The 110,722-nt window shown below is 49.9% G+C and overlaps 5 protein-coding genes across 12 annotated transcripts; 1 reads left to right on the top strand and 4 right to left on the bottom strand.

Annotated features, from left to right (window-relative positions):
- Positions 1 to 1,018: 1,018 nt before the first annotated feature.
- ZBTB17 (zinc finger and BTB domain containing 17) lies at positions 1,019 to 24,491 on the bottom strand. 2 transcript variants are annotated; one of them, XM_081923130.1, is made up of 15 exons: positions 24,212 to 24,491; positions 22,401 to 22,607; positions 20,134 to 20,322; positions 17,550 to 17,720; positions 14,960 to 15,073; positions 13,769 to 14,031; positions 11,408 to 11,550; positions 10,041 to 10,341; positions 9,836 to 9,923; positions 8,446 to 8,562; positions 6,190 to 6,310; positions 5,202 to 5,332; positions 4,015 to 4,230; positions 3,304 to 3,393; positions 1,019 to 1,559 (listed from the first exon to the last, which is right to left on the bottom strand). In XM_081923130.1, the coding sequence occupies exons 1-15, from the start codon at positions 24,474 to 24,476 to the stop codon at positions 1,288 to 1,290; spliced, it is 2,688 nt and encodes an 895-aa protein (XP_081779256.1). In that variant the 5' UTR covers positions 24,477 to 24,491; the 3' UTR covers positions 1,019 to 1,287. The 2 variants fall into 2 exon arrangements, with proteins under 2 accessions (XP_081779256.1, XP_081779257.1); XM_081923131.1 differs by lacking the exon at positions 24,212 to 24,491 and adding an exon at positions 23,784 to 23,935.
- On the bottom strand, positions 2,836 to 79,556 carry FAM131C (family with sequence similarity 131 member C). 2 transcript variants are annotated; one of them, XR_014171257.1, is made up of 7 exons: positions 79,462 to 79,556; positions 75,740 to 75,858; positions 75,028 to 75,124; positions 72,245 to 72,427; positions 71,516 to 71,626; positions 70,387 to 70,945; positions 2,836 to 2,911 (listed from the first exon to the last, which is right to left on the bottom strand). XR_014171257.1 is itself a non-coding variant. In XM_081923161.1 (6 exons), exons 1-6 carry the CDS (start codon positions 79,481 to 79,483, stop codon positions 70,662 to 70,664), a joined length of 816 nt encoding a protein of 271 aa, XP_081779287.1. In that variant the 5' UTR covers positions 79,484 to 79,556; the 3' UTR covers positions 70,357 to 70,661. The 2 variants fall into 2 exon arrangements, 1 of the variants encoding a protein (XP_081779287.1); XM_081923161.1 differs by lacking the exon at positions 2,836 to 2,911 and having other exon boundaries at positions 70,357 to 70,945.
- HSPB7 (heat shock protein family B (small) member 7) lies at positions 32,659 to 37,319 on the bottom strand. Its single transcript, XM_081923176.1, has 3 exons — positions 37,010 to 37,319; positions 35,149 to 35,285; positions 32,659 to 33,009 (listed from the first exon to the last, which is right to left on the bottom strand). The coding sequence occupies exons 1-3, from the start codon at positions 37,086 to 37,088 to the stop codon at positions 32,824 to 32,826; spliced, it is 402 nt and encodes a 133-aa protein (XP_081779302.1). The 5' UTR covers positions 37,089 to 37,319; the 3' UTR covers positions 32,659 to 32,823.
- CLCNKB (chloride voltage-gated channel Kb) lies at positions 37,563 to 68,877 on the top strand. Of its 3 annotated transcripts, none has more exons than XM_081923136.1 (21): positions 37,563 to 37,761; positions 38,271 to 38,294; positions 45,122 to 45,262; positions 48,053 to 48,181; positions 49,530 to 49,658; positions 51,852 to 51,991; positions 52,911 to 52,988; positions 54,265 to 54,343; positions 56,139 to 56,264; positions 58,047 to 58,131; positions 59,500 to 59,601; positions 61,262 to 61,346; positions 61,609 to 61,782; positions 61,989 to 62,058; positions 62,754 to 62,864; positions 64,019 to 64,232; positions 65,605 to 65,738; positions 66,671 to 66,771; positions 66,946 to 67,029; positions 68,102 to 68,188; positions 68,575 to 68,877. In XM_081923136.1, the coding sequence occupies exons 1-21, from the start codon at positions 37,572 to 37,574 to the stop codon at positions 68,620 to 68,622; spliced, it is 2,331 nt and encodes a 776-aa protein (XP_081779262.1). In that variant the 5' UTR covers positions 37,563 to 37,571; the 3' UTR covers positions 68,623 to 68,877. The 3 variants fall into 3 exon arrangements, with proteins under 3 accessions (XP_081779262.1, XP_081779264.1, XP_081779263.1); XM_081923137.1 differs by lacking the exon at positions 38,271 to 38,294 and adding an exon at positions 38,101 to 38,270 and having other exon boundaries at positions 37,650 to 37,761; XM_081923138.1 differs by lacking the exons at positions 38,271 to 38,294; positions 45,122 to 45,262 and having other exon boundaries at positions 37,628 to 38,270.
- Positions 79,557 to 81,827: 2,271 nt separating the features above from the next.
- Positions 81,828 to 94,553, bottom strand: LOC309376638 (uncharacterized protein). Of its 4 annotated transcripts, none has more exons than XM_081923160.1 (6): positions 94,139 to 94,279; positions 89,306 to 89,498; positions 88,949 to 88,994; positions 87,439 to 87,486; positions 85,460 to 85,975; positions 81,828 to 82,878 (listed from the first exon to the last, which is right to left on the bottom strand). In XM_081923160.1, the coding sequence occupies exons 3-6, from the start codon at positions 88,979 to 88,981 to the stop codon at positions 82,759 to 82,761; spliced, it is 717 nt and encodes a 238-aa protein (XP_081779286.1). In that variant the 5' UTR covers positions 88,982 to 88,994; positions 89,306 to 89,498; positions 94,139 to 94,279; the 3' UTR covers positions 81,828 to 82,758. The 4 variants fall into 4 exon arrangements, with proteins under 4 accessions (XP_081779286.1, XP_081779283.1, XP_081779284.1 ...); XM_081923159.1 differs by lacking the exons at positions 89,306 to 89,498; positions 94,139 to 94,279 and adding exons at positions 84,248 to 84,303; positions 94,382 to 94,553 and having other exon boundaries at positions 82,749 to 82,878; positions 88,949 to 89,020; XM_081923157.1 differs by lacking the exons at positions 89,306 to 89,498; positions 94,139 to 94,279 and adding an exon at positions 94,382 to 94,553 and having other exon boundaries at positions 88,949 to 89,020.
- Between the last annotated feature and the right edge of the window lie 16,169 nt (positions 94,554 to 110,722).

Here is a 110,722-nt window from a genome sequence, read left to right as displayed (position 1 = left end):
AGATGGAACCCACGGCGGGTGAGTGTCTCAGCATTTTCTGTCAGTCACTTGAATGTGTATGTAGAAGAAAAAGACTGGGGTGGGGTTTGAGGATGTTTCCTCTTCGTTCTTGTGGATTACAGTGGGGCCTTTAGTGCAGTTTAGTCTGGATCCAACCCTACAAAAAAACAATGCCCTTTAAAAAAATGGAATTACATGAGGTTCTGCAAATATAGCATATATTTGCTTCAGGGCGAGTTACCATATTTTTTGCTCTATAAGACTCACTTTTTCCCTCCTAAAAAGTAAAGGGAAATGTGTGTGCGTCTTATGGAGCGAATGCAGGCTGCACAGCTATCACAGAAGCCAGAACAGCAAGAGGGATTGCTGCTTTCACTGCGCAGCAAACCCTCTTGCTGTTCTAGCTTCTGAGATTCAGAATATTTTTTTTCTTGTTTTCCTCCTCCAAAAACTAGGTGCGTCTTGTGGTCTGGTGCGTCTTATGGAGCAAAAAATACGGTAACTCCTTATTATCATTTCTGGAGTGTGTCTGAGCAGAAATGTGGGTGTTGTTACCTTACATGGTTTGAGGCCATGCGAGAGAGCCCGGTTCCAAAATGAAGCGCCCCATCCACACAACCCCCCCCCCCGGCTCATGGAGAGAGCAGCAGCAGCAGCAGATGTACAAGGAGAAACCATTTTGTCAGCCGGGGGGGTGCTGGGGTTCAATCTCCAGCTTCAGAAATAAATAAATGAGGCTGGTAAAGTTGTTTTAATTCTCTTCTTCCCTAGCTGGAGCATCTTTCTCTATCTACCCTGCCACCTGCACCTGCCAAAATATTGACCAAATGCAGCAGAGGAGAATCTCTAGGAAACCCAACACTGATGAGCTGCCATTTTTCACCAACCAGCTGCCTCATTTCTCAACCTCGTCGAACAATTTGACAACCAGAAAACATTTTGACTACAGTGCTAAGGGATTGTTAAACAGGCTGCTGAGACAATACCCAACAAACCAGTGTGCATTTTGAATCAGACATTAGAAAATAATGGCCTTTATTTTGTTTCTAAATATTAACACAGATGCAGGAGCTTCTCAAATACAGAAATATTATTTTTTTTACATTGGTAACGCCGTCGTCACCTCCTTAAATGCTTGTGAGTGAAGCTGGCGGCATTGGATGGGCAAGGAGGGAACAGCCAGCAGCACCTTAAAACCAAACCACACGTGCCGCCCCCCCCCCCAGACCGAGCAGCATGTAGTACAATCCATACCGGTCCCCTTGCCCCTCTGCAACCAGCCTCCCTTCACTCTGCAGTCTGTGGGGCCTCTGTGGGCAGAGAAGTGGTCTGGGCTTCGTTGCCATCCCTCGTGCGGAAGAGCAGCTCCCCTGAGGGAATGACCTGTTCGGGCTGCCAGGAAGCAGTGGGGGCACCGTACTGCTGGTAAAAGTCTGTGTCCGCCTGGAACATCACCAGGGCTTGGGCTGTGTGGATGCGGACGTGCTGGGCCAGGCTGTTGGCATCCAGGAACTTCTCCCCGCAGGAGTCGCAAGCGTACAGGATTTGGGTGTTTGGATCTGGAAAGACAGGACAAAGCCAGAAGACAGCAAATTGCAGGAGAGCCGGGGTGGTCAGTCCCATCTGCTTTCTTTGAAAGTGCTTCATCCCAGAGACAGTCATACAGAAAGGCCGAGCAGTAGGGCCATGGGTGAATCGCTTCAAACAGCCCCAGCCACCCATCCTACAAATCATAGCTTTCCGTAAAGAAACCAGGGAGATGTAGTTTGTCACAGGTGCTGAGACAAGGTGCAAGGGCTCTCCCACAGGACTACAATTCCTAGAGTTCCCTGTGAAGAGATATTAAGTGTTAAACCACTCGAGAAATGTAGCTCTGGGGGGAGAAACGGGGCTCTCTGCACTACACTTAGCACCAAAGAACTGCAGGTCCCAGGATTATTTTGGGGCTGCCAGGACTTGTTTGAAGTGGCACGACATTTTAAATGTCCAGTGCATGGGTAGGCAACCTAGGGCCCGGGGGCAAAATCCGGCCCAATCATCTTTTAAATCCGGCCCGCTGACGGTCCAGAATTCGGCGTGTTTTTACACGAGTAGAATGTGTTCATTTATTTATAATGCATCTCTGGGGTATTTGTGGGGCAGAGGAATTCGTTCTTTTTTCTCTCTCCAAATTATAGTCCGGCCCCCCACAAGGTCTGAGGGACAGTGGACCGGCCCCCTGCTGAAAAAGTTCGCTGACCCCTGGTCTAATGCAACTGAGCCTGACAACAAAGTACACTTTGAAAACTTGTGCACACCTACTGTTCTCGCCCCGCTGGAGGGTAAGCAGACCCAACAGCATGGCAGGTGGCAGAGGTGAATTTAGGGCAAAGCCCCCCTGACCAAAGCCCTTCTATTTGCAGATGAGTGAATCCAGGAGTGAAGCTCCTTACTTTTACTAAACACGTTTTCTTTTCCTTTATGTGCACCTTTTTAAAAACCACCACCATGAACCTGTATTAAGGTACATTTAAAAGCCGGCTTTTAGTATTTTCCTCTTTTATATAGGGATACATGGATGAACAGGGACGCAGGTGGCGCTGTGGGTTAAACCACAGAGCCTAGGACTTGCCGATCAGAAGGTTGGCAGTTCGAATCCCTGCGACGGGGTGAGCTCCTATTGCTAGGTCCCTGCTCCTGCCAACCTTGCAGTTTGAAAGCACCTCAAAGTGCAAGTAGATAAATAGGTACCACTCTGGCGGGAAGGTAAACGGCGTTTCCGTGCGCTGCTCTGGTTCAACAAAAGCGTCTTAGTCCTGCTGGCCACATGACCTGGAAGCTGTATGCCAGCTCCCTCTGCCAATAAAGCGAGATGAGCACCGCAACCCCAGAGTCGGTCACGACTGGACCTAATGGTCAGGGGCCCCTTTACCTTTACCCTTTTACCTTACATGGATGAATAGCAAAGGGTGATGGGGCTGTAGCCCCAAACAGCCAAAGGGCACATACTGTTGCATTACTGAAGGATGCTAGGAAAAATAGACCCTCTCTAGAAATCCAACATCTCTGAGAACTGTTAAGAGTTGCATCCCTTTTCAAGCTTAATCACCTGAAAGGCCAAAGAATGGGGAAGAGCATAAAACAGCTGGTCACACATTGGGGTGCTGCACCCTTGTGACCAGATTTCTATACTGCAAGCTTCTAGAAACAGTCCAGCTTTGTGTTCTGCGCAGTTACCGAAGGTTTGAGCTGTGACGGAGAAAGATGAGCCAAGGACCTCCTTTGGAGGGGTAGTTGCCCGAACGCTCCCAAATGGATGCTCACCTGCTTCCTGCACTTGCTTCACAGCCTTTGTTATTTCAGCCTTCAAGGCTTCCGTCTCGTCGGCTGTGACGGGCGCTGCCACGGGGACCACTGTAGAGGAGAACCATGGGGGAGTTGAGCAGCACACAATGGAGGCCCCATGGCCACCCAAGCCAGCAGAGGAGCCCTTTGCATCGTGGTGGGGACCCTTCCTAGCAGCGGGGAGGGCTTAAGGAGGGACTGAAATACTGGAGGCAGGGGGGAGAAGACACTAAATACCCTAGCAAAGATTGTTCCACAGACAGGGAAGAGGCCGTAGCTTCAGTGTGTTAGATCAGGCAGGTCCTAGGCATTCAGTTTCCAGCAGCATTTCCAGCTGGGAAAAACACCCCATCCCCATTTGAAACACTGGAGATACTGCTCCTCCGCGTAGGCAATGAACGAAGGAGGAGAAAAGCCACCCTGCCCACAACTATTCAACTTTGGGTGAAAACCAGAAGGCTACATTTCTTCAAAATTCAGCTTACCAGCTCTTTTGCAACCTCCTCTATTTGCCAAGGATAAGAGAGTAATAATAATAATAAAGAATAAAGCAAGGGAGGCGGAAAATGCAAATTGCTCGTGGCGTTCATGAGTGTTGCAAGCATTCCTTTTTAAGGGGAGAGCCCTGGCCGAGTTCTCAAGCCTCAGGCCCTTGGTAAGAGAATGACAAGGCCAGGATCTCCTGCTCACCTGTCAGCTGTGTGACTGCCGTGGCCGCCAGGGCTTCCGTGGCCAGAGTCACCATCTCGTCGGAAGCCACGGTCACGATGTTGAACTCGTCGCCCTCCCCGGGCTCCAGAACCTTCATCCCGGCCTTGCCCTGATGGACCGTCTTGACGTGAGAGCGGAGGTTGTCCACACGGTTGAAGCCGCGGCCGCACTTGTCGCAGAGGAAGGGTTTCTCGCCTGTCCAGGATGGCACAGAGACCTCAGCAACCCGCCAGCTGACTGCCTCTCACTTTGGCCTCTCCCACAGAGAGGTGTCCAGCAGGGCCCCACCGCTGCGTAACACTCCCTGCTCTGCACATGACTATCGCAGTCTCGCTGTGCCTATGTATTCTACCTCCACCGTCTTGAGGCAGTTTGTGCTCTCAAAGGATACGAAGTGGGGAGGGTGCTGCTGTTGCACTTGGGTCTCGCTCATGGGCTTCTCTATGGGGCATCAGGCTGGCAAGCGGGAAGACAGTGTTGGTGTCTTGCCAAAATAAACTTGAAACCGCCTTGAAGCACACCTAAAACATCTGCCTAGTGACAAGAATTCTCTCCAGGCATCTTTATCAGGGCATGCGGCGGAGTGCGCCTGCCAGAATATGAGAAAGTTTGTGAGCCTGTCTCTCTGGCCGAATAGCTGAAAGGTGCAGAGATCTGCATATACAGTGGTACCTCGGTTTTTGAACGCAATCCATTATGGAAGATCGAAAACTGTTTCAAAACATTTGAAAACCGGAAACTCAATAGGCAGCAGCCAGGCCTCAGGATCTTGCACTCAGTGGAAGCCACGTAACATGTTCGACTTCGGAGGTGTGTTTGAAAACTGAAGCATTTATTTCCGGGTTTATGGCATTTGAAAACCCAAATGTTCATCAATTCGAAAACCAAGGCATCACTGTAGTTCTGTTTCTTATTTTATATGCAACTTGCAATGTAAATAATAAAGAATTTAAGGAAAGAACTGGATAGGCATAAATGGATAAATTCCTGTTATGGGAATTTACCAAGAGAAGGCTGGACTGATACTCCTGCGAAGACGCAGGAAGACTTTGAGTAACTCTGCTGAGTTAAAGAAAGAGTTGGCGCTCATGCACTAACAGACAGGAGGCTGGAGTGGACCTGGCTAGATGAAGCTGCCCCAGGGCTCTCCCTACGGTCAGACTCACCTGTGTGGATGATGATGTGCTTGGAGAGGTCACCCACATTCACAAAGGCCTTGTTGCAGACGCTGCACTTGTGGGGGCGGATGTTGTCGTGGTGGCGGATGTGGTTGGCCAATTGGCTGGACTGGACGAACCTGAAGGGGGGGGGGGCACAGAAACAGAACTGAAACGTGTACAGGACTTTTAGGTATTCAAAATGTTTCCCTGGATTTATTTAACAGAATTTGTAGGCTGCTTGAATGTAAAACAAACCAACAAACCTCAAAGTGGTTTGCAAAAGTACAAAACAAGATTTTCTTTTTCTTTCAACAATAGGCCAAAATGTTAAGCTGCTGAAACGAGCTAAAATTCACCTTGACTTTCCAAGCATTCGGATAGGCTTCTCTAAGCATAGGTAAAAGGTAAAGGGACCCCTGACCATTAGGTCCAGTTGTGGCCGACTCTGGGGTTGCGGCGCTCATCTCGCTTTACTGGTCGAGGGAGCCGGCGTACAGCTTCCGGGTCATGTGGCCAGCATGACTAAGCCGCTTCTGGCGAACCAGAGGAGCACACGAAAATGCCGTTTACCTTCCCGCCGGAGTGGTACCCATTTATCTACTTGCACTTTGATGTGCCTTCGAACTGCTAGGTTGGCAGGAGCAGGGACCGAGCAGCGGGAGCTCACCCCGTTGCGGGGATTCGAACCGCTGACCTTTTGATTAGCAAGTCCTAGGCTCTGTGGTTTAACCCACAGTGCCACCCGCGTCCCTATGTAAGCATATATCTATATAAAATAATTGGAGGGCCCAGTTTAATCTCCCGCCCTGCCTCCATGTTTAGCAACCCCCCCCCCCAAAAAAGTGCCCATCACAAATACTTTGTTTTAGCACAGGGTACACAGATTGCCTCCTCCCACCACGCAAAAACACAGCCCCCAGCCCAGGATGGATGAAGATGACCCCCGAACCCTAGCTCTCCCTAGGCCAGGCCAAGAGCCAAGAGAGGGGCCCACCTCTTGCCGCAGCGCTCGCAGACGTAAGGCTTCTCCCCGGTGTGCTGGCGCACGTGGGCAATGAGGGAGCTGGCTTGAGTGAAGGCCTTGCCACAGATCAGGCACTGGCAGGGCTTTTCACCTGGGGAGAGAAGGGAGGGGAGGGTAACATCACGGGGGCACAGGGATGGCCACCTACTTGGATGGCTTGAGGACTACAAGCTTGATTTATTGTTAAGGAAAGAGACCACGGCTCAGGGTCAGAACTCCAAGTTTGCATGCAGAAGGTCCCAGGTTCAATCTTCCGAGGTTGTCCCACCCACATCTTCCTAATGTTTGTGGTGTGTAATCCCTTGGTACAGTCAAGGGCAACATTCCTTATTTCCCAAGAGTGGGCACAGGCAGGGGGACACCCAGTCTGTGTAACTTCCTGTTCCACTGGTCTGGAGCAGCCTCCCCCTGCATGTGACCTGGGAGATGTGCGTGGCTCTGGCTGACTCCATAAAAGAGCTGAGTCATGCAGCCATTTTCTCAGTCGTCTTATTCTCTCTCTCTTCTTGTTGTTCTTTTGCTGCCATGCTGCTCTCCTGTAGCCATTTTGTTATCTTAATGTAATTTTGCTGTCTGCTGGCTCTCAGCCAGCAGCACATGAGTTCAGTTTCCCTATGAGATTAACTCACACTTTGCTTGTGTAACCACTAAAGTAAATCCTGCCTTTCAGGGATCATATCTTGAATTAAAATGTGAGTTACTTTACTCAGAAAGACTCTTGTGTCTTTATTCTTTTAAGAGGGATTAAAGGGGACACCAGGAAATAATCTTAACTAAGAGATTCAAACGTATTGCACTTGGGCAAAAAAAATGAGAGGCACAAATACAAGATGGGTGACACCTGGTTTGAGAGCAGTACATGTGAAAAGGATCTAGGAGTCTTGGTTGACCACAAACTTGACATGAGCCAACAGTGTGACACGGCAGCTAAAAAAGCCAATGCAATTCTGGGCTGCATCAATAGGAGTATAGCATCTAGATCAAGGGAAGTAATAGTGCCACTGTATTCTGCTCTGGTCAGACCTCACCTGGAGTACTGTGTCCAGTTCTGGGCACCACAGTTCAAGGAGGACACAGACAAACTGGAATGTGTCTGGAGGAGGGCAACCAAAATGGTCAAAGGCCTGGAAACGATGCCCTATGAGGAACGGCTAAGGGAGCTGGGCATGTTTAGCCTGGAGAAGAGGAGGTTAAGGGGTGATATGATAGCCATGTTCAAATATATAAAAGGATGTCACATAGAGGAGGGAGAAAGGTTGTTTTCTGCTGCTCCAGAGAAGCGGACACGGAGCAATGGATCCAAACTACAAGAAAGAAGATTCCACCTAAACATTAGGAAGAACTTCCTGACAGTAAGAGCTGTTCGACAGTGGAATTTGCTGCCAAGGAGTGTGGTGGAGTCTCCTTCTTTGGAGGTCTTTAAGCAGAGGCTTGATAGCCATATGTCAGGAGTGCTCTGATCGTCTTTCCTGCTTGGCAGGGGGTTGGACTCGATGGCCCTTGTGGTCTCTTCCAACTCTATGATTCTATGAATCTGCAAACTAGCTTCCAGCTATATTGAGGGGAATCTGCTCTGCTACATCACTGCTTTTTAAGATACGATACAGTATCTTTATTGTCATTGTCCCATACAGAACAATGAAATTGAAAAATCTACATAAGACATTCAAAACCTCCTAAAAACTCTGAAACCCCATTTTAAAATACAATATACTCCTATAGAGACCCGTTATACTGCGTTTAAAACCAGAATTGCATTTGTTTCTCCGGCGGCTAGTCCTAGTCTTTATAACCCTGTACCTTCTTCCAGAAGGCAGTGTGCAACAAGGGGAGAAAATACTATCGACAAGGTATATACGAACATTAGACGGGCATAGCATGAGTGAAGGAAGGATAATACTTATTCAATATATCCTTTCCTACTATTCTTAACATTCCCACAATGTTTAGCTGGAATTTCCACGTAACTTGAACCAACAGATTCTAATGATAAGGAAGGAGATTGCAACTGAACACGAGAAAGAACAGTAGGAGCTGTTTGACAGAGGCCTGGGAAAGCGGCAGACTCTCCTTCCCTTCCGACTCCATAGAACTCTATGATCCTATAAGCCCCAGCAGGTCAGGGCTGGGAGAGCCACCCAGCTGGGAGAGCCACCCAGGTAACAGCTACAACGCCTTCTCTGACCACCCGAGGAATGAAGGGAGCGCCCCCTTGGCCAAACTCACCCGTGTGGATGCGGACGTGGCGCTGCAGAGCCCCCGGGTCGGCAAACTGCCGCTGGCAGTGCACACAGATGTACGGTTTCTCCCCACTGTGGATGCGCAGGTGTCGCTTAAGGTTGCCTGTGAGCAAAGGAGGAGGAAATGTAGAGAGGCTGTTGGAGACTGGCTGGATTATTTTTTTTTTTAATCTGAATTTTATTTATTTGTTATCATTCTTATATTACATTGGTAAACTTTGTCATATTACAAGACTTACTATAATTTCCAACATGTATACAGAAATTATATACAAATTTTATATACCTAGAAAGAAAATGAAACAAAAAAAAGAACAAGGAGAAAAAACAAAAACAATTCGCGCCCCCCCCCCAATCATATACATACCAACACACTAGACTTCCTGTTGTATATTCCTTTTTTACAAATGAATGTAATCTTATTATTGTATATTTCTTTACATATGGAGACTGGCTAGATCAGGAGGAGTGGTGGAAACCGCCTTTCCCCAGGGAAAGCGCCAAGGGAGAGGATTTGGATCCAGGCCTCCTGGTGGTGGACAACTGGACACACCCCAGAGGAGGGGAAGAGCTGGGAGGTACAAAAAGGTGGGAGTCTGGAGGCTGAGGAAAAGGGGGAAACATTCAGGTGCCCCAACACGGAGTAAAGACAGGAGTCAGACGTGGCAGCTTCACCCTGCCAGTGTTTCTGCCGACAGCCTGCCGGCTCCTCTTTGCTACACATAACAGAGAGGCAGGCAGAGACAGAGAGGGGCCCTTGGGCCCAACTATAAAGGTATAGGGACCCCTGACCATTAGGTCCAGTCGTGGCCGACTCTGGGGTTGCGGCGCTCATCTCGCTTTATTGGCCAAGGGAGCCGGCGTACAGCTTCCGGGTCATGTGGCCAGCATGACTAAGCTGCTTCTGGCAAACCAGAGCAGTGCACAGAAATGCCGCTTACCTTCCCGCCAGAGTGGTACCTATTTATCTACTTGCACTTTGATGTGCTTTCAAACTGCTAGATTGGCAGGAGCAGGGACCGAGCAATGGGAGCTCACCCCATTGTGGGGATTCGAACCTGGGCTCTGTGGTTTAACCCACAGCGCCACCTGCGTCCACTGTAGAGGAGCCCAAAACGCAGGGAATGGAGTAAAGTGGGAGGTGCAAAACAGCCCAAGCAACTGCTTGCTATAGTGGAGTATATCTGAGAGGTCTCTGTATGTTTTCTGTTCCGATTCCTTAACCAAACGACTAACCGCAAGTGAGCTCACGTTGCCTCATTTCTCTCTGATCTGCCAATGGGCTGTGCTCTGTGTCAGCTCCCTTGACAAAGGCTGTGGGCAAAGGAGGCCGGGGGCCACCCAGCCCGTCTGGGCGACCCCCAAGAGCCACATACCTGACGTAGTGAACTGCTTTCCGCACTCCCGGCACTTGAGGGGTCCATCGGCAATGTGGATCTTCAGGTGGGCCTTGAGATTCCCCACCTGGCAAGAAAGGCGAGAGACTGGCTTTGAGAGGGGGTGGGGGTGGTCCCAAACCCCCGCAGGCGTTCCACCCCCCAGCCGGAGCAGGGGAGCTGCCCTCCAGCCCTCCAGCCTTACCTGGTTGAACTTCTTCTCGCAATGGGGGCACTTGTGCTCCTTGTGGGTGTCGTGGGTCTCCAAGTGGCGCATCTTGGAGGTGGGGTCGGAGAACGAGCGGCCGCAGTAGTCACACCGGTAGGGCTTCTCCCCGCTGTGGACCAGCTGGTGGCGCTTCAGGTTGCCCGAGGTGGTGAAGAGCTTGCCGCAGTCCTCGCAGCGGTACTTGGCCTCCCCGGTGTGGCGCTTCTTGTGCAGGTTCAACAGGCTGATGAGGCGGTAGCTCTTGCCACACTCCTCACAGCTGTATGGCTTGAGGGGGCTGGGGGGGGGAGAACGGGGGAGAGGGAGAGGGAAGGGTCACTGATGCTACCAGCCCACCTGACTCCACAACTAACAGAAGCGTAGAATCCAGGGTGGGCGAGAGGGAATGAAGGACAGCTTTGCAGAAAGAAAAGATGCCGTTAACCGGCGGAACCCCTTGCTGCAGGGTGGCGCAATAGTAAGATTAGAATAGATTAGAAGATTAGAATAGTAAGGTTTTACAGAACAGCTTGGTGCTTAGTAGGACGGGCTGGCACCTCAAAGGCTGTGGTTGTTTTTGTTTTAATTATGTATTTTGTGTTTTCATCTTGCGATTTCATATTGTGAACCGCCCTGAGACCTGTGGGTATCGGGCGGTTTACAAATTTAATAAATAATAATCACGATTTTAGGGACGCGGGTGGCACTGTGGGTTAAACCAGAGCCTAGGACTTGCCGATCAGAAGGTCAGCAGTTCGAATCCCCGTAACGGGGTGAGTTCCCGTTGCTCGGTCCCTGCTCCTGCCAACCTAGCAGTTCGAAAGCACGTCAAAGTGCAAGTAGATAAATAGGTACCACTCCAGCGGGAAGGTAACGGTGTTTCCATGCGCTGCTCTGGTTCACCAGAAGCGGCTTAGTCATGCTGGCCACATGACCCGGAAGCTATACGCCGGCTCCCTTGGCCAATAAAGCGAGATGAGCGCCACAACCCCAGTCGGTCACGACTGGACCTAATGGCCAGGGGTCCCTTTACCTAATCATGATTTTAAGGGCAGGAGGTGGTCCTGGGTGCAAACGTCAGCTTTGATTAACTACAGCCGAGAAGATCTGCTGGTAATGCCAACCAAGAGGTCGGAGGCTCATGCAGCCTCTCCAAAACCCTGGGGGGAGGATGCCCATCGTCGGCATTTGCGCCATTTATGCAGACGGAAGCTGGGCAGGGAAGGCTGAGCTGCCAGCACGGGCATCGCACGGCTGCCCCGACTGCCAACGGGAATCCTTCCGCCCCTTCCTTCACGAGGCTGCCCGTTCTACCGCAATGCTTTCCCCTCCTGGATCAGCCTCGCTGGTCACTGGCCACCTACCTGTGTGTCTTTTCGTGCGCCTTGCAGGCTGCTGGGTCAGAGAAGGCCTTGCTGCACTCGCGGCAGGTGAAGGGCTTCTCCCCGGTGTGGATCCGGATGTGCCGCTTGAAGTTGCCAGTGTGAGTGAACTCCTTCCCACAGTCCTGTTTGGGGGGGGAGAGAAGGAGGAGGCGGTATAAGTGGCTGGTCCCAAGGAAGCCCCCTCGCAAGAAAGGACAGAGTGTTAACCCTAACCCTAACCGACTCTGGGGTTGCGGCACTCATCTCGCTTTATTGGCCGAGGGAGCCGGCGTACAGCTTCCGGGTCATGTGGCCAGCATGACTTAGCCGCTTCTGGCAAACCAGAGGAGCGCAGAGAAACGCCGTTTACCTTCCTGCCGGAGTGGTACCTATTTATCTACTTGCACTTTGACGTGCCTTCAAACTGCTAGGTGGCCAGGAGCAGGGACCGAGCAACAGGAGCTCACCCCGTCGCGGGGATTCGAACCACCGACCTTCTTATCAGCAAGTCCTAGGCTCTGTGGTTTAACCCACAGCGCCACCCACGTCCCTCTTTTGTACTTCTTACCCAACCCCAAAAATACCCCCCTGACTCATCTAGCCCTAACTCCCATGCTCTTAAAATAAAATAAAATTGGGGTGTTATTGGGTTGCTGTCGTTTTTATTTTGATTATGGATTTTGTAGTTTTATATTTTGATTTTATTCTGTATGTACATGATACCTGCGAGTATAGGGTGGTATATAAATTTAATAAATCTAATAATAATAATAATAATATTAATAAAGTTTCTTTTCTAAGCAGGTAACGACAAAGTTAAACCACCCGATTTGGTGAGCTTGTGGTTATTTTTAAAGCTTTGTGCACTGAAACCCACAAGTGGACAAATTTGTCCCTCGCAAGTGGTCAAATGCCAAATTTTCCAACTTTCAAAATTCCCAAAATGAGGGGTGATAAAACAAGTTCTTACACGACTCAGGAATTCAAAACCTATTGCAGTTTAATTAATATAATTTAGTTTGGTAAACAGCTATGTAAAAAATACGAGGAATTTTCAATGATTTTAAACTTGCGTTACTGTTTTTCATGGGAAAAAATATGCGTGAAATTGCATAAAAATCATCAGAAAACGGCTGCACCATCAGATTGGCTCGCCCGATCTGCCTGAGCGGAACAGACAAAGAGCAGAAGCAACAAGAAGACAAGAGAATATAAGCAGAAATAAGCAGGATGCATCAATGCCATCAAATTAAATACAAAAAAAATCTGCTGATGAAAATGAAGAGCAAAGATGCTCAGGATGGAAATAATGGAAGTCATGAAATGACATTAGGAAAACCAAATATGATTTCCACTTCTCATAAAAAGACAGAGTATAACACATTAGAGGTGCATAATGTTCTGCAGAGCATCAGATGTGGTGTTGGGCCTGCGTGCCACAGCTGCCGCCACACCACTGTCGCCTTCTTCTGTGCGCAGTGAGCCAGGTGGAATATATCTCTACCACATCACTCCGGAGAAAGGCTCAAAGAAAGAAAAACCAGCTGAAGTTATTGCCCTCCACACCAATGCGTTCCCCCTGTGACACGTGATCATGGCCTCCGATAGGGAGGCCTTGTCCATCAGCAAATGGACAGGTAACGTTGGCAAGATGCAAGATGTTGCTACTGAACTTGAAATGGCTCCTTCGTCCACCATACTCTCAACTGGAGAGCCTCTTACTTCTCTTCAATGTCATAAAGGATTTGTCCTACTGTTTGGCATCTGTCTGTTTCGAGAGACAACTGAGGAGTGTGGCTACTGATCAAGCATACAGGTCACCCAGGCCATAAGGACAGGATCTGGCCTTTCTTAAAATTGGCCCAGTGAGCTATTCAAGGTGGTTGGTAACAGCAACCAGGATTTGTTGCAAAACCCCCCAACAACTTAAGGCTGATAGTGAAACACAGTGGTACATCAGGTTAAGTACTTAATTCATTCCAGAGGTCCGTACTTAACCTGAAACTGTTCTTAACCTGAAGCACCACTTTAGTTAATGGGGCCTCCTACTGCTGCTGCGCCGCCGGAGCATGATTTCTGTTCTCATCCTGAAGCAAAGTTCTTAACCCGATGTAATACTTCTGGGTTAGCGGAGTCTGTAACCTGAAGCGTATGTAACCTGAGGCACCACTGGACATGGTTTGCCTGTCCTATCACTGTTGGTTCAACATCAAAGTAAAACATTCTGGGGTAGAAGGTCCATGCCACATCATGTTTCAGCTGCAGAAAGTTAGGCTGCAAAAGGCGGCTGCAGCAGATGCTGTTTGGCCAACCGTCCAGTGCTCAGCATGGTATGCATTTTTTGAAATGATAATCTCTCACCTCGCACTTGTGGGTGACCGACCCGTAGGTCTTGGACTCGGTCCTGTCACTGTAGGTCCCCGAGCGCAGAAGCCGGGCCTCCCCTGCGTTCTCTGCCCCGGAGTCCATGTCCCCCGACTCTTCCTCATCCTGGGAGTTGCCGTTGGCCAGCTGGGCCTCGTGGGCCTGGGAAGGTACCTCGGCCTCCGGCAGCACGGTCCCCTCGCCCTTGCCTTCCAGCTCTACCTCCATCTCAGAGGGCAGCTTCAGGTCAGAGGGCTCAGCTAGAGACACAGAGAGAAAGAAGCAGTCTAGTGGGCCACCTGCGCTAGACGCCATCTTGTGGGAGCCAATAGTGTCTAGGCGGCTGCGGCTGCCTCCCCAAAAACCCTTCCCCCTGTACCCTCCGGGATTACATTCACAACATCAGCAAGGCGGGCGGGGTTTCTGGAGGGCATCTAGCCTGACCCTCTGCTAAGGATCGGGATCCTGCAACGTACAGCCCCCTCCCCAACAGAAGGATGCCCAGCTGATGCTTCTGAGCCTGAGGTGGGTGGTGCCCCCCCTGGCCAAAGGAGCCCCCTAAGGTTTTGCCAAAATCTGCCTCCCTGCCTTGTCCACCTGCATGATCTGCTCTCTGGAGGAACAGAGAGAACAAGGGTCTGCTCTGCCTCCCCCCCCCCTTCAGATACTTGAAGGCCATCTTCCTGAAATCTTCAGCTTGGATTGGGCTTTGCAGGGGGTGGGCTAGATAAACCTCAGGGATCCCTTCCAACTCCACAATTCCATGGGCTACTTTTAAAATGAGGCTGCATTTTAACTTCTTTTTTTCACACACCCCCATATTATGTTTTTATTGTAATTTTACTGGTGTTAGCCGCCCTGAGCCCAGCTCTGGCTGGCAAGGGCGGGGTATAAATAAAATAATACTAATACTAATACTAATACTAATACTAATACTAATACTAATACTAATAATAATAATAATAATAATAATTCTCTGATTCTATGAACCTGGATCCTGCAAGCCTCATCTGTTGCCCTTCTGAGGTGATACAAGAATGTTATTTCCGAAAGGAATCTCGCTTGGTGCCCTCTTGACCTACAGGCTTCATGGGCAAAGGGAAAGCAAAGATCCTTTGGGTGCCATACAGAGATCACCCCCAGAAGCACCCCAGAGAGGCTTTCTGCCCTGCTGCTGTTGCCACTCACCATCCTCTGCAGCCCTCGAAAGGGCAAGTTTTGGGGCAGTGCTGCTTTCCCCAGGGGAAGAGTCTTCCGTCTGCGAGGTCTCAGGCACTGGGGAGGAGACGTCGTCTTCCACAGCTGAAAAAAGAGAGGAGTTGGTCACATACCCCTCAGCACTAGTGACCAACAGCCACGGGGATAAGGGGCAACAAATCAGAGAGAGGGAACAGGAAGCAGGGCAGGATTTGATGGGGGAGGGAAGGGAACAGACATCCTTGGCTAACAGATGAAGCCTGCTGCAAATGTTAAAATCAAGTCCCACCCAAGGTGCTAGATGTCATGAAAGCTGAGTAATGCAGTCTTCCTAAAGATTTAGTTTGAATTTCCTCCTCTTGGGTCTTCGGATCCCACACCAGCCTTCCCCAACTTGCTGCCCTCCAGATGTTGTTTTTTCCCACCAAGTGAATTTTTATTGTTTTCCTTACATATTCTTTTCCAACAAATTGTAATAGCACCATACATTCCCTTTGACTCTGCTGAGTCGCGACCCCCCTCCCTCCCCACAACTGGTATATTTATCCTCTTTCCATCACGCACATCATTCTCATATTAGTACTATTATACATTGGAGGTATTATGTCAATCCTGCTAGTGTCTTGACCTCTTTACAATTCTTCTTTAAATATTCAATAAATTTACTCCAGTTATTTTGGTATCTTTGAACTCCCTGGTCCCGGATCCTCCCTGACAGTTTGGCAAGTTCTGCATATTCTGTCAACTTCGCCTGCCACTCCTGAATAGTTGGTATATCTTGTACTTTCCATCTTTGGGCCAGAAGGGTCCTCGCGGCAGCTGTAGCATACATGAACAAATTTTGATCTTCTATTTTAATTTCTGTTCCTATTAAGCCTAATAGACACGCTTCCGGTCTTTTAGGGAAAGTATATCTAAATATTTTTTTGAGTTCATTATAAATTGATTCCCAATTTTTTTTCACCTTATCGCAGGTCCACCACATATGGAAATAGTCCCCATCTGCCTTTTTACATTTCCAACATTTTCTTTCTTTTTTCCTATACATTTTAGCTAATTTTACTGGTGTCAAATGCCATCTATACATCATTTTTAGCAAGTTTTCCTTTAAAGCGCCATGCATCCTGTAAATCCTCCTTCCAGATGTTTTGGACTACAACACCCGAAACATCTGGAGGGAATCAGGTTGTGGGGGAAGGCTGTACTACACGCGGATTACTGGGCTGTGATTCCTGCATTGCAGGGCTAGATGGCCCTTGGGGGGGCTTTTTATTCTCTGTAAGATACTTCTGAAGCTTCTTCAAATAAGCTCTACTTGGATTTTTGGCCCATTTCATTGCATCAGGCAAGGCACCCAAGGTTTCGAAACAGATTTTTAGGTTTTGTTCTGAGATGTTTCAGTGTGCCCTGAGCTTTGGGAGAGGACTGGAATAGAGGTGGGGTTTTTTGTATAAATTGCTGCCGTGTTCCCAAGCCAGCTCTCTCCCCACCACATGGAGGCTTCTCCCAAAGGGCTGATTTAAACAGAGGCTCAGGAAGCGACACTGGTCCATTTGGCTCAGCATCACATGCACTGACTGGTGGAAGGCTCTCTGGAGACATCAGGATTTGAACCCGGGTCGCGCTGTGGGTTAAACCACAGAGCCTAGGACTTGCCGATCAGAAGGTCGGCGGTTCGAATCCCCGCAACGGGGTGGGCTCCCATTGCTCTGTCCCAGCTCCTGCCAACCTAGCAGCTCAAAAGCACGTCAAAGTGCAAGTAGATAAATAGGTACCAGTGTGGTGTAGTGGTTAAGAGCGGTAGTCACATAATCTGGGGAACCGGGTTCGCGTCTCCGCTCCTCCACATGCAGCTGCTGGGTGACCTTGGGCCAGTCACGCTTCTTTGAAGTCTCTCAGCCCCACTCACCTCACAGAGTGTTTGTTGTGGGGGAGGAAGGGAAAGGAGATTGTTAGCCGCTTTGAGACTCCTTAAAGGGAGTGAAAGGCGGGATATCAAATCCAAACTCTTCTTCTTCTTCTTCTTCACTCCAGTAGGAAGGTAAATGGCGTTTCCGTGCGCTGCTCCGGTTCGCCACAAGTGGCTTAGTCATGCTGGCCACGTGACCTGGAAGCTGTACGCCGGATCCCTCGGCCAATAAAGCGAGATGAGCGCCGCAACCCCAGAGTCGGTCACGACTGGACCTAGTGGTTAGGGGTCCCTTTACCTTTACCTTTTACCTTCCAAGGACCAAGCAGGAGTGTTTCAACTGAGCGAAAGTTTTCATTTGCTTATTTACTGTTTGTGCCCTTCACCAAACACTTCCAGGGCAGATTGTGAAAATACCACAATGCAAATATGATTTACACATACTTATTTTACTTTTAAAAGACAACTGAAGGCAGCCCTCTTTAAGGAAGTTTTTAATGTCTGATGCTGTACTGTTTTTAATATTCAGTTGGAAGCCGCCCAGAGTGGCTGGGGAAACCCAGCCAGATGGGCAGGGTATAAATAAATTATTATTATTATTATTATTATTATTATTATTATTATTATTATTAAGTCCGGCTCTATCCAAGACCCCTGGTTCCCGGTGCCTACCTGATCCCTTGCCAGCTGCACATTCAGCCTCCTCTTCCTCCTCCTCTTGTTCCTCTGTGGGCTCCATGGCCGCCTCCTTCTGGATGCTGCTGGTTGGGGGCTGTGGGGTCTCCTCCAGATCCTGGGGGGTCTCTGTCGCCTCTTTACCCCCACCAGCCGTTTTCTCCTGCCCTAGGAAAGAGAGGGGCCAAAACCAACTAGGACAGGCTCCTCTCAGCTATGACCTACCAGATGCTGAGCCCCCACCCACTTACCCCATCTGCACAATGGGCACAAGGGCTGCCATGATGACAAGAACTTGGGGAGAGAAGGGTGAGGAACGCCCTGCTGGATCAGGCCAAGGTGGGGGTCTCCCTACAGATTCCCTCTTGGTGGACCACAAGCTTAACATAAGCCAGCTGTGTGTTGCAGCAGCAGCTGTATTCTGCCCTATCAAGATGTTCAAGGGTCTGGAAACCAAGCTTTATGCCAACTCTCCTTCCTTGGCAGGTGATTTTTGTTTTTTGTATAATTTTTATTAAGCTTTTCTATTTTACATTTTAGAATATTCATTTAAACAATCTCAAATGACTTCCCCTATTCTCCTTCCATGGCTCAACTTACATACCATATATCCCTGCATATTTTACATAAGCTAAACCATTCAGTATTCCATTGTTAGATCCATCAAAAATTATCTACACTGTTGAATTTATCTAATACTGCCAGCGTTTTTAAATGTACACATTTTTCACCCATATATTCAATAAACATTTTCCAATCATCTTTCAGCGTATGTTCTTCTTGTTCTCTTATTCTATAAGTTAATTCTGCAAGCTGTGTTTATTCTATCAGTTTAAGTCGCCATTCTTCTTTGGATGGGACCTCTCTCGGTTTCCATTTTTGGGCTAACAAAACACAGGCCACAGGAGTGGCATACATAAATACAGTCGTACCTCGGGTTGAATATGCTTCATGTTGAGTGCTTTCGGGTTGTGCTCCGCGGCAACCCGGAAGTAATGGAGCGCGTTACTTCTGGGTTTCACCGCTCGTGCATGCGCAGACGCTCAAAATGACATCACGTACTTGAGCAGAAGCGGCAAAAAGCAACACGTGTGTGTGCAGACATGCCGTCGCGAGATACGTTTGCTTCTGGATGCAAACAGGGCTCCGGAACGGATCCCGTTCATATCTAGAGGTACCACTGTAGTCTTTTTTGACAGCTGGGAATTTCCATCTGAATTATCCCCCACAAGAAGGATTCTGATTTTTTTGGAAAGGTACTTAACCATTTTTTTTCTAATTCATTATAAATTATTTCCCAATATTCCTTTACCCTGTTACAAGTCCAGCACGGTTTTTAAGTAGAGGCTGTGTGGCCATCTGTAATGGAAGCTCTAGCTGAGATTCCTGCATTGTAGGAGCTTATACTAGAAGATACATGGGTTCCCTTCCACTTCCAATAATCATAATAACAACAACAACAAAAATAAATATTCGGGAGGGATAAGGCGAAGAGGGAGAGGAGTTGACCGTTGGCTGCCCCGTCCTGCCTAAGTCAGCTCGTCCTGTCGGGGGTCGTTCCCAGCCCAGCTGCCGGCCATGGCAAGGCCAGAAGATGCAGAAAGTGACGGTGCAGCCCATCAATCTCATCTTCAGATACCTACAGAATAGGTCCAGAATTCAGGTGTGGCTGTATGAACAGGTGAACATGAGGATACAGTGGTGCCCTGCAAGACGAATGCCTCGCAAGACGGAAAACCCGCTAGACGAAAGGGTTTTCCGTTTTGGAGGTGCTTCGCAAAACGAATTTCCTATGGGCTTGCTTCACAAGACGAAAATGTCTTGCGAGTTCCTGCGGGTTTTTTTTCCTCTCCCCCCTTTTCCCCAAGCCGCTAAGCCGCTTATCAGCTGATCCGCTAAGCCGCTTATCAGCTGATCCGCTAAGCCGCTTAACAGCTGATCCGCTAAGCAGTTTAACAGCTGATCCGCTAAGCCTGCTAAGCCACTAATAGTGCTAATCTGCTAAGCCGCTAATGGGCTTGCTTCGCAAGACAAAAAAACCGCAAGACGAAGAGACTCGCAGAACCACTGTAGAAGGCTGTATTACTGGATTTGATGAATATATGAACTTGGTTCTGGATGTTGCTGAGGAAATTCACTCCAAGACAAAATCAAGGAAACAGCTGGGTCGAATCATGTTAAAAGGAGACCATATTACTCTTCTACAGAGTGCTTCTTGCTAGAAATAGCTACTGAGTCTGTTCTGCTTATTATTTTAATCTTTAAACCTATAGAAGAAAATATGCAGTGGTTTAATGGTATCCCTCTCAACTCTACCACTGGTGTCTGAAGAGTGAAGAATGAAGCCAGTTACTTAATTCGTGCTTGCATAATTTTCAATAACTTTTCTACACTGGTGTTGAATTGTAGTTCTTTCTAAATAAAACTTTTTGTTAAAATATAAATAAATGAATATTGGACTGAGACCCCCTTTTGGGGCTCATGGGCCAATCTCCAAAGATCTAACCAGGGATCGCCCAGAAATCTAGAGCAGTGCCCCCGTTACCTCCCTGCTCATACAATTACAACCACAGCCCCATACCAGCTGTCGGGGGGTCTCCCGGGCTCTCCACTGCAGCTTCTGCCGGTGCCGAAAGAGTCCTCAGAGAGTTGCAAGCGCTGATGATCTCCTGCATCTGAAGGAAGCCGGCCACAGCCAAGACGTCCTCCACGTTCTCCAGGCTCAGGTTCAGCTTGGATGTGTACATGAACTCCAGCACCTGCTCAAGACCTGGAACAGGCACAGACAGACAGTCAGCGCAGGACAATGGCTCTGCTCTGCCTTCCACAGTTGGAGGCAGCAATGCATGTGGATGCCCGTTTCTGGGAACCACAGGAGGGGAGAATTGCTCATGTGCTCAGTTCCTGGTCGCAGGCTTCGCATAGGTGTGTGGCTGGGCCCTGTGAGAACAGGAGGCAGGACTAGATGGGCCATTGGCTCTGCTTATGTTCTTAGGACAGACCATCATGGACTTCCCACTTGCAAGGCGGAGCGAACCCTAGTGCCAAGCGCTGGATGGCCCAACAGGCAAATTGAGGACATGGTTTAAGGCAGGAGTCAGCAAACTTTTTCAGCAGGAGGCCAGTTCACCGTTCCTCAGACCTTGTGGGGGGCCAGACTGTATTTTTTGGGGAAAAAATATGAACGAATTCCTATGCCCCACAAATAACTCAGAGATGCATTTTAAATAAAAGGATACATTCTACTAATTCTAAAACACGCTGATTCCCGGAGCATCTGCAGGCTGGATTTAGAAGGCGATTTGGCCACATCCGGCCCCCGGGTCTTAGGTTGCCGACCCCTGGTTTAAGGCATCGGAAAGCTGGGGCACCAACAATTTGAAAGAATTTGACTTTAAAAAATAGAAAGCATTGAAGGAGCCATCATGGGAAAAAGCCAGAACTTTGCTAGATCTCCTTCCTCTCCACACTCTTCTTTTAAAAACTGAATCTCATAGTTTTACAGTAAAGGCAAGAAACACCCCACATTCCCCACCTCCCTAGCCATTTTTCCCTTCCCTTTTTATGACTTATTCCCACCTAAACTGGGTGGGGTGCGTGGTGGGGACGTCTTGTTCATGTAGATTAATGTGAAGAAATCAGACCTGGTCCTGTGTTGCACATGACATACACACACAATGGAAGTTAAGTTGTTTTACAAAATAAAATTATACTTTGTGGCTTAGTACCCCATTTTATTTATTTTAATCCTGTATTTATTTATTAAGTAATTTATAGGCTGGGACGCGGGTGGCGTTGTGGGTTAAACCACAGAGCCTAGGACTTGCTGATTGGCGGTTCGAATCCGCGCGATGGGGTGAGCTCCCGTTGCTCTGTCCCTGCTCCTGCCAACCTACCAGTTCGAAAGCATGTCAAATTCAAGTAGATAAATAGGTACCGCTATGACGGGAAGGTAAACGGTGTTTCCATGTGCTGCTCTGGTTTGCCAGAAGTGGCTTAGTCATGCTGGCCACATGACCCGGAAGCTGTAAGCCGGCTCCCTCGGCCAATAAAGCGAGATGAGCGCCGCAACCCCAGAGTCGGTCACGACTAGACCTAATGGTCAGGGATCCCTTTACCTTTACCTTTTAATTTATATGCCGCTTCGAAACTTAAAAGAAATCTCTAGGCTCCTTCTGGGGACCAAGGAGGCACCCACTGCTACTTTTCCGGGGGTGCACCAGGGACATTGGGGGACAGGGTACTGGGTGGACCGGAGGCACTGCCAGGGCCCAGTCATACATCCCCCAAGGTGGTTTTTGCTCAAGCCGGACTCTGCCTTCTATCTCTGGCCCAGAGGTGGGAGGGTACAACTTGCCCCATAGTTTTCAGAAGGGGGCTTGCTGCTGTTTGCCTTGCATGAGGCGTGCAACGTGGGTCCCTTGCTCAACTCACCTGGAGCCATTCATTCTGCACTCACCTTGCTTGACTTGCCTGTACTCGTTAAGAGACTTTGACTGGACTCTGGGAGGGACCAGGGTTCAAATCTCTGCTCATTCATAAAGCTCTCACTGGGGGAGCCTGGGGGCCACTCACTGCCTCTCAGCCTAACCTAGGGCTGTTGTGGTGATTAATGGAGGAGGGGGGAACCATGTAAACCACCTTGAGCTCCTTAGAGAAAAAGGCTGGATATAATGCAGTCAATCAGCTCTCCCTGTGGGACACCTGCACAGCCTAGGCTGGCTGCTTCAGGACCTGGTGGTCATTTGGACCCCTTGCAACTGTTATATTGGCTGGCTAGGATGCAGCTCTACCCTACATTTCAGGCACGGGATAACATCCCGCAACCCCATCCGCCGTTAGGCCCACCTGCTGCGTTGCTGATGTCCAGGTGCACCACGTCCTTCTGGTCCACAAAGAGCATCCTGAAGTATTCGCTGCAGGCCGCCAGCACTGCCTTGTGGGCCTTGAAGTCGATGCCATCCACCACAAAGGTGCAGTCACACAGCAGACCCAGTTGCCGCTGCTGGTTCAGCTGCTCCAGCACCTGCTTGCTGTGCTGAGGGAAATCCATGGCTGCGGGGAGAGAGGCAGGAGGCCCTTGAGCACAGATGCCCCTCCTCTGACGATGCAGGCTTCCCTCTGGCCCACGAATCATGCCCTGCCCAGCCGAAGAAAAGCAGTATGCAGTTCCAAGCCTTCACCATCCGTCATGGATGTTTGAATTTTGATACCTGCATTGCAGAAGGTTGGACTAAATGATCCTCGGGAGTACCTTCCAACTTCACACTTCTGTTGACAACCACTTCTGCACAACAGAAGGGGATGGGGCTTAGCAATGTTGGAGAGCACCTGCTTGGCATGCAGAAGGCCCCAGGTTCAATCCACAGCGGTGCCTCCAGGTAAGGCTGAGAGATACTCCTGCCTGAAATGCTGGAAAACTGCTACCAGTCAGTGTAGACAGTATTGAGCTTGATAGACCAACAATGGGATTCAGTATAGGGCATCTCCCTCCTTTCCAGGAACAGCCCAGCAAAAGTGAGGCCGGGTCCCCCTGAAGCAAATCAACACACTAATCCTGAGGCACATCTGAAGAAGTCTGACAGCTGTCATTCCAAACAGGCTGACCCTTCCAGTTATATCCTCTTTTTCTAGGATGCGTATTTGCAAAGGGCTCTGCTGCCCTTAAGTGTTGCTGCTCTCAAGATGAGGCAAATCAGCTTGTTCCCATTTTACAGACACTCAGACAGGCTGAGATGTCTTATGTCTTTGGTCTGGGGCCCAGGAGGGACTTGAACCCAGCTCCCCTCCTCCAACACCTTCAATCTCCTCCCTCATGGGGCCAAACTCCCCATCTCACCCCATTAAGAGCACCCATCACCTGCCCCACCACCACAAGGCAGAAAGTGGACAGGCAGCAAAGGCTCTCCCGGGTTTCAAGCAAGGGTCTCTCTCCCAGTCCTACCTGGAGATGCTGTCAGCAGGGACTGAGCCTGGGGCGTTCTGCATGCCATGCTCCAACCACTGAGCAACAGCCCCTTTCCCTCACCCAAATACGCTTTGAACCCCCAAGTCAGCTCTGTCACAGGCTTCCTGCCCCTCACCAAAAAAAAGGGGCACAAGAAATAATCCTAACTGGACCTTTGTGTCTCTCCCCCCAACCTGAACAAGTAAGTCCCACCACCCCACATTTCTTTTTTCTATTTTTAAATTCCAAATTGTATTTCCAAACACAATACAAATGTTACTGACCTGAATTTCCGCACCTGACACTCGGAGTGTGTGTGTGTGTGTGTGTTGGGGGGGGGGCAATTGGCCTCCACAGGCGGGCAGCGCCCTCAGTTATCCCCTTCCTCCTCTCCCCCTTCCACTGCTCGCTTTCCTGGACGCCCCCTTAACCTCGATCCCCCACTGCACACACCCCGATTGCCCCCTGCTTGTTTCTTCTCCCCTCCGGCCCCCCAACCCCCCCAGCTTGCCGCCTCTTTCAATGCCCCTCATTAGCTCCCCGCTCCCCCTTTACAGGCAGCCCCCGGCCCCCTGAATTCCCCCCACCTGCTGGCTGGCAGCCCCCTCCCCCTGACAGGCAGCCCCCCCACCCCGGCTGCCTTCCTGCCCCTCCCCTTCCCGGCCCCTCCCCTTCCACGAACCCTCCCCCCGCCCCCACCCCCACCCCGCACCTGCTATCCGGCGCGCGTCACATAATCCCGGGCGGCGGCGGCGGCGGCGCTCAGAGTGACACGGAACAGACAAAGGGCGCCGCCATCTTGGGCCCGGGCGGAAGCGGCGTCTCCGTAGCCACCGCCCTCTTTCTCGACGCGCACTTTCCCCCCTCTTTCGCTTTGCGTGCACGGCGCGTCCCGTCTCGCCGGCGGAAAAGGGGCGGGGGCAAAGGAACGGCTGGCACGTGACGCAGGCGGCTCTGCAGCGTCTCTTGGCCGCCATGACACCAGAGGCAGGGACAAGCACTAGAGGCAGCGCAGTTTCTCCGGGGGATAGGGGAAGCGCAGAGATTGAGGGGGACCCGTTGCCTTCTTCCCCGCCCGTTCATTTCTTCTTCTTTCGCTCTTTCCCCCTCACATTTTCCTCTTCTTATTGTTATTATTAATCATCATGATCGACTGTTATTTGTACACCACTCTTTTGAAACAATCCCATCCCCCCCGAACGGCTGCAGTAATCGCAGTGAAAAAAACTAACATCAATTTTTTAATTCCAATTTTTAAAAAAGATTTTTTTTCGCCCATGCATTCTTCTTCTTTCCATTTTTTTGTTCCTCTTTCTTGTCCCCCAAACTCTGTTTTCCTTTCTCCACCTTTTGCTCCACTCTTCATTTTCCGCCAGCAAACAAGAAGTTTGGAGAGAAAGAGAGGGAGAGAGGACTAAGATAAAGAGAATGCTGTTTAAAGTAAACTTTCCAGCTAGGCAGGTAGGGAAATACTATCAGTATAATAGACAAACAACTCGCATAATGCTGGACAACAGCAGAATGATCACAAGGGGTGGAGTATTATTTAGAGAGGTGGTTGTTGATGTGATCCTGATGCTGTTTTTGCCCTAGCTGTTTAAAATGTTTTAAATTGTTTTAAGCTGATTTAACTTCTGTGTTTTTAAATTTGGAGGTTTTTTTGTTTCTTAAATTAAGGAATGTGGGTTGATTTCAGAATAGAAGAGCTGGAGACAGCAGGAGAGACTCAATCACAGTGGATCAGGATAGGGGCAGGTATGGTTTTGGGGCAGGGGCAGGCCAGGTAAGGGGCAGTTAGTGCCAGCCAGAAGCACCACCTTGGCCCGAAGACTGGAGGGGCCAAGCCGTGTGACATACACCTGTGACATCATGTGTGTGACACGTGTTGGGCATACATTATCAGCAGGAGTCATTGCCCAGCACCGCAAAGCTTCAATGGCCACGGCTCCTCCTCTCTCATGCTCAGGAGGAGCCTGCCTTTGATGCTGTGCCATGCTTGGGTATGCGGCTGCGGCTGCGGTTGCTGAATGCCAGCCCTTAGTAAGGGCTCTGAGTAAGACCCTCCTCATCCATGATCGTATTACGAATGAGGAGGCTGATCTGGTCTGGATCAGCTGCGCCCACCTGTGTAAAGCTGGCAAAAATATATAGGATGAGGGACAAAAAATGTTGGAAACCTAAAGAAGTGGATGGAGAATTCTGTCACATGTGGTGGACTTGTGATAAAGTAAAGACATTTTGGGAGTCAATTTATAACGGGGACTGGAAAAAATTTAAGGACTATTTACAAAGACATTATAAGTTATATGAATGTTGAGAATTTGTTAAGTCTTTAGATAACAAGCTTCAGATGTCAAACTTTGATTTTGCTGGAATTTAAGTTATGATCGTGAAAGGACTAAAGTCTAGGGTAAGGTTTCTATCTTTAGGACTGTTGGAAATGTGAACCAATAATATTTACCCTAAATCCAAAATACAATTGATGAAAGTATAAAAACACAGGAAACAAGGTATTAATTTGCTGTTAACTTTCTTTATTGAAAAAGATGCAGGGGATGGAGGATGTGGGGAAGTCCAGTGGATTAAGAAAAATCGTTTGTAAAGTATGATTTCTTTCTTGTCTAATAATCTTTCTTTTTTTCCTTCTGTAAAACCGCTTTTGTTGGATCATTGACGATGTATTTGACCTTGGAAAAAAGCAATAAAAAATATTATTAAAAAAAAAAACAATTTATAACGAACTAAAGAAAATATTAAAATATACTTTCCCTAAAAAGCCAGAAACATTTTTTTGCTTGGCTTGATGGGAAAGGAGATTAAGAAATCAGACCAAAGATTATTTTTGTACACCACAGCTGCTGCGAGGTCTTTGTTGGCCCAAAACTGGAAATCACAAGAAATGCCTACTATTGCGGAGTGGCAGGTGAAAATGATGGACTATGCAGAGTTAGCCAAACTGACCAGCAGGATTTGGGATCAGGACAATCACAAATTCCAGGACAATTGGAGTAAATTTATTGTATATTTAAAATTTAAAGACACTAGCAGGACTGAAGTAATTCCTACAATGTCGATAAGAGGTAAAAAGTTAAAATACGCGATTGGCTTTGATAAGGGACACCAGCTGAAGGGAAGGAGGGAAGTTGCAAGCTTGGCAGAGCAAAATGGTTTATATGTTGATTAATGTACCGTACTTGAGTGTGTAAAGAAAATAATAAAAATTTACTGGGGGGGGGGAAAGGAAGAGTTGAGAGTCGGGGAGCAGGAGTTGCTGTGGTCTTTAGTGATCCTCTCTCTTTCCTGGCTCTCTGTCCATTTGTGGGGGGATATTGTGTGTGTGTTCCTGGCACTGGGTGATCGGACCAGTTGAGGATTCTGTTTGTTTAGCACCCACCTTATTGCCCAGCAGTCGCCCTGCCTGAGCTGACGGAGCTGGTCTTGGAGGCACGATGGAGGACTCCCAGTCTGCTGCTTTCAGAGGACTTCAGTATCCAAGGCCAGGTGTCTGGCTTTGGGGTGGCTCAGGACTTCATGGCTGCCATGATAATTATGGGGCTGCTGTCCCAACATGTCAACGGGCCAATGCATGTGACTGGCCACACTCTGGACCTTGTTTTCTCAACCGGTCAGGTGATTGGAAAGCGTGTGGGAGGATGTTAACATCAGTCACTTGTCATGGTCCGATCACTTCCTGCTGAAATTTAGGCTTTCAGTACCCTTTGCCCTCTGCAGAGCAGGGTGGGTGGACAGCCTCAGAGGCTGATTGATCCAATGGGTTTCCAGATGGTTCTGGGTGATTTTGGGGCTGATGGAGCTGGAGCTCCAGTCAGCTAACCTGGCTAACCTGTGGAACATTCAGATATTGAGACCATGAGTAGGCAAACTAAGGCCCGGGGGCCGGATGTGGCCCAATCGCCTTCTAAATCCGGCCCGCAGACAGTCTGGGAATCAGCATGTTTTTACATGAGTAGAATGTGCCCTTTTATTTAAAATGCATTTCTGGGTTATTTGTGGGGCCTGCCTGGTGTTTTTACATGAGTAGAATGTGCCCTTTTATTTAAAATGCATTTCTGGGTTATTTGTGGGGCCTGCCTGGTGTTTTTACATGAGTAGAATGTGTGCTTTTATTTCAAATGCATCCCTGAGTTATTTGTGGGGCATAGGAATTCGTTCACCCCCCCCAAAAAAAAATACAGTCCAGCCCCCTGCAAGGTCTGAGGGAGAGTGGACCAGCCCCCTGCTGAAAATGTTTGCTGACCCCTGGTTGAGACAACCGTGCCCCGAATGCCCTATCCCGCTTTGTGTAGCCTTTGTGATGGCCAGGTAGATTCCCTTTCTGGTGCCATTATGGCAGGCTGTTGCCTCTCCTGACAGTCGTCCCCCCCCCACTCCAGAAAGGGAGAGGACACAGTGACCTCTACACTCCTCTCCCTGTTGCACCAACACAATGCCAAGAGTGCCTGGTGTTACTATAAACAGACCCATCCCAGAGCCAAACACCAGGCGCCGGCGGCTTGTTTTGCAGACAAAACACAGGCCAGCTCTTACTCACCTGCCCTGTCCACTAGGGAGGCCGGCCAAAGTCTTATGCAAGTGCACCGACCTCCCCACGTCCCATCCCCCCCACAAATCCCACACATTTTGGCCGAGTCAGATGTTCCAGGGGAAACCATCTTTATTTAATGCGGTGCCCTCAGAGCAAGGGGGTATCTCTCTTGGCGCCTGCCAGGCAGCTCAAGAGGCATCTTCACAGAATGAAATGGCCGGTGGGCACACTTCCCTTCAAGACATGTGTGACCATCCGCTAGATCAGCCTCCCAAAAATTCACCCTTCAGGACACTGTTTATACACCCAAAAATCTGGGTTGGGGATAGATGTTAGATGAGGCAGCCGGCCTCCTGCCACCCCCACCAGCAAATCAAAACAAATCCTTGCAGTTTGAAATTTTGCACTGATATGCTCCCCGCTGTCCTCATTTCTATGGGCGGGGATTCCCCCCCCCCCTTCGCATGCAGAAGCATTTTGGTATGGAGCTTTGTGACACACTGCAGCTCACAAAAAAGGCCTTCCTCGGATCATGTCCCCAAGAGCGAACGGCGAGTCTCCTTGCAAAATAAACCAGTTGCGAAATAAAACCATCCAACCCACTGAGGTGCCACCAGACTCTTGCCACTGTTTTGACGGACCCAGACTCACACAACCACCTGCCCTGGAATTTGTTCCCCGTAGATATCCTACCGCCCCCTCCCCAAAAAACATGTTTTTTTGTTGTGTCCTGCTTGTGAAACACCCTCCCCCCCCAATATGGCTCCTTCACCCACCCCCTCCCCTCTTTTCATTGAGCCCCAGCTATGAGACCTGTTTTTTATTTCTAAGGACCTTCAGGGTGCAAGTGACCCTGTTCATAAAGGTTTGCATTGCTAATTGTTTTCGGTTTCAGTTACGGCTGCTTTAAATTATGGCTTTAAATTTGTTTGTGTGCTGTTGAATGCAGTTAGCAGCTCTGAACTCCTCTTACATTCTGTTATCTGTTAAAATAACTTTGTGCATCATGTGGGAATCAGGAATGTGGTCTTGCTATTCAAATGCTGAGCACGGCCAGTTGAGGCCAGCTACTAATTTATCCCGTTGGCTTCGTTCTTGCTTCCCACATTCTTAGAGTATGCAGTTGGGCTCACTCACTCGAGTCATATTCTGAAGCTAGGATTGCTCTGCTGCCTCCCAGGGCTCCGAATTGCATTGGGCTGGGGTCAGGGTTGACTCTGATCTGAACTTTGTGTGTTCCTCAGCTGGGGGGGGGGGGGAATGCAGTTCCAACAGCCATGAATGGAGCCGGGACAGAATGGGAATAAACTGTAGCCATGTTGGGCCATTGGGCAGAAGTCCCCTGGTGCCATTCGCACCAAGGGGGAATCCTTCTGTCTGTCTTCTGCCCAAAGGGCAAGGTGGCTCCGAATGGGATGTGGTTACTGGCCACACCGTCGCTGCCCGAGGACAAGCCAGGCGCAGGCAGGCAGCTGACCCTCCCAGCTAGTAGCGCCTGTCTTTTGTCAGGGCAGCTATTTCCAGAGAGTGACTCACTCCTTCCGCCCCTCTCGCTTCTCAGGCCGTTGGCCCTAGGCCTACATGGGACAGAGCATCAAGGACGGACATCTCCACCTCTCCCCCCTTTCCCCCCCAGGGTCCACAAACCGAGAAAGACGTTTGCTCCCAGATCCATCATTCCCCAGCAACTCTGATTTCTAAAATTCCGCTTTTTTATTCTTCTGCATATGAGAAGCTCCCATTTATGGGATGGTCCTGGGCTGGCGAGGGATTTTGCAAGCCATCGGTATCACCTAAGCCATGGGTAGGCAAACTAAGGCCCAGGGGTTGGATCCAGCCCAATCGCCTTCTCAATCCGGCCTGCAGATGGTCCGGGAATCAGCGTGTTTTTACATGAGTAGAATGTGTCCTTTTATTTAAAATGCATCTCTGGGTTATTTGTGGGGCCTGCCTGCTGTTTTTACATGAGTAGAATGTGCGCTTTTATTTCAAATGCACCTCTGGGTTATTTGTGGGGCATAGGAATTCGTTCATTTTGCCCCCAAAAATATAGTCCGGCCCCCCCAAGGTCTGAGAGACAGTGGACCGGCCCCCTGCTGAAAAAGTTTACTGACCCCTGACCGAAGCGGTCAGGAAAAAAGCAAGATCCACTGGCTTAATTGAAAGTAAGTTCCACTGTGTTCCATAGGGTAACAGGGTCTAGGATTGCAGCTTTTATTTTCCTTTCCCCCCCCCCCCAAATATGCCCCAGAACAACCCTGCCATGGGAAGTGAGGCTCGCGTGTTGATGACTGGGGTGGTGAAGTTTTTGCAATAGGGGAGAATCCCGCCCCCCCATCCCATTCGCTTTAAATGGTGTGGCTGTGGCCCTGGCCTCCCTCACCCCACTGCCTCTTATTATTGAGGAATCAAAAAGGATTTCCCCATTTGGTCCTTTTTAACAGCTTCAAATATCTCAGGAACAGGAAGAAGAAAGACTTTGTATTTCATGCCAATTTGGATGGTTTCTGCTTGAATGTTGAGATCGTACAACCATTTCAATTGGGAAACTATTTAATAGAGATTATTTTTTATTAAAACCTTTGAATGTGTTTTAAATGTGTTATAGGAATTCTAAAGTCTCATACATATATAAACCATATGTTCATAAGGTATATAAACCACGTGTCTGAAATAGTACAGGAGAGCAACCCTGATACCATTTTGACTCTCAAATTGACCTCAGATATTCTTCCCATTGTCTCTTTGCTCACAACTCCTGTTTTTAGGGCATATTTGTGTATGAATAGGGTGAGCCTGTGACCTGGATTCAGGAACTAAGTTTCAGTTACAGATAGGTAGCCGTGTTGGTCTGCCATAGTCAAAACAAAAAAAAAATTCCTTCCAGTAGCACCTTAAAGACCAACTAAGTCAGGAACTAAGTATTTAGCATCTCAAAAAGAATAGCCAGGATACCCAGGTCAAGCAATCAGTAACCATTATCAGGTATCTTGACAGATAGGTTTTCTGCTGTTGACCGCCCCCTGTGTTGTATTTCTGCTGGGGACCACCTCTTTCTGTGATGTATGTATGATGTTTGGAGGGGGGGTCTTGAGCGACAGGGGAGGCAATTTCAAAAGTCTATATAAGACCTTGCACACCACTGTCCTGGGTGCCTCTCTCCCTCACTGCATGGGAGGAGTGAGGACTCTGTTGCAACAGTTTAATAAAGATAAGGCTTACTAGCTAAAATAATAATAATAATAATAATAATAATAATAATAATAATAAGAAGAAGCACCCCCTTTACTTGGGATTTCCCAGCAACTGGACCTCGAAGGCATGATGCTTGAAGGCAGAACATTAATAATAATAATAATAATAATAATAATAATAATAATAATAATAATAATTTATTTATACCCCTCCCATCTGGCTGGGCCTCCCCAGCCACTCTGGGCGGCTTCCATAGAAACCAAAAATACACTAAAATATCACACTTTAAAAACTTCCCTGAACAGGGCTGCCTTAAGATGTCTTCTGAATGTCAGGTAGTTGTTTATCACTTTGACATCTGCTGGAAGGGCGTTCCTCAGGGTGGGTGCCACTCCCGAGAAGGCCCTCTGCCTGGTTCCCTGTAGCTTTGCTTCTCGCAATGAGGGAACCGCCAGAAGGTCCTCGGCACTGAACCTCAGTGTCCGGGCAGAACGATGGGGGTGGAGACGCTCCTTCAGGTATACTGGACCAAGGCCGTTTAGGGCTTTAAAGGTCAGCACCAGCACTTTGAATTGTGCTCGGAAACGTACTGGGAGCGTACTTACGTACTGATATGATGCCTAGGAGTTGCTAGAACAGAGGAAGCTCCTTTGTCCTTTTGCCATGCATGGGGTCCACCAAGCCAACAATGGACTTTAATAATCTTGCATAATATGACATCCTATGCATGGCCAAAGTTTGGTATCCCGCCCCCATGGAACTTCTCAATTCTGGGTTTTCTTATTTTGTACCTGCTCAATGCCCTGTGCAGTGGAACTGCCTGCACTGCCCTGAATCCTTCGCTGATCTAGCTCAGCGGTGTCTGCACTGACTGGCAGCGGGACTCTCTCCCAGCCTTGCCTGGAGATGCTGCCAGGGACTGAACCTGGGGCCTTCTGCATGCCCAGCAGGTGTCCTGCCGTTGAGCTACTACAGCCCTTTCCCACCACGGATTTTCTAACCCCCTTTTAAAGCCATCCACGTTGGTGACCGTCGCTACTTCCTGTGGCGGTGAGTTCCACCGTTCAGTCCTGCTTTCTCTTATCTGTCCTGAATCTCCCAACTTTCAGCTTCACTGGATGACCACGAGTTCTAGCGTTATGAGAGAGGGAGGAAAAACTACTCCCTATCAAGCTTTCCCCATGCCATGCATAATTTTGTAGTCTTCTAGCATTTCCCTTTTTCACTCACCTTTTCCTTAAACTACAAAACCCCCGAATGCTACAGCAATATCCTCTTTGAGGTGAAGCAACCGGAACTGTACCCCAGGATTCCCACACATGCAGAGACGAACGTGATGACTCCCCTTCCCTTTGGGGAAAAAAATTCTCTGGAAAGAAACAGTCGCCCACAAGAGAAAAAGCAGATGTCACACCAGCTACCGGTATCCCCAATAATTTATAACAAACCAAAGGCAATCTATTATATACAAAGGAGGGGGACTGGTGAGCCCAACCCCTTCGCTCACCTTCCGAAACCAACCAACCAACCCCCCACCTCACCCCCAGGCCGTCCCCCAGTTGCTATGGGGCGATGGGGGATGCTCAGATTTTGATTTCAGTCCGGAAGGTCTGTTGGACGTGCTCGATGTGCTTGCCGGGGCGCTTTTGAGCCTTGATGGTCAGAGAGCCGTCTCCGCCCAGGGCAGAAGTGACGGAAGTGGGGTCCACATCCTCAGGCAGCTGGCATTTGTGGGTGAAGGTGTTCACGATGGTCCCATCCGCTGCCAGCTGAGCGGGGCAAAGAGAGAGGAGTCAGCGGGGGCCTGGACTGGGGATGTTTAGTCTGCCTCCCTTTTCCCTCTGAGGATGGGTCAGCCTTTAGCACAGCAGGCCCTGCGGAACTCCCTGCCACAGGAATCCTCACTGCTGTCTTTTAGATGTCTCCCCAAAAAAGTGTTACTGCTCAGGCAGGACTTTGTCACTGTGATTTCTACCAACCAGTATTTATTGATGCTTTCATTTATTTTATTGTGATTTTTTTTTGGTGGTGTATACCACCTTCCTGCATTTCTGTGGAATCATAGAGTTGGAAGGGACCCAAGGGTCATCTAGTCCAACCCCCTGCAATGCAGGAATCTCGGCTAAAGCATCCATGAGCTGCCTATAAATAGTTCAATCCATCTGCCTATAAATAGTTCAGTCAATCGGTTTAGGGCCGTGACCACAGAGAAGGGTTGCAGTGGTGTTTAGGGGAGGGCAAGGAGTCTCCCCAGTGGGGGATGGGGTGGGCTCTAGAGCATGGGCAGAGGGCAGGGGATGCAGCCTCCGTGCAGAAGCTCAGTCAATCTGGACCTGGAAAGGGGACACTGAGTGGTATTCATTGCTAGCCTTACTCAGAGTAAGCCCATTGACATTAAGGGATGTGACTAACTGAAGTTCAGGAGTTTCATTGCTCAACTCCCCCCCCCCAAGAATCCTGGAAACTGTAGTTTGTTAAGGGTGATCTGTATTGGGTGTTCTCGTGGTTCTTTGCAGGAAAGTCATGTGTTTTTAAAGGCATGACGTATACGCAGCCTGGCTGGAGTCTGTCCACTTTTCAGCTCTTGCTATGCTGTGATCCTTGTGGTATGTGGGTGTCCCTGATAGAAACCACACCTCCCTGCCTCAGTTGCCTGGTCTGTACAATGGGGCCAACTCATCCTCACTTCCCAACAGCCTCACTTCCCAACTCCAAGCTCTCCAAGTTGCCCCTTCTCCCGTCAGCCCCCCTTGGGAACGCAAACCAGAACAGGTGTACCCATTTCCTGGCCCGCAAAGCTCATGCCTTCCTCCCAAAATCCCTCCAGGATTTTCAAGGCAGCCAGAGAGCCAGGAAGATGGTTCAGTGCTTCTGTCACCATGCCTACTGTCTGGAACATTGCGTTCCCACCCCGGAGGAGTGGCAGGAGGAGAGAGCACTGTGTCCCCAGCAAAGGCAGAGAGGATTTGTCACTGGGGAAGGATGCCAGGCAGACAGGGAGAGAAAGTCCAGGAGGCGCCCCCCCCAACTCCCTGGCAGCATTCTGGATGCCCTTTCTTATGCCAGCAACATCCAGCACCTCTGCAAAAAGGGCACTGCTTAACCCCATCTCATTTCAGGCTGAAAGCACTTTTCAAGCACTTTCCCAAGAATTGTGTGAACCATAGTTTGCCCCTCAGGTTTCCGATTGGCCACTGTGAGAGCAGGATGCTGAATGTATCTTGCAGTACCCTCTTAATTCCCAACTACAGTTCCCTTAATCCTTTGGGGGAAGCTATGCTCTTTAAAAAAGGGAAGCGGGTGGCACTGTGGGTTAAACCACAGAGCCTAGGACTTGCTGATTAGAAGGTCGGCGGTTGGAATCCCCGTGACGGGGTGAGCTCCCGTTGCTCGGTCCCGGCTCCTGCCAACCTAGCAGTTCGAAAGCACCTCAAAGTGCAAGTAGATAAATAGGTACCGCTCCGGCGGGAAGGTAAACGGTGTTTCCGTGCGCTGCTCTGGTTTGCCAGAAGCAGCTTAGTCATGCTGGCCACATGACCCAGAAGCTGTACACCAGCTCCCTTGGCCAATAAAGTGAGATGAGCCCAGAGTCGCCCACGACTGGACCTAATGGTCAGGGGTCCCTTTACCTTTACCTATGCACATTAAAGTTACGGTGTTTTCCCCAGCCCCACACTCAGAGGTACTTTGGGAATAGATTTTGTCCTAAGAAGGCAGAACGGTTGGTCTGGAGGAGAGCTGGGCACCCCTGTGGTCCACCCTTCCTTCCCCAGATCCTTTGGACTACAGTTCCCATCAGCCCCAGCACCACACCTCTGTGGCTCATGGAAGTTGTAGTCCAGAGCTCCCTTAAAAGCTATTTCCCGCTGGATCTAAGAGGAGGAGGAGGACTCGGAGGGGCCTCTCACCTTCTCTGCGTGGACTTCAATCTGGTTTTTCGAAGTGGTGATGATGATGTCTTCGGGGGAGAAGTCGCTGACGTCCACTGCAAACTGGTACGTGTCCCCTAAGGTCTTGATGTTCCCCATCCCTCCAGCACGGCCCGCTGTGAAAAAGAGGGACAAGGTCGACGTGAACCCCAGATCCCTCAACACAAGGATCTGTTCTCTGGGCCACGGAAGGGTTCAGAGCATCGGCCCAAAACTGGAAGCAAGAAGAATTACCGATGAAAGAAGAATGGAGGTTGAAATTGATGGGCTATGCAAAATTAGATAAACTAACAGGAAGGATTCAAAACCTTCGGGACCAGAGATTCTCAGAAGACTGGAGTAAATTTACGGATTATTTGAAAAGTAATTGTGACAAACAGATTACGTTAGTAGGTTTGCAAGAAGTTTTGTACGGCGAATTATTTGAAATATTGCAAAAAAGATAATGAGGAGAATTATTAGTTAAAGATAATTAAAGGTAATATGAAATTAAGAAATGTATAATAAGTGATAAGAACGGAAAACCATCAGAGGTGTTGACGGAAGTCCAAAAAAAAAAATATTGTGTAAGATTGAAGTTCTGTTGTATGAATGCTAATTAATATGTTAAAAACAAAAAAAAAGTGTGTATATATATATATAGTGAGAAAGCCGGTTTAGAGGATTCAGGACAGCGTAAATAAAACCCAGTGACAACAGTTAAACTGTGGAACTCCCTCCCGCAGGAAGCAGCAATGCTGAACAATTTGGATGGCTTTAAAAGAGAATTGGACAAATTCTGGAGGACAACAAAGTGAATCCTGTTTACCGTCCACATTGGCAATGCTCTACACTCACAGAGGTTGAGATGCTCTGGTTTCCCATGGGGTGGGGGCTTCTGGCCAGCCGCTGTGGGAACAGGAGGCTGGGCTACATTGGTGGGGTCCCTTTGGCCTGATTCACTACACTACACTGACCAGGTCCAGAGTGCCAGATACTATCACACCTCCTTGGGCCACAGAAAAGAGCCCCAGAGTGGAGCATCAGTAAGAAAATCAGCAGATGTCTGCCCCAGCTGCCCTCCCTCCCCCATCATTGTTTCAGGCCTGTTCCCGTCTGAAGAAGGGAAGGGCAGTGGTTGCTCAGTGGTTAGAGCATATGCTTTGCCTGCAGAACGCCCCAGGTTCAGTTTCCCACGACGGCATCTCCAAGCAGGGCTGGGAAGGAGTCGATACTGAGCAGGATGGAACAGTGGCTGGACTCAGATGAATGCAGCTTTCTGTGGTCCCAGATCCAATGTACAGCCAAATGACCTCTGCCTGAGACCTTGGGCAGCGCCTCAGAGGTGGAGGAAGGAGGAAGCAGTAGTCTGAGAGACTTCATATGGTAGCTCCTTCTGTCCTAGGGAGCCACGTCCAACCTGAAGGTCCAATTGGGTTAAGGATGGAATGATCTGCATCTTTGGATTTTTCCAGTTTATCATTTACCCCTTTGGAAGTTCAGTGCTCCACATTAGTTTGCAGATTCTTTTATAAATAAAGTCACTGTAGAAAATCGCCAGCATTTTAGTGCTGAATCTCCTAATATATTTTGGGTTGGCTCTGTTGCCGTTCAAGGCGTGAGAATGTGGGAGCAAATTTGCCTTAGAAGCCACATCCACCTTCAGATCACCACTTTTAACAGTCTTGGCTTCCCTCCCAAAGAATCCCAGGAAACGTAGTTTACCCACCACAGCGCTGCCCTCAACAAACTACAGTTCCCAGGCTGCATTGAGGGAAGCCATGCACTTTAAAGGTATGGTGTGGACAGAATCACACCCAGGCACACAAACACACACGCCCCGTTCCCACAGCCGCCTTGCCTGAGAAGCCCATTGGCTCGCTGCGTGGCCTCAGGAAGCCCCCAAAATTGTCGCCGAATATACCGTGCGCCTTCTCCATGGCGGTGAGCCTTGCTTGAGGAAAGAGCTGTACCCCCAACAGTGGCTTCGACCTCTCCGAAGGGGCTTATCCGGGAGAAAGAAAAGGAGGCGCCGTAATTCAAGCTGCCCAAGGAGTCTGGAGGCACCCAAGTTGGGTGGGCGAGGAGAGAGCAATTCCCTTCCCTGTTCAGCCCTTTCTGCTCTGCTCTGAGTCACTCTTGGGTGCTCGTGAGGTATTCAGCCACAGCTGAAGCGCATATAAAGGCGCTCCGAGCCTCTGGGCCGACTTCCAGGCCTCTTGTCAAAGTCTCTAAATTTAGGCACTCTAGCATCATCACTCCCTCCGACCATCCCGCTGGAAAGTTTCCCCGGTGGGACACGGGCTCCAAACAAACAAGGTGGGGGAGCGTCATGACTAGCATTCCTGCCGGCCTGGATAATAACAGCTCCCCCCCCCCCGCAATTAGCCCTGCCTTCCAAAAAAAGGCGCATGAGTGAGCATATGAGCCTGGCAAGGGATTGGGGTGGGGCGGGGAGGGTGAGTTTGTGTGACAGGAGGCAACAAAAGCAGATCCTAAAAGGACGATTCTCTGAGCTGGAGCAGAGAGAACCACTGGGATCTGGGCTGGCAGATCAAGACCTTGGGGACAGGACGTCCGGAGAGCCCCACAGACGGCCGACCACAAAATCATGTAATTGTAGAGATAAAAGGGGACCCGCAAGGGTCATCTAGTTCAACTCCCTGCAGTGCAGGAATCTCAGCTAAAGAATCCCTGACAGATGGCCACCCAACCTCTGCCTTAAAATTTCCAAGGAAGGAGAGTTCAGCACCTCCCAAGGGTGTCGAACAGCTCTTGCTGTCAGAAATGTCTTCCTTATGTTTAGTCGGAATCTCCTTTATCATCTTGGTCACCCTCCTCTGCACACCTTTTAGTTTGTCAATATCCTTTTTAAATGGTGGTCTCCAGAAATGGGCACAGTAGATCTGGGTCTGGCCCACTGAAATCGATCAATTCCTTGTCATATCCTAGCTCGGTCATGGGAGTCACTGACGGGAGTGTCGCTGGTCATTCCTGGAGTTGGCAAGGCTCACTTGACGATTATGAGAAACGTCAGCCCCGCTGATGGAACTCTCTGCCACTGGAGATTCAGCAGGAGGGTGCCTTCTGTGCCAATGTTTAAATTCCTCCTATTCCGTCAGGTAAGAAGACATCCTTCCAAAATGGTTCGTTGATGTCCTTTTTTAAACTTTTTAATATGGTTTATATTTTTACTGCTGTAAACTGCTTTGATAGATAGATATATATTTACGATACAGCAATATACAAATATTTTAATAAATAAATAAAGGACCACCGCCGGTTCCAGCAGCCTGCCTTGACATTGGCCAACCAGATGTCTCTTCCTAAATGGGGCCCTGAGCGCAACAATTCTCCCTTTCTGCTGTTCCCTGCAACATTCATAAACATTTACTGGCTCCACTTAAGGCATAGTCATTGCAACTAGCAGCCCTTTTCCTCCCTCTAAACCACTTTAAAAGCCATGTAAATTTTGTTGTTGTTTTTTTAAATAATATTTATTAAAGTTTTAAAGCTTACAAAAAGAAAAAGTAAAAACACCATACTAAACAAAAACAAAACAACACATCACGATAACGGGGAAAAAAGAAAAAGACGAAAACAGAAAAATAAAATCCATTAAAAAACACAGCAAGTCTTCCCATAACCTATCTTTCATTAGCTTGTTTCCTTGACCTCCTCACACCTCCCTTTTTTGTATTCTAGTTCGGTTAGCTATTTCAGCAAATCCTTCCCATCTTTTCCCATTTTTGTCCTGTAATTTATCTTAATATTAATGTAACTTTACTTTCCCTCCTTTCACCAATTAACAGTCTGTTTTTTCCTAATCCTTTATAACATTTCTGCTAAAACCACATAACTTCATTCCAACATCCTTCTAACATTCATTAATTTTACAATGTTTCTGTAAATAGTCTTTAAATTTCTTCCAATCTTCCTCCACCGACTCTTCTCCCTGGTCTCGGATTCTGCCTGTCATTTCCGCCAGTTCCATGTAGTCCATCACCTTCATCTGCCATTCTTCCCGGGTGGGTAGATCTTGTGTCTTCCAGTACTTTGCAATAAGTATTCTTGCTGCTGTTGTAGCTTACATAAAGAAAATTCTATCCTTCTTTGCCACCAATTGGCCGACCATGCCCAGGAGAAAGGCCTCTGGTTTCTTCAGAAAGGTATATTTAAATACCTTTTTCATTTCATTATAGATCATCTCCCAGAAAGTCTTAATCCTTGGGCATGTCCACCAAAGGTGAAAGAATGTACCTTCAGTCTCTTTGCATTTCCAACATTTATTATCGGGCAAATGATAAATTTTTGCAAGCTTGACTGGTGTCATGTACCACCTGTAGATCATTTTCATTATATTCTCTCTTAAGGCATTACATGCCGTGAACTTCATACCTGTGGTCCATAACTGTTCCCAGTCAGCCATCATAATGTTATGTCCAACATCTTGTGCCCATTTAATCATAGCAGATTTCACCGTTTCATCCTGAGTGTTCCATTTCAGCAGCAAGTTATACATTCTTGACAAGTTCTTAATTTTGGGATCTAGCAGTTCTGTTTCCAATTTTGATTTTTCCACCTGGAAGCCAATTTTTTTGTCCAAATTATATGCCTCCATTATCTGGTAATAATGAAGCCAATCTCGCACTCTATTTTTTAGTTTTTCAAAACTCTGCAGTTTTAATCTGTCTCCCTCTTGTTCCAAATAAAAGCCATGTAAATTTTGTGCCTGCTGCTTTTGCTTGACTTGGTGGAAGCACAAAGATGAAAAATGTATAATATTATATATACCATAGTCAGCGCTGTCTTAAGCATATGCAGCACCGGGGTGCAAAGATCCACCCGGTGGCCCCCCCCCCCCGTTTCGTAGACCAAGGCGTACAGGAGGACGGAGTCGGCTGACCTCAGTGTCTTGCTGGTTCGGTCGCCCCTGAACTTGTGGCGCAGAGCCACTCACAGCAGAAGAACCCGTTGCGGCGCTCTGACCGATGGGCCAGCTCTTCCCCGGACTCAACTCTCAGGCCCCGGACTCTCAGCCTGGTGCCCCTGAGAGCATCTCGCTTTACTGGCCGAGGGAGCCGGCGTACAGCTTCCGGGTCATGTGGTCAGCATGACTAAGCCGCTTCTGGCGAACCAGAGCAGCGCACGGAAACGCCGTTTACCTTCCCGCCGGAGCTGTATCCATTTATCTACTTGCACTTTGACGTGTTTTCGAACTGCTAGGTTGGCAGGAGCTGGGACCAAGCAACGGGAGCTCACCCCGTTGCGGGGATTCGAACCACCGACCTTCTGATCAGCAAGCCCAAGAGGCTCAGTGGTTTAGACCACAGCATCACCCACATCCCTCAGTAAGGGGGGAGGGACAGCTAAATCAAGCATGACCTCCTTCAAACAAGCCCAAAGGAAACCTGTTTGATTTGCATCTTGCGTCCTGAAAGAAGCTATTTCCAAACAGTTGCGAGGCTCAGGCTGGACTCCAACAGGGGAAGCGGCAATGCGCAAAGCCTCACCTGTACAACTCCTGCCTGCTTTGCAGCCCTGGGGGACGGGGATGAAAGGGGACGCCGTAAGCATTGGGGGAGGCAGTGCCTGACACCCCCCCTTGCATCCTTCGCCCATTTAAGGTTCCCTTTCCTAGCTTGCTCGGAGGGATCCCGGGCCAAGCCCACCCCGGGGCGCTTGCGCGCACCCGGCTGCCCGGAATGTGCCTCGGTTGCGCACAGGCGGCTCGGAGGAGGAGGAGAAGGGGCTGGATCAGAGCTAAATCCGGCTTGCTTGGTCACCGTCCCGGCTCAAGCCTTAGTCACCCTTTGCTCGCGCTCTCTTGCCAGGGACGCCTGCCAATGTCACGCCGATCGCCCTCCGCTGCTTCCCGCAGGAGAAGCTCGCCCTTAAGCCAGGAGCCCGGCAGGCTCCTCCTCCGGGTGGCGCGGAGGCACAGAAGTCATTCACGCTTTACCTACTGGGGGCATATTTGGGTTCGGAGGCAAACTGGCCCTGCCCCCCCCCCCCCAGGGATGCCACTATTATTGAGAAATGAATGAACTAAATTAAATGAAAATAAGGTGAGCAAAAATAAATTGAGGAAATGGATTAAAGAGAAAAGGTAAAATAATAATATGTTAAAATAAATTATTAAGTTAAGGTTGAGAAATAAGTAATAAGGATTTGCTGAGCTAACAATTTAAACTGGAATACAAGAAGGGGAGGTGTGAGGAGGTCAGAGAAATAAGGTAAAAGAAAATAAGTAATGGAAATTTTATGTGTTTTTATTTTTGTATGTTGGTTATTTTTGTTTTTGTTTTGTTATTGAAAATGCTAATAAACATTTATTTTAAAAAAAGAAATAAAAATGACATGCATCAATATTTTGTTTGTTATTTGTTATTTACCGTCTTATTTTCTCCCACACATTTCATACAAAACACCCACCCACACACACACACACACGAGAGAAATAATAATACTGCTAATAATGAAAATAAATATTTCCCCCCCTTTTATCTTACAAAATATTTTCTTCAGTTTTGACTTCCTGTCAAGTCCCTTCACATATGTTTTACCTTACAACTGAATGTACGCAAAACAACAAACCCTGCACAATTGATCACACATGCACACCATTTGAATGGCAATATGCATCAACTTGGGGGGGGCAGTCCCCTCAAAAAAATTATTGGGGGAGTGATGGTACCTTGGCCCCAGGAGTTGGCTCCTACGCTGCCCCCCTGTATTTTGTTTCATAAAACGTATATACTCTGATTTGCAAAAATAAAAGCAAATTATCAGCAGCTATTTAAAACGTCGGAAAAAATTAAACCAACGGATTAAAACCATGTCAACAGTCTGGGTATCTGTTGAAACAAAAATGATGTTCTTTTTTTAAAGTGGGCACCAAAAAGAACACCTTGAAGGCACATGACATCATCAATAGGCAGGGAGTTCCAAAGTGTGGACGCTGCTGCCACACTTAAAGATGGAACACCCTGGGGTCAGCCATCTCACACAGTTCTCTCCAATGCTTGAGAAAAGTTGGGGCTCACATTTCCCAGTAAAAGGGGTGTTTTTTTTCTGCCTGCGGCCTCTCTCTCTCCCTGCCCCATTTCCAGGAGACTGGGGGGGGCTGCTCTCTTGCACTCGGGTCCTGCATGCAGGCTGCCCTTGGGGGGTATCTGGTTGGCCACTGGGACTGAAAGCAACAGGCTGAACTACAAGGGCCCTGGGCCTGATCCAGCTGCCTCTCCTGGTGTTCTTATGTCTCTGGGCAGAGCAGAGGGAGCTTGCCTCTCTGCCAGGTACACAATGGGGACCATTCAGCTCTGCAGCCCAGCACGGCCCTTAACAAGGAGGCACTGAGTGATGGGGGCATTTTCCATCCTGCAACAAGTGGTTCAGGGGTATGTCGTCTCTGCCCCCTCACCCATTATTGAGGGGAAGTGCGTGGAACAGGTCTCGGTGTTTCAATTTCTGGGAATGGAGTTGAGAGATGACCTAACCTGGGGAGGAAACAGCAAAGACCTGATGAAGAGAGCACAGCAGAGGTTATATTTTGTGAGAATCCTCCGGGAAAAACAATCTCTTAAAGGACCTGTTGATGGTATTTTACCATTGTACTGCGGAGAGTGTATTAATTTATGGTCTGTGTGTGGTTTGGGAGCTGCACGGTCAGGGGAAAAACAATGCGGTCCAGGGTTGTAAAGAATGCGGAGAGAATAATTGGGTGCACTCTTCCCACCTTGGATAAAATCTATGCTTCCAGGTGCTATAAGAAAGCTGCAGAGATAGCGCAGGATAGTGCGCACCCTGGAAATGATCTCTTTCAGCTTCTGCCTTCTGGAAGAAGGTACAGGGTTATAAAGACTAGGACTAACAGTTTCTATCCAAATGCGATTTTGGTTTTAAAGATTATTGTATTGTATCGTATCGTTCAACCATACCCCCAGTGCCACCCCCAGTTACAGAGTTGGTGATGAGGGGGCATTTTTTTAAGGACACAAGTATTGTCTCATCCGGAGCTGGCAAAAGCAAGTCCCATCTAGTCCAGCCCCTCTCTCTGTCCTCGCAGTGGCCAGCCAAATGCCCCAAACGGGTATAACAGAATCATAAGAGTTGTAGAGCTGGAAGGGAACCCAAGGGTCATCTAATCCAGCCCCACAAGCAGGACCTGAGCAGAGCAGCAGCAGCACTCTTCCCTTTGTGCGGCCCACCAACTGACTTTCAAGGGTATCCTGTCTCCAACAGTGGAGAGCATAGCCATTGCGACTTGCAGCCATGAATTTGTCTAATCCTCTTTCAAAGTCCTCCATGTCGGTGACCATCACTGCTTCCTGTGGGAGGGAGTTCCATAGGTTAACTATGCACTGTGCAAATGATGTGCTTTCGTATGTTGTTTTCACTAATGCCCCTTTCCCCCAAACCAATGCACTGCCATTGTTTGGCTGGGGAATTATATCATGAAGTTCAGAGAAATGCAGAGAGGCAGTTTCTCACTGAAACACAAATAAAACGGAATCTGTCGCCACCATCCCACCTTATTTATGACGCTTACAGAGGAGAAAGGAAAGCACTGAGGCACAGTGAGGCCCTGCCCACACAGCCCCACTGCCCTTGGCTCTGTCTTTTGGTCACGCAAGAGTGTGATGTGTACTTTGGGGAACTGGAATGCAGGCATGTACTCTGCAGATGAGCTCCTGCAACTCAAATCAGATGCTGGCCCTCGAATCTGGCTCAGACGACACCCTTGTGGTGTAGGAGGGCTGGATTCCAGCGCAGGCAAACTGCTCTTCCCTCGCAGCCCTTTTCCTTGCTCCTGAGTTGCTGCCAGGCCAGTTCCTTCCAGCTCCAGTCTGCCTGGATCCCTGAAGGGCACTTTCTGCAAGGTCCCAAATCACCTGCAGATGGTTAGAGGTCAGAGAGAGGGGTGTGGTGGGGAGGGAGGGAGGGAGACAGGTGTGTTCTCTGGCTAGCGCAGGTGCAGAGAGACAAGATCCCGGAGAGGACACACCAGGACCTTTCCACCAGAGAGGCAGGGTACGGTAAGTCTTTTGCACACTCTCGGGTTGTAGCTTGTTAACTCAGGCAGCCACCTGTGACTTGTGCACTTACCTGGGATTCAGCCCATTAAACATAGCAGGTCTTACTCTTGTGTAATTCAGCCTAGGGCAGAGCTGTGGGAGTCTCTTGCAGAAAACCCCCTGCAAGGGGGTCTTCAGAGAAGACTCTTGGTTGCTCCTGTAGCTGAAACGACAAGGGTTGCTCAGGGTGTTTTGTTGGGGTTAATTCTTTCCAGTTTGGTGGTTTTCAAGAAGAAACAGCAGCCGTTGCCATGAATTCCTACTTGAGGCTGAAAGAGAAGAAGGAGATGTAAATTGCTAGCATTTTCTCTTAGTAATAAACCCTGTGGGAGGTGGGGGGGGGCTTTGACTTTCTGAATTTTTGAGTAATTTGGCAGCCCAACCCTTTCCCCAAGCAGGAAGGTCCGCTTTGCAGGGTTTACTCTGAGCTTAAGTGTGCACAGGATTGCAGCCTCAGGAAGTTCAGAATATTTCATGTTTACACTTAAAATTATGCAGGGGGGCTACCTGGATCGGCCTGTTTATGTTAGACCGAAGTTGTGGCCCGTAACTCCAGGTGCTAGTGGAGTACTCAGAACTCGGTTGTGTAGAGAAAAGGCACTCTGTGCATGCCTAGAGGCACCCTTTCCCTCCTGCTTCGCACATTCCATGGCAATGTGGGGCTGAGTTTACTTGAATGAGCCGGAAGAGGGCCAAGGATGGATTTAGGGGAAGGGTGCAGAGTTGCTTGCTCAGTGAATTCAGCAGCACAGAGCCCCACAGAGTTGCACCAACTTGCCCACAGGATCACAGCTCCCACAGAGTTGGGAGGAATGGTGCAGCAAATTTGGTCTTCAGCCTTTCCTCCCTGCCCCACCATGTAGTCACCCGCTGGAAACCTTCCCCATTTTCAACAGGGGGTGCTTGCCAGCCCTATCAGCAGATGGATGCAGAAGGTCAGCAGAAGAGGAAGGATGGAAGGGAGGAAGAAGAAGAGCGGATTCTGATGCTGGAGCAGAGTTGGAAGCCTTGGCCAAAAACACGGAGGAAGATCAGAGGTAAGGGAAAAGGAATCTAGGGATCTGTAAGAGTCAGAGGATCCCCCGGGTGGTTATCCAGTGACAGGTTCCCTGTGCAGCATCCATGCTGGTCCTCAAAACCTTCAGCTGCTGGTGGGAATGCAGGAAGAATCAAGGCAGATAAGAGAAAGTCCTTTTTCACACAGTGACCACCACCAACCTAGATCGCTTGAAAAGAGGATCAGAGAACTTCATACAGGAACTCCGCTCACTCTGGGGAGCTTCCAACAAATTATAAAAACTACAGTAAAACTTCAAACATTAAAACCTTTCCTATACAGGGCTGCCTTCAGGTGCCTTCTAAAAGTTGTTTATTTCCTTGACATCTGGTGGGAGGGCGTTCCACAGGGCAGGTGCCACCACCAAGAAGGCCCTCTGCCTGGCTCCCTGTAACCTCCCTTCTTGCAGTGAGGGAACCACCAGAAGGCCCTCGGCACTGGACCTCAGTGTCCAGGCTGAACGATGGGGGTGGAGACGCTCCTTCAGGTATACTGGACTGAGGCCGTTTAGGGCTTTAAAGGTCAGCACCACCACAACTTTGAATTGTGCTCGGAAAGTACTGGGAGCTGACGTACTGTCGGTCTTTTCAGACTGGTGTTCTATGGCAGCACTTAGAATTCCCTGCATATTGACATCAGGCAGGCCCCTTCGCTAAAACATTTTTGTTTAAGGAAGCCTGCCCAGATGTTTATTAGAAAGCCAATGTCTTAATCTGTTTGCAGTCCACTGCTATTTTAACTTTCTGAACGTTTTGAATTATCATAGTTATTTTCCCTACTGGTAATTTTATTGCTTTATTCCTTTTCTGCAAAACTGCTTTGAGGTTGCTGTTGCTGTTTTTTTAACAGCCAAGCGGTTATAAATAAATATATATATATATATATTATAAACAATAAGTGTTTTCGAGCAAGTGCGAGAGAGAAATCAAAGCAGAAGAAGAACCTGCCTGCCTTTGAGAGAGAAGGGCACGATCCGAATTTGCAAGCGAGGCAATGTGCCTAAAACGCTGTCATGGAAAATGCACGATCTGCTTTCATGTAGGCAGGGCTTGTTGGTCCCTAAACAACAGTCCCATCTGATGAAGGCGGAGCTCTGTCGGTCTCGAAAACTGGGAGGTGGGAATGGGATTCCAACGCGGTGACCCAGAGAGGGATTTAGCTATGGACCCACACGCTCCCTGGCCGGTCATTCCTGCGTCTGGCCAGCTTCAAAATACACCCGGCGGGGAATGGGGAGGAGACTTTGTCCCGGACTTTGTGTTTTTCCTGCGTCTCTCCCCCTCCCGCCTCCCCCCAAGCACAAGTGGCACAAGACTGAGAGCCGAGCTGATTCCATTTGGTGCCAAATTGCTCAGAAAGGAATCTGAGATCTCAGGACGCAATAGATTTAACCTTCCTGCGAGGCACAACTTTGATAACTTCCAGCGCGCACTGGTGAAAGGGGGTGGGAAGAGGTTTTTTGTGTGTTCTTTTCTGTTGTCGCTGTCCCATCTGAAAGCCCTACCCCCCAAGTGTGTCACGATATGATCCAATGTTTATAAATATAGGCCTGGTGAGCATGAGCGTAGGCATGGGCGCAGCTACCCCCTCCAAAAAAATCAATGAAAACCAATACAAATCTGAGGTTCCCCTCCCCCCCCCCGCATCAAAAATCCTGGCTGCCCATGCTAGTGAGGAGTCATAGAATTGTAGCGTTGGAAAGGGACCCCCAGGGTCATCTAGTCCAATTCCCTGCAATGTAACAGACTCGTCTCCCTCCGTGGGTGGGTGTCAGCTTCTCCCTATTTAAGCCAATTTGAATCAGAACCTTGTGGCAGGGAGTTCCGTCAGTTACATTTCGCAACAGTGCAGACAAGTCCTTTTGATTTGCCTGCCTGGAATCTCTGCTGAATCGGGTGACCCTGAATTTTAGTCTTATCCACTTTCTCCTCTTCCTTTGAGGTTTATAAGCAGAGGTTGGATGGCCTTCTGTCAGGATGCTTTAGCTGAGATTCCTGCATCCCAGGGGATTGGACTAGATGACCCTGGGGTCCCTTCCAATGCTACAATTCTGTGACTCCTCACTAGCATGGGCATTGTTGTCATTTAGTCGTGTCCGCTTCTTTGTGACCCCATGGACCAGAGCACGCAAGGCACTCCTGTCTTCCACTGCCTCCCAGTTTGGTCAAACTCATGCTGGTAGCTTCAAGAACAGTCTCCAACCATCTCTTCCTCTGTCGCCCCCTTCTCCTTGTGCCCTCCATCTTTCCCAACATCAGGGTCTTCTTCAGGAAGTCTTCTCTTCTCATGAGGTGGCCAAAATATTGGAGCCTCAGCTTCAGGATCTGTCCTTCCAGTGAGCACTCAGGGCTGATTTCCTTCAGAATGGATAGGTTTGATCTTCTTGCAGTCCATGGGACTCTCAAGAGTCTCCTCCAGCACCATAATTCAAAAGCATCAAATCTTCAGCGATCAGCCTTCTTTATGGTCCAGTTCTCACTTCCATACATCACTACTGGGAAAACCATAGCTTTAACTATACGGACCTTTGTTGGCAAGGTGATGTCTCTGCTTTTTAAGATGCTGTCTAGGTTTGTCATTGCTTTTCTCCCAAGAAGCAGGCGTCATTTAATTTGCATATAAGAATGTCAGCATTTTGGGGGTGGATTCCAATGTGTGCCAAATGAAAGGTCTGTAGATGCCCCTCCCCCCAAAAAAACCTCCGCTGGGCGTCTCTTATTATGGGTGCCAATGTACCTGACTAACCCTGGTCCTCTGCTGCCCCCTGCAGGCTGCCTGGAGTTCGTCAAGCGACAACTTTTCCGCGTGGGGGACGACTGGTACTTCCTCTTCGCCCTGGGGGTCATTATGGCCCTGGTCAGCTTCGCCATGGACTTCACCGTCTCCAGGATGGCCAACGGTAACAGACACCCCCAGACCGTTCTCAGTCAGCCTTAGGCTCCTAATCTCTGAAAGGCAGCAGGAGGAACCAGGAGAACCGGAGAGCTAAATTATTATTCATCAGATTTATTTAATTGGATTCTTGCATTGCAGCAGCTTGCTCTAGATCAGTGTTTCCCAAATTTGGGTCTCCAGCTGTTTTTGGACTACAACTCCCATCATCCCTAGCTAGCAAGGCCAGTGGCCAGGAATGATGGGAATTGTAGTCTGAAAAAAACAGCTGGAGACCCAAGTTTGGGAAACACTGGGCTAAATGATGATGATGATTTTATTATTTATATCCCACCCATCTGGCTGGGTTGCCCCTTTTAAATTAATAGACTTTGCCAACGTTGGTCCATTGTTTTCAATGGGTTCATTGTGAGTGTAAACCTTAGTAAAACCACAGAATTGCAGAGATGAAGGGACCCAGGGGTCATCTAGTCTAGCCCGCCTGCCGCAATGTTAAAGAATCCCCGACTTAGTTGGGTACTTAGTTGAATATTCTCCCATCAGAGCCCCTACAGAAAGGATCGTAGCCTCGCCGCATGTATCCCCTTTAATGGGCTCATTCATTTAAAAGACTTCTGTTCTGCCTTTGGGCCCAATTAGCAGCAATTATTGACTTGCAATGCCATTTATAAGAACGACACTGTGGGACGTCGAAGCCCTTAGAACAAAGCTGCCCTCAGAAGCTATTCACAAAACTAACCTTCTTGCACAGCTTTTAAAAGGACTGGGCGAAATGCGAAGGCAGAGGAAGATAGTGTGATGCCCTTCAGTTCACTGCTGGACTCCAACTCCCAGAAGTCTCAGCAGCCCGGATGACCGATGGTCAGGGGAATGATGGGAGTTGGAGTCCAGCAACATACAGAGTGCCACATATGATTTCCATCTGTCCATTCATAGAATCACAGAATTGGAAGGGAGCCTGAGAGTCATTTAGACAAGTGTTTCCCAACTTTGGTTCTCTAGCTGGGTTGTGGGTTTTTTTTTTTGGACTACAACTCCCATCTTCCCCAGATAGCAAGACCAGTGGTCAGGGATGATGGGAACTGTAGTCCAAAAAAACCCCAAAAGAAGGCAGAGTAGTGATGGGGGTAGCCAGGGGCAGTAAAGACAAGTGTCGGGGGCAGTAAATGGCCTGTGTGGTCCTCCCGCCATTGCTGAGGCAGCCCAGCCAGTGACTAGGGATGAGGGGAGTTGGAATCCAACTACGTTCGGAGAGCCATGGGTTCCTCCATCCTTGTGTTAAGCTGCCCAGTTTGAACCAGCTGCTAGGCGATGCGTCCAGAAGGACAGGTCGATTTTCCTTTCTGTTTCTTTAGCCCACATGTGGCTTTACCAAGAGATTGGGGACTACCCGGTGCTGAAGTACCTCTCCTGGACCATATACCCCGTCGCGCTGTCGGCTTTCTCGACTGGCTTTGCACAGAGCATCACACCACACTCTGCAGGTGAGCCTTTGGGTGGGCGAGTGGGAGCAGGGGTCGGCGGAGCCTGCCTCAGCCCCAAACCACCAACAGCTCAGCAGCCTGCCTGCCTGCCTGCCTGATTCCCTGGCAACTTAACAGCAGAGGGAAGAGAAGGAACATTAGGTACTCCTGCTCACCACTTCTGACTTAACTGTCATATTTGCACCTCCTTTTCCTTCCAAAAGGAAGCCTGATGCAGCTAGGAAGGAGTGTAAACACAATTCATTTGTAGAGGACTGGGGTGCAGGAAAGGTCAGGGCTCAAGTGGTAGAGCCTTGCATTCAGAAGCCCCCAGATTCAGCCCCTGGAACAGGGCCAGGTTAAGAGCTTTAGAGACCCTAAGCACTTAATAGATTTTGGTGTCCCTGCACAGTGCTTTTTCAGGGGGGACGCAGGGGTATGCATACCCCGAAACATTTTGTGAATCTAACAGGAGAACAAACTAAAAATGTTAAAAATTTTAGTTTCTTCTCTAGCGTGGTGAATCGTCAGTTCCGTTGCTACCCCTCACGGTGGCCTATAAAATGGTGGCTTTCTTGAGTCAAAATGAGAGTACCCTTTAAAAAATGTTTTAGAAAAAAAGCACTGCCCTGCATATACCTAATTCAAAATATAAATAATAAACAGTAAAATAAAATTCCATTTTTAGAAATGAAACAAAACCTACAGTAAGATGGAAAATGCTGCTTGTTTTTGTATACTTCCACTTTATTTGTGTTTGGAAAAAAATTCTTCTGCTTTTTTTAATTGCAAAATCTTTGATCAGATTCTCAAAACATCTTACGTAACACATTTGCTACTATACTTAGTAGGCATCCAGCATGCCTTGTTTGTATAGTTGTTCTGTTGGGATTTGTAATATACTTTAGCTGAGAAAATGAACGCTCAGCTGAGCAATTTGTGGCCATTAATGTTAAAAATCCGGCAGTGGAAAATTTCCTGCGGTGCCCCGTTTCCCTCGATGCCTGAAGCACGTGCTTGTTTTGCTTAATGGTTAATCCAGCCCTGCCCTGGCAGCATCGTCGGGTAGGGCTGGGATAGGCTCCCTGCTTGAAACCCAGAGAGCTTCTGCCAGTCAGTGTAGACAAGACGGAGCTCAATAGGCCAAGGGTCCTCAGTTCCTGCATCTTAAAGGAAGGGTCTTCACTCAGCTCGCAAGGAATGCCGCTTATAAGAACAACATTCTGCTTTGCATGCCAAAGGTCCCTGGGTTCAATGCCCAGCAACTCCAAGTGGGGCCCGAGACCCTGGAGAGCTGCTGCCAGTCAGTGTAGACAGAACTGAGCTAGATGGACTAATTGGCTAACTCAGCAAAGGCCTTAAAGGTGGGTTCCCTTGAGGCAAGACACAGTGATAACAGCAAGAACCTTTATTGAACCACATAACTGGGAAACAGAGGCAAAGCAACTGCTTATATACATTCCTGAGAGCCTGGGCCACTCCCACTGCCAACGTGATTGGCTGTCTAAACTTCCAAACTGCGAATCACGACTCAGGGTTCAAGGGCCAATGGAAGAGGCCCAAATCCTGAAACGTTCTGTGATTGGACAACGTGTATCGAATCAGAACACAGGAGCTCAGAATCCTCAGTCCAGACTTAAGGTAAAGATAAAGGTACCCCTGCCTGTACGGGCCAGTCGTGTCCGACTCTAGGGTTGTGCGCCCATCTCACTTAAGAGGCCGGGGGCCAGCGCTGTCCGGAGACACTTCCGGGTCACGTGGCCAGCGTGATGAAGCTGCTCTGGCGAGCCAGCACCAGCGCAGCACACGGAAACGCCGTTTACCTTCCCGCTATAAAGCAGTACCTATTTATCTACTTGCACTTAGGGGTGCTTTCAAACTGCTAGGTGGGCAGGAGCTGGGAGCGAAAGACAGGAGCTCACCCCGCCGCGGAGATTCAAACCGCCGACCATATGATCGGCAAGCCCTAGGCACTGAGGTTTTACCCACAGCGCCACCCACGTCCCTTCAGTCCAGACTTAAGCTCAGGCAAACACAGGCCACTGAATACATAAGAGGCCTCATGTGAGAGGGGCCAGGGAGAAGGCTGTTGGGTGGGGCCAATGCAGAAAGAAAAGAGGCAGATCCTGCTCAGGAGGCCACCAGGAACATCTTCCTAGACTAGCTGGAGGTCCTAAAACAACCTGGAACCTCCTCCCTGTGTGCTCCTTCCAGGTTCCGGCATTCCTGAGCTCAAGATCATCCTGACGGGGGTCATTCTGGAAGAATACCTGGCCATCGAGAACTTTAGCGCCAAAGTCGTGGGCCTGACCTGCACCCTGGCATGCGGAAGCACCATCTTCCTTGGGAAAGTCGTAAGTGACCCGTTGGTCGGTCAAAGGGAAGCAACCCATGGCCTCTAGGCTGCAGAGCTCTTCTTCACCGTTTACACCAGACATCCCTAACCTGCGGCCCTCCAGGTGTTTTGGCCTACAACTCCCATGATCCCTAGCTAACAGGACCAGTGGTCAGGGATGATGGGAATTGTAGTCCAAAACATCTGGAGGGCCGAAGGTGGGGGATGCCTGGTTTACACCCTGTGGCTGTTTGCAAAGAGGCTCACCCCCCCCAGCAGCTTTAGATAAAACATCAAACATTAAAAACTTCCCTAAACAGGGCTGCCTTCAGATGTCTTCTAAAAGTCAGCTAGTTGTTTATTTCCTTGACATCTGAAGGCAGGGCGTTCCACAGGGTGGGCGTCACTACCAAGAAGGCCCTCTGCCTGGCTCCCTGTAGCTTTACTTCTCGCAGTGAGGGAACTGCCAGAAGGCCCTCAGAGCTAGACCTCAGTGTCCGGGCTGAATGATGGGGGTGGAGACGTTCCTTCAGGTATACTGGACCGAGGCCGTTTAGGGCTTTAAAGGTTAACACTGACACTTTGAATTGTGCTTGGAAACTTTCTGGGAGCCAATGTAGGTCTTTCAGGACCGGTGTTCTACGGTCTCGGCAGCCGCTCCCACTCACCAGTCTAGCTGCCGCATTCTGGATTAGTTGTAGTTTTTGGGTCCCCCTCAAAGGTAGCCCCACATAGAGCGCATTGCAATAGTCCAAGCGGGAGATAACCAGAGCATGCACCACTCTGATGAGACAGTCCGCTGGCAGGTAGGGTCTCAGCCTGCATACCAGATGGTGGTTCACCAATCTCCTGCAATGTAGGAATCGCAGCCCAAGCATCCCTATATAATTGTAGAATCCCTTCCTCTACTAATCTGCCCTCCTCTTGTCTTCCCCCAGGGGCCTTTCGTTCACCTATCCAGCATGATCGCTGCCTACTTAGGGAAGATTCGGACCAGTGTCTCTGGGGAATATGAGGTAAGGAGCAAGGGGACAGCCACCCCCCACCCCCCACCAAGGCTAAGGGGTGGGGTGGGCCTGCCCAAGCATTCCTTCACTAGATTGATAAATGTAGATTCATTGTCCCTCTTGACACCTTCCTACAGTCACAACCAGGGTGGCTGAAGAGGTGATTTCTGCCCCCACAAAATAACCACCCCACCGCATTTTCAGTGGGTGCTTTTGAGGCAGGGGAGACAGAGGAGAAATTCGAGTCCATTCACGTTAGAGGTGAGTCCAGAACAATACGCATGCTAGGAGCTCGTCCTACACTCGAGTAGGACCCTGGTAAAGACACATGCCCAACTGGGATGTTCTCTCCCTCCTGATATTTCGTTCGGGATCTTCAAGAGCTTTCTTCAGCCCGAACATCACAGCGACTGATGCCAATTGACACCGGCACACTTAGGGATCCGCAGAGTCTTCGCAACTTGCGTGACAGGCCTCAGCAACTCAGCATTTTGGCTAATCTACTTTATTTACATATAAACACACACGGAGCACTGCAACATGGCTCCCTCTCTCTCTAGCAACAGACAGCAAAGAGAAAAAGAACAAAGGACAAGAGTCCCACTTCACGGAACACAGTAACACAAACATCCTGTCACTTCCCACTCTGTGGAGTCAAAACATATACCGTCATGTGATAGACAAAAATCCCATGACTGCAATCATGGAGCAGGAATTCTAACAATGCCAACCTAAATTGCAGCCATCCTCTGAAATTTGGAACTTTGGCAGAGTCAGGTGTACAGAAATGCATAGAACCAGGGCAAAGTGTACATAAAGAGCATGCATTAGGGAAAAGCAACATACACAAATGTGTTATATTAAGAGAAATGGGTTTGCAAAAATAAATAAATAATGTGTACATTAGGCAAAATCACACACACACACACACACACACACACACAAAGATGAGCCTATCAGGAACTAGGAACAACATTCGCACTAGAATGTTGCAGGTCTCATTTATTTTATTTTTTAAAAATCACTAACTAATGTTGAAATGAGAACTGGATTTAAGAGGTTGAGAAATGATAAACGGAGAGGAACCGGAAGGAACGGATTGTCTCCCCCAATCTTTGCTCAGTTTAATAATCTGAGCACAGAGCTGGAAAGGGGTCAAACTGGAGTGGCTCCTGCTGGCTTGGAAGGCAAATGCAGCACTCAGCACCGATTCTGGAGCCCCGGGGGGATTCATGCTCAGGCAGATGCAAGAGGCACTTAGCAAACGGATCTCTCTTCCTCCTAGAATAAGAGCAAACAGAACGAGATGCTGGTGGCTGGAGCGGCTGTTGGAGTGGCCACTGTCTTCGGGGCTCCCATCAGCGGTAAGAGAAACAAGCACACAGACCAGCAAAGCTTTGCCCTACCCTGTGGGTCAGATTCAGTAAACCTAGCTGGCAAGTGGCTCGCAAAGTTTACAGAGCTTGGAGTTTGTGCGTGTTTGGTGAAAACGCTTTGTGTCACGCTGTCAAGCAGCTCATGTCTAAAGCGGCAAACCGGTGGTCATTGGGGGAAGGGGGCTGTGTTGGCGAGGGGCCTGCAAAAACCACACCTCTCCACTCTGGTTTGAAATGGGTAAGAGACCCCCCACAGCTCTGGGCAGTGAGACAAGGTATGCAGACTCCTCTGGGTGCCTCAGCTGAGGGATCCAGTCACGGCCGTGGAGGAAGTCAGTGGCAGAGCACAGGAGGCGACAAACAGCAAACTGTAATAAACAGAAATCTGCCCTTATTCCCTTATGGGGGACACAAGAGCCCTTACAGAGTCCTTTGTAGCTTCTCCATCAGTCGGAGAAAATAACAGAGGCCAACCAGAGAATATTGAGAAGCAAAGCAGCTAGTAAGCCTGATCTTTATTGATCTGTTGCAACAGGGTGCTCCCCTCACACACAGGAAAGGAGGAGGAACCCAGAACAAAGGTGTGCCCATCCTTATATAGACATTTTTAATTGCCCGGCCTGGAGTCCAAAACCACCCCCAGATACATCATACCTACATCACAGAAAGGGGTGTAGCGCAAAACCACCCCACAGACACATCATACCTACATCACAGAAAGGGCGGTCTACAACAGAAATCTGAGTGCATTGTTTACCTCCGGTCTGGCAGACCTGTTAATGGTCACTTGATTGGATACCCTGGGGAGCCTGGCCAGTCTTTTGTAATGACAAATACTTAGTTCCTGAGCCAGATCACAGGCTCACCCTTTTCATACACAGACATACTCTTAAGACAGGATTTGTGAAGGAGTAGACAATGGGGAGGCTTTTCCATTTTCCTTTGACCTTGCAGAGAAATGTTTGAGGTCAACTGAGGTCAAAGTCCTGAAACCATTTGGGAGGGACAAAATGGTTTCAGGACTTTCTGTGGGGTTTCAGACATGTGGTTTATATATCGATGATCATGCTTGATTGGTGCATTTATGAACACACACACACACACACACACACACACACACACACATATATATATATATATATATATGCTTTCGTAGATTTTCACGGGTACAGGAATGCAGGTTTTGGTGTCCTCGGGTGTCTTCCCGTGTAAAAGTTGGGGTGTCTAGGCGACGTTTCGACGAGGTCTCACTCGTCATCTTCAGGCTGGTGCTTTCGGCTTCTTGTTACTGGAACATATATATGGTAAAGGGACCCCTGACCATTAGGTCCAGTCATGGCCGACTCTGGGGTTGTGGCGCTCATCTCGCTTTATTGGCCGAGGGAGCCGGCGTACAGCTTCCGGGTCATGTGGCCAGCAGGACTAAGCTGCTTCTGGCGAACCAGAGCAGCTCATGGAAATGTCGTTTACCTTCCCGTCGGAGCGGTACCTATTTACAGGATCTACTTGCACTTTGATGTGCTTTCAAATTGCTAGGTTGGCAGGAGCAGGGACCGAGCAACGGGAGCTCACCCCGTTGTGGGGATTCGAACTGCCGACCTTCTGATCGGCAAGTCCTAGGCTCTGTGGCATCAATGCATCTCCTTGCCAAGGCACAAGGGAGCCAAGGCACAAGGGAGCCTAGGTGCGCCTCTGGTCGGGGCATATTGGCTGCCAGTTGCCGACCTCTGCCTTACCTGTTTTCTTCACCTGCCCATTCTCCTCCTAATCTGGTCCCTCCCAGGGGTCCTCTTCAGCATCGAGGTCGTGTCCTCCCATTTCGCCGTCCGGGACTACTGGAGGGGATTCTTCTCAGCCACTTGCGGGGCCTTCATGTTTCGCCTGCTGGCCGTCTTCAACAGCGAACAAGGTGAGGAAGCTGAGCAGAGTTGCTGGGGAAGTGCAAAGCAGGTGGGAGGAGAGAAACTCTTGCTTCCAGTTTGCTCTGCAGTGTTGGGCGCCCTGGCCAGTGTGCTCATCCACATAGTAAACACCTCTGCCCAGCTGCTGCTTTTTCTGGCTAACTAAGCACAATCTTAGGCTCTTACCTTGCATGGGCTGGAAATAGATTTGATGGGGGGGGGTGTTGCTGGGAGACAGCAGTTTAAGCCTCACATGTGGAAATAATAATAATAATTTATTTATACCCCACCCATCTGGCTGAGTTTCCCCAGCCACTCTGGGCGGCTCCCAATCAAGTGTTAAAAACAATACAGCATTAAATATTAAAAAACTTCCCTAAACAGGGCTGCCTTCAGATGTCTTTTAAAGAGAAGATAGCTGCTTATTTCCTTCACATCTGAAGGGAGGGCGTTCCACAGGGCGGGTGCCACCACCGAGAAGGCCCTCTGCCTGGTTCCCTGTAGCTTTGCTTCTCGCAATGAGGGAATCGCCAGAAGGCCCTCAGCACTGGACCTCAGTGTCCGGGAAGAACGATGGGGGTGGAGACGCTCCTTCAGGTATACTAATATTCTAAACTGACCACAACTGCCCTGGAAAGAGATGACTGAGCAATTGTGGCGACCTTGTTGGAAGTGCTGAACCCTTGCTGCAAAATGGAAGGGAAACTAGTGCTGCCATACGCTTGGAAATGGGCGCCTGGGCAGATTTTCACAGAATCGGCAAAATGTCTGGGGAAACCCCAATGTATGGCAAGTAGGATGTTTGTTTGTTTTAACTTTAAAAACCCTTTAAAATCCCAAAAATTTTGATTCCCCCCACGCCTAAAGCTCAACAACTTTTGTCCGGATTTTCACTTTTGCGAATATGGCAACCCTAGTTAAATGGGCTAGGTGTGTCCCCCTCCCTGGAACCTCTTCCCTTCCCTTCCTCACCATTTTCCCCATGCAGGGGAGGATGGTCTATGTGTGCAAAGGGGGCTTTGCCCCACCAATCTCAATCTTCACCCCTCCAGGCCCACCTGCCTGCCTGCCTGCCTCCCTTTCCCAAAGGGTCATCTAGTTCAAACCCCCCCCCCCCAATGCAGGAACCACAGCTAATCCTCCTTAGGCTCAGTGTTGCCCTTGAAGAAGAACTAGCCGGGAGGCGAAAAAGAAGGATGGAAGGAGCAAGGCTAGGAGCAGTTTCCCTGTCGTTGGCTCTGGCTCCCACCCTACCTCCCTGACTCCCACCCTACCAGCCACTACTGATGCTGCGTGAAGATGTTTCCAGAGCAGGGTTTCCCAAACTTGTCTGATTTTGGACTACAACTCCCAGCATCCCTAGCTAGCAGGACCAGTGGTCAGGGATGATGGGAATGGTAGTCCAAAAACAACTGGAGACCCCAGTTTGGGAAACCCTGGAGCTGGATGTTGGTGATGGAGGAAGGCTCTCTGGGGACAAACCTCAGCAGCCACGGTGAGCAGGTGATGGGTGCTAAACAATGTGGCTCGCTGGTTCCCCTGCCTGGCTGTGCAAGAGCAAAGTGGGGTTTGGCCCCAAGCAAATGGCCTTCTGCAAATGTTGGCCATCGGTGGGGTGGGGGGCTTAAGCGAGACAGGGGAGAGAAGAGGGGAACGTGAGAAATTGGGGAAGGGGGTCTTGGGTGGAAGGAAAGTGGGGGGAGGACACAGGTAGACGAGGAAGGGGGCTTCTATTTTTGTGGGCACCCCTGTTTTGTGTTTAAAACACCTCTCTTTTTCTCCCTTCCCAGAGACCATCATGGCTCTTTTCAAGACCAGCTTTAAGATTGACTTCCCCTTTGACCTGCCAGAGACATTCTTCTTCATGTTCCTGGGGTGAGATGGGTGAGGGATTTTGGGGTCAGGTCCACCCCATATTTTTAAAGCATCCCATCAATAATTCTGGGAACTGGAGTGTGCTGTTATAGGGAAAACTAGGGGGGGGTGGCTTTTGCTGGCCAACTCCTGAAGGGACTGAGTCCCCTAAGTCAATGGTCGGTCAGAGATGAATGGATGGGGGCAAGATCCACAGAAAGCAAGGGGGATCTTTATTTTTCTGTTGCAACAGAGTTCCCTCCTCTCCTTGCAAGGAGGTAGGAGAAACCCAGAACAATGGTGCGCAAGCCCCTATAAAGACTTTTGAAATTGCCAACCCTGTACCCCAAGACACCCCCCAAAAAATCATATATATATATCACAGAAGTGGTCCCCAGCAGATATTTGAGAGTGTTGCTTCTCTCCTGTCTGCCAGGATACCTGATAAATGCCTTAAAGGTAAAGGTAAAAAGACCCCTGACCATTAGGTCCAGTCGTGGCTGACTCTGGGGTTGCGGCGCTCATCTCGCTTTATTGGCCAAGGGAGCCGGCGTACAGTTTCCGGGTTATGTGGCCAGCATGACTAAGCCACTTCTGGCGAACCAGAGCAGCGCACGGAAATGCCGTTTACCTTCCTGCCAGAGCGGTACCTATTTATCTACTTGCACTTTGACGTGCTTTCGAACTGCGAGGTTGGCAGGAGCAGGGACCGAGCAACAGGAGCTCACCCCATCGCGGGGATTTGAACTGCCGACTTTTTGATCAGCAAGTCCTAGGCTCTGTGGTTTAACCCACACAGCGCCACCCGCATCCCGATAAATGCCTTACTTGGTTGTATTTTCTGGGTAGCCTGGCCATTCCTTTGAGATGGTAAATACTTTAGTTCCTGAATCTCTTATGCATATTGATATTTCGCTCAGCTTAACAGATACTTGCCAGACTATATTTGAAAAGGGAGGTGTAAGCCCCTACAGTCCAAAGACAATTGGAAAGCTTTTCCCATTTCCTTCCTCCTTGCAGAGAAATATATGAGGTCAAGTTGAGAGAGTCAAAATGACTTCAGGATTGCTTTCCTGTACTATTTCAGACATGTGGTTTATATACTTGTGCATGTCTTTGGCTTGTACATTTATGAACATTCATTCTATATTTGACACCTTAGAATTCTTCTAACCGTGTCAAGGCTTCTGGGGGGAAAGTACAGTTTCCAGGGTCCTTCATGGGGGCACCATGTCCTTGAAATATGCTCTGAATGTATGGGGGTGGATGTGACCCATCTCCTTCCTTGCAATGCAGCCTTGGGGTGGGGTGGGGGTGACACCGAAGGGGTATTGTGTGCCCAGCAGCCAAAGTGACCCTAACCTCCCTCCCTCCCCTGTTTCTTTGCAGCGCAGTCTGTGGGGTGGTGAGCTGTGCATACCTCTTTTGCCAGCGCTGGTTCCTGGGCTACGTCCGGAGGAACTGCTTCACAGCCAAGCTGCTTGCAGAGGAGTAAGTCATACCTTGGGAGTGGGGGCCATGCGCTGGGGGGCATGCGGGGTGAGGTCCTGCAAGGACCGACCGACTGGCCTCGAACACACTGCTGCCTCTCAGCCTCAGTTTCCCACTCTGCAAAACGGGAACAACAGAAGTTTGCCTCACCTGGTTGTTGCATGGGCGATAAATGTTCCATGAAAGCACAAATGAATCGTAGCAGCTGACATTCTCCTTTCACATATTTGGGGTCTTCTTGGGTTTTCCATGACATAAAAAGGTAAAGGTACCCCTGCCCGTACGGGCCAGTCTTGCCAGACTCTAGGGTTGTGCGCTCATCTCACTCTAGAGGCCGGGAGCCAGCGCTGTCCGCAGACACTTCCGGGTCACGTGGCCAGCGTGACAAAGCTACTCTGGTGAGCCAGAGCCGCACACGGAAACGCCATTTACCTTCCCACTAGTAAGCGGTCCCTATTTATTTACTTGCACTTTGACATGCTTTCGAACTGCTAGGTTGGCAGGCGCTGGGACCGAGCAACGGGAGCGCACCCCGCTGCGGGGATTCGAACCGCCGACCATGCGATCGGCAAGTCTTAGGCGCTGAGGTTTTACCCGCAGCGCCACCCAGGATTACAAAAAATAATAATATTCTGGCTTTGGGAACAGAATGAGCAGGGTATAGAAAAAAAGCATATTGTGCACAAGGTATTTAAAAGTGAGTGACAGTAGAGGGGTCAGCAAACTTTTTCAGCAGGGGGCTGGTCCACTGTCCCTCAGACCTTGTGGGGTGCCGGACTATATATATATTTTTTTGGGGGGAGGGAATGAACGAATTCCTATGCCCCACAAATAACCCAGAGATGCATTTTAAATAAAAGCACACATTCTACTCATGTAAAAACACACTGATTCCCGGACCGTCCGCAGGCCGGATTTAGAAGGCGATTGGGCCGGATCTGGCCCCCAGGCCTTAGTCTGTCTACCCATGGTAGAGATGGACCAACATTTTATTATTACTTCGTCCATCACCCCGAGAAAAAATAATCTCCCTTGTATGCAAGCTTTCGGGACACGGGTGGCGCTGTGGGTAAAACCTCAGCGCCTAGGACTTGCCGATCGTATGGTCGGTGGTTCGAATCCCCGCAGCGGGGTGAGCTCCCGCCGTTCGGTCCCAGCTCCTGCCCACCTAGCAGTTCGAAAGCACTCTTAAGTGGAGGTAGATAAATAGGTACTGCTTTATAGCGGGAAGGTAAACGGCGTTTCCATGTGCTGCGCTGGTGCTGGCTCGCCAGAGCAGCTTCGTCACACTGGCCACGTGACCCGGAAGTGTCTCCGGACAGCGCTGGCCCCCGGCCTCTTAAGTGAGATGGGCGCGCAACCCTAGAGTCGGTCACGACTGGCCCGTACGGGCAGGGGTACCTTTACCTTTACCTTTATGCAAGCTTTCAAGTGGCACAGAAATCCTCAGCACCTTCTGCCTGGTGGAAGAGCTTTGTGATGCCTGGAAAATGTACAGATTCCTCCACCAAATGATCTTTTCTATTTTTGCTTTGAGCTGTGTGTGACTTGCTGGTCTGCCATCAGAGCGAGCTTTGGGCAGGGAAGCCCTGCTTTTCGTTTTCAATCCTGAAAAGTAACCCTAGTTTTTTGTCTGTTTGTTTCTGGTACCTTTTCCCAGGAAACCTCTTTACTCGGTGCTGGTTGCCCTCCTGCTCTCCTCCATCACCTTCCCATCGGGCCTGGGGCAGTTCATGGCCTCTAGGGTAAATACTGGGTATCGCTCTCCTTCCCAGCACAGAGCACACTGGAGCATATGCAGAGTGCCACCCTCTCCCTGCTGAATAACGACAAGTGGCACCCACAGGACTGATAACAGCCAGTGAACTGGCCAAAGGCCAACCTGTCTGGTGGCACAGAAAGAGGAACCCACCGGCCCCCTCACAGACAAAAAGGGGGAGGGTGGGCGGGCGTTTGTGCTCCTGTTTGCGCCAGCCCTTCCAGACCCCCATCTCTCCTCCCCTGTAGCTGAGCATGAAGGAACTTCTCACCTCCCTCCTTGACAACCACACCTGGAGCGCCCTTTCCCAAAATGCATCGCTGGCCAGGCCCCTTCAGGTCGACACCCACAACCTGTGGCTCGAGTGGTGGGACCCCAACATCACCATCTTTGGCACGCTGGCCGTCTTCTTGTTCATGAAGGTACCTGGCCCACTTCTGAAGCACACGGCGGGGGGGGGCTCTCTGATGAGGGAGGAAGGGTTCAGGCGACGACTCCCCTCCCATTTCTGCTACGGTGCTTTCACCCTCAGGAGTTGGAGTGTTCTCAGGCATGCCGTTGCATCACAGGCTGTCTTAAAGCAAGCGGCCATTACCTTCGGCCTCACTTTTCCACACTCTTTTCACAGTTTTGGATGCTGATCCTGGCCACCACCATGCCGATGCCCGCTGGGTACTTCATGCCCGTCTTTGTTTATGGTAAGTGCCCCCCCATCTCCCTGCATCAGATGACCCCCCCCTCCATATCAAAGAACTGGAGAGTTGGAAAGGTGACCTTGTCCCGCCCCCTGCAATGCAGGAACCACAGGTAAACAAATGCAGGATCAGTTTCACTGGTCTCATCTGCCAAGTACCAAACGGGCTGGAGAAGCGGATCTCACCAGGGAAGAGAGACAGCGGAAGAAGATTGGAAGAAATTTAAGGACTATCTTAGGAAACATTGCAAAATTAATGAATTCTAGAATGACGTTGGTTTAGAAATTATGTGGTTTCCAGCGGTAATGGTTTAAGTAAATAGAAAAGAAAGGTTAAAAACTAAATGGAAAATAAGGGAGAGGATTTGCTGAATTAATAATTAGAAATTGGAATACAGAAAGAGGAGGTATGAGGAAGTCGGGGAAGTAAGGTATAAGAAAATAAGGGAATGAAATTATACTTGTTTTTTGTTTGTGTTTGTTTGTATCATTGTTTTGTATTGTTTTTATATATATATATTTGAAACTTTAATAAATATCTATTAAAAAAAATGGAGAAGGGGATCTCCATGACAGTTAATCCAGTTCAAAACCAGTTTGAGTGTGCAGTGTAGACATGGTCTGGAAAGGCTTGTCTCGGAGATGCAACCTGTTTCTTTCTACCTCGTCGTCCTCCTCCTTTCCCACCCCCCACGGCAGGAGCTGCGCTCGGGCGCCTGGTGGGGGAAACCACCGCCTTCCTCTTCCCCCAGGGCATTTCCTCGGAGGGGGGCTCCAGCCTCATCACTCCTGGAAGCTACGCACTGGCAGGTGAGTCTGCAACGTGGCGGGTGGGGTGGGCACTACAGGGCAAGCCAATAAGCCAGGGTAGCCAAAGGTCTAGGCAACTACGACTAGGCAGACACTTGCCAACTTTGCCACACGGCCCCTTCCCCTCCACCCCAGGGACTCACGGTTGCGATGACAGTGAGCGCCTCTGTTCACTACAATTCTGCAGGGGGCATCTGTCTGGTTCCTCTCCCAATTCTTGGGGTCCTGTACCCAGGGAGGGTCAGAGGAGCTGGCCGGCCACTGAAATCTCCTCATCAGCATCCTGCAAAAACGGGCCAGGCTGCAAGAGGGGTGGGGGCCTCTGGGCTCCAAGGTGGGCCTTTCCTCCACCCCACCCCCACCTTGCTGCAAGGTAGGAGAACAAGACCCAGAGAGGTGTGAGGGAGCTGAGCTGGAGGCCAGAGGCTGAGGGACTCGCTTGCTCCGTGCTGGATCAAAAATGGCAACAAATGGAGAAGCAAGATTTCTTCGGATGCCGTGACCCCCCCACTCCATAGGTCATACATATATGTGAATAGAACCGTATACAGTGGAGCCCTGTTTGCTTCCCGAAGCGAACGCAACCCGCAACTACGCTTCTGTGGGTTGCGATTCGGCACTTCTGCGCATGTGCGTGACGTCGTTTTGAGTGTCTGCACATGCGTGAGCAGCGAAACCCGGAAGTAACGGGCTTGAAAGCGCTCAACCTGAAGCAACTTCGACCCGAGGTATGACTGTATCTTGAAGACGCCACAGTCTCCGCTGAGCTTTATTTGGAGGAAACCGAACCTGGAATCCCTGGAGTCCCTCGCGGTTCAGACACACTGGGGGGGGGGGGCGTGTTGCAGGAGGAGGCCACAACCGTGCGATACCAGCACAGAGGAGGGCCAGCTCTGCCATTAGGCAGGGCTGGAGGACAGAGCTGTGTTCGATTCGTGACTTGTCCTCCCCACCACTGAGCTCCTCTGCTCTGGTGCGGAATGCCATCCTCTTCAAGCAAGATGCAGACGTCAGCTAGCTCAGCTCTGGGATTTGGAATAGGAATGGGGGCGGCTAACAAGGGACCCACGCCCAGAGTGAGTTGCCGGCTTGCCTCAGGACCCCCCCCCCTCCAGGGACAACCCTTGCTCTAGATTCTGTTTTCCTCCCTCCAGGGGCAGCAGCCTTTTCTGGCTCGGTCACCCACACCCTCTCCACGGCCCTGCTGGCCTTCGAGATGACGGGGCAGATCGCCCACATCCTGCCAGTCATCCTCGCCGTGCTCATCGCCAACGCCATCGCCCAGAAGTTCCAGCCCTCCTTCTACGATGGCACCATCATCGTCAAGAAGCTGCCCTACCTGCCGCGCATCCGGAGCAGGCACATTGGGTGAGGTGAAACCCCCTCCCACGTCGCAGGGTGTGGGGGAGCAGGGGGGGACACTGCTTCTCGCCCTCCCACTCCCGGGACATTGAGGGGCATCCCCAGAGCCTTCTCAGACGTGCTGCTTGCTGATGAGGGAAAGGACACTCTGCCTACGCTCAGAGTCTCTCTTGCCTTATGTCGCTTTGCATATCGGGAAGGGCCGTAGCTCAGGGGCAAAGAGTCTGCTTTGCGAGTGGAAGGTGCAAGGTTGTTGCAAAGTGAGTTGGCTGGTAAATCACACATTTCAATAGTTGGGAGTGAACGCTTTACGGATTTGGCTGAGGGTCAGGCCTGTTTCGCACAGCAGCTCGTTCCCTGTAGATCAGGGGTCAGCAAACTTTTTCAGCAGGGGGCCAGGAGAGATCCCTCAGACCTTGTGGGGAGGCCGGACTATATTTTGAATGGAAAAATGAACCAATTCCTATGTCCCACAAATAACCCAGAGATGCATTTCAAATAAAAGCACACATTCTACTCATGTGTAAACAGGCTGATTCCTGGACTGTCTGCGGGCCGGATTTAGAAGGTGATTGGGCCAAATCTGGGCCTCGGGCCTTAGTTTGCCTACCCATGCTGTAGGTCTTACTCCAAGAAATCAGTTGCCGAGACTAAAAGTCCCCACCTCCCCCCAAAACCATCTAGGTCTGCTCCTCTTCCAGGGCTCCTTCCAAGGAATCGGAGACTACGCCTGCATGAGACCAACATCTCCTCTGCCCCTTTCATGCCTCTTCTGGTTCTGGGAGACTAGGGGAGAGTTGGGAGCTTGCCACAGGCGGTGAGGGAGACACCGGTGACTCTTCACCAGCCCAACTCATCTCTGCCTCTTGGCCTCCCTCGCCCCATGCTTCTGCTTCTGCCTCTGATTCACGACTTCTCTCTGCCACAGACTCTCCCAGCTCACTAAACCCTCAGCTTCCGACACCTCCTCTTCCCTGTCTTCTCACTGTGACCACTCATCATCGCCCCACCTCCAGTCTCCAGGCTCCGAGCCTTTGACCCTTGGGTGTTCCTCAGCTATTTCCTCCCACCACCCTTCTGCACCAACCAGTCCATGACACGGGTTCAATCCCTGCTGGTATCGCCAGGTCGGGTTGGAATCCGCAAAGCCATTGCTGCCGACCAGTGTGGACACTACAAAGCTAGATGGACTGACTCCGTAGAAGGCAGCTTCCTAGGTCCCTATATTCCAGGGCAGGGCACACATTTACTGGGCGGCTGTGTGCATGCTGTCAATTCACAGGCCTTTTAACAGCCTGCAGACCCTCTGGGAATCTTTGCTCTGCCATTAGTGGGCTCTTGCGGGGGTCATTCTGACGCCACTTTCTCCCGCCTGCAGCTCCTACAAGGTCACCACAGAGGAGTTCATGAACACCAAATTCGTCTACCTGCCCAGGGATGCCACCTTCCAGGAAATTCTCAGCACGGTCACCTCGACAGACGACTCCGAGTACCCGGTGGTGGACAATGCTGGTACAGTCATACCTCATGTTACGTCCACTTCATGTTACGTTCTTTCAGGATACGTCCTGCGGCGACCCGGAAGTACCGGAAAGGGTTACTTCCGGGTTTCACCGCTCGCACATGCGTAGATGCACAAAATGACGTCACACACATGCGCAGAAGCGGCAAATCGCAACCCGCGCGTGCACAGACGCACCACTGTGGGTTGCACTCTTTTCATGTTGCGAATGGGCCTCCGGAACAGATCCTGTTCGCAACCAGAGGTACTGGGACTTAATGGGTTTTCTGAGGGGGGAGGAAGCCATTTCCCAAACCCCAATGGCCTTCTCTGTGGCATCAGGCCTGGGGCTTTATTTCACTTCCCGCTTTGTGGGGGTGTTGAGGCCCCTGTCTGGCCAAGGCGGCCCACCTGAGGCATTTGCCTATCTGGCCAGTGTCAGTCTCACTCACTTTTGGGGGCAAACCATAGCATGGAAATGAGACAGAAGGGGATGAACAGCAGGAATTGAGACTTGCTCTTTGCCCATGCTCAGGAGGCGCCAAGGTAGGTACCCAGACACCTCTGACACAGTCCATGAAGAGATCTACAGCAGGAGTTGCCCCCTTGTTTCAGCATAGGCCTCGATGGAGGGGACCTAGCTCTCTTCTACCTCTTGTGTTGCAGGGGGTTGGACTAGATGACCCTTGGGAGCCCCTTACATCTCTACAGTTCTAGGATTCCACTATGGGAGGCAGGATGCTGCTGCTGCTGCAGGACCAGTGGGCAGCCCTAGTGGGGTCCTGCGGGTGGGCCTCCAATCAGACACAGCTGCGTGACCACAGTCCTAATCCAGCCCATCTCATGTTCTTCCTGGGGTGCTGGGCTCAACAGACCCTCTTTGGCCTGATCCTGCAGTCGAGCCCTTTTAAGGCCTTTTCTTTCTCCCTCCTCTCGCCCGCAGAGACAGCCATGTTGCTGGGGATGATCCAGAGATCCGAGCTGATCAAGTTCCTCCAGACCCAGGATGATGCCAGCTTGACCCACAAGGCACAGGGGGAGGAGGTGGGTCACAAGCCCCCCCCCAAGGCTGAGATGGGAGCCGCCTTCTGCTGTGTGTGTGGGGGGGGAGGGGGCAGCACCCTCTCTGCAAGGCAGCTTAGCCAGAGTTGCATGGGCCCCACACCACCCAATTGCCACACCCTGCAAGATTTTATTTCCCCCCACTCTCTCCTGCAGCCTTCATCTGCCCAGACCTTGGAAGGATCCTGCACCATCAGCCCTGTGACCCTGCAGCTTTCCCCATGGATGTCCCTACACCAGGTAAATGGCCGGCAGACAGGCGAGGGTTATCAGATGAAGAATGGCAGGAAGTGCTCTTGGCTCTGGCACACCCCTTTATTTGTTTACAGTGAAATGGAGCTTCCATGCCCAGGAGGAGTCTACCTCCGAATGTCACCTGCTGGAGAATAATGGCAGGGAGGGCTGTTGTTGCTGTCTTCGCATTCTGCACCCTGGGGGCACATTTCCCACCCTGGGAAACAGGGCGAAAGGCCTGGATAGGTCTTTGGGGAGAGGCCAGGGTGGAGGGTGTGTGTGTGGAAGTAGGGGATTTTGATTTTTATTACAGAGAGGAAGATCTTTTGGCGAGGGGAAAGGCGAAGCATTTTCTGCCTGACTCCCAACGCTTGTTTTCCTGCCACAGCCTTTGTGGGGCTGCTTCTTGCAAAAGGAAAAAACACATAGCTGTGAATTCTTGGCCGTTGGGCCCTTCCTCCAGCCTACCTTGCAGGGTTCCTGAGAGGGTGGAACAGGATCCTACCTCTGTGCACACACCCCGTTCTGTGAAAATGAAGGAAAGGTCGCATTCTCTGTGTGCGTATGCGGTTCTCACAAGATGCTGCTGTCACCAGGGAAATGGGCTAGCTTATCAAGATGCAAGGAGTCTTGGTAAAGGAGCTATAGGCAGGGGTTACCCCACATCCTGGGACACAGATGGCGCTGTGGGTTAAACCACAGAGCCTCTTGGGCTTGCCGATCAGAAGGTTGGCGTTTCAAATCCCCATGACAGGGTGAGCTCCCGTTGCTCGGTCCCTGCTCCTGCCAACCTAGCAGTTCGAAAGCACACCAGTACAAGTAGATAACTAGGTACCGCTCCAGCGGGAAGGTAAACGGCATTTCCGTGCACTGTTCTGGTTCGCCAGAAGCGGCTTAGTCATGCTGGCCACATGACCCAGAAGCTGTATGCCAGCTCCCTCAGCCAATAAAGTGAGATGAGCACTGCAACCCGAGTCGTCCACGACTGGACTTAATGGTCAGGGGTCCCTTTACCCTTATCCCACATCACCATCCTGACCTTCCCCCATCTCTCTCCTCCCCATTTTTCTCCCCACAGGTGCACAACCTTTTTGAGCTTCTGAACCTTCAGAGAGCCTTTGTCACGCAACTGGGGAAGGTGGTTGGCGTGGTCTCCAGGAACGAGGTAGCTGGCTGGCACTCTTAAAGCGGGGCAGATTGGGAAAGGATGGGGCTGGATCCTAAACTCAGAGAGCTGCAGAACGGGGAGACCTGCATTCGAATCCCCTCCTGCTCTCAGCCGCAAAACACACCGGGTGACTCTGGGCCAGCCGTGCTCTCAGCCTGACCTACCTCGAAGGGTTGTTGGTGGGAGAACAGCTTACAGCACACCCAGAGTGCTTCTAAGAAAGGCAGGAGGGATAAGTGTTTCTTGAGGAAGGAGTTCCCAGTTCCTCATCAGGGGTTGCAGGAAACTAGGGCAGTTAAACCCCTTCCAGGCTGATTGCAGTGTGAAAACACCCACCCCACTTCCCATCCAGCTCTCAGCTTCCTTGCTTCTTTTTCTTTCAGGTGAGGAAAGCCATCGAAGACCTGGCAAACCCCAAAGCAGCAAAATGAGAAGAGGCGTCCTTCCCAATTAAGACCACAGAGGACCAGGCGGGGATTCGAAACCACGATGGAAGGAGATTCCTGTTGAATGTTACCTGGTGTCAAGAGCAAATTAAAGATGTCTTTTCACACCGTCGGTGGCAAATGAGGATGGGTGGGGAGGTCTGGGAGAGGACTATAGGCTCTTGGCACGTCTTGAAACCTTTAACAACTGACACTTTTAAACAACTGAAAAATATAAAACCCCATTATTATTTTTTACAATATGATGGAAGGTCTGTGCTAATATTTGGGCTGAGTTGAAATGGACCCCCAAATTCACCACCTGAATTTCTGGAGTGGGGGGTGTTTCAGTGGTTTTCAGGGTGGTTCAGAATAATGTGATTTGGCGGGGGGGCGTGTTGTATTTTTAAAAAACCACCTCCTGCTCCTAGGAGCGCCACCTCTGGGCAAGGGAAAGAGGGAGCTGTATGGTGACATTTCCTTTGCAATCAAAGCCTGTCCAGAGCCGATTTCCAGCAAGAACAGCTTAAAGTGCAAAAGAATCACATATAAATTGGTCCCTGCTTCCCTCATAGAATTGTAGAGTTAGAAGGGACCCCCAAGGGCCATCTAGTCCAACCCACCCCCAATGACGCAGAAATCTCAGCTAAAGCATCCATGACAGATGGCTATTCACCTCTGCTCAAAAACCTCAAAGGAAGGAGAGTCTACAACCTCCTAAGGGAGCCTATTCCACTGTCGAAACAGCTCTTACAGTCAGAAAATTCTTCTTGATGTGTTGTTGAAATCTCCTTTTTTGAAGCCATTGGTAGGAATCCTACCTTCCAGAGCAGGAAAAGTCAAGCTTGTTCCATCTTCCATGTGACAGCCCTTCAGATATCTGAAGATGGCTCTCGTATCTCCTTTCAGTCTCCTCTTTTGCAGGCCAAGCATAGCCAGCTCCTTCAACTGTTCCTCATATGGCTTGCCCTTTGTCATCTCCGTCACCTTCCTCTGCCCATGTTCCAGCTTGTCCCTTGTTGCAACAGGGCTCTGAGCTTCTTTCCAGCAGTTAGTACACTCTGGTTACAGGGAGGCAATTTCTGTGCAATATCTCTTTTATTATTTACAAATATACACAGTGAGCTGGGGTGTGTGGGGCAGGGTGGAGGAGCAACGAGGTCCCTCAAAGCTGGTATCTCCCCCCAGCTGGCCAAGCAGACTCCCCTGGAGGAAAAGAGTGAAGGGTTTGCCCCAATCTCGTTCTGCAAACCAAACAAGCAGATGGAAGGTGGCCGTTTGGCGATTCTCGCAGGCGTGGGAAGATGGGAGTGGGGCACACGGCCTGAAACGCCTTTGCCATCTTGAGATGCCTTCTTGGCTGCCCCTACCAAACCCAGGCACCCTGGGGCTAGTAAACAGAGCGGCCCCGGAAGTTCAGTTTAAATAAAAGGGCTGTAGCAGTGAGATTGGGACGCGGGTGGTGCTGTGGGTTAAACCACAGAGCCTAAGACTTGCCGATCAGAAGGTCGGCTGTTCGAATCCCCGTGACGGGGTGAGCTCCCGCTGCTCGGTCCCAGCTCCTGCCAACCTAGCAGTTCGAAAGCACGTCAAAGTGCAAGTAGATAAATAGGTACCGCTCTGGCGGGAAGGTAAACGGCGTTTCCGTGCGCTGCTCTGGTTCGCCAGAAGCAGCTTGGTCATGCTGGCCACATGACCCGGAAGCTGTACACCGGCTCCCTCGGCCAATAAAGCGAGATGACTGGTCCTAATGGTCAGGGGTCCCTTTACCTTTTACCTAGCAGTGAGATTATACCCACCAAAAAAGCAACAACAGCTTTTTGGGGGGAGGTGTTGGGTGGGGTGCACCCATAGGAGGAACGTATGATTGAAGCGATTCAACTGCCATGACCTCCTTCACGGCTTGCTCGAGCAAGCAGACATCACCCAAGGGCGCCACAAGTTGAAGAACCTCCTCAAAAGCTCAGGAACGCCCAACGGATGTGATGGTGGAACCCTTGACACAAGCCCCCCCAGCCCAGCCTCTGCCCTCCCTCCAGAGTCTTTTAGTTATAGAACACCTCATCCTCCGAGAGGGAGCTGCTGTCAACGTATCGGAGGGAGGTGCTACTGCGCTGGAGCCACAGGGACCCCACGGGGCTCTCCTGCCCCGCTTCCTGGGGCAAGGCCTTCGCCAGGCTGTCCATCGGGGTGCTCCAGCCGGTGGGGAGGGGCGACTTGCAGCTGGAGAGGGAGAAGGCTGGGAGGCTGCTGTCCAAGTTGGAGGGGCTCCCTGTGCCCTGCGGGGTGAGGAGAAAGGTCCCTGGCGGCAGATAGAGGCCTCTCAGGTCTGGAAGGAGGAGAAATTATTATTATTAATTAAATTTGGGGAAGGGGCTGTGGCTCAGGGGTAGGGAGCCTCTACTTTTCCTGCGGAAGGCCCCTGGTTCAATCCCCGCCGGCAGCATTTCTAGGTAGGGTTTGAACCCATTGCTGCCAGTCAGAGTACACAACACTGATCTAGATGGACCAGTGGCCTGACTCAATGTAAGGCAGATTCCTGCGTATCAGGGATGGGGAATCTGTGCCCCCCCCCAACAAATGATGTTGTGAGTGCAACTCTCCTCAGCCTCGGCTAGCAGGGCCAATGGGGAGGGATGGTGGGAGGGGAAGCTCAAGATCATGGGGGGGGGCAGGGTGAACCAAGGGTTACCTGGACCAATAGCATCCTCAAAGGATAACTGGGCGCAACCGCATCAAAAAAGCCTCCAAGGATGGGGAGACCCAATGCTCATTGAAGCTGACAGACGTAACTAACTTAGCATCATTAATTTCATTGGGTCTACTATGGTGGGCTGCAACCCCCCCCAAAAAAACAACATAAAAAAATGGGGAGTACCAGAGGTGGGTTGGAAGTTACCTTGGAGCTGGGGGCCTTCCTGCGAATGCCCCCCATAATTCAGCTCCTCTTCGTCCAGGGACGACCAGGCGCTCAGCGTAGCTTCGGCGATGGCAAACTGCTCAGCCACACCTGGGCAGGGGAAGGCGGAGGGCAGAAGATGTCAGGGAAGCAGCCGGCCCACGCCACCCCTCCCTGGACCCTCGCAGGTCTTGGGAGAATGAAGCTGCAAGCCAGGCTTAGCCTAAATAAACCTCACACCTTCCCCACCCCCCAAAAGGGAGCCCCTCCTGATCTAGAACGTCCCGGCTTTCTTGGGAACAAAGCTGAGGGCTGGTTTGCAGCTGGGACTACGTCACCTGGTTCCTGCCTGGATTATAGCAGGGAGACTCGGCCAAAATTTACTGCCATTTCCTCTTCCGGGATGCTTGGAAAAGGTGACATTTGTGCCATGCATTTAAAGAGCTCTTGACACCACTTTTGACAGCCATGGCTTTCCCCCAAAGAATTCTGGGAGCTGAGAGCTGGGAGGAGATCCCTCACAGACAGCTACAGTTCCCAGCACCCCTTGACATGCTCCAGTTCCTCCTCTGAAGTGTACGCAAGCAGCCTTCATGAGCAGTTTCAGAAGAGAGGTGCAGGACCTCTCAGCGCCCCAAGGACACCAGCACCCAGACAGCATCAGTTGAACATGGTTCTTAAGCTGGTGCCTCCTTTATGGGATGGCAAGGCCCCAGCCCCACTGCTGACCTGCTGCAAACCAGGCCTCCTTCAGCTCATCGGTGAGGTCGGCGTAGATCTCCTCCTCCGTCAGGGCCTGCTCCCAGCCCGTCCTCGGAGCGCTCCAGCCCTTCCACTCGATGAGGTGGGCCACACGGCCACGGGCCATGGCTGTGGGCTTGGTGACGTGGTCTTTGATGCTCTGGACGAGGCCTGTGGGGGGGCAGCAAAGATGGAGGAGGCACAATAAGCACACTTGGGAACAGAGGAATCTATGCCAGCCCCACTGAGAGCCTTGCAGGAAGGTTTCCATGGGAACAAATGCCCCGTACAATAATACTGTTTTGTAGATTGGAAGGTGAAATCGGAAGCTGAGCTCACTGCCAGTAATTCCGATTTTGCTTTCCTCGTATTACTAATGCCTGGTTTATATGATGAATGTATGTTCTATACATTTATTTATTTTGCACACCGTACACCTCGGGGTGGTTCACAATATAAAAACGCAAGATAAAAACACATCATAAAAACCACCATATATTTGTAGGTTGCTACCTTGCAAGGAATCGCCTTTGGCTAGTGCAATAAACGTATTGGATGAAAATGACTGCGTTCTGCGTCTCCTTCGGCCAGACACATCTTTGCTTGCAAGGGAGAACAGCAGATTTCAGCCTTTCTGTGGTTAGCAACCCACCTGCCTCGTCAAGCTGGAACCCGCCAGAAATAAACGGAGCAGAACTCAGAACAGCACCAAAAGGGACTCGGTCACATTGCTCCCCCTGCTGCACTGCGAGAGGACGAGCCAAGAGGACGCAGGGTCTGCAAATTTGGGGTTGCCGTGGTGGCAGGTAGAAAAGGGGCAGTGGTCCAGGCCCCTGTAGGGACGCCTTGGAAAGGGTGCTGGGTGACTTTGTGATCCAAATGCCAAAGTCCCAACAGGGGCCCCTGGAGTAATACCCAGGACTCCCGAAGGGATTCACACAACTGCCTGCTATACAACAGGATTTACAGGCTATGCCCGACACGTTTCAGAATCTGCACCATTTAAAGGCAGAACATTCAGATCGGTTTTTGCTCCTTTTGCGTTGTAGTATTCTATTTTGTGGGGACGCGGGTGGCGCTGTGGGTTAAACCACAGAGCCTAGGACTTGCCAATCAGAAGGTCGGCGGTTCGAATCACTGCGACGGGGTGAGCTCCCCTTGCTCGGTCCCTGCTGCTGCCAACCTAGCAGTTCGAAAGCACACCAGTGGAAGTAGATAAATAAGTACTGCTGGGGCGGGAAAGTAAATGGTGTTTCCATGTGCTCTGGCTTCTGTCACAGTGTCCCGTTGCACCAGAAGCGGTTGAATCATGCTGGTCACATGACCCGGAAAGCTGTCTGTGGGCAAATGCTGGCTCCCTCGACCTGAAAGTGATATGACTTGCCTTTGTCTGGGCTTAACCGTCCAGGGTTCTTTTTTTTAAAATGACAGCTACCCGCATTCTGATTAAAAAGGGACGCGGGTGGTGCTGTGGGTTAAACCACAGAGCCTAGGACTTGCCGATCAGAAGGTTGGCGGTTCGAATCCCCGCAACAAGGTGAGCTGCCGTTGCTCGGTCCCTGTTCCTGCCAACCTAGCAGTTCGAAAGCACGTCAAAGTGCAAGTAGATAAATAGGTACCGCTCCAGTGGGAAGGTAAACGGCATTTCCGTGCGCTGCTCTGGTTCGCCAGAAGCGGCTTAGTCATGCTGGCCACATGACCCGGAAGCTGTACGCCGGCTCCCTCGGCCAATAAAGCGAGATGAGCGCCGCAACCCCAGAGTCGTCCACAACTGGGGTCCCTTTACCTTTATTCTATTTTGTGGGCTGGTGCTTTCCCAGGCCCGAGAAGGCAGGAGTGTTGACATCTAGCTCTTTCGCAATGAGTCAATTATATAGTGATCCAGCATAGCAGGAACTGTTTTCTCATGTCTTCCTTCGGTTCTCTCAGGACCATTTTCTCAATACAAACCACACACACCTCTTGAAGTGGGTATTTTCTCTCTCTGCTTTTAGCAGGCCCCTTATGAACAGTTTGCCAGCAGCCAAAAATCCAACAGGTGGATGGAATGGAAATGCAGTGATGGGAAACTTAAGATTGCTTTTAAAAAATAAAATAAAAGAGGAGACAATGCTATTCCTGGAGAATTGGCCATGACAGCTAAATGAAAATGCCTTGTTCCAAAGTAGCAGAGCTGGGGACACAGGCAAAGGATGCGTGTGGAATTGTTTTGCTAAAGTCTTGCCCTGCTTATAGGTTGGCTCCCAGTACATTTCCGAGCACAATTCAAAGTGTTGGTGCTGACCTTTAAAGCCCTAAACGGCCTCGGTCCAGAAGGAGCGTCTCCACCCCCATCGTTCAGCAGGGACACTGAGGTCCAGCGCCAAGGGCCTTCTGGCGGTTCCCTCACTGCGAGAAGCCAAGTTACAGGGAACCAGGCAGAGGGCCTTCTCGGTGGTGGCACCCGCCCTGTGGAACGCCCTCCCATCAGATGTCAAAGAGAACAACAACTACCAGACTTTTAGAAGACATCTGAAGGCAGCCCTGTTTAGGGAAGCTTTTAATGTTTGATGGATTACTATATTTTAATATTTCGTTGGGGCTGCCCAGAGTGGCTGGGGTATAAGTAATAAATTATTATTATTATTATTATTATTATTATTATTGGTTTTCCAGAGATGTTCTGAAGAGCACATTTGGAAACAGAGAGAGGGCCAGAGCCTGGAAGAAGCAGGACACATGGTGCAGTTCTGGAAGTCAAGGGTGCGAGGGGGGAGAGCAGGTGTACCTACCCCCCAGGGAAGAGGTGGCCAGGGCCGTCACGTGGTAGGTGCTGGGGGAGCCGGTGTCTCCACTGGAGAGGAGCCCGCCAGAGGGCTTGAAGCATTTCTGCAAGAAGAGAAAACAGATGGAGTGGGGGGTCAGGAGTGGGGGGAGTGAAAGAGCAGGACTGGGAAAAGAGGGGGGGTTTCATTCTGACAGGTGCATCACCTGCTTTTGGGTGGAGAAGCCACCTTAGGCAAGAGAGAAAGTTATCTGCCCCCCCCAGGCCCATTGCTGCCTGCTCTGTTTTGCAGCGGCTCTTTCGGGGTCTCTGGCACCAGGAATGGCCATAGCTCAGAGGTAGAGCACCTGCTTGGCACGCAGAAGGTCCCGGGTTCAATCCCAGGCAGCATCTCCTGGGGGAAAACTGCCTGTGCCTGAAACCACAGAGAAGCCGCTGCCCGTCAGTGTGGACAGTATTGAGCTAGATGGGATCCCACGGTTTGACTCAGCATAATGACATTTCTTATGTCTCAAAGGAAGAGCACCTGCTCGGCATGCAGAAGGTGCCCGGGTTCTGTCCTTGGAATCTCCTGGTAGGGCTGGGAACGTCTGCCATCTGAGACCCCGGAGAGCCACTGCTGCCAGTCAGTGCAGGCACAGGAGACCAGAAATCTAGGAGCTCCACAGATCCACCACCATTCCCAAGGGAGAGAGATGGGTCGTGCCAAAAGCAGTTACCTCGCTGCCCTCCTTCTCTGGGGCATTGGAAAGGCCATGGCTCTCTTGTGGGGCAACAGGGGGGCTTTCCAGCTGAGGGGTGACAACAGCCTGGTCCTTGTGGGCGCTTGTGAGGAAATCTGGAAGAAGGAGCAGAAAGAAACCATCAGGAGAGCTTCTGGGGGCAGAAGAGCCTCCTGGACCTCCTCCTGCTGTGACCTCCCCCCCCCCATCCCCTGCTACCCCCCCCAGGCTTCTCCACAAAACTGGGGAGAGGTTTTTTTCGAGCAGGGAGAGTGCAAACCAAGAATATTGTAGAGCTGGGAAGGGGGTGGAGCAACTCCCCCAGGTGGAAAGATTATGAGGTTTGGGGGCTTGTTAACTTGGGGGGGGGGGGAGAAGAGCCGTGGGGCGCAGGCTCATGAGAGAAACATATAAGATTATGCTTGGTGTTGAGTAAGAAATAAATGTTTTCCCCCCTCCCTCTCTCATAACATTTGGACCCAGTGGAGTCACTCAGAGAAGCTGAATGGTGGGAGATTCAGAGAGCCTTCTGGCGGTTCCGCCATTGCGAGAAGTGAGGTTACAGGGAACCAGACAGAGGGCCTTCTCGGTAGTGGCACCCGCCCTGTGGAATGCCCTCCTTTCAGATGTGAAGGAAATAAGAAGCTATCTCATCTTTAAAAGACATCTGAAGGCAGACCTGTTTAGGGAAGTTTTTAATATTTAATGCTGTATTGTTTTTAACACTCGATTGGGAGCCACCCAGAGTGGCTGGGGAAACTCAGCCAGATGGGCGGGGTATAAATAATTTATTATTATTATTATTATTATTATTATTATTATTATTATTATTATTAATATTAATATTATACAGTGGTACCTCAGGTTACGTACGCTTCAGGGTACATACTCTTCAGGTTGCAGACTCCGCTAACCCAGAAATAGTACCTCGGGTTAAGAACTTTGCTTCAGGATGAGAACAGAAATCGTGCTCCGGCAGCACGGCAGCAGCAGGAGGCCCCATTAGCTAAAGTGGTGCTTCAGGTTAAGAACAGTTTCAGGTTAAGAAAGGACCTCTGGAACGAATTAAGCACTTAACCCGAGGTACCACTGTAGATATAAAAAGGATGCCCTGCACAGATTTAAACAATGGAACTCACCCCAGCAGGACGAGGCAATGATAACCACCAAACTAGATGGCTTTTTTGAGGGGGGAGGATTAGACAAATTCATAGAGGAGGATTACAGCTGCCAAAGGTTATGGCTATGATCTAATCCGGCAGTCTGAATACGAGGAATCGCAAGCTGGGAATGCGCTGGCGTTATGCTCAGGTCGTCTTCCTTCTGGTTGGCTGCCGAAAAGACAGGAGGCTGGGCTCAGAGGCCTTTGGCTGGATCCAGCAGGTCTCCTGTTCCTTAAATTTTCGAGTCACCTCACATCCGAGGCAACGAAATAAACACACTTCAAATGGGTTTGGATGACGCATCTTCCAGCAGGGAGCCGGGGAGCCAGGGGGACTCAGGACAAACCCAAAAGCTCTGTTCCGCGGCTGCTCTTTTTGCATTCAGAAAGGCGCCTACGTGGATCAACCCCCCCTTTTTAGTGGGGGGCTCCTTTCAGGACAAAAGTGGTGACTGAGAACCAGCAGGCATCACCAGACACCTTTAAAGGGGCGCGAGGGGAGTGGAAGGGCGCCTGCCAGGACCCACCACCTACTAATCCCAAACAGTGGTTGTCAGGGAGGGAGGGAGGAGGCTGGCATTTTGCACATGCTCAGAGGCAACTTTCTTTGTTACGCCTTCATGTGCCCAGGACTGGCTCTGTAAGTCAACGCCAAAGCTTGACCTTTGGGCTTGTTCCGTTGGCTTGGAGGAGCTGAGGATCTTCGCCATCACACCCCCTCTGCACTAAATATAAGGTTCTAGTCCTCACTGATTTCCAACAGAGCCTGTTTTGGTCCTTTGCTCTGCAGAAAGGAGCCAGGGCTCGCTCCACTTTGTCCCATCTTTGCCTAGAGCAGCTATTTCCTTCACTGCCATGACCCCACCTCACTCACTTGGCCAAAAGTGCCTCTTGGAAGGGAGATTTGAATCTTCCCTGAGCTTCCCTCTCTCCCCAGGGTCTGCGGTTCTCAGTCTCTCCTCACCCTTGTCTCAACAGTCTCAGCACAGACAGTCTGGTGCAAACAAGAGAAGCTGAAATTGGCTGCCGGCAGGGGATGGAATCACAGAGTCGCACACAGAGAAGCCCTGTTGCCGCTCTGAACATCTCCCACTTCCCTGGGTGTTAAGCCTCTGTTTACACGGCCTTCTTCCCATGTCATAAGCACAGTCCCTGAGCTTACAGTCTTCCTCCTACTTTGCAAGTTTCCTCCCTTGCTTAAGAAACCAGCAGAGCTCCCACGCTTGGGGAAGGTCTCTGTGTGAGTCAAAAGCTGGCACTCACGGCTGCTCACTCCAAGAGGCCTCTTGCTCCTAGGGATCTGCTTTGTCCCCATCTTAAGTTGATCCCCAGTACCAGCTTGGATCCCACCCTAGGGCTTGCCGATCAGGAGGTCGGCAGTTCGAATCCTTGCGATGGAGTGAGCTCCAGTTGCTCGGTCCCAGCTCCTGCCAAGCTAGCAGTTCAAAAGCACGTCAAAGCGCAAGTAGATAAATAGGTACCACTCTGGTGGGAAGGTAAACAGCGTTTCCGTGCGCTGCTCTGGTTTGCCAGAAGCGGCTTAGTCATGCTGGCCACATGACCCGGAAGCTGTACACTGGCTCCTTCAACCAATAAAACAAGATGAGCGCCACAACCCCAGAGTCATCCGCGACTGGACCTAATGGTCAGGGGTCCCTTTACCTTTAATGAGCATGTGTAAAATACAAACAAGAGCCCTGTTGGATCCGACCATGGTGGGTTCATTTAGCCCAGCTTCCTCCTTCCCTGGAGAGACCAAGCAGCTGCCTCCCTAGAAACCCACAACTGCGGCTGTGCAGAGGTAGACTGCTCCTGGGTGTGGAGGCCCCATTTAGCCATCTCAGCGGGCAGCAACAGGAAGGCTAGTGGGACTGGCAATAGATGTGGGGGCGTGTCTCCGGATTCGGAGGGAGCCCGGGGATCCCAGCTGCTGCTGCTCTGGGTTGGGCGCATAGCTGCCAACGTTTCCCTTTTTTAAAGGGAAATTCCCTTATTCTGAATAGGATTCCTCGCAAGATAAGGGAAAAGTTGACAGCTATGATTGGGGGGGAGGGGGCAGCAGGGGGCCAGGGCTCCTCAGGTCCTGTTTCCTACCAGTCCACGTGCTCTCCAGCCCACTGGCTGCCCCCTCCCGTGTCTCTCCAGGGGCCTTGACGGGGAGGCAGGATCCGAACCCAGGACCTGCCTCACCTCAGGTATTCCAAGCGTCTCCCTTCCCAGCGACTGCGAAGGGGGGGCGGCGAGGAAAATAACAACAGGCTCCCCCCGCCGGGCGCGATTCTGGTCCCTCCGCTGCTGAGCAGCCGCGCGGAAGGAAGCGCAACAGACGCGGGCCAAGAAGCGGGTGGGGGGCGGATGAGCTGAGCCCAGCGCGCGCCCTCCCCCTCCAGCCCGGGCGTCCCGGGGATGGGGAGGGAGAGGAGCAGACGCTTCTCGCCCTCCCTCCCCGTCCCCAAGGGCGGCGGCTTTGCTAATTCGTCCCCGGCGGGCGCCCCTCCGGAGGAAGGGAGCCCCTCTCCCCCTTGACCTTGGGCGGCGCGGCGGCGGAGAGGCTCACCTTTGGTCACGCACGACCCCATGGCGGCCGCCGCTGCCCTCCCCGCCGGGGCGCATCGAGGAGGCACCCGGAGCCGCCCGCGCGTCCGCCTCGCCCGCTTCGCTCCTTTCCCGGCGGCGGCGGCGGCGGAGCTGCCTCCGTCGAGGGGCGGCGCCCCCACCCGCTCAGCCCAGCCCAGCAGCCCGACGCCGCGCGCTCCTCGGGGCGGAGATCGCCGCGCCTCCGACGAAGCCGCCTTGAAGGCGGGGAGGGGCGCCGGGGACCCCCGAGGCGGAGACGGGGTGGGGGAAGCGCTTCCCTCGCCGGAAAAGCCTCCGCGCAACAGCAGCCCCCTCCTTCTCCAGGGTCAGGCGCGAGGGCTTTGGGTGCTCCTCAGAGTAGACCCATTGAAATGCGTGCGCGGGAGCCGGACGCTCTCCGCTGGGCAGATGAGCCGGGCTTAGCATCTTGCCGGTTGTTCCCACGCCGCCACCCGTCGCGACTACCGACAGCTTTTGGGGGCGGGGGGGGGGGCGGCGAAGTTGCCAGAATAGCGCCACCTGTGAACAAGCAGCTGCCCCCGAAGTTATTGCAGTCCAAAGCAAGAACCTAAGGATAGACATCCGTCTGCCTGGAGCTCTGTCCCTAGACAGTGTGGAAACCAGGCATCGGGGCTCACCTGGCACCCCGTTTGCCAGGAGAGGAAGCTCTCGCGCCTTGGAAATGAGCCCTGGGATTGCCTACTCGGGCTGGCAGCAGTGGCTCGCCAGCAGGGGTGCTAACTTGAATTAAATACTGGGGGGCGCATAATCGATCACAAGAAACATTGCACACAAAATGTTTGAATTGCAACTTCCATCAACTTTGCAAGGGGGCCGTCCCCTCAATTTGGTGAGTGTATGTGTGAAGGGCAGTGGCGTAGCACAGTTTGCTGGTGCCCAGGGCACGCATGCACGTTGGGCAGGGCACAGGGGGTGAATGGTTCAGTTGGTTGGCATCTGTCTGTCTCAGGAGACAACAAAAGAGCGCACCTTCAGGGGTGAAGTCAACCCACTGGAGCGTTATAGCTCCTGCTGTGGCTGGAGAGACTGATGCAGGAGAGACATGTTTTGTTTCAGCTGGGGCAGATGAAGGCAACCAGTTGTGCTGCAACAGGTGCACCCTGGCATTGCTTCTCTTTGCACTGCTCTCTGCAGTCATCCCTCCTCTGGTCACCGATCTGCAAGGGATTCTCACCCAGCAGGGTTGCTGCTGCTCAGGGGCGTCTTACCCATAGATGTTAGCGGTGTGGGGCACCAGATTTTGGAGGACGCCACAGGCTGAGAGTCTGGGAAGGAGAGTCAGGAGGCACTCCCTTCCCCGCTCTGGGGCAGCCCACTCCTCTCCTCTCAGCCACCCATCGGAGAGCCCTGCGTCCAAGCTCAGTGAAGCCCCTTCACGTCCCCTCCTGCCGGGGTGCCTGGTTGCCTGACAGGCGCGATCGGGGGCGAGGCGCCCCTCTCTGGCCTTGTCATGGCCTGTGCACCTCCCTGCAGAGTCTGCGAGCGGAGCAGGGAAGCGACCTGTGTTATCCCTGCACCTAGCAAGGATGGCACAGCTGGCAGGCCACCTGATCTGCTTGCTGGCCCTCCTGTGGTGCAAACTCCCCCGGGCGGGGGCTGTTAAGGGGCACCGGGCGCTTAGATGGAGGCTTCGCGGGAGGTCACCTGGGCTGCGATCTGGGCACCTCCTACATGCCGAGTGCAAGTCGGACCACGCGATGTAAACGAGCTGGACCGAAGTGCCCCCCCCCTTAAAAAAAGGTTGAAAACTCTGGGAAACGGGGGTTGGGCGCCGGCAGGTTGTGTCAGGTTTGCAGACACCTCTGGCACGAGTCAGTCCATTGGGTCCATCTAGCTCAGTATTGTCTACACTGGCTGGCAGCAGCTTTCCAGGACTGAAGGCAGGGAATCTCTCCGAGTCTTACACAGAGATGCTGCCAGCAGGGTATTAAACCTGGGAGTTCTGCATGCACACAAGCCTTTAGCCACCACCCTTTTAGAAAGGGATGCAGGAGCCCCTCTGCCCCCAGACCAGCCCATGAATGCAGAGGACACCTGACTCCACTGCTTGGCTTTGTACAAGAGAGACAATGGGACATGGGTGGGCCCCAAGTACCTCTCTCCCCCCCCAGTGGTCAATGCATACAGAAGGATGCCAGTTGATGGGGATTGTAAGTGAAGGCAAGCGTGTTGTTGCTGCTGCTTCCATTTGGGGCCTCTGGTGGGCCAGTGTAGAGAGCAGGGAGCTGAACCAGATGGGCTGCTCTTACACGTCTCAATTCCACTTTTTAGAGCTCTGCTCTGCGCACGGGGTAAGTCCTTAAGAGGAAAATGTCTGCAACAGCGCAAGTTCAAAGGACTTTATTCGAAATCCAAAATAGTCAAAAAGACACCCATAGGGATGAAAGACATTTTTAAGCAGGATAATTGTACATATAGCAGGACACATTTAAAAATAAGGCCACTCCGCACAAAACCAGAGGCTGTCCAAAAACAAAGTCTTAGGAGGAAGAGGAAGAGGAGGGCGATCTCAAGAAGGGAACTGGAGCTCGGGCACTAAACCACTTCCAAACTGGGAGGAAAATGTTCAGTAGAAGGAAGATCGCTATGCAAACAGTGCATTTGTCGATAAAAGAGCAAGATACACGTCAAAACAAAGAACAAATTTTTGTTTTGTTTTTTTAAAGGCAGGCAGCGGTTTACACTGCAATCCTTCCTAGGCAGAAATGCCCTGACTGTGGGACTGTGCTAAAATGGTTGAGAGTCTCTGGGATCCTGAAAGCGCAGACCCTCCTCTGCTTGGAGATCTGCCCTGTTGCCTCCCGTTGATCAACTGTGACGGACTAGAAGGGAAGAAAGCATGTCTGGCACAGAGAGAACCGCCAGGATTATTTTCCTGTTAAAAAGGCTTGCAGAGAATCCCAACTGGGGTCTTTCTCCCCACAAAAACAAAAAACACGTACATAACACACTGGAAAACAACTTACAAGCAGCCAGTCCACAGTTGCACCACACTTAAATGAAGACAACTTTTGGTCAATGGGGGAAGGTCATAGGTCAGCGTTAATTCTTGAGAGGGGATGTTGGCGGAGGCATGGAGAGGAGGTAAAAGTTGCTGGAGCCTTTTCGTCCTGGATTCTGGCCACTCTCTGTGGCAACTTCCCAAGTAAATCGCGAACCCTTTTGCCCCAAAGGTATCAGACCAAGTCTCTCAATTGTGTGTAAAGCACAATTCGTCTCACCCCACCAACCCCAGCATTTGGAAACTCATTTGAGGTCAACTACTTAAGTCCAGCTCCTCCTCCTCAGTGGCACGACAACCCAGCCCCGCTGTTGCCAGGGTGGGGTGTTGTTCAGAAGGGGGTGAGCAGCTGGTCTGGAGGGCTCCAGTGTCAGCCTGTGGGGAAAAACAGAGTCCTTAGGGCCAAGAGGTCTGCAGCTCCAGCAATGCCCCCCACCCCACAACAACTGCCTGTCACCCCCTGTCATTTTGGACTCACAGCTGTCCATGGAGGCACAGGTCAAATCTGTGTCCAGGGCAGCTGTTTACCAGCTCCATCTGGTACGTAGGCTAAGACCCTATCTGCCTGCGGACTGTCTCGCCAGAGTGGTGCATGCTCTGGTTATCTCCTGCTTGGACTACTGCAATGCACTCTACGTGGGGCTACCTTTGAAGGTGACTCGGAAACTACAACTAATCCAGAATGCGGCAGCTAGACTGGTGACTGGGAGCGGCCGCCGAGACCATATAACACCGGTCTTGAAAGACCTACATTGGCTCCCAGTATGTTTCCGAGCACAATTCAAAGTGTTGGTGCTGACCTTTAAAGCCCTAAATGGCCTCGGTCCAGTATACCTGAAGGAGCGTCTCCACCCCCATCATTCTGCCCGGACACTGAGGTCCAGCGCCGAGGGCCTTCTGGCGGTTCCCTCATTGCGAGAAGCAAAGCTACAGGGAACCAGGCAGAGGGCCTTCTCGGTAGTGGCGCCCACTCTGTGGAACGCCCTTCCAGCAGATGTCAAAGCGATAAACAACTACCCTACATTCAGAAGACATCTTAAGGCAGCCCTGTTCAGGGAAGTTTTTAACGTGTGATATTTTACTGTATTTTTGGTTTTTATGGAAGCCGCCCAGAGTGGCTGGGGAGACCCAGCCAGATGGGCGGGGTATAAATAATAAATAATAATAATTATTTATTATTATTATTATTATTATTATTATTATTATTATTATTTCCTGGGCTCAGCCACACTGTTTCTTCATGCCCCAACCCCCCAACCCAGGAACTTTATTATTTTAGTTACTCACTGAATTTATCTCCCACCTTTTCCTCCAAAGTGGTGTGCATAGTTCTCTCCCTCAATTAATGCCCTCGAGGTAGGTTAGGCTGAGAGGGGCACTGACTGGCCCAAGGTCACACCAAGGGTGTATCATCCTGGCCCAGTGGAGATTCGAACCCTGGTTCCCCCAGACCCTGGTGCAACACTAACCAGTGGCATAGCGTGGGGGGTGCAGGGGGGGCTGGCCACACCGGGCGCAAGATCTGGGGGTTAGGGTTAGGGGGCGCAAATCCACAGGCTAGGGGGCACAAATCCACGGGTTAGGGGGCACAAATTACTTGCCTTGCCCCGGGTGCTGACAACCCACGCTACGCCACTGACACTAATGACTACATCACCACCATCATCACCACCACCAGGGCTTGCAGAGTGCCCTTCTTCGCACCCAGTGCTGGGACACCCAGTGAGAAAGGAGGAGAACATACGAGCCTGCTAGGGAGGTGTGGAAGACCCCCATCTCTGCTCAGATAAATCTCGTGACCTGCAGGAGCAACAAGGCATGGCTTCAGAATCAGCCCGGCCAGTGAACTGACTCAGCTTCTGCAGCCAGTCGGGAACAGTCGATAGATCCAGCATCTTTTTGCTTCAGGTAGCACCAGAGTTGAGCAGAATGAGTCAGGGGCCTCCCTCACATTGCCGCACCTTCTATATAGGGCTCATTCTCTCCTCTGCCTCCCTAGGATTCACTCAGACCCCTTCATATACAGACTTCCTGGCACTGCTGAGCACCCCCACATCCATCACTATGGCCCAAGTACTCCAAGCAGCAGGCCAGATGCAGCTGCCCTTTTAAAATTACCCATAATGCCCCTGAACCTAGCATTGGCCTGGGGCATTGTGGGAAACGAAACAGGTGGCGGCAGCCAAAACTGCTTGCCAGCTTGGGCCCGGTGACGGAACAAGGAAGACCCCGTTCTCTTGCTGCCTTATGTGGAGCCAAGTCCGGTGCCTTCCGGATCATGCTGGACCCTAAAAATGCGCAGCAGCCAGCTGAGTGAATGGCCAGGGATGCTGGGAGTTGTAGTCCAGAAAAGGCCACAGGTCTCCCCAATCCCTGCCTTAGATCACAGAATCACAAGAGTTGGAAGGGGCCATGCACTGCAGGAATATTTCGCCCAGTGTGGGTCTTGAACCCATGGCTATGAGATTAAGAGTCTCGTGCTCTACCAACTGAGCTACCCTTCCTGTGGCAATCGGGGCTGGAAGAGAGGCTTCCCCTTCTCTGAGGAACACAGGAAGATGCCTTCTATCAAGCCACACCACTGGCCCATCTAGCTCAATACTGCCTGCACTGACGGGCAGCAGTGGCACGCCAGGCTCCTGCTTCTGAATTGCTGGAAACCACAGGAGGGGAGAAAGTGCTAACGTGCTCCAATCGAACGCTCCTGTGCTTCCCACAGGCAACTGTTCAACCACAATGCTGGGCTGCTAAATGGCTCATTGGCCTGACCCAGCAAGCTCTTCATGTGGTTGGGGACATTCCCAGCCCTACCTGGAGATGCTGCCAGCAGGGACCATCTGCTCTGCCACTGAAGTACATCCCTTCTCCAAGGAGACACCCCTACAGGATACGCCCCTCTGGCCTTTAAGCATAGAACACACCGTCAGAGCCAAGCCAGGCCCTGCCCAGAGCTCACCTCTTCCTGGACAGAAGGGTCCTCTGCTCTGAGGTCAGCAGCCGCCTCCTCTTGCAGCAGTAGAGATGGCGCTGGGACCTCCTGGTCTCCTTCTCCTCCACCCTCTTTCAGGCGCTTTGCTTTCTGGTCACAGGAAAAGGGCTCTGCCCGCCGCTGATGGGCACCTTGCTTGCCCTTCAGGACCTCCTCAAGGCCTGCTGCCAAGACCATCTTCTGCTGGGCACACCTGGTCAAATCTGCCGCCAGCCCAGTAGCCTCCTGGGACATGGCTTCTATCTTTACCCTCAGCTGAGCTATGTTGGTCCTGACCGTCTCCAGTATACCATTCTCCTTCTCATAGTCGTTGTCATCTTCGTCGTCGTCACCTTCCTCCTCCTCCTCCTCCTCCTCCTCCTCCTCCTCCTCGTCTAACGTGTCATTCTGGATCTTCAACTGGGCTTCCAGTTCTGCCAGCCTCTCCTCCTCGGCCTCCATGTCCCGGCGGGTCTCCTCACACCCCGCACAAACATCTGTCACCTAGGATGTCAAAGGAAAACTCAGAAAATATGTTTAAACAGGGCTCACAGCTGCTACAGCTCCCATTAACATCTCTCACCACTGGCCACCCATGCTGACTCTTGGGACTGGTGGGAGTTGGGGGCCAACAAGATATGGGGGGCCATAGTTGAAGCAGACCGTCACTTGTTTGCTGCCCCTGCTGCCCTCACCAGAACCTGGCCTTCTTTGAGCACACATAGGGGGAGTCTGTGGCCCCCTCGCCAGCTATAGCTGGGCTGCAGTCTCAACCTTCCCAGCCCATGAGCCATGTTGCTCCGACAGGAAGCGTGAATGGGGGCCCCTTTGCAGACAGCAACGACATCTGGATAACCATTGTTATCTTCTCCAATGAGATTCCATGACAGATCACATTAAAAACAAACATTTCATATTTTTCTTAAAATAGCTGTACAGTGGTACCTTGGGTTACATATGCTTCAGGTTATATACACTTCAGGTTACAGACTCCGCTAACCCAGAAATAGTGCTTCAGGTTAAGGACTTTGCTTCAGGATGTGAACAGAAATTGTGCCGTGGCAGAGGGAGGCCCCCTTAGCTAAAGTGGTGCTTCAGGTTAAGAACAGTCTCAGGTTAAGAATAGACCTCCGGAACGAATTAAGTACTTAACCCGAGGTACCACTGTACTGGATTATCTCACATGTCCAAGTCGCTGGTATGAATGAAAATTTCCTCTGCCTTATCATTTTCAAGTTACCGCAACGGTCCACTTTTACCACGCTAGTGCTACTCACGCTTTGTGTAGTTGTTGAAATATATACAACAACAAAATAATCAGAGCCCTACTCTCACGGTTTGTCTAGCTCAGTGTTGCCCACACAGCCTGGCAGCAGTGGCTCCCCGAGGTGCAGGCGGAAGACACTCTCAGCCTTACCTGGAGACATTGCTGCGGATTGAACCTGGCTCCTTCTGCAAGCCAAGCAAGGGTCAGTCACAGAGTGGTGGCCCTCTGTTAAGCTGCCCGATACAGAGGCAGACCCTTGGTCCTGCGAGCTCAGCATGGTTGACACTGACCGGCAGCAGCTCTCTCCAGGAATTCAGGTAGGGGAGTCTTTTCCCAGCCCTCCCTGGAGACGCTGCTAGAGGGGACTGAGCCTGGGGCCTTCTGCATGCAGAGCAGGTGCTCTAGTGCCGAGCTGCGGTCCTTCCTCCACATAGCACAATGAGGGTCACGATCCCCACCAGTCTGGGCCTGCCGACCACCCGTGCGCTGCCGTTCCTCCCTGCCTAACTCTCCAAAGCCGCCTCCCGTTTGTTTCAACAGCAGACAAACTCAAAAAGCTGAACTTGCACCACAAGGCTCAGAAGGGTCCCCCATTAGATGCCCATTCCCCCACCAGCTCATGAAAGACTAGGTCCCATATCTTGCCTGTTGTTGCCCCCCACCCTGCACCGCCCCCCCAAGGAGCGAAGCCTGCTCTCACCTTCATCTGAAGCATGTCCAGAAGGGATAAGTGGTCCTGGATTTTTTTCTGGGGAACAAGACAGATATAGGCGTGAGGATTGGAATCAGCGCCCACAAAGGCCATCTCCCCGATATATCCAGCACCCCCCTTGTAGTGAAGGGACAGACACTCAGGACCCCCATCCTCACACAGAGAGATCAGGAAAGGCTGCCTGGGTGGCTTAGGTAGTGGCAAGAGAACTTTTGTCAGGGGTAAGGATGTTGTTATCCATCACTACCATCCCTGACCATTGGGCCACACTGGGTGTTGAGGGAAGAAGAAGAAGAGTTTGGATTTGATATCCCACTTTATCACTACCCTAAGGAGTCTCAAAGTGGCTAACATTCTCCTTTCCCTTCCTCCCCCACAACACACACTCTGTGAGGTGAGTGGGGCTGAGAGACTTCAAAGAAGTGTGACTGGCCCAAGGTCACCCAGCAGCTGCATGTGGAGGAGCAGGGATGCGAACCCGGTTCACCAGATTACGAGACTACCACTCTTAACCACTACACCACACTGGAGGTGCATCTAGGCTCCCTTGTTCCCTTGGCAAGGAGTTGTGCCTGGCCTCCCAGAGCAGCCGAGGAGCAGTCCGGGGAGTGTGCAAGCAGGCGCCTAGCCAGGGTGGAGAGGTGTGATTTCTGCGCCCCCCCCCCCCCGGTCTATGCCATTGGCAGGGTCCAACCCCACGCCTGCCATCTTTCAAAGAAGTTTTTTTTAAAAAACTATTTTTGGGAAATTTGCAAACAAGGGTTGCCATATGCCCAGGTTTTCCCAGACATTTTTTGTCGATTGTCAGGAATTCCGCCCGGATTCTCTTTTCGGCGGATGAATCCTGGACGTATGAAGCAGCCTGAAAAGCCTCTGCTCCTGGCAGATTCTCTTAGTCAACAACCTTGTTCAAATCAGGCCTCCTACCCAGCAGTTCCAAGTGCCCCTTTAAGGATCCAGCTCTAAGAGCTACAGGGACACCAGGGTGACAGAAGAAATCAGTGGAGTCCAAGCTCAGAATCTCTCTCTCCCCCCCCCCACTCCCCATGTACCAAGGCTGGTAGTCCTGTCTCCAGGTGAGACACTCCTTCATTTCAGCAGTTAGGCAAGGTGTGCTCCTGGGGCATTTGAAGAAGAAATAAATGCAGCAGCAGCAACAGAAGCATGCTGCCTTTCTGGGACCCATGTCTGCCCTTGCCGGGCCACAAAGTGGGGAATCCCAGCTTATATATCTGGGGAAAATAAGGGGCCTCCAGGACAGAGCTGGAAGCCACCATTTTGCAATCCCAGAGGAAAACCCCACTGCGACTTCCCTAAGTTGCTTCCCATTCACCTTTTCTCCCAGGAAAGACATTGTAGAGAAAGAATGAACACAAGAGGATATAAGGCTTCAAAGAAAGAAGGAAGGAGGGAGGGAGGGAGGGAGGAGGGAGGTGTTGCACCCGCCGCCATCCAAAGAACCATCCATCCACAGCAAGAAGGTGGGAGGGAAACTCACCAAGTTCTTCTCAAGGAGGTCAACTGTCTGCATGCTGTCCGCACACCTAGAAAGGGAAATCCAGTCAATGTCCTGAAGAGAAACAACAAATTTTCAACCCTGAAGCAGGGACTGAGAAGATGAGGCAGGGCTCCACTCACAGAGGAAACGACACTTTTACCAAGGCAAAAAGAAGTTTTAGTTGCAAGCAAAAGGGGGAATGAAACGAACCAGCCACACAAGCAGTAAAACTTGCGAGGGGGATGTGTTGTGAAGAAGTCTGAGATTCCAAATTCATCTCTTTTTCACATAAGCAGCCTCCCTCCCCGTACCTTTTTATTCTGTAATTTATCTCTTCTCTGGAACCCACAAATATACCTTCGCTTATAGATTTCATTCTTGCTGCTGGAATAATTTGTGCTGCATTAGGTGTTTCTGCGCTGCGTTTTCCACAGACATTCCTTCTCTCTTATCACATGGTACCCAATCATTTTTATGGCACTAAAACTTTTTTTGGTTTCGGCTTGTGGACAACTTCAAATATGGGTTATTTTCCATTTCTCATTCTATACTTTTGGCCAAAAAGAAAACAGTGAGAGTCAGCCTTCACTATTATATAGGTAAAGGTACCCCTGCCCGTATGGGCCAGTCTTGCCAGACTCTGGGGTTGTGCGCCCATCTCACTCAAGAGGCCAGGGGCCAGCGTTGTCCGGAGACACTTCCGGGTCACGTGGCCAGTGTGACAAAGCTGCATCTGGCGAGCCAGAGCTGCACACGGAAACGCCGTTTACCTTCCCGCTGGTAAGCGGTCCCTATTTATCTACTTGCACCCGAGGGTGCTTTCGAACTGCTAGGTTGGCAGGCGCTGGGACCGAGCAGCGGGAGCGCACCCCGCCACAGGGATTCGAACCGCCAACCTTTCGATCGGCAAGTCCTAGGCGCTGAGGCTTTAACCCACAGCGCCACCTGCATCCCTTACACTATTATATATTATAATAGTGATATAATATATCACTATTATATATTATATTTAAATCATTATTTTAGGCTAGACTTGTATTTTATTCAGATTTTCCAGTATTCTCTATCCTGCATGCCATATCACTCTCCGCTACTTTCCACCTGAAATTGATTCTATTTCCTAGAATTCCACTCTGAATTTGGAGCTCTGTCCCTTTCTTAAACTAAAATGCTATACAGTCAGGACACTTGGAAATGTTATAAATGTTAGCCAGAGAGTTGGTAGAATTTAGGTGGGCTAATGTAGTTTAAATTGTAGTTCATTTTAATCTTGCATATTGTAATCCTTACATATTGTTACAAGTTCTGGGTGCCAGCGTTTGTGGGTTCAAGGCACCCACAATTTATAGAGTAAATGTGGGGTATTAATAAATGCTTGGGAGTCAGCCTGGGTGCCAGATGTAGATATAGCAGTGCTGAATCAGTTTCCTGACCAGGAATTGCCTGGGAAGAACCATCATGTAATACAAAAGAAGGTGGTACTGCCTAACAGCAGTGGTGTAGCGTGGGGGGTGCAGGGGGGGCCGGCTGCACCGGGCGCAACATCTGGGGGGGGCGCGCTTGCACTCGCAGTGCTAAAATCAGTGCTAAAATCCACGGGTTAGGGGGCGCAAATTACTTGCCTTGCCCCGGGTGCTGACAACCCACGCTACGCCACTGCCTAATAGCAGATGTGGTATAGTGAACAGGCAAAGGCTAGTTTTAGGATTTCAGGCTTGGATGGCAAGGGAAATTGTGGCATTTTGCAAGAGGCTTGAAAAGCAAGGAAGGAGGAGGCCCAGTAGAACTCTTGGTGGGCTGGCTGGAGCAGGCTGTAACAAAGGGACAGGCAGCATGGCTGGTTCCTCTGCTTGCAGACCTAAGCCTGCTGCTCCTAACAATAATAGAATCATAGAATTGTGGAGCTGGAAGGGACCATGAGGGTCATCTAGTCTCACCTGCAATGGATGAATCTTTTGTTCAACGTTGGGTGTGAACCTAGAATCTTAAGAGTCTCATGCTCTACTGACTGAGCTAATTGATTCAGAAGACCAAATAATCTTCTGCAGATATGAATGCTCTGAACCCTCTCTCCCCTGTAGACTCAGGTTGTATATGTATGTGTGCGAGAATAAACCATATATCATAAAGACACTACAGTTTCTGCTGTGCCTAACTTCCAAAGGAAACACAGACCCTGGGTAAACGCCAAGATGATTGGAATCTCACGCAGCTCAGAGATTGGGGTGGTGTGTACCAATATGATGACCACTTAACAGTCTTTCATTCTTATCTTCTTACATTTCTATCACATTTCCCTTCTGCATTTTACAGAAATACATTTACATTTTCCTTCTCTAAGATTTGTTTGTGCCTATACTGTGCTTTTAATTACTTTTAATATTGAAATAAAAAAATTAAAAGTCATATATATATAAGATATATAAGATATTTATATACAGCCGAAAGCACCAGCCTGAAGATGACGAGTGAGACCTCGTCGAAAACGTCGCCTAGACACCCCAACAGAAGCCGAAAGCACCAGCCTGAAGATGACGAGTGAGACCTCGTCGAAACGTCGCCTAGACACCCCAACTTTTACACGGGAAGACACCCGAGGACACCAAAACCTGCATTCCTGTACCCGTGAAAATCTACGAAAGCATATATATATATATATATATATATAATGATAAATGTTCATAACTGCATATATAAACCACATGTCTGAAACCCCACAGAAAAAGACCTGAAACCGTTTTGTCCCTCCCAAATTGACCTCAAATATTTCTCTGCAAGGTCGAGGGAAAATGGAAAAGCCTCCCCATTGTCTTTTCCTCCACAAACCCTGTCTTAAGGGTATGTCTGTGTATGAATAGGTTGAGCCTGTGACCTGGCTCAGGAACTAAGTACTGTATTGGTCATTACAAAAGACTGGCTAGGCTCCCCAGAGTATCTAATCAAGTAGCAATTAACAGGTAACCTGTTGCAACAGTTTCAATAAAGATCAGGCTTACTAGCTGCTTTGCTTCTCAATATTCTCTGGTTGGCCTCTGTTATTTTCTCCGACCAATGGAGAACCTACAAAGGACTTTAGGGGCCTTTAGATTTGAAGGAATCCTGAAATACGCCCTGAAACACTTTATGGACTTCAGTTTTAACCATGGAAATTTGGCTGAACTGTCCAGAAGAAATAAAAGTACTGTTAGGTTGGAGTTTTCCCGAGATTTGCTCCTGAGCATTAAAGAATATGAAGAAGATCTGCAGAAGGGACTTGGAAAAGATTTAAGAGCCTCGGACATAAGATCTCCAGGTTGATGGACTATATGGAACTGACAGAATGGACTGGCAGAATCCGAAACCAGGGAGAGGAGATGGTGGAAGAAGACTGGAAAATTTAAAGTGTATATTTAGAAATATTGTAAAAGTAATGACTGTTAGAAAAATGGTGGAATGATACTTTATGGACTTAGCATAAATGCCAAAAGAGGTTAAGTATATATAAGTAATTTAGTCTTAATGGGAAATAAGGTTAAAAAATATGTTATTTATAACATGATAGAAAATAGAGAAAGATGGAAAGGATTTGCTGAAACAAGTATTAGAAGTGGGATACAAAAAGGGAGGTGTGAGGAGGTCGAGGAAACAAGGGAATGAAGGATAGAGTATGGAAAAGGAGGGATGTTTTTAAATTGTTTTTGTTTTGCTTCATTTATGTGTTTAGTTTAATGGGTTCAGGTTGGGTTTTGTATTGTTTCTGCTTCTTTTTTCTCTTATGTTTTTTTTCTCTTTTGTCCTTTTTTTCCTTTCTTCTCCTTTTTTGTAACTTTTAAAAGTAATAAATATTTAAAAAAAGAGAACCTACAAAGGACTTTATAAGGGCTCTTGTGTCCCCCATAAGGGAACAAGGGCAGATTTTTGTTTATTACATATTCTTTCTGGATTATGCTTCCATCGTTCACAAACAAATGCATCTAACCACCTTGTTTAATATAAAGCTCTACAAAACTGATTCCCGCCTCTGGTCACACCCAGCGGCAACTCTCTTCTCCACTGGAACAAACTGCAAACCTCCCACTCCAATCTCTTCACTTGCCTGTAACTCCCCCTCCTCCCTCCCCAGAGAGGTTTACTCAGGGCAGGGTTGCTGCAGTCTTTACTTGAAGTTTCCTCAGGAGTTGAAAAAAATTATGCCCTTTCCAAAGCCAGAATTTTTATATGGCTAAACAGCTGGGGATTTGTGTTTTTACAGTTACCGCTTTAATTTATACCGTCCATGGGTGCAATAAACACGCACAATTCTGTATGCCAGAAGCCATTCTGGGAACTTGCCCGTTGAAATGCTGCCCCTGGGTATCAATTATTATTATTTTTTGCATAAACCTACAGGCTGAAAAAAATTAAAGTCATATATATATATATATATATATCGGTTTCGTAGATTTTCACGGGTACAGGAATGCAGGTTTTGGTGTCCTCGGGTGTCTTCCCGTGTAAAAGTTGGGGTGTCTAGGCGACGTTTCGACGAGGTCTCACTCGTCATCTTCAGGCTGGTGCTTTCGGCTTCTTGTTACTGGAACAGAGCAGGATCTCAGTGTTTGAGTTCCTATAAATACTGTTGAGGGGGTGTGGTGTATAGCCTCCAATGTTCTGGGCAGAGAGGAAGTTCCCAGGCTAGTGTGCCTTTTCTTCTTTTGTTCCTTAATTACTTGAGGGATATCTTGAGTGATTTCTTGAGTGATATCCTGAGTACCACTTAGGTGGGTCAGACCCACCTAAGTGGTACTCAGGATATCACTCAAGAAATCACTCAAGATATCCCTCAAGTAATTAAGGAACAAAAGAAGAAAAGGCACACTAGCCTGGGAACTTCCTCTCTGCCCAGAACATTGGAGGCTATACACCACACCCCCTCAACAGTATTTATAGGAACTCAAACACTGAGATCCTGCTCTGTTCCAGTAACAAGAAGCCGAAAGCACCAGCCTGAAGATGACGAGTGAGACCTCGTCGAAACGTCGCCTAGACACCCCAACTTTTACACGGGAAGACACCCGAGGACACCAAAACCTGCATATATATATATCATTTATATATATATCATTTTAATTTATCAGTTTATTTATAGAAGTACTTATTAAAGTATTTATGCACTCCCCCCCTCCCGCATAAAACACCAGAGCGGAGAAAAGCAAAGCAAAAAAAACCCACACATAAGACTTCGGAAAGTTTTGCGGGTTTTTCCCACGCCCGCAGAACGCAGCTAGCCAATCAGAGCTCGACCCCCAAAGCCCCGGATGTTCTACTGCCAGACGGCGTCGGCGTCAACTGCCCTCACAGCCAGTGACTTTGTCTCTGATTCTAAGGGAAGCTAGGGATTCCCAGGCGTCCCGCCCCCGAGACAGGAAACGCCCTTCTAGCACTGCCAAGCTCTATGGCGGTCAAGCCGCTTACCCGTCCGCCATCCGACTCCTGCTGTAACCGGCCTTTCGCTCCGCCTCTCCCGACATCTCTATTTGAATCATCCCTCCCGTTTCCCGGCATCCCCCGCGCGCCCTGAATTGGTGGCAGGTGGAGCGCGGAGGATGCCGGGAAGCGGCTTGTTCAAATGGGAGCCCCACCCGGAGGAGGACAAGCGAGAAGCTTCGGCTAGAGCGGCAAGATGGCCGGTGGCAGAGTTGCGCTTCCTGTTTCTTGTGTGACGTCTTCTTATTGCCTACTTTAAAGGGGTCAAAGCTAGCCAGCTGCTCCTTAGGAGGGCGCTATGGGGCCCTTTTTAGAGGACGAATCCTTTAAATTTAAAGACTATTTACAGAAATATTGCAAAATCAATGAATGTTAGAATGATGTCGGATAGAAATTAAGTGGTTTCCAGCTGTAATGTTTTAAGAGAATATGGAAAAAAGGTTTAGAAGTTGGTTAAAGTTTATTGATAAGGATTTGCTGAATTAACAATTTGAATTGGAATACAAAAAAGGAAGTTATGAGGAGGTCTGGGAAATAAGTTAAAGGAAAAAAAGTTATGGAAAATTTGTGTGTTTTTAATTATTTTTATTTTTGTATTTTTGTTATTTTTCTTTTCTCTTTTCTTTTTCTTTTTGATTTTTATTGTATTAATATTGAAAATTCTAATAAATATCTTTTTTTTTAAAAAAAGAAGACGAATCCAAGGGGCAATTAGCCTGTTTGGTTTAAGACAATTGGTTTTCCCCTCCCACCCTTTCCCCAGAATTTCCGCCCTCCCTTCCCCACAGGTGGGCGGGGTTTGCTGCACCTGGGCTCACCTGGGCAGGTGCCTCACACCTGCTTGAGCCAGCCTTTTTTTTGGTATATAATTTTTATTAGTTTTTAAACATATAATTTTCAAAAATAATTAAACATACTTTTACATCTTATTCAATTTTTTTCCATCAATCCTGTCTGAAAATTTTCCAATCTAATCTCTCAGTATGTGTTTCTTATCTTCCCTATTACATTTCAATCTCATAACCAATATCTCTATCTTTTTCTACTTTGTAACACTTCGTATATTTCTCCTTACCAAACTTCTTGTAATCCTACTAGCGTAATTTGTTGATTACAGTTGCTCTTCAAATAATTCGTATATTTCTTCCAATCTTCTGTGAATCTCTGGTCCCGCAGGTTTCAAATCCTTCCTGTCATTTTGTCCAATTCTGCATAGTCCATTAATTTCGTCTGCCATTCTTCTTTCGTCAGAATTTCTTCTTGTTTCCATTTCTGGGCTAACAACACTCTTGCCGTGCTTGAGCCAGTCTTTGACCCACCCTTGCCCAGGAGGACAATGGACAGCTGGCCAGGGCTGAGGCTAAGGTCAAAGAAAAGAGGCTGACCCCGTTGTCCAGGCCTCTTCTGGTTTTCTTCCTTCCAGGATCACCCACCCACCCACCCTCAAATTAATAATTTCTTGCCTCCATATAATTTCATCCTAGTTCAGCGGGCTTCAAGTTAATGATACGTTTCCTTACAGGCTAATATTTTGCATTCCAGGTCAGCGGGCGCTGCTATGGTCGTAAGACAGGGTTTGCGTGTGCCCACAAACAAGACAATGCAACACAGGAATATCAGGCTCTGTTTAAAAAACCTTGGATGAATTCCAGTGTTCTTGTTATGTACTGAAGTTCTCACCCTGGGCCAGCAGGGGGATACTGTAGAAAAATACTGGGGATAAAAACTTTCCCATCCGGTCCATCACCCTATTCTCACAGTGGCCAACAAGATGCCCATGAGGGGAAACTCTCCATCAGAATTTGAGCACAACAGCCTTCTCCCCTCCTGTGGTTTGCAGTAACCTGCTTTTGTGGTTCTCAGAAGCATTGCTGGCTGTGGTAGCAGAGAATAGGCATCGTGGCTAGTGGCCTTTGATAGCCCTCTCCTCCCTGAATTTATCTAATCCTCTTAAAATGCCATCCAAGTGGCCACCCCTGCCCTCCTGTGGCAGTGAGTTCCATAGTCTGACTGCTGTGCCTGAAGAAGTACTTTCTTTTATCCGTTCTGAATCTTCCAACACTCAGTTTTTGTTGGATTTCCACGAGTTCTAGTGACTTGCCAGCAGAGGGAGATCTTGCACCAGCAAATCATCCCAGCCTGACTCTCGGGAATGCTGGAGCTTAACACACGCTTTTCTCAAGGGATCCCTCTTCTCTTCTTCATGGTAATCTTCCAGGATGCAGCCCTGGCCTTCAGTTTCAGCAGGGATGGAAGACCTCACTTCAGGGTTCCAGTGTGACCCTTGAGACTGTCCTCAAGCCACACCCCTCACCAGCTCTTGCAAGTCTGGAATATCCCCTTGAACATTCTGACCTTTTGCCAGGCTGTAGAAAGTAGCCCCCTATCCAAAGAGAAGATTCATTGCTCTGCCACTTTTGCCCACTTCTGGTATGTGCCCCCCTGGAAGGTTTCCCAGAAAGGAAGGTGGCCCTCTGGCTGAAGAAGGCTCTCTCGCCCTGGATCCTGCCATCGCCTCTGCTCCTGGATCCGCTCTCTGTGTGTGCTCTTCATCAGGGGCAAGGCAGCCTAAACAACGGCTGAGCTGCTGCTCTTTGAGATAGCCAGAATCTATGCAGGCCGTAGAATTGCTTTGTAAGAATTGCATATAGAACTTGTGTGCCATGCCTTTTTAGACTGTCAACCTTGATGGGCAGGGACCACCTTAATGCTGACTTTTGCAAGTCTTTTTGGTTAAAGGGTGAGGCATTGATAAATTCCTAAAACAAATAAACAGTGCCGATCCCTCTTTCTCTTTTGCGCAACCTCCACCCTTTTGTGCAAGAGTGCTGGTGGCCCCCTGGAAAGTTGCCTGTCCTGCTGGTGGGTGCTGGAGTTGCACTCTATGACTGAGCCACCTCCTTGCCCACTGGGCACCATGAGCTGGCGAGAGAGTGGAGAGGAACAGCCCCTGTTTGTTTACCTCCCCTAGGAGCTGGCCCTGATTCATACCCTACTCACAGGGAAGTAGTGCAAGGTGTGGCCTGGCCAGCGTCTTCCTCAAAGCAGCAGCAGCTGCCGCCACCCATCAGCCTGGCTTCCTGGTTCTGCTCAGGGCTTGCTTGAGGCCAGGGTGTGGGGTTTCCTTTTGCTTCTTCCTGGGGGCAGGGAGTGCTTTATGCCCGGCCAAAGAGGGCGGCTGCTTTCCCCAAACACACACACTTGTTCCTTTAGCAGAGCTGGGGCAGGCTGAATTCCAACAGGTGCAGCTCACCCACACAGAAGATGGTGTGTTTAGAACTTTAGATGCCCCTCTCCAAAGCGTCAAGAAAATTTTGCAGGACTGTTTAGCTCTGGGGTAGATGGGTCAAAAAGGCTCCTTGGCCTTCCAGAGGCAAGATGGTTAGGGTTGTAGCCAACCAAGTCACAGCAGACCCATTTAAATTAATGGACCTATGGTAGTCATGTCTATGGATTTCATTGAGTCTACTCTGACTAGGATTGACATTGGCTGGCTACAACATATAGGATTGGGAGGGAGACAGTGGGTTGTAGCCAATGTTACTCCTGCTCAGAGTAGACCCATTGAAGTTAACAGGCAACATTAGCTTAGGCCTTGTTACTTTCAGTAGGTCTGCTGTGAGCAGGACAGAGTTGACTACAGCCCAGATCTGGTACTGGAATATATGGGCTCTCCCATGGTTTCATCTAGCAGTCCTTTCCTCTTGAGCTCTCGTTTGCTATGAGAATACAGTCGTACCTTGGAAGTCGAATGGAATCCGTTCCAGAAGTCTGTTCGACTTCCAAAATGTTCGTAAACCAAAAGGTGGCTTCTGATTGGCTGCAGGAAGCTCCTGTAGCCAATTGGAAGCCCCATCGGACATTTGGGTTCCAAAGAACATTTGCAACCTGGAACACTAACTTCTAGGTTTGCGGTGTTCGTGAGCCAAAACGTCTGAGTACCAAGGCGTTTGGGATCCAAGACTGTACAGTCTCCAGCTTTGTGGACTCCTGAAAGGCTGCCGGGGACTAATAGGAGGAAAAGGCACCATCTTCTGGCTTCCATCCCAGAGGCATCTGTACTGGATGCCTGGTTAGATGCCCAAACACACCCCTGGATTGATCCCGCAGAAGTTGCTATGGAAACAAAAGAAGGCTGCACTTGTTGAATTTCTGCCTGACAGGAAGCCAATCTAAACCACAGGGGCCCAACTGTCCAGAGCAGCCACTGACACACTTTGCAATGCCAAGGCCAGGTCCTGGAAGAAGATGGAGCAATGATGAGGACAAAGAGTGTCTCTGAGCATGCATTGAGCAACCACATCCAAAACCCACATCTCTAGGTCTTCTTTGGAAAGGAATCATTTCTCCGTCACGGCTTGAGGCTGCTGTTGCGCCACTGGCTCATGATGTCATCACCACCCTGTTTCACTCTGCGTGATGTCACCGCATAACCATGCTCCCATCAGTTGCGTGCACAATTTCTCATCAGGCCAGATCACCAAATGTTTAAAAAGCAGCTCAGCTGCCTTTCGGCTCCACCTAGTGATATGCGTCAGGAAGGCTTGTGGCAACATGCATAAGCCTCGTTTTCCGTAAGGCATGGCAGGTGCCCGTTTTGCCACCCTCCTCTTCAAGGAGCCCTTACTTTTCTAGAGACCCTTTCCCAGCCCCTTGCTCTCAGAGCTGCTACACAAGACCTCCGCTGTCAGCTAACTCCAGGAATCTCTTCCGCAAAGGACAAATCCAGGCCAGATCTTGGAGGAGCTAGAACAAGCCAAGGCTGTCATTGTGCCTGCAGCTGGCGAAAGCCATATGACATATGTGTAGCCTTACATGGCATCTGCTGGCTGGCCAGCCAGGGCAGGCCTCCCCGCTCTGCCTGGACCCCTGGAGAGGTGTCCTTAGGCAGTGCAAGGAGGACCAGCACTGAGTGAGAAGGACCAGGAGGAGGACTTGGCTTCGGACTAGGGGCAGAGCAGGCTGGCCCATTAGGGCAAATGGGGCAGTGCCTCATCCACCTCAGCCCACCCCACCCCAGTCTGCCTATCTTAAGGGCTCCCTGCGTTCTTCCCAACCAGACCCAAAGGGCAGCAGCCACCAATGAAGGGGATTTTTGCTGTTATCATCACCTGGATAGGAACGCAAAACTGGCATCCAAGGTTACGTCACGCTATATGGTGTCTGTCTTTATTAAAATACGATTGAATCATTGTGTCCTCATTTTCAACTCAAGGACTCAGCTTCAGTCACCAACAGCGCCTTCCCTGCTTCAACACCCAGAGAGATGCTGCCAGCCAGTGTCGACCAACATGGTACATGAGGCATAAAGGTTCATTTTCTTCCTATGTTCTGACTGCCATTGGCAGGCCTGGCTGAGGAAAAAAAGAAAGTTAATTTGGTCGTTGGTTATGGAAAGCTGAGAATGAGAAATTAGATGTGAGTCTGGCCAGCTGGAGTCAGGAAATAGCTGTGTTGACCAATGAAGAACAAAATCCAAAAGGAATGTTTGGGGGATACTTCCAGGGAAGTGGTTATGTTCATCTATTGGAAGTAGCAGACGTTCTTGTGCAAAAGGTTTATTAAGAATAATTAGTAATCTGACTTTTAAACTTTGCTTATTTTATGCATCTCTGTGTTTCTGCTGTGATAACTGGGCTTGAGGTTTCAGACTTCTGCATTCTTGTACACTGAGCTGCTGCTGCTACACATTAGTCACAGCCTTTGGCCAGGACAAACAAACATAAGGTTTAAAGGGAAGCAATTTTATTACATAAGATGCTTTTGCGGACGAGGTGCTCCTCAGGTGCACGAAGCTGGCAGGAATATATAAGCTGGTGGGTGAAGAGGAGAACATTGGAGATGGCGGAGTCAAGAGGTGATGAAATGCCAGCAGGACAGAGAAAATCCAGCTGAGGCTTAGCATACGGATGCAGAACAAGTACATTGAGCATTGCCAGCAACAGCAACTGGGAGTAATAAAAACGCCTGTTAACACCTGTAAGAGGAGCAGGGAACGGTTGTTCTGATTTCTCACAGTGCCACTTCCGAGGAGCAAAGATGCCCCTAGACGGAACCAGCCAGCTTTCCTGGCCCTGGTTCATTCATTATTGTTTTTATTGATTTCTTCATTGCCTTACCATCTCAAGGCAAATTGCCCATGCGATAATTAGAAACCACGGGGGAAACAAAAACAAGGAACACATTTAAAACCAGACTGAAACCGCAACAAGTCGGCACTCCTGGCAAAGACCCCTTTATCCACCTGGGGACAGTGGCGTAGCATGGGTTGTCAGCACCCGGGGCAAGGCAAGTAATTTGCGCCCCCTAACCCCTAACCTGCCGCCGCTGCCAGCTTCTTCTTGCTGCTGCCTGGGCTGGTCTGGTGTGGTTCTCTCCCGCGCTCAGCGCTGCGCTGGGCGGCCGCTGCACTGTCCCTCCCCCAGATAGTCCCTTGCTCTCTCTCCGCACCGCACGCCTGGCACCCACCCCCTCTACAGTGGGCAGCGACCCGGCAGCTCAGATCGGATTCGCACAGCCAGCACTGCAGTGAGAGAGAGAGAGTGAGCCAGGTAGGGGCAGAGAGCTGCGAGTGCGAGCGCCCCCCCAGATGTTGCGCCCGGTGCAGCCGGCCCCCCCTGCACCCCCACGCTACGCCACTGCCTGGGGATGAAGCCTCCAGCTGTTTTTGGAAAGTGTGGACCGAGAGGGGCTCCTGTAGTGTCTTGAGAGGATGGGTGCTGTTCCACAGAACAGGGGCAGCCATTGGGCAGGGGAAGCTCTTTTGTCAACCAGATGAGAGAGGCTGGGCCCTTGGAGAGAGGCATTTGAAACAGCAGGCGTGTCTGCCAAGGGGCAAAACTGCCAGTGGCCCATTATCCTTGGCGTGCAGGCCCTGATGCTGTCACAGCCCTGCATCCTCCTCAAATCTGAGTAGGGCCTTTTAACAACCAAGGTTGCCCCACCGCAAACCACGAGGGTGTCTCTCCACCCTTGGAAGGAAACCTTCTTGCTTTGGGACCCAATCCTGTCCCAAAGCAGCCCACAGGCGAAATGCTGCTGCCAGGCACTCGAGGATATGGCTGGCACCTCCTGGTGCCAAGAGGGATCCTGGCAGGGCTGCTGGGGTGCTGGGCGACCCTGCGGGTGGCGCTTTCCACAGCCACAGGTAGCAGCAGCAGCAGCAGCAGTGCCAGAACTGTGGAAAAGCTTCCTCTTGCCTGCACCTCCTGACACCGTTTCCCAGATGTGGAGGTGATGAAAAGAGCTTGCCTAGCTGCAAAGGAAGCTGTGTGTGCAGGTGTGTGTGCAAAACCTGTCAGCACGCAGGGGGCTCCATCTGGGGGCATGTCCCTCCTCCGTTGCATGGGAGAGGGGGAGCTTAGCTCCCCTCCTAGGTTGCCTCTCTCCCCACCTCTTGGCCAATACCTTGAGGGCTGGGCATGGCAGGAGGTGCGTGCCTGCGTGCGGATTGGCGTTTAAAGTCTCAGTGCTTGATACATGAGGAGCTGCACCCAAGGAGGGGTCCTTTCCCAGCAAGGAGGTACCGGAAAAGCCCCTTTCTTTGAACTAGAAACCTTTCGGGCAGCCAGAAGCACGCAAAGGTTGGCTGCCACCGTTGAGCATGGAGAAGGAAAGCACCCTTCAGGGCACTCTTTCCTAGGTCATTGCTTCACATCCTCTGGGCCTAAGGTGGGGTGTTTCAGATAGGCTGAGCGACTCCCTGAGCATCACTCCTGCCTCTCTACAAAAGCCCAGAGACCATCATTCTGTGCAGGCAGCACAAGAGCAGGAAGGGGTAACATATGCGGCCCTCCAGATGTTGCTGGACTCCAGCTCCCTTCCTTCTTCCACGCTGGCTGTTGGGAGTCCTGCAACTTCTACAGAGCCATGGGTCTGCCATCCCTGAGCTAGACCAACACTTGCCTTTACTGCCCCACCCCAGCTCCTGCATCACAACTCTGCCTTCTTTTAATGAGGAGATGGACTGTGGCCTTCAGTGTGTTATAGCAAGCTACCGTATTTTTCGCTCTATAAGATGCACCAGACCATAAGACACACCTAGTTTTTGGAAGAGGAAAACAAGGGGAAAAATATTCTGGATCCCAGAAGCCAGAACAGCCGGTGGGATCAATGCACAGCGATCCCACTAGCTGTCCTGGCTTATGGGATAGCTGCGTGCAGCCTCTCACGGGCAAAGGGAGCCTTCATCCCCTGCCTGGGAGAGGCTGCGCATTGCTAAGGCTCCCCCAAGAGCCGCACTCCCTTTAAAGAGCGGAAAAGCCCCCAAGAGCCGCACACACGCTCCATGCGGCTCTTTAAAGGGAGCGCGGAGCAGAGCCTCCCGCCTGCATTCGCTCCATAAGACGCACACACGTTTCCCCTTACTTTTTAGGAGGGGAAAAGTGTGTCTTATAGAGCGAAAAATACGATATAACTCCCAGCATCATCATCTCTGACCATTGGCCATGCTGGCTGTTGGGGCAGCTGGGACCCAGCAATATCTCGCAGGAGGGGGCAGGTGTTCCCCAACCCTGGTTTAAGAGGGTAACCCAAGGATTTCGTTTCATATTTCTGTGGCAAGTCTAAGGGTTTAACAGCTGAGTCAGAAACCAGGAGGTTGGAGCAGTGAGCAATCTTATAAGAAGAATTTGGTGGGTCTGGTTTTTTACACACTCTTTGCCCCCCCCACCTCCCTTCTCTCCCCAAAGTGTGTGGGGAAAGGATCCAGTCTTCCCCTCCCCACCTGGTTCTAACGCCTCCAGTGATTCCCGTGGCATTAAGGTACAGCTGGTGAGAGTATCCATTTCTTTCTTTGCGATTGCATCACACATCAGAAGCAAAAAAGGGCCATAAAAATCGGGGGCGGGGGCCGCGGAATCCAGCGAGTATCATAAAATTTTGAATAGGTTTTATTTATGGTCCAATAAATATGGAGCGCAACAGGCCGCGCAGTTTACAAGATGCATAACGCAGATGGGTTTGGATGGGGGGGTGGAGGAATGAAAAACGACCTGTGGTTCCCCCCCCGCTGCCCACTGTGGGCTTGTAAATAGTATCCCCGCCGCAGCTTTAAGGGGCTCTACACGGGACCCTTGAACGGTGATCCATTAAACATTTCACGGGCCTTCCGTGGGGAGTGTCACGTTTACAAAACTGCCGTTATTCTCAACTCAGGAGCAAACATCCAAAACCGGTTTCCAGGAGGGAAACTGAGGCACTGACATCTCCTCTCTTTATTTAAAGAGAGGGATACTTGGGCTGTTTGGTCATGTGAATTTAGGGACCCAACAAGAACGATGGCTATTTCTGTTAAGTTGTGGGTGAACATATCGGACGACACAGCGATTCTTCAAACAGCTCTAGTTTATTCAGAGACCCAGAACAGAACTGAACTGAAGGGTTCAGCCAGCCTGCTTATATAGAGCTCCACTACAAAGCATCAGTAACAACTTTCTGTAACTATCCAATCACTGAACGTCACTTTCAATTCCTTATTTGCATATGTGGACCTGAGTGAAAACTATCTACAGTATCCTCCTGCTTGCCCAGGGTGAGAACTTCAGTACATAACAATTTCCATGTCCAGAAAGCCAAGTCGGGAAAAACGCTGAAGACCTCTGCTGAAGACCATTCTGGGGGCTGGAAAAATTGAGACTATTTGTGTTTCTGGATGCATGCATGGCAACAGCAGCACCCTTAACAAACTACAGTTCCAAATATTCTTTTTTTTTCATTGTATGGCATGTTTGCAAAGATGCCCTTTGTTCTTGGGCACCCAGGCCCCAAAGAATCCAAGCAAGGCTGCTTCCAAACAGGTTTTTATGATGGGATGGCTGCTTCTCATGAATGCACATTTCTTCGCAGCATCCACACAACACCATTGACATCAAATGCAGTCTCCATATCTCCCCACCCCACCATATTTAATTTGGATTTACATTTTCCAGGAAAAATCCAGTTAATAACAAAGCAACACCCCGTTGTCAGCAACATCCCATTCACACAATTAGGTTCCTGTCTGGAAATAACCTAAGCAATACTCACAGAGAGCAGTCTTATTCTGAGCCAAACCCATTGATGGTATCTAACACCGAGTAAATTGGCAAAAATGTATAAATCAAATCAGTGTTGGAAATGCAAAGAGAAATATGGTACTTTTTTATCATATGTGGTGGTCTTGTAGTACAGTAAGGTTAAAGCTTACTGGGAAACGATATATAATGAATTGAAAAAGATGTTTAAAATAACATTTGTAAAAAAAACCCCCAGAAACTTCCCTTTGGGGAATTTTAAGGGTAGAATTACCTAAGTATAGAAATTTATTCATGTATGTAACTACAGCGGCGAAAATGTTATTTACCCAAAAATGGAAAGAAGAAGAAGTCCCGATGAAAGAAGAATGGATACAAAAACTTATGGAATATGCAGAAATGGCGAAACTTACCGGAAAAATAAGAAATCAAGCTAACAAACTTTTCATAAAAGAATGGAAATGGTTTACTGAATATTTACAAACAAACTGTAAACCTATTGCAGGATTACTGTAATAACCTGCAGTTTCATAAGAGTATATATTTAAAGTAAATGAATAAAATCATAAGTTAATTTAAAATATGCAGGAAATGTAAAAAAAAATAAAAATTAAGGAACTGCATAAAGAAGAGGAAGAAAGTTGAGCTTTGAAATGTTGGAATGATTGTAAAACTATTGACATGTATGTAACTGAACATCATAAATTAAAAATTAAAAATATATATATACTGAGTCAGACCCTTGATCCATCTAGTGCAGTACTATCCTGACTGGCAGTAGGATTGAACTTCAGACCTTCGGCATGCCAAGCAGGTGCTCTCTGCCCACTGAGTGGAGGCCCTTTCCCCAAAGGCACTTAAGCCTATGGATTTCAATAAGCCTGCCCTGATGAGTATTGACTTGCCTTGGGCATCATCAGCCCATGCTTAACAAATGATTCTGATGCACTTAGAAATCAGGAAATGCATGATAAAATTTGCTTACACGTCCTGGCACGTCCTCTTGCAAGATTTAAGTGGTCAGTTTGAGAAGAACCTGTCCTGTCTCTTCTCTGTTCCTAATTCCACACCTGGGAGTCACCTCTCCTTGCTTTGCTTTCTGAATTAAGAGGTCACAAGATACTTCTCAGCACCTTCAGAACCTTAACTGATCGGTTTCATGAGTCTGAGCAACTTGAAACAGATTAAGGCTACAATCTTAAAGGCACTTACTAGGGCAGGGGTAGGGTACCTCATTTGGCAAAGGGCCAAATGTGGCCCTCCAGGCCTCCCTGACTGGCCCTCAGGACTTTGCCCAGGCCACACCTCTCACTGCTCTGCTCCATCATGGTCTTGCCAAGTGTAGAAATCACACCTCTCCACTCCAGCTAGGAGTCTGCCTGCCCTTCTGTGCTCTCTCTGGGACGCTCCTATTCTGTTCTGCACCCAGGTTCTAATTATGAGTCAATGCACCATATTTCTTAGTTAGGGCTGCCATACATTTGTAATCTCCTGGATGTAGTCGGGATATGTCCATCAAAAATGGCGTCCGGGAAGAATTTTAAAATGTCGTGGGAAACCCATACAGGAAGGGTTGAATTCTTGGCGAATTTCTGAAAAAATAGCTCATTTTTTGTGATTTCACAAAAATAAAAAGCTCAATGGTTGAAAAAAGCTCAACTTCTTTTGTGTCCGGATTTTCACTTCTTGGAATATGGCAAGCTCCATTGCCAACAGGACATGTTGGGTCGCCCAACAGGGCACCCACAGTAAAATGTTTGCATTGCCCTGGCACCAACAGCCCCTCAGGGATGGTGCCTAAGCCCTGAAATCTTGCTGCCGCTCAAGATTGGGGGGAAACACGCAACCTCTGAAGCAATATATTACGGAGTTTGCTGTTGTTTCCCATGAAAAGCCCCCTCCTCCTTTTTACCCCTGTTATGTACTGAGTTGAATACGATTCAAAAGGCAGCAGTCTGATTGGTCCTAGAATAGGATTCAGAATGCAGTAATCTGATTGGTCCTAGAACAATAGGGTCCAGAATGCAGCAGTCTGATTGGTCTACAGGAGCCACCCAATCCAGCTCCAGGTGGAAGTGAATCTGCAACCTGATTGGCCTACAGGTGAATCCCAGAATTAGCCAATCATGTGGGGCCCATTGTGTAAATAATGTATATAAAGCTGACATTCTGGGGGAACTTCCATTCTTCCTCACCACAATGAGCTGAATAAAGAGCATGAAATCCACTCTCGACTCCGAGTATATTTCAACCCCCTTCCACCTTCCTTCTGCCAAGGTCGCCCAAGGCCAGGAAGGGTACGAGGGCAGCAAACTACACCTGCAGTCTCTCTTTCTCGCCCTTTTATTTTTATTTTTGCTGCTGGTCCCTCCCCATTGCTGAGGGGCAGAGAGGGAGGGGGGAAATGAGAGCGGCTGAAGGAAAATTAGCAAAGCCGTTCAAAAGAAATAGAGAAAATGTAAGAACCGCTGAGGAAAACGAAATCAGATGAGGTGGCGAGGGCTAAGAAATAGGAGGGTGAGGGGAGATAAAGTGGTTGAAAGGGAAAAAAGATGAAAGTGAGGGAATCTCAGGCTCGAAAAGAGTCTTCAAGAGAAAAGGGATGGCAAGAAGCCTGCCTGAGGCTCTGAAGGGATTTTGTGGGCGTGTGGAATTAAGAAGTCAAGGTGGAAAGGGAAGCTGAGGAAGGAGAAGGCGGCATTTTGAAGCTCAAGGGAAGGGAAAGAGGGAGAACCTGAGGAGATGAGAGTTTGTTGGGTGGGGGGAAAGCAGCGTAAGAAAAGATGGGGGAAAGAGAGCGCTGAGGGGGAAAACAGCTAGACGAAGGCATGCCAAGAAAGGTCTCTCAGAAAGATGAGGGAAATAGGAAGAAAAGGTGGTTAAAGAAGCTGAGGTGGAAAACAAGAAAGTGAATGAAGGAAAGCTGAAAGAAAGAGATATACAATACTAATGCCTCACATCAAATGTAACTGATCAGTGGAAAAGACACCAAGACCAGGAAAAACAAGAGACAATGCACATGCTTTTGTAACCTAAGAAACTCCTTAATAAAAATTATTCTAAAAAGAAAAAGAAAGAATGAGGGAAATCTGAATTGCTATGGCCCAAAGACCCATCTAGATTCCAGGGCATTGCGCCCTCTCTCATGTCTTCCTTCACCCTCCTCAAACTTAAGGAAAATAGCAACCTCATGGGGCAAAAAACCAACACGCTTGGACACGAAGCGTTAAAATGTGGACTTCTGCCTGGAAAAAAGCGGGGCAAAAGGGAAGTGTGGATAAACCCTGAGAAAAATCTACCCTTAAACTACCCTGAAGGTGATTAATAGGAATTACTGTAGCAGGGAGTAACTAATCCGCACTAGCTGGTCTTGAGTGTGTCTGCTAAATGTCTCCAAATGCAGTAAACTGACTGTTTAACCACAGCACCTTTGTTTCTGTCAGCATTATTCAATTCTCCAACAATTACCCTTATTGAGCTTATGAAATGTTTTGTAACACATCAGCAGAAACATTATTATGGGCCTGCCTCTTTTATTCTCCACCCACGCCATGCAAGTTTCATTCCAGTGGCCTCTTGTCTGGAGATATTCGTGATATGCATGGGAAACAGAGGACAGCTCTAGTCTCAGTGGAGTATAAAATTGTTTATTTGTACTATTACAGGGATTGCTCGTTTTTCTTCCTTCAGAAAAAGTGTGGCCACCTCTGGGGAATAAGCGGCAAACATCAGAGCTACATGGAGAAGGAACAGGGATGGATAAGAATCTAAGTTACAGCCTCAAGGGCATTGTACTGTGTGTACAGGGATCTGGTTACCCAAAATGGCACCCAGCCACAAATTAGGGGATCACACCCTTGAGATCTGCTGTTAGATGCTCTGAACCAGTTTTGAAAGTTTGTGCAAAGAGTTTGCAAACAGTTCCCACTTGCACTCCATTGGTACAAGGTAGGCTCCAAATGCCAGAAAGCTGCAGAAAAATGATAGATTGGACCTTTTCCTGGTGGGGCTGCTCCTTTGCTTAAATCCAGATTGCAGCCTTGAGGGCTGCCTCCTCCTTGCCACACAACACAAAACTTTGGCAGTGCCACTCCTGCCATAAATCAAGGAGATGAAACATCTGCTGTATTTATCAAACCAATTAGGGAACATCTGGTTGCCTTTCCAAGATATTTCTTTCTCTCACATGCAGGCAGATATCCAAAAATAAACTCCCCTTCTTCCACGCCCAGTCTACCATGTGGCACAGACTTGCCAAAACAAAGCAATGTACCAGGTAGAAGAGAAAAGAGAGAGACATGAGAGAGACACTCTGGAATGGGATTGCTGCAGCAATGACCTGTTGCCATCTGCCTTCTCAAGTTAAGGACTCAGTGCCATTTGAAATATGGGGCATCCGTTCTGTCCTTGTAGAATTTCATGGTTTTGGGATAAGCAGGGGACAGAGGTGGGATGGATGCGCAGCTGAGGCACTACATGAGACCTCTGACCAGCAAAGAAATGCCAAAGTTTATGTGGCGCACCATGGAAACGGTATGGCATTTAGCACCTTGGAAAACCTGATTTGTCCTGCTGCCAAAACTGTCCTTTAGTTTCTGCATTCCTTTGAGTCCTGAATGTCCATGGAGCCACTCAAAGCTACTCAGGGAGGATGGTGGCACAATCTCTGATTTGGAACTAGGTAAGCATCAAGTGAAGGGACACAGGTGGCGCTGTGGGTTAAAGTCTCAGCGCCTAGGACTTGCTGATCGAAAGGTCGGCGGTTCAAATCCCTGCTGCGGGGTGCGCTCCCGCTGCTCGGTCCCAGCGCCTGCCAACCTAGCAGTTCGAAAGCACCTCCGGGTGCAAGTAGATAAATAGGGACCGCTTACCAGCGGGAAGGTAAACGGCGTTTCCGTGTGCAGCTCTGGCTCGCCAGAGCAGCGATGTCACGCTGGCCATGTGACCCGGAAGTGTCTCCGGACAGCGCTGGCCCCTGGCCTCTTAAGTGAGATGGGCGCACAACCCCAGAGTCTGTCAAGACTGGCCCGTACGGGCAGGGGTACCTTTACCTTTACCTAAGCATCAAGTGAGGAGGAATGGAATGTAAGGGGGAATTAAAGAACCTTTTAATGAGGGTGAAAGAGGAGAACGCAAAATATGGTCTGGAGCTCAACATTAAAAAACTAAGATCATGGCCACTGGGCCCATCACCTCCCAGCAAATAGAAGGGGAAGAAATGGAGGCAGTGAGAAATTTTACTTTCTTGGGCTCCATGATCACTGCAGATGGTAACAGCAGTCACGAAATTAAAAGACGCCTGCTTCTTGAGAGAAAAGCAATGACAAACCTAGACAGCATCTTAGAAAGCAGAGATATCACCTTTCCGACAAAGGTCCATATAGTTAAAGCTACGGTTTTCCCAGTACTGATGTATAGAAGTGAGAGCTGGACCATAAAGAAGGCTGGTCGCCAAAGAATTGATGCTTTTGAATTATGGTGCTGGAGGAGACTCTTGAGAGTCCCATGGACTGCAAGAAAATCAAACCTATCCATTCTTAGGGAAATCAGCCCTGAGTGCTCACTGGAAGGACAGATCGTGAAGCTGAGGCTCCAATACTTTGGCCACTTCATGAGAAGAGAAAAGACCCTGATGTTGGGAAAGATTGAGGGCACAAGGAGAAGGACAGAGGACAAGATGGTTGGACAGTGTTCTCGAAGCTACCAGCATGAGTTTGACCAAACTGCGGGAGGCAGTGGAAGACAGGAGTGCCTGGCATGCTCTGTTCCATGGTGTCACGAAGAGTCGGACACGACTAAATGACTAAACAACAACAAGCATCAAGAGCATCACAAGATAGATGGAAGCGCTGTTGTGCGATTAAGACAGATAAACTGTATTGCCTTATCAACGTCTACATCTCTCTATTCCAAGTAATGGCCAAATAAACATTTGCACTGTTGCATTTGTTCCCTGGCCAAGCCGGTTCAAGGCAGGTCAGGATTACGTAGGATGGGAAAGATCTCTGGAACACCAAGGTTCTTTCCACAGGAAGAAAAGGTTCTTGGGACGCTTTTCTCTGCTCCCTTCTATAATTTAGCTGAAATGAGCTGCAGTCGCCCATCAAGCATGGCTCCTTGTCTTTCATGAGTTTGAGATTGCCACAGACCCTGAGGGCAATTCCTGCTGCATGTTGTAATTGAATCTCAAGACCAGCATCCTCGTCCCATTTTCAGAGGTGACAGCACTGTCAGAGTTGGGGGTGGAGAAAGCAAGTGCAGTAGCTGTAGCATTTTCCCACATTCTCCGTTGTGGAGTGCGAACCCACTTGATTTA

Source organism: Podarcis melisellensis, assembly GCF_964234715.1.
Source record: "Podarcis melisellensis genome assembly, chromosome: 8".
NCBI classification, from domain to species: Eukaryota; Metazoa; Chordata; class Lepidosauria; order Squamata; family Lacertidae; genus Podarcis; species Podarcis melisellensis.
The sequence above is the reverse complement of the archived record's forward strand: the minus strand, read 5'-3'. Positions and strand labels throughout refer to the sequence as shown.

Bases quoted from the DNA above. Each gene is read 5' to 3' on its own strand.
- ZBTB17 (XM_081923130.1), bottom strand. From the start codon at position 24,476: ATGGCGGCCAAGAGACGCTGCAGAGCCGCCTGCGTCACGTGCCAGCCG. The intron at 14,032-14,959 runs GTGAGTGGCAAC...CTGTGTCTCTAG, and splicing joins TTCGAGGGCTGCAGAGGATG to CTGAGCCCTCTGACCTGAAG. The intron at 8,563-9,835 runs GTATGTGGCTCT...CTTTGCTCACAG, and splicing joins AAAGCAGTTCACTACGTCAG to GCAACCTTAAGCGACACCTG.
- HSPB7 (XM_081923176.1), bottom strand. From the start codon at position 37,088: ATGGAGAAGGCGCACGGTATATTCGGCGACAATTTTGGGGGCTTCCTG. The intron at 35,286-37,009 runs GCAAGGCGGCTG...TCTTTTTCACAG, and splicing joins CGAGCCAATGGGCTTCTCAG to CGGGCCGTGCTGGAGGGATG. The intron at 33,010-35,148 runs GTGAGAGGCCCC...TGCCCCGCTCAG, and splicing joins TTGAAGTCCACGCAGAGAAG to CTGGCAGCGGATGGGACCAT.
- CLCNKB (XM_081923136.1), top strand. From the start codon at position 37,572: ATGAGCCTGGCAAGGGATTGGGGTGGGGCGGGGAGGGTGAGTTTGTGT. The intron at 48,182-49,529 runs GTAACAGACACC...CTGTTTCTTTAG, and splicing joins CGTCTCCAGGATGGCCAACG to CCCACATGTGGCTTTACCAA. The intron at 58,132-59,499 runs GTGAGATGGGTG...GTTTCTTTGCAG, and splicing joins TTCTTCTTCATGTTCCTGGG to CGCAGTCTGTGGGGTGGTGA.
- FAM131C (XM_081923161.1), bottom strand. From the start codon at position 79,483: ATGGGGTCGTGCGTGACCAAAG. The intron at 72,428-75,027 runs GTAGGTACACCT...GCCCCCCCACAG, and splicing joins GGCCACCTCTTCCCTGGGGG to GCCTCGTCCAGAGCATCAAA. The intron at 71,627-72,244 runs GTCAGCAGTGGG...TCCCCTGCCCAG, and splicing joins GGAGGCCTGGTTTGCAGCAG to GTGTGGCTGAGCAGTTTGCC.
- LOC309376638 (XM_081923157.1), bottom strand. From the start codon at position 94,471: ATGCCGGGAAACGGGAGGGATGATTCAAATAGAGATGTCGGGAGAGGC. The intron at 89,021-94,381 runs GTAAGCGGCTTG...GTTTCTCTTCAG, and splicing joins AGGAGTCGGATGGCGGACGG to GACATTGACTGGATTTCCCT. The intron at 85,976-87,438 runs GTGAGAGCAGGC...TTGACATCCTAG, and splicing joins TGGACATGCTTCAGATGAAG to GTGACAGATGTTTGTGCGGG.